Here is a 142454-nt window from a genome sequence, read left to right on the forward strand (position 1 = left end):
TGTATGTATATACATATGTAATGACAATTAATGAAAAAAGAGACCATGAATTTGAAAGAGAGCAGGAAGGGGTATATGGGAAGGTTAGGAGGAAGAAAAGGGAAGGGTAAATCATGTAATTATATTATAATCTCAAAAGATTAAAGAAATAAAAATCTTAGACATTTCCTCTGCTTACATGTAAGTAAATTTCCCTCATTAAAAGAAAAAAAAAGGGGGCTGGAGAGATGGCTCAGAGGTTAAGAGCACCGACTGCTCTTCCAGAGGTCCTGAGTTCAATTCCCAGCAACCACATGGTGGCCCACAACCATATGTAATGAGATCTGGCGCCCTCTTCTGTGTACATAAAAAAAAAAAAAAAAAAATCCAGGCTGGCAACAGCTCAGTCAGTGAAGGGCTTGCCTGACAAGCATGAGGGCCAAGTTCAGTACCCAGGATGCATGTTCTACAAAAGCTATCTTGGACTTCCAGCTTTAGGAAGGCAGAGACAGGTGGATCCCTGGAGCTTGCTGGTCAGGCATTCTAGCCTCTTTGGCAAGTTCTAGGCCAGCAAGAGAGCTTGTCTCAAATTCAGAAAAGGTAGCTGGCACCTGAGCAATGTATGACACCCAAGGCTGTCCTCAGGCCTCCCCATGCATATATGTGCATGCACACACACGGGCCCCAAGTTACCATTCCATATCACCATTCTTTTAAGTTTTCAATGGATTTTGTTGCATTAGTTACTGTTCCTGTTGCTATGATAAAAATCCCTGACAAAGCAAATGCAACTGGATCATAGCTGAGGACAAAGTCCTTCACGACTGGGAAGGGGTGTCTTGAGTGTGTGTTGTGGACTATTAGTTAAAGATGTGTCACATTTGTTTATGCTGTGGAACATTTGTTTAATGATGCAAAGATGTGTTGCATTCTTTTATGTTGCATTTGTTTAACTCTGTGAAGCTGTGACACTGTGCCTGCCTAAAACACCTGATTGGTCTAATAGAGCTGAATGGCCAATAGCAAGGCAGGAGAAAGGATAGGCGGGGCTGGCAAGCAGAGAGAATAAATAGGAGATGTCTGGGAAAAAAGAAATGAGAAAGAGGAGAGGAAGACTCCAGGGGTCAGCCACACAGCCAGCCACAAAGAAAGAAGTAAAGTAAGGCATACAGAAATAGATAAAGATAAAAACAGTTCAGATAGACCGGCTAATTTAAGAAAAGCTGGCTAGAAACAAGCCAAGCTAAGGCTGGGCACTCATAATTGAGAATAAACCTCCGGATATTTATTTGAGAAATGGGTGGCAGGCCCCCAAAATAGTAAAGAGCCAAAGAGAGAGAGAGAGGAGAAAAAAGGCAAATAAACCAGTGTGTGTGTATGTGTGTGTGTGTGTGTGTGTGTGTGTGTGTGTGTGTGTGTGTGTGTGTGTGTGTGTGTGTGTGAGAGAGAGAGAGAGAGAGAGAGAGAGAGTGAGAGAGAGAGAGAGAGACAGACAGACAGACAGAGAAAGGGGAGAGGGAGAGCATGGTTACAATAAGGTGTTACTATGAAGCCCTCCCTGGCCTCAAGGGGGAATCCTCAGGCCCCCACTTTCCAAACATTGGGATCAGATATATCATTTATCACACCCCATGCTCTGTAGTCTTTACCTGCAAATGTGCTATCTGTCTTCCATAGTACACTGCTTAAAAAGACCTGAAATGCAAATCAAAGGCCTTTTTGTAATTTTTCATCTTACCTGACCCACTGAAAAGCTCCCTTGACTTGGCTTTGGCGATATTACATTCTCTGGCTTTCCAATCCTGTCTGCAAAGCACAGTCCTTAATCCTTCTCATGCAAAGGCTTGACAGGTTGTGACTGAAAAATATTTCAAGGCTACCTGCAGCCTACGGAATTAAGTCTAAGCCTTAGTTTGATTTCTAAGGCGCTGCGGCCATAGCTTTCCTGGCTTTTACTCCGTCTCAAATGGTCTCTTTCCTCCAAACACGATGGTTTACTATCCACGCCACATCCCTCACTGCTTGTTCATCTTCTGCTCTCCTTCCAAGCCCACTTTAAACTGCCTGCCCTGTGACTCCAGCTGTTCAGGAAATAGAGGCAAAGGACCACATGAGCCCAGAAGTTTGAGGCTAGGTTTGGCAACAAAGTGGGAACGTTTCAGAAACAAATCCCTAACTTAGAAAGAGGTGCTTCTTTCATGGAGCTGGCTGGATGTGCTATCTTAAACCGCTCCACAAACTTGACTGTGGGCTGGCTTTCACCTTTGTTCTTGAGGATGTAATGATACACTGCTAGGTAAGATTGCCTATTATGTAAGTAATGACACTCAATGGCCGATTATACCTAAACTGGGGGAAATTACAGACTCAAGGAGGGAAAGCAGCTATTTCTCTCAATAATGACTCTCACGACCTCTTGCTCGAAGACACCTAGACAGTTCTGAGAGGTGGCACTTGTGCACGAGGTGTCTAAGCCGTGGTGGCTCTTATACAAGTCATCTCTTGCGTATGAGCTAGTCCTTGGGAAGAGGGATGAACCATCATATGCAAAAAAACCCACTGGGTTTACGTGCTGCCTTGTCCTGTCAACTTGACACAGCCTAGTTAGCTCAGAGGAGAAAACCTCAGTTGTGAAAATGTCTTCCTAAGATCTGGCTGTCAACAAGCCTGAAGGGCATTTTCTTGATGATTGATGTGGGAGCCCCTTGCCCATGGTGGGTGGAGCCATCCCTGGACAGGAGGTCCTGGGTGCCATGAGAAAGCTCGTGGAGGAAGCCAATCCACATCACTCTTCCTTGGCCTCTCATCAGTTCCTGCCCAGACATCTGTCAAAGGGATGCCTCAGGCTAGCTAAACCAAATGAACCCTTTGTTACTTTTGGTCGTAGTATTTTATTACAGCAGTAGTAATCCCAAGACAGCTCTATCAGTGCTTATGAGTAAACCAGTGCAAAGTATGGCTTGTGCATCTAAGTGAATCTCATCAGGTCCCTTTAACAGCAGTCAGATGCATTTTGTAGCTCACAGCTATTTGTAGTGATATAGTGTGTCCCCCAACATATGGTATACCCTAATAAAACTTATCTGGGGCCAGAGAACAGAATAGCCACTAGAGGCCAGACAGTGGTAGCACACACCTTTAATCCTAGTATCTTGGAGGCAGAGATCCACCTGGATCTCTGTGAGTTCAAGGCCACACTGGGAATAGCCCAGATGTGGTAGCACACCCCTTTAACTCCAGCACTTGAGATCTCAACTTTGCTTGGGAAGGACACATGCCTTTAATCCCAGGAAGTGATGGCAGGAAGCAGAAAGGTGTATAAGGTGTGAGAACCAGGGACTAGAGGCTTTATTCCAGTGAGGACTCAGGCTTTCAGTGAGGAAACAAAATTAGCTGAGGAGTTTGTGAGGTGAGGTTGGCTGTGGCTTGTTCTGTCTCTCTGATCTTTCAGAATTTACCCCAGTATCTGGCTCTGGGTTTTTCTTTTTTCTTTTATTAATAGGAATGTTTAGCAACTCGTCTTACAGTTTGTGGCATCTCCAGCTCCTGAAGATCTTTAAGGTTAAAATCTTGTCTTTTCCATCTAGCAAAGTCTACTGCTATGTAATCTGAGAGCAAATCACTCAGAGTGGTCCTATTTTTTCATCCTTTACAGAAATCCAAGCATGCTCACGTACGCCTGAAATCCTAGCACTTGGGTGGCTGAAGCAGGACTTTTGAGTTTGATACTAGTATAGGCTGCATATTAAATGTGAGATCAGTAGACTGCAAAGGGAGCCCGACTCAGGAAAAAAACCAAGTCAAAATACCAAATCAACTAACCAAGTATTTAAAATGCACCCCCCGCCCCCCCCCAAAAAAATTCCTACTTGTGTTAGAGATGAAGACTAACCCTGCTTCCTAAGCGGCAAAATGTTGGCCTAAATGCTAATGTCTCATCAAGCTGGCACAAAAACATCCATCCCTAAGGGTCTTCCTACAACGCAGTGTTCTTTGCCAGCACCCATAACTGTCCTATGCATTCCAATCATCAAATACCACCAGCTACAAATACAGCTTACTTTCATGTAAGCCAATGTGATAATGAACTCAGTCTGGTCCGTTTTATAACAAGTATAAAACTGCTTATCCTTCGCTGCACATAAAATTGCTCACCACCACACCTACCCAACACTGCAACTCACAGTTTATATAGGTAGTGACTTTCTGGAAGGTTTTTTCCCCCTTTAATTTGTTATTACAATCTGTGTGGGTGTACAAGTGTGCACTGTAGAGATCAGAGTACAACTTTTGGGAGATGGTTTTCTATCTCCACCGTGGAGGTCCTGGGGATTGAACTCAGTTGTCAGGCTTGGCAGCAAGCACCTTTACCAGCTGCTGAGCCACTTTCCCTGACCCATGCTAGAAGTATTTTAAGCCAGAGACCCAGAAGTGAAATGAAATAGTGGAAACTTCCCTTTAACACTCCTGGGCTCCTAGATTAGGTATCAGAAAACAGACAGCCATTATCAATAAAGTTTAGAAATCCTCAGGTCTATAGCACAAGGCAAATTAGTAATTTTTCAAGTTCCAGCCTTAGGCAGCAGAAATCAAACACGTTTTACTTATGGAGAAAAGCCAATCAATGACTGTAACTATCTTTGCCAACACTGGGCAGTGGTAATAGCTGGGTCAAACCACTAAGTTTTATTATTTTCAATGGGGGGGGGGGGGCTGAGGATAACCACATGGAGTCGGTTTTACTCCTTCCACCTTTGGGTGAGTGAGATCAACTTGGGTCACTAGGCTTGCACAGCAAACACTTTTACCTGCTGAGCTGTCTCACCAGCACCCTGACAGGTGACACTGGAGAATGAAGGGTCCCGCTCCCTTCATACCTGCTGACATACCATCAACAAAGCCAAGGCCATGCGGGAGAGATACAACCGTCAGCGGCACAGACACTGCGAGAGGACAGCCATCTGACCTAGCTCTGCAGCTGCTGCTTCTGAGATTTGAGTCAGGGTAATTCCTAGTGAACATTCCGTCAGAATTCTGTCAGGTGCCCCAGTCAATGCTAGGGTAGAGTGACATTTCCATTAATATTAAACAGGGCTGGGCTCAGTGCTAAGACAGCATGACTTCAATATGTAAGGCCTCAAGTTCATCTCCAGTACTGCAATAAATAGCCACCAATTTCTGGATTTGATTTTGCATAAATCATAAAAAGACTTAAGGTCTAATATAGGAAATAGGAGCAGGGAAAAGGGAGTATTAGGCTGGCCAATGCCTCCCTGCAAACTATCAACCTCATGGTGTGAAGATGGGGACCACTGGAGAAATAACAGAATTAGGAGTGTGCGTGTACACAAGGACTGGAGGACAGTGTGGTGTGGTCAAGTCATAACAGAACCACCGTACTCCAAGCAGGATGGCTTTGTGCTTTTTCTGTGGTCCTCTCTCCCTCTAATAACGTCCATGGAAGAGTGGGCAGTTAGTAGTCAACCGCTGTAGACTCCGAGAAAGACACAAGGACCTCCCAGAGACTCTTATAGAGGGTTCCCAACTTAGGATGCTGTGAAAGAGGAACATTTTGTGTTTTGATTCTCTTTCCCCAAGCTAGTGATATCAGGTCTAATACTCTAGTGATTCTGGGAAGCTGCAGTGAGCCACAGCCACCAGGCAGCCAGGGGAGGAAGGCACTGCACCCAGGGTATTGTTTGCAGCTGTGATGCTCCACAGGTCAGGGTACTAAATGCATTTGGACTATTTCCAACTTGTCATGGGATGTATTCCCATTGTTGAGCCTAGAAACATCTTATGTTTGCATCCACAGTAGATACAAATATTGTCACTACAACTGAGATTTATTGATTGTTGGAAAAATGAGGTAAAAGCTTATTAGCTTCAAATAAGTAAATCACAGCAAAATGGATCCAAATACATAAACTGTCAAGTTCTTTGTGTAGCTGCCTACTGATTTTAAAACTGATAAGGCTTTGCCAGGCAACTTAATGTTTAGAGACAAAAACAAAAAAATCACTCAATGAAAAAACACAGCTACAGAACATTTTTTATTTTTCACTAAGACTTTCCCAGAGGACATAACTAAGCTCGTCACCATCCCTCCCCCCCACAAAGGGTTAGTGCACTGTCACTGCTGTAAAGCAGATACAAACAGTTTCAAGGACTGGAACCAACCTTAACTGGCAAAGAACATTTTCTCTGAATTATCATAAAAATGTTTAAGTAAAAAAGAGAAAGGAAAGGAGCAAAGGGGCAGTGGTGGTTTCAGAGTGGAAAGATCATTCACTGTCATGTCATCCATTCAATCTTGGCTCTAGTAACAAAATGGAAACAGGATTACTATCATACAAAATGTTCACTACAGTACACTGTATGCACCTGTGCCAAGCCCACCCTCAGCCCCAAACGCTTCCAGTCAACTACTTCCCAGCCTGTTGGGCCTGTCGATGAAGGAGCACGTAGATCTTCTCTTTGATCCAGTCTTTGTTGTAAGGCTGGTACGTCTGTGTATCAGCTCGGTAACTGAGGAACAGAAAGAAACATGCAAAGTTACAAAGGTCAGTTCAAGTCCACATCATAACTGCCCGAGTGGCTTCAATATGCACATTTTCACACATGAAGTAAAGCAAAAGTGGACAATGCTGTTGTTTTAACAAACAGATTTGCATCACTTAGTATAATCTTATGATAGTAAAAGCCAAGCTTCAGAGAGAGCTCTTTTTTTAAAAAAAGATTTATTTATTATGTATACAGCATGTATGCCTGCAGGCCAGAAGAGGGCACCAGATCTCATCACAGATGGTTGTGGGCCATCATGTGGTTGCTGGGCATTGAACTTAGGACCTCTGGAAGAACAGTCAGTGCTCTTAACCTCTGAGCCCCCAGAGAGAATCTTAAGCACTCAGTTACACACCTATTGAACAAAAACCATGTGTTCTCTCTCCCACATAGCTTCTATTTTTATAGTGCCTTTAGTGCTTAAAAAACAAAAAGCTAAACACTAGTATAAGTTTTAGATCTGCTAGATTTGTTGCTGGCCTAAAACTGAACTCTTTCTCTGGTGAGGAATCTATACTAAAGTTGTAGACTAGGGCTGGAGAGATAGCTTAGTAAGCAGTTAAAAGCACTGGTTGCTCTCCCAGAGGACCTGGGTTTGATCCCTAGCATGCACATGGCAGCTCACAAGGTCTCTTACTCCAGTACCAAGGGACTCAATATTCTCTTCTGAGTTCCAAAGGTATTGTAGGCATATGATACACAAACACACATGCAGGCAAAACACCATGCACAGAAAATAATAAAAACAAAACCAAAAAACTGTAGTATAAAAAGGCAGACAAGCACCAGGTGTTATAATATAGAACCCCAGCATGGAGGCAGAAGCAGGTGATCAAGTTCAAGGCCAGCCTGGTCTACAGCATGAGTTCCAGGACAGCCAGGGCTACAGAGAAACCCTGTCTCAGGAACAGAGCAACAACAACCAAAAAGACAAATGGAGGCGGGGCTGTAAAGATGGCTCAGGGGTTAAGGGCACTTTCTGGTCTCCAGAGGACTTGGATTCAATTCCCAACATCCACATGATGGCTCATACTTATCTGTAACTCCATCTGACACCCTCTTTTGTCCTCTGAGGACACCAGAAATGCATGTAGTAAACAGACATACATGCAGGCAAGACACTCATACATATCAACAAAAAAAATTAGACAAGCGATAGTACTTATTAAAATTAAAGATGTTATTAAGTAGAGGGTATTACTTTAAGTATCTGAATAGGCTCACGTAATCTTTTTTAATAACCCTGTAAGTATCTACAATTATCTTTAAAAATAAAGAGAGGAAATCAAGGCTTAAAGGAAGTAACTGTCTTAGAGTATTTGAAGGTGTGTTACTTTGTTATGTTGCATTTGTTTAACTCTCTGAAGCTGTGTTGCAGCGACTGTGTAAGACACCTGATGGTCTAATACAGAACTGGCCAATAGCAAGGCAGGAGAAAGGACAGGCGGGGCTGGCAGACAGAGAGAATATATAGAGGGAGAACTCTGGGAGGAGCCAGAGAAGGAGGAAGACTCCAGGGACCAGCCACCCAGCTACACAGCAAGCCACGGAGTAAGAGTAAGACTTACAGAAGTTAGAGAACAGGAAAAGTCCAGAGGCAAAAGATAGACAGGGTAATTTGATAAGGAAAGCTGGATAGAAATAAGCCAAGCTAAGGCCAGGCATTCATAAGTAATAATAAGCTTCTGTGTATAATTTATTTATTTGGGAGCTGGGTGGCAGGCTCCCCAGAAAAGACCAAAGACAAACCAACAAGTAACTTAACAGTTAAGTGATGCTAGGCAATATTCCCTTTTTTCTTTAGATCATTAATCTTGTCATTCACTTTACACAGCACAGCTAAACATTCTTGGCATCAGTACCATATTAACCTAAGCTAAAAATCTACATGCTATTTTTTCATGGTACTAAGGACTGATATGGGGCTTTGTGCCTAGTAAGCAAGCAGTCTATGATGAGCTACACACACCCCAGTACACTCTTCCCTTTTATTCTGAGACAGTACCCTAACTAAGTTGTCTAGCCTTACACTTTCCATCCTCCTACCTCATCCTCCAGGTTAGCTGGGATTACAAGCCTCACCCCCACACATTGGGCCACTTTCCAATACTGAAAATAAACTCCAAAGAAGTAATGCTTTCTATAAGCAACAATCAATTTTTCCTGAGTAATAGGCCAGAGGTTGTTTATTATAAACACACAAGCCATTGCCTAACACACCTAACCAAATACAGTCAGTTCTTTGCTAATGTGGCTTTATGAGAAGTAGTCTAAAAAAGTGAATCATTTTCTAGGATTGTTCTGTTTATATATCCTAATTGCCAATCTAGTCTACTTCAAGGTGTAGACTAAAGAATATTTACATCAGCACTACTCAATAAAATTTAACTATAATTATAATAGGCACATTACCATCTAAAACCTCACACCAATGAAACAAAACAACAAAAACAAGTACACAAGCTTTTCTTGAATGAAAACATGAAACCAATTACTTTAAGAAAAAGACTAAGAGGATGAGAAACCCAAGAAAAAGACTATTATTAGGTCTAGGGTACAAACAAGTGAAGCTTTTAAATTAGCCTACCTTCACCCTACAATGTCAACTGGCAGTTTCCTATGCCTTCGGCTTTATATTGCCAATTTAATCTGATCTACATGTTAAATGAAAAACTACTAACTATATAAATAGACAAAAAGAGAGAAATAAATACAAATTAAAAGATAAGGTTGCTAATACTTACACAAGACAGCTGAGATCTGCCAGATCATCGATAAAGTCAAACAACTGACTGATATCGTATGTGATGGAGGGGCTGTTGGGATTCATTCTCTTCAGATGCTCTTCATACATTTTACAAACACCTAAGGGGAAGGGGGACACAAGAACTTATGACTACATAAACTTCTACATATTGTAAGTAGTGCTACATTGCCAGTTATCTATTTTAGAAAAACTGAGCTAGACAAGGACTGCAGGTTGATCATTTGTTTTAATTTTGGGGACCAGCAATTTAAATTTATGAGAGTATTGATAACCATTTTGTGCTTTATTTATAGTGAGAGGACTATTTCAAACCACTGGAGCTGAAAGACACTATAGGTTTGGACTAGGCATCTGGGTAGAGCCTGTGTTTGGCCCTGAGCAATGACCCTGTCCAGATAGGGTTTTTTTGGGGGGGAAACAGGGTCTTTCTACATAGTCCTGGCAGTCCTGGAACTCAGAGATCTTCCTGTCTCTGCCTCCCCAGTCCTGGAGTTAAAGGCTTGTGCTACCACCTCCAGAATGTACGGTGGTTCTTCTTCTTTACCAGGTTTCTAATCATTCTAATGCTACAGAGCAGAAAAACCCATTTCCTATTTTACCTTCAAATTTGGATGCAATGGAAAAAGTGACAATAACAGTCAACGAAGTTGGAGCTTATCTTGATATGGTGCTTAAGACACTAGACTCTGGATCCATTAGGAATCCAGAAAGCCAGCTCATTTACCATAGAACTAAGGACCAATGACTCCACCCAGCAAACCTTACCTGGCAAACAGTAAATACATTTCCACAGGGTTCTATATATTATCTGAAATAATGTACATGAACATTGGCACAAAGCTAAACTTGTAAATACTTTAATATAAGGAGACAATAAAACCAGGTGTGGTGGGCACACCCAGCACCTGGAAGGCTAAGGTGGGAGGATCAAAAGTTCAAGCTCAGCCTCAACTACATAGTGAGTTTGAGGCCAGCTTATGATACAGGAGACTGCCTCCAAAACAAAACCCCCAATCAATAATCATAGCGTATTAACAATTATCAACAGTACATTACTTGTCATTTTTTTTTTTGGAGACAAGGCTTTGGTGCCTGTCCTAGATCTCGCTCTGTAGACCAGGTCTTGAACTCACATAGATCCACCTGCCTCTGCCTCCCGAGTGCTGAGATTAAAGGTGTGCGCCACCACTGCCGGCCCATGACCTGTTATTTTAACCAGTCAAACATTCTATAAATGGGGGAATATACCTTTTCAGTCCTTTGCTACCATCAACCACTCTAAGAACAAATGCTATCAATATTATTATTAATTATTTACAATTAATTATGTGGGCAACATGCCCTATACTGTAATACACAAGCCCTTGAGGCACCTCTAAAGAAACTCCTTAAAAAAATTTCCAGTGACAGGCTACACTTAGTGTTACATCTTTTTGTGTGTGTTTGCACACGTGGAGGTGAAATGTCATCTTGCTTCATCTTTGAACAGGGTCTCTTCACTAGACTGCAGCTCACTCAGGCTAGGCTGGTCAGTCACTAGGATCTACTTGTTTCTACAGCTCAGCATTAGGGTTAGTACATGCTACCAGGTTTGACTTGTTTACAGAAGCATTGGGCTCTCACACTCATCGGTGCTTACTCCTTTGCTGACTAAGCCATTCCCCCAACCCCCTTCTAATTGCTACTGGCATATTACACTGAATCATATAACTGATAAAATTAAAAAAGGAAGCGAAGCCCAGGAAGGTAAATTCACTGCTCGTCTTCGTTGCCATGTTTAGTGATCACAGACCATGTTGATCTGCCACCACCAGGAAGAACTAACATTTATTCAGCACTCCACTACAGGCCAGAGCAACAAAACACTGTTAGAACTAGTAAAGGAGGTACCAAGGCTGTAACATGCAAGACCAATATATGAAAACCAGCCGGATTTCTATACAATCAAAAGTAAAAAACCAAAAACTAAACCAAACCAACCCCAAACCAACCAAACAAATAAAAAAAAAAAACAAACCCCAAAAAACCATTTTAACTCCATATACAATGTAATGTAATAAAATAAAGATCTTACCAATAAATTTAACAGAAGCTGACTTGTGGAGGGAGGGAGGGGGGCATACAGGTAGATGTTCAAGGAAGAGAAAGTGCTTGCTATGGGCAGTGGGAGTCTTGAACCCAGGGTGTATGCAGGCTAAGCAAAGGCTCTATTCCGCACACCCCAGGCCCCCACCTTCACTCCTCCCCACCTGGCTTTATCAGAAAGCACGAGTGTCCAGCTCAGACTGTCAGGCTGGCTTCAAGCTGGTGCTCCTCTTGCCTCAGCCTAACTGCTCGGACCCCATGATGATGGTGATGACCAGCGCACATCTTTTAACTCTTTAAAATGGGAATTAAAGCATCACTTCTCTTTTCAATAGTGTCATGTAGCCCAGGCTAGCCTTGAACTCACTATAGCTGAGGATAAACTTGAACTTCTGATCTTCCTGCCTCCACTCCCCAAGTGCTGGAATTACAAGTGCTTACCCCTCTACCTGTTTATGTGGTGCCAAGGAACAAATTCAGGCTTTGTACATGCTAGACAAGTCACTCTCTAAAATGAGCTACATCCCAGGCTCATAAACTACAATTTCTAATCTAAAAAGAAAATAGAGTCACAAAACATAGAAGAACCTGAAATGCACACTGCTAGGTTGCAGAAACCAGTACAAAGTCTGTGTGCAATAATTCCAACTGACACATCCCATAGGGTGTGTGTGTGTGTGTGTGTGTGTGTGTGTGTGTGTGTGTGTGTGTGTGGTGTGATGGGGAGGCAGTGGCGTTAGCATTCAAGGATTTAATTAACTATGGGTTGAAAACATTCAAAAATCAAATTCCACAGGTACCGAGTTTATAGAGTTTCTCCAACAAAGAATGTATAATAGTTATTTACAACATTTACACTGTATTAGGTATTACAGGTGTAAAGACTGGTTGCCATGGGTCTGGAGGGTAGGACAGGTATAGATTTTAGGGGGAATGAAGCCTTTCTTATGGCTATATCGACAAGCACATCATCTAATTAATTTGGCAAAATTCAGACCTGAACACCACAGAATGAACCCGAATGTAAATTAGGGTGAGTCCCCACTGTGTCAGCCCCAGTTCCCCACTGTGAACAACTGCACCACATCAACGTAAGATGTCAACAGATGAGGTAGGGAGGAGATGCAGGACTAACTTTACATTCCGTTCAACTTTTCTACAAACCTAAATCCACACATCAATTAACGTACGTTAATTAAAAACAAACCAGAGGCAGACACAGGGGTATATATCTATAATCCAAGAACTCAAGAGGCCAAGGTGGGAGACTCTTGCATTCTAGGTTAGCCTGGATAGGTATCAAAACTGTCATAAACCGACAAACAAGTTAGACTTTACTAAGATTAAAGAAGGCCAGGAAAGGCCACTGTCCAAAACCTAGACATGACAACATAGATAGGAGACATTATGCTAAGACAGTAGGCCTCGACCTATCAAGTGTTGGGATTAAAGGCATGTGCCACCAACTACTGGCTCCCTTTTTATCTTTTAAGAGTAGAATTAGATGGCAGTGCCAAGGGTATTGCACTAGCTACCCTGAAGTGAAGCCACCTTTGATTATAAGCAGATTTTGTTTTGGGGTTTTTTTTTCCTCCTGGTTTTTTGAGACAGGGTTTCTCTGTATAGCTTTGTGCCTTTCCTGGATCTTGTTTTGTAAACCAGGCTGGTCTCAGAACTCAAAGATCCACCTGGCTCTGCCTCCCAAGTGCTGGGATTAAAGGTGTGTGCCACCATTGCCCAGTTAGCTTTTGTTTATATAGGAATTATTAATCACTGTTAGATTTGAAGCCTAACCCTAAATTAGTTTTGAATAAACAGTTTTAGGGACTTGTTGAACAGACAAAACAAACCAACTATATAGCCTTTTGACAGAAAGTGGCAAAGATGGCGGGGTGGGGGTGAGGGGTGGGGGTGAGGGGTGGGGTGGGAGGTGGTAGTGGCACACGCCTTTAATCCCAGCACCGGGAAGCAGAGCCAGGCGGATCTCTATGAGTCCAAGGCCAGCCTGGTCTACAGAGTGAGTTCCAGGAAAGGCTCAAAACTACAGAGAAACCCTGTCTCGAGTAACAAAACCAAAAGTGGCAAAGAACTAACAACTTCCTAGAAACCATGTAAGGCAGCACAACCTGTTAACATGATACAATGATTAAGCACAAAAACAAATCCACTTTGTAGAGAACAGTAAACTAGTCTGTACTCCAATGGTTTACCCAGTGAAGAAACATCAAAAGCTAATTGCTCCTTGGGTAGGAGTGGAAATCTAGCAAATGCACAATAAACCATACTGATCTGCTCTGTGAACCTTGGCTTTCTCTGAGCTAACTTATTTTCTAGGGGCTTTTTTTTTTTTTTTAAATGTATCCTAGGTATGAAACAGCTTTGGCCGCCAAGTCAGGCATCAAGCTAGGATGAACAAAGGACTGTCCTGTCATCTGCTCTGCCCCTGACTGATATAATAAGAGACACCAACAAGGTGTCTCTTTGCCCATTGCCAGGGAGGGGTTGAGACAGGGTTTTTCTGTGTAACATCCCTGACTGTTCTGGAACTCACTTTGTAGACCAGGCTAACCTCAAATCATAGAGATCTGCCTGCCTCTGCTTCCCAAATGCTGGGATTAAAGGCTTATGCCACTACCACCCGGCTAGCTTTTAACATTTATTGATTTAACAGGCAGGTTATGAGATTTCAGAAGGTATTCTCAGAGCCAGCCATAACAACTCTCTACAGTTTAGTCAGAACACTAAGAGCTGTGTGTAAAATGCCCATGTCAGAACAAAATATTTTAATAGTTCATGCTAAAATCAATTTCCCCTGCTTAAAACAGTACTTCAAGAAATCTAGGGGGGAAAACAATTCCAGTTGTCAAGTGCTACTGACCTCACAAGAGAATGGTGTGTGTATCGGGGGACTTCCAAGAGTCTCTCCCCCTTGATCAGTTTCCCTACTCACCTTCCATGCACTCATTCACAGACTCATAGTCAGCGTAAGTCCTGCCTTCTGGCCTCTTGGTAGGCTGCACCAGCAAAATGGTGTGAGACTGGAAGAGAAACAGTTCAACACATGTCCTAATGTGCACTTCAGAGATTCACACCACCACATAAGGCCCTTGGGCACGACACAAATGTTCTTTATTAGAACCTAGTTAACTAGGTTGCTCTTCCACAATGTGGAAGCCTCTGTCCATGTTAACAGTGCTGGGCTGACAATCCCCCTAAGTCAGCCCCTTACTCTGGGTTATTTCCCCAACTCCAAATTTACCTGCCAGCAACGAATCACAAAAGCTACCGTGTACTCTCTTCTATCTCTTCTAGCCAACCTTTAAAACCTGTTTTCTGTTGCCCCTGGTCACTAGTTCTATTAACTCTCAATAAAAACTAAGACATGAGGTGATAAAGGGAGAAGAGGAGGGAAATACTATAATCACTCTATCAACCTAAGGTCTTTTTCCAACTGGAGCACGACAGTGGAACCTCACTTTTATTCAGGAGTTACTCTCACATCAAGGTGTAAGATAAATTAGTAATATAAAATGAATATAGTTAATACCAGCCTTACTTAAATGGTCCTGATCCTCAGAAAGAGGAGCCAATACTCTTAATCACTAAGCTGCCACTCCAGACTCACTATCTTTAAAAAAAGAAAGAGCTGGGTGGTGGGGCACGCCTTTAATCCCAGCACTCTGGAGGCAGAACCAGGCGGATCTCTGTGGGGTTCAAGGCCAGCCTGGTCTATAGAGTGAGATCCAGGAAAGGCACCAAAACTATATGGAGAAACCCTGTCTCAAAACAAAAGTCCACTAAACTATTTAACCTAGGAGATGAGTTGCCTTAGCTCATACCCAAATCTCTTATCACACTGCAAGATAAGTGAGCACACAGGAGAAACACTAAACTTTTCCTCTCCTGCTCCCTGGAGGTCAGTTTCAGGGTTTCTTGACATCTCATTATATTTTGTGACCGAAATTTTGGTTTGTCCTGTACCTTGTAGGACATTCCGTGGCATCTTTGGCCTCTAATCACTAGATGCCACTAATACCAACCCCTTCAAAGGGGTAATAACCAAGTGTCTGCAGATGTCCCTGTGGTGAGGAGGAATCCTGCCCAGCACAGCACATGATTAATTAACTAAACAAACTCTAGTATGATGCAACTCCACTGCAAGCCCAATCCTTAATGAAATTATTCACCTTGTTTTCTTGGCTTGCAAAACTAGTTTCTGGCTAAAAAAAAATTTCTTTTTCCTTTTTGGTCAAGATAGGGTTTCACTGTGTAGCCTGGCTGTCCTGGAACTCACTCAGTAAGTAGACCAGGCTGGCCTCAAACTCATTGAGATTCACCAGCCTCTGCCTCCTAATAATAGCTGGGACTAAAGGTGTGCACCACCACTGCCAGTTTAGTCTTATGTCAAGATGCCCAAACTGTTTTGAGACTGTCTAAAAATTTAACTATCAACAATTTGAAACCAAGATGTCTTAAGATCTAGGTTTTCAGCTGGGCAGTGGTGGCGCATACCTTTAATCCCAGCACTAGGGAGGCAGAGCCAGGCGGATCTCTGTGAGTTCGAGGCCAGCCTGGTCTCCAAAGCGAGTTCCAGGAAAGGCTCAAATCTACAGAGAGAAACCCTGTCTCGAAAAACAAAACAAAACACCAAAAAAACAAAAACCAAAAAACCCACCAACAACAACAACAAAAAAGATCTAGGTTTTCTGGATAAAAAACAGTACTTTAAATCATGGGATTAGATTTGTTTTATAGGGGTTCATAAAGGCCAGCTACTCAAAGCACTTTCAGTATATCACTTGTTGAGAAGAAAATCGTCTTATGAGAACTATATTTATACTCTTGCAATGGCTTATCCTAGATAAGCTAATCATTCTTTGCCACATTTTTAAAATTTTAAGTCAAATTAAGAAATAACTTGAGTGCTGGGCGGTGGTGGCGCACGCCTTTAATCCCAGCACTCGGGAGGCAGAGGCAGGCGGATCTCTGTGAGTTCGAGGCCAGCCTGGTCTACAGAGCGAGATCCAGGAAAGGCGCAAAGCTACACAGAGAAACCCTGCCTCGGAGGAAAAAAAAACAAAAAACCAAAACCAAAACCAAAAAAAACAAGCTGCTTTTCCCAGGGACCAGTTTTTCAGTTTCCAGCACCCACAGGGTTGCTCACAATCAGCTGTAACTTCAATTCTAGGGGATCGGACGTCCTGGTCTGTCTGCCACAGGCACTGCATACAAGTGGCACAGACATGCAGGCAAAACACCAAATAAACAGAAAAAAAAAAAAAAACTTTTAAGACTCCCAGAAGCCAAACAACAATACACGAGAGGGTTGAAGAGATAGCTCAGTGGTTAAGAGCACGTGCTACTCTCACGAGGGACCTGAGTTTGGTTCCCAGCGCCCACATCCGCATGTTCTAACTCCAGATCCTGGGGATCTCACACCTTCTTCTGGCTTCGGCGGGCACTTGTACTCGACATGCACAAACAGAGACACATAATTTAGCAAACAAAACAAAAACCTTGACAGGACGTATAAACCATACTTCACTACATCCCTGTCCGAGTCTAGGGCTCCACTCTCAAGAAAAGTAAGGACAAGACCGAAGGCAAACCGGGGAAAGTGAGGATACTGAAAAAGGGAAAATAACTTTTATTTTTGGAACACTGCGGGGACGGCTGGGGAGGCACACTGCAAAGAAAATCCGACACCCCCCACCCCCCCCATCCCCGGCCCACATGCGACGAACACTAAGTAAGGTGACGAGTGTGTCAAGTTTCAGAAAGGGCCATTGTTCCTCCAGTCCGCTAGTGCATCTGAAGAGAAAGAACCGGCACCCCACGCCTCCCTCTTCCAGGCGGCAGCGATCCGCAGACAGTGCACCCTCAGCCCCGCGCACACCTCGCTCCCACCAGCAGGCGTGCGCGCAGCCGCAGGGCGGACCGGGTCCGAGGCCTACAGCGAGGCCCCGCGTCTCAGCGTCGGGAAGGGGAAGGGGTCGATCCGCGAGCGCGGGGGGCGGGCAGCGGGGCGCAGCTCGCTCGCGCTGGATGGGCGGGGGCGGGAGGGATGGAAGAGGTGCGGAGCGGGGGTGGCCCCACAAGTCGGGGGCCCCGGCGACCGCGGAGGACTCACCATCGCGCCAAACGCTTTGCTGCAGCCGCCGCTAACACCACCGCCGCCGCCGCCGCACACGAGCTCAGCCGCAACGCCGCCAACAGCCAATCCCGCGAGAGCGGTCGCCGGAAGTCGTCGGAAGCGCGACGCCAAAGAGCCTTTTGGACCATCGAGAGTCGCACACTTCCGGTTTCCAGAGCGGATGTTGACTCCGTTCCAGCCATCTTGGGTAAGGGCGCGGAGATGTGTAAGACAGCCCTTTGCCGCTTTAGAAACAGTAGTTTGTTTCGGGACGCTGCCTCCCGTACTTCAATTAGCCGACGGGTGACTGAAATGATGGAGAACACAACAGTGACGCTAATCTTTTTCTTTTTTTTTCTTTTCTTTTCTTTTTTTTTTTTTTTTAAGTCTTTCTGAAAAATGGCGGCAATATAACTACCGCGGCCTATAGGTCCGTTGTAACCCGGAAGTGCCCTGCTAAAGAGGGGGCGGTGAGACAATCCGGAAGTGGGAGTAATGAAGAGGTGCCACTTGGCGGCCATGGCAGCTGTAGTATTGGCGACTCAGGGTCAGGGCCTGGCTGAGGGACGTACCATGGGCAGCACCCGGTGTAGGGCAGAGACAGCGTTGTATCGACTCTGCTGTTGAGTCCTCGGGGCCCATTGTTGACTTGCGGGACAGCTCGCTCGACGCCAGACTTGGAAGGGAGTTTGCTGGGACTGGTGGGCTGGTCCCTGGGGGCGGATCACCTGCGGGGCCACCCTAGGGAACCAGGTACCGACCGAGGTGAAGACACTTAGGTTTACTTGTTTCCTGCTGCTACCAGACACACTGTCTCGGGGAGTGGGTCGTTTTGTCACCCTCATTCTGAAGATTGAAGAGATCCCTTTCGCACGGTTTCTCCATCTGTTTCCTACCGGAGTCCCGGTGATTGGCATCCAAGAACCTAAGCTTGAGCAAAGTTTTCTCTGGTGCTAGTATCAGCCAAAAAAAGGAGCCTGCGTCTTAGTACGCAGGAGAGCAGCGTGATTCGTGAACACACCGGCTGGTGGCAAGGTTGAAAAGAAGAGGGGAACTCCCCTGCTCTCTTGGAAAAACCACACGTTTCAAGAGTCTAAGCGCCTTTTCAAGCCGCTGGAATTTTGAAACCTGGTGGTGGAGGGCGACTACAGGAGGGCAGAATGGATGATTTTCTCTCCATTAGTCTGCTGTCTTTGGCAATGTTGGTGGGATGTTACGTGGCTGGAATCATTCCTTTGGCTGTTAATTTCTCAGAGGTAAGAAATTCTCGGTTTTTTGCCAAGTGTTAGGATGGTGCTGGACGTAGTCATATTTGCAAAGAGAAGCTGTTTCTCAGCTGTAAGGTCTCATTAAGGAGAAGATAGGTAACAGTTCACGGTAGAAACAAAGTTTATGTTCAATTCCATAAATATTTTGTTTGTTTGTTTTGTTTTTGTTTTTAAAAAACAGGGTTTCTCTGTGTAGCTGTTGCTGTCCTGGAACTCACTCTGTAGACCAGGCTGGCCTCGAACTCACAAAGATCCACCTGCCTCTGCCTCCCAAATGCTAGGATTAAATGCGTGTGCCTCCACCTCCTGGCTCTGCCCTATAAATAAATCTTAACCGAGAGTGGTAGATAATCCGCTGAAGAACCCAGAGTGTTCAAACTCCTCTGAAAATTATATACAAAAAAATTGGGGCTCTGTGCATTTTCCTAGAGAGAGGCATGGTAGTTACATTCCGATGGTTCCCGGAGGTTTCAAGGGAACAAGGTACCAGATAAAAACAGATGGAGACTATGACTTTATCCATGTGAGTCAAAATCAGTATAACAATTTCTTGAGAAATTATGGATTTTTTTTTTTTTTTTTTGAGGAAAGCTTAGTTGTCAGTACTACAATCAGTATGACAAAAAACAAAAAAACAAAAAACACCAAACAAGCAAACAAAAAAACTAAAGTAGGTTGTTGCTATCATTTTCTTTCAAAGAAGTCAAGACTGGAATGGATAGTCTGAGATTATTTTCAAATCTGTTTGCTTAGAAATAACTTTTTGGTTAATATGTTTGGACACTGGTTCATTTGTTAGGTTGTCTTCCCTTAAACAGGTTAGCTGGAGGGGAGAGAGGACACACACATCTATTCTTTAGATTGTCACAAAGAGTTCCCCAGGTGCACAGTACTCAAAGTTTTAGGGAGAAAAACTCCATTCAAGAGAATTTCAGGGTTTTCCTCAAGATCAGCACTGAAATAAGCCCTTGCCTCAGTTCTGTTCCTGAAAGGACTAATTTCCTCAAAGGAAGATGAGGGATGAATGAGACGTGAGGTAGGCCTTGAAGAGAGTCAGAAGAAAAGGCATTGATGCTGAAAAACCAGCCTGGGGTGGAGAGGGTGGTGAGGCGGGCAGTGGGGAAGAACAGTCTTCAGCCAGAGAGAAGGGACGCTTCACTTGGACTGGGCTCTTCCTTTTCCATTGCGTTTTCATCTGTGCCTTTTGGGATATAATTATAACATGAAGACATTTCATTTTATTTTGTATGTATGTTATGGATATTTTGCCTACGTTTTGTCTGTGTACCACATGCATGCCTGGTGTCATTGGAGGCCAGAAGTCATGGGGTCCCCTGGAACTGAAGTTAAAAAGGGTTGTGAGCCACCCTGTGGGTGCTGGGAATTGAATCCGGGTCCTCTGGAAGAACAGGCAGTTCTTTTAACTGCTGAGCCATCTCTCCAACCCCTAACAATAACACTTTTTTAAAAAGTTATATATTACCTAACTTGACTTACTGAAAGGGCTGGGGTATAGCCAGATAGTAGTGTTTGCCTAGAGTATGCAAGGCCTAGGTGTAGTATCTAGCGCTGTCACAGACAAAACCCACAGCAGACTCACTGAGCTACAACAAGGAAACAGGCTGTATAACTTGAAAAGTTCATCAAGTATCTTGGAATGGGCTGCTCTGACTCAGAGCTGTTCTCAGCCACTGTCCATCGTGGCAAGGGTACATAGTACATGGACTACATAGCTCATAGACAGACCCAGCCCACAGACTTACTGTTAGATGAGCATTTTTTTGTTTTTGTTTTTGTTTTTTGTCTTCTGTCAAGATAGCAGAGGCCGCTGGGCAGTGGTGGCGCACGCTTTTAATCCCAGCACTGGGGAAGCAGAGGCAGGCGGATCTCTGTGAGTTCAAGGCCAGTCTGGTCTACATAGTGAGTTCCAGGACAGGCACCAAAACTACACAGAGAAACCCTGTCTCGGAAATAAAAAAAATTTAAACAAAGATAGCAGAGGCCTCTCCTTGACCAATGAAGCTTCTCTTCTGGGTTACTTTTCTGCCTAGGCTTTCTGAACCTCCTGTTTTTCCTCTAACATAATATATTTTCTTTCTTTTAAAATATTTATTATTTTATGTGTGTGAGTATTTTGTGTACCTGGTGCTCTTGGGGACCAGAAGAGAGCATCAGATTCCTTAGAACTAATTTAACAGATGATTATGATCCACCATGTTGGTGTTGGGAATCGAACTCAGGTCCTCTGGAAGAGCAGCAGTGCTCTTAACCACTGAGCCATCTATCTCTCCAGCCCCAATATATCTTCTCATACTTGTTTTAGAATTGGATTGGTGTTGTTAGAGTGACATTTGTGAGGCTTGGATTGGTTTGTATATTTAAATATTTTAATTGAGGTAAAATTCATTTTTTTTTTTTTGTTGTTTTGATACAAGGTCTCACTATATAGCTCTGGCTGGCCTCCAACTCACAGGGATCTATCTGGCTACCTCTTTCTCCCAAGGATCAAAGGTGTGCACCACCAGGCCTGGCTTAACTAGGGTAAAATTCAAGTGAGCAATTTATAGTTTGGTTTTTGGCTTTTTGTTTTGTTTTGTTGAGATAGGGTTTCTTTGTGTAGCAGCCCTGATTGCCCTGGAACTTATTTGTAGAACAGGCTGATCTTGAACTCAGAGAGATCCACTTGTCTTTGCCTCCCAAATTTTGAGAAGGATTAAAGGCATGAACCACCATGCCTGGTGAGTTTTCTCTTTCTCAAACTTAGTTTTTGAAATATTTGCTTGTTTGTTTGTTTGTTTATTCATTCATTTATTTATTTTTCTACAGAGAAACCCACAGAGATAGGGTTTTTCTGTGTAGCCCTGGCTGTCCTAGAACTTGCTCTGTAGACCAGGCTGGCTCAGAGATCTGCCTGCCTCTGCCTTCCAAGTGTTGGGATTAAAGGTGTGCACCACCACAGTCTGGCTGTTTTTTGAGGCAGGGTTTCTCTGTGTAACAGCCCTGGCTGTCCTGAAATTCACTCAGTAGACTAGGCTGGCCTTGAACTCACAAGGATCCACCTATCTCTGCCTCCCTAAAGCTGGGATTAAAAACGTACTTCTCCATGACCATCTGAAGAATTTCTCAGAACAGAGATAAAGTCAGATGACTAATAGAACCATTAATTCTTACAGCACTAGTGGTCTGAACTTGCTGTAGCAGAGGCCACTTGTTGCACCTGACAATTAAAAAGTGTAGGGCACTGGTTTTTCTCACTTTCTCCTCATCTGCAGATGACCTTTCTCCATGCTTGTGTGGCTTTCTTTGGCCTTAGCCCTGGAGACTGTACCTTTGTAAATTTTTGATTTATGAAACAAAAATTTTAATTGTCAAATTAATTATATATAACTATGGTAATAAAGATGCTAATTTTTCAGCATATGGGGAAGTGAAAAACTAGTCTTGTGATGGAGGCCATAGCTGGCCTTCCATAAATGAGGTCCTGTGTGGCATCTTGTATTTTTTTAGATTCAGTTGCCTAGGAGCAGCTTGCTTTGGCAGTTAGTAACAATACTGTGGAAACAGACTGAGCCTGTCTTACCTAGTTTACACTCCACAGCTGCCCTGATTGATGCATGAAGTAGATAAAGATGGCCAGAGTGGGATTTTAGGTTGATTGCCTGAGGATTATTTTTGTTTTGAATTTCCATTCCAGTCCAGACCAGTACATTTGCAAAAATGAAATGAAGTGGAACAAAAGGCTAGCAAATGTAATCCCACAGGTGTTGTTAGTAGAGTCAGCAGACATAAAAAATTATTCCTTTATTTGTAATAACTGTTATAAAAGTTTCTGAATACTTTGAGTTTGGGGGGGACTTTTTTGTGTTTGAATTTTCATGTGTTGAGACAGTGAGAGTCCATAGTAGGTAAAATGAGGATAGTGCTTGTGTTATGATGATTTTAGATCTCAATGTGACTAACTCTCCATCTCAGAGAGATGACACACTAAGTCACTTGGTATCATCAGCACAGGCCTAGCAACAGAGACTGAGGCGGGAAGATCACAGGTTTGAGGCCCAGCCTCTCCTGTATAGTGAGCTTCTAGTAAGCCTGAGCTAGTGAATGACACCACATTTCAAAAACCAAAACCAGAAGGAAGAGCAGCCAGGTAGTGGTGCATGCCTTTAATCCCAGCACTCAGGAGGCAGAGGTAGGTGGATCTCTGAGAGTTCGAGGCCAGCCTGGTCTACAGAGCGAGTTCCAGGACAGGCTCCAAAGCTACACAGAGAAACCCTGTCTCGGAAAAAAAAAAAAAAAAAAAGGCAATAACCAATTGGTTATTCCATACCTTATGGTTACCCCTGAAGGCATCCGTACAAGAGAGGTTATACAGACTGACCAGGTTATATTCAGGAATATGTATGTATATACTTATACATGTATACATGCAATAGCAATGAAAAAAGACAAGAGTTTGAAGAGAGCAAGGAGGAGTATGTGGAAGGATGTGCAGGGAAGGAAGAAATGTAATTATATTATAATCTCAAAAACAACACCACAAATCCAAATCACTGTCATTGTTTGAGCCAGCAGTTCAAAACGCAGCTCTCATCTGTGCTGCTCTTACAGGCTGCTCTAAGGATGAAACAGAATAAACCTAACCTAGGTCTAGAACATGGTAAGGACATTTGAAATGTGTGTGGCAGGGGGCAGGGTTTCAGTACTGCTTATAAAGCCTTGTAAGATTTTCAGCTGATTTATATTTGGGGAGGGGTGCAGTGAACTTTGTTAGTGGTATTCAAGAGAGTAGGGCCCCCTAAGTCTCTTGCCTTCTTCTGGGGGGCTAGAATGAAAATGTGAGGGGATATGCTCAGTGCTGGGAGCTGAGTAGGGACAGGGACTCCTCAGCCTCGGAGGGCCTCTCGCCCTCTCATGTTCTTGCTGGGGTGTGTGGTACAGAGCTTCTCACTCCTTGGAGACCATGAGGTCCACCACCCTGTTTCTGTAGCCATATTCATGGTCACACTGGGAAGTGAGCTTTTCAGAGTTATCATTTAGAGCAATGCCAGCCCATAATCAAAGCTGGAAGAGTGAGTGTTAAGTCACAGGAGACAACTTGGTCTTCAGTGTAGTTCAGGATGTCCTTTAGTGGCCCTCCGATGCCTGCTTCACTGCCTTCTTGATGTCATCATACTTGGAAACTTTCTCCAGGCAGCATGTCAGATCCACAGTGGACACATTGAGGGTGGGACACAGAAGGCAATGCCACTCCGCTTCCCATTCAGCTCTGGGTTGACCTTGCCCCCAGCCTTGGCAAGTGGATGCAGGGATGATGTTCTGGGTAGCTCCACAGCCTGATGTCATGGACTGTGATCATGGGTCCCTCTACAATAAAAGTTGACGTGAATGACCTTGGCCAGGGGCCTAAGTAGTTGTGTTGCAGGAGGCACTGCTGATAGTCTTTCTTGAGTGAGTTGTTATATGTCTCATGGTTCACATTTATCACAGACATGGGGGCATCAGCAGAAGGGGTAGAAATGATGACACTTTGGGCTCTACCCTTCCAGTGGGCCCCAGCCTTCTTCATGATGGTGAAGATACCAGTAGAGGCCACAACACACTCAGCACCAGCATTACCCCATTTATATTGTCCGTGATCTCCCTTCCAGAAGATGGAGATTGTCTTCCCGTTGTGACAAGTTTCCTATTCTCAGCTTTGACTGTGCTATGGAACTTGCTGTAGGTGGAGTCATACTAGAACATGTAGACCATATAGTTGAGGTCCATGAAGGGGTCATTGATGGCAACAATATCCACTTTGCCAGAGGTCAAGGCAGTCCTGGTAACCAGGTACCCAATATAGCCAAATCTGTCCATGCCAACCTTCACTATCATGTCTTAGGGATGAGGCTGGCACTGTACAAGAAGATACAGCTGTCTCTGAACAGGGAGGAGCAGAGAGCCTGAGTCACAATTTTTAAAGTTTATTTGTATTAGCATTTGTTAGTTAGACATGACAACAGTGGGTTTCATTATGGGGTGTTTATGCATACATATGTTTTTGTCATCTCCACCCTCATTGCCTTTACCTGCTCCCCTTTACCCATCAACCCCCTTCTTCCTACCTAGTCCCTTCTCCACTTTTATGTCTGTCTTTCTTTTTGATGACCCAGTGAGTCTCATTAGGGCTGCTTACAGGATCCTGGGTGAGGGGTTAATAACAGGCATGTTATTGCTGCTGTACCACTGAAGAAATTTCTCTTCCTCCCAGACTGACCATTAGCTATCTGTAGATAGATAGGAGGGACTGGGCTGTGGCTCCTGAACCCAACCACCACCCCCCCCCCCCCCCCCCCCCCCCCCCCCCCCCCCCGCCGCCATTATCTGCTTAGAGGTTTAACAGGAGGTGACTTTGGAAAGGATGGTTCATGAGCTTTCCCCTTCCACGACAGGATGTTGTCAGGCCCAATTTTGTGCTGGTAATCCAGCTGCATTGTGAGCAAGAGTACAGTGGTGATTGATGTTCTGAAAGCAGCATTCTACCTCATTCCACATAGGAACATGTTCTTAAATTCTCTCTCTCCTCTCTTCCACGATGTTCCCTGCAATTTGGAGAGGGTGGTATAAAAGTCCCATTTATGGTAGGTCACTCACCAGTTTCTTATTCTCAGAACTTTGAGTTAAGAGTCTCACAGTTACCACTGGCCACTGTTAAAAGAAGCTTTTCTGACCAAAGCTAACATCAGCACTAATCTATGGGTATAAATGTAATTGTTTAAATTAACGGGCACATCACGTCCATCTAGCAAAAACAATAGCAGAAGCTTTCCCACTGGTGTTTATGACATGCCCATCATGTAGATTTACCCTCCTGTGGAGAAGATCTCAACTCAGATAAGGGTTACCCCATAGCTGACTTGCCCCTGTTGCACCACTAGGCACTTCTTGCCTGGCTGGTTGGTGGTGTGGCACACAGGATTAACAACGAACTGAGACTTTCAGTGCTGATTCTCCTCCAGCAGCCTGCCTAGCATCCTCTGGCACTGTGTGTGCTAGCTAACAGGAAGGAAGCTTCCAGCTCAGTTCCAGCTCGATTTATCTGTTCCTGCAACCAAAGTATATGCTGTCTTTAGCACCAGGGTCTTATCATCTAGTTCTGGTGGGCAAACAACAGCCGTGACAAATGCTTATATTGCTTGGGGGTCTTCAGAGGCCTCCTTGACCAACCACTGGTAGAGAGGTAGCCCACCTACCTAGTTAGGGTTCCTGTTGCTATGATGAAACACTGTGACCAAAGCAACTTGGAGAAGAAAGGTTTTATTTGGTTTACTCTTCCATATCACATTCATCATCAAAGGAAGTCAGGACAGGAACTTAAGCAGGGCAGAAACCTAGAAGCAGGAACTGATGCAGAGTCCATGGAGAGGTGCTCAGCCTGCTTTCTTATAGGACCCAGGGCCACCTGTCCAGAGGTAGCACCACCCCCAATGGACTGGGCCCTCCCACATCAATCACTAGTTAAGAAAATGCCCTGTGGGATTGCCTACAGCCCAGTCTTATGGAGGCATTTCTCAGCTGAGGCTCCTTCCTCTCTGACTCTAGCTTGGGTCAAGTTGACATAAAACTAGCCAGCACACCACCCCTGGTACTAGAATTTTCATTTAATAATTTACAGTTTTTGGAAGAAACTTTATGTGTATATATACACATATACATATGGTACTCCCATTACATTATGTATTTTTATTAGCTTGCCATTAATGAGGTTTCCTAGGACTTTTTCATGTATTCTTAGTTTTGGTTGCTCCTCCTTCTGCACTTCCTCTCCTCCCGATTCCCTGACCCTCTCTGACAACAACTTCTTATTATTATTATTATTATTATTATTATTATTATTATTATTATTATTACTAGAGACAGTGGTCTCATTTTGTAGCCCTGGCTGTCTGGGAACTATGTAGACCAGGCTGGCCTCAAACTCACAGAGGTCCTTCTGCTTCCTGAGTGGGATTAAAGGCGTGGGCCACTACTCCCAGCCGATTTATAATCTTTACTTTTTATTTGGGAACTAACCTTTTTCTTTTTTTGTTTTTGAGACAGGGTTTATCTGTGTAGCCCTGGCTGTCCAGGCTAGCCTTGAATTTACAGAGATCCATCTGCTTCTGTCTCTGAGTACTGGGATTTAAGGCGTGCAGCACTACTGCCCAGCTGAGAACAAACATAATAATGAGGAGCTTCCCCTTTCACCTCCTCCACAATCACAGAAACTTTTCAGCGTTTGTTTGTACTGCAGAGGTCTTGGTGGTTGACCTTAGCATTCACGGGTAATATTTCCCTTGGAGAGCCAAGCTTTGTCCTGTAGCCTCCCTCCGTTGTGGCAATCTTCTTGGCATTTAACTTTTTCTTCCTTTACTTAAATATGAGTGTTAAGCTTTGTTCGGTCCTTTCACAGTTTGAAGTTTTCTTTGTGTCTGATTATAATAAGTGATTCATTCATAATAGGTGTCTCTGGGTATTTTGACTTATCACCAAGTAAAAGGCTTTGTGTTTGAAGAACAAGTTTGTTCAGTTTGCATTTCCTCTGGTAATGGGTCCCCTTTGAGGCAGGTGTGACCAAGTGGCATTTCTAGGATTTTGGTTGTCTGTTGTCTTACTCCTTTATTGCCTTAGGAGAATGTAATCTTTTGTGCCTCTTGAATTTCATTTCTGAGTTCTAAGACTTTAAATTTTACCTCAGTAAATTTATTCTTATGTGGAAAGCAGCCAGTAACATGTCTTTCCTCTGAACTACAGATTATACCCTATGGCTGATAAACTAGGAAAAGACTAGCTAAAAGGAAAAACAAAACAAAACTGTTAAACAAGTTTTACCCACAGGCAGTGAGGTATGGTGATTAAGATAAACTCTGTGGCTGGATGTCATAGGTGTGAGGTGCCACTTCCTGGCTATGTGAGGCTGGGCACATTCCCTTCTAGGCCTCTGTCTCCCCAGCTGTACAGTGGGCATAGTAGAATTGTTGGCAGGACTGACACATACATGTAAAGGGATTAGAGTTGAACGTGTGTGGCTTACTGAGTGCTTGGCAACTGCTGGTTATACCGTGATGGAAGAAGAGTATTGGTGATGCCTTTCCTGGCTAGAACTTGACCATCTTGAAACCTAGTTAATCCAAAGAACCGACAAGTCTGTCATTGGTCAGACATCCCGAGAGCAAGCATTTTGTTTGTTCTCTGTTGCCCTTGGTTCTCTCGTAGCTCCTGCTTTTTCCAGTAAACTAGTGGGCCAGTTACCAGTTGAGTGCCTTCTGTTCCAAGTTCAGCCTTCATCCTCTGCAAAAATGTGTGCCCTCTAAATGTTTCCTCTAGCCAGCTGGCAGGGTGTTAACTCCTTGTCAATAGAGGATACGGAAGAGAAATTGTAAGAGGGAGCTATTACCCTTTTGGCTTGCTCAGCAGGCTCCTAGGCAGTTTCTCTGGCACTGATGTCTGCAGCATACCAGCCTCCCTGCACAAATGTTCCACTCTGGCAGGACCTGCAGCATGCCTGGAGTCTTAGCCCCTCTGGGTAGGCTTCTCTGTGCCCGGCACTCACACTGCAGCTGGGCTGTTCAGCCTAGGCTCTTGGGGCACACACAGCTGCTCCAGCACTCAGCAGGCATCAGTTTCCATTGGCACCCCTCCTGGGTGATTTTTATAGGATAGTCTCCAGTGAGAAACCCATGAACAGCTTTTCCCAGTGCCCTGGAGTGATGGTTTCCAGCAATTCCACCAGCGTAGTAACTCAGAAACTCCTGCTATTCACTACACGGACCCCAGCCCTGCCCTCTTCTGCACAGTTTGGACCTCAGTTTTCTTACTTTAATTTTGAGGTATTCTTATCTCTGTCCTTAGGTGGCAGCCACCATTCCTTGTATTTGCTACTTGTATATTCTTTAGAATTCTTTCTAACTAGCCAGTTCCCCATTGCTTCAGTCCCTTGTTAAAGGTATGTTCAAATGACTTTATTATGGTTTCTCTTTCCTGGTTGGATTCTGACAGATTCAGCCAGGTTATTGTTGGTTATTGTTCAGAAAATCATGCAACACCAAGGCTGAGCAGTCACTCCAGTCTGGCATGAGACCCAACAGTTAACCGCGGAGCGAAGCTGGAGGCTGAAACAAGTGATCACTTGAGCCTACAAGTTGAGGGCCAGCTGAAGCAACACCGAAGCTCCCATGTCTTAAAAAACAAAAGAAATAGGTGAGGAAGTCCAGTATCATAATGTGAGGCAGCTGACCTTTAGTGTCTGCCCTGGAGCCATTAGGGAGTAATGAGGGAGAGCTGTGAAGAACAGAAAACCACCCATTATTTGATCCATAATGCCTGATACTGCCAACGCTTTCTGTTTTCCAGAACTGGAAATTTGGATTTTTATATGAAATCCTCCAAATGTCACTTTGAGACTTAAGATTTACACATTCTCACCCCACATTTGAGTTGTGAAAGCACCTGGAGGATCTGCTGCTTTTCCCAGTTGTCTACAAACAGAGGACAGTGACTAGTAGAGACAGATGGACATGGCAGAGAGCAGAGATTAGCATTCCAGCTAATCACAAAACCTCAAAATGCAGTGTTTAAAACCACTCAGTAAAGGAGAAACTCTCTTTGGAAAAATATACTTAGGGACTGTGGAGACAGCACAGTATAACTGCTTGTGTTCTTGCAGATGTTTGGTTTCCAGCACCCACGTGGTGGTTCACAGCCATCCCTAATCAGTTGGGGGGGGGGGTGTTATGCCTCCTTCTGGCCTCCACAGGCACCAGGCATGTACCTGGTGCACATACATATATGCAAGGATCTTTAAAATATTTTTATTAATTCTTGGAGAATTTCATTCAGTGTATTTTGACCACATTTACCCCTACTTCCTCCAAGATCCACTTCCTCCAGGAGAAACCATCTTAATGATCACATTGGAGACATTGCACTCTCTGATTCAAACGGAGTAGAATAATTGGTAGTAGTTCAAACTGTGAATTTACATGTCAGTTCTGTTGATTTTAGCCGTAACCCTGCTGAGGAAGAAGTCTAAACCCTGTTAAGTAGAGAAGAAACTCTGTGTGTGTGTGTGTGTGTGTGTGTGTGTGTGTGTGTGTGTGTGTGTGTGTGTGAGAGAGAGAGAGAGAGAGAGAGAGAGAGAGAGAGAGAGAGATGCCCACAGGGACAAGAATGAGGTTGCCGGATCCCCCGGGGCTGAAGTAACAAGTGTTCATAAGCCTCTGACATAGGTGCTGGGATCTAAACCTTCCAAGACAGAGCAGCAAGCACTCTTACCTGCTGAGCTGTCTCTCAGCTCCCAGCAGTTTTTGTTGTTGAGACAGGATTTCACTATGTTACCCGGCTGGCCTAGAACTAACAGAAATCCACTTTCCTCTGCCTCCTGGGATTAAAGGTATGCTTCTTTCCTCCCTTGAGACAGGATCTGATGTTAGCCCAGGGTGCTCTGGAACTTGCTAAGTAGTTAAGAATCGCCGGGCGGTGGTGGCACACGCCTGTAATCCCAGCACTCGGGAGGCAGAGCCAGGCGGATCTCTGTGAGTTCGAGGCCAGCCTGGTCTACAAAGCGAGATCCAGGAAAGGCGCAAAGCTACACAGAGAAACCCTGTCTCGAAAAAAAAAACCAAAAAGAAAAAAAAAAAAAAAAAGAATGACCTTGGACCTCAAAACCTCAAAGTCTCCACCTTAATGGTGGAATTACAGGTGTGTGCCACCATGCTTCATTTTATGTGGTGCTAGAGATTAAACCCAGTGCTTCATGCAAGCTAGGCAAGCATTGAGCTACATTCCCAGCCTATAGTTAGCATTTTAAAATGATTTATTTTGTGTGTATGGGAGCTTTGTCTGCATGCATGTCTAAGAGAGTATTTGATATTCTGGAGTTATAGACAGTTGTGAGCTGCCATGTGGGTTCTGTGTAGTGGGTAGCCATTCCAGCCTTGGCCTGGAAATTCCAACCCCCATTGAGGCTTCGGTAATGGTCAGGCCTACAAGGTGGGGCTGAGAGAGGAGGCTGAAGACCCAGGGTCTGGGAAAGGTATGGCGCAGTCCGGCGGTGTTCTCTGGAGAACTCTGTGGTCTACCTCCAGCATCCAGGGTCCTGGAACCAAGAGTTCTGGAAATTGAACCCCGGGTCCTCTGGATTAAGAGCCAGTTCTCTTAACTGCTCAGCCATCTCTCCTGCTTCCAGCACTTTTATTTTTTGAAAGGCCTGTTTATAGTCAATTGTAGATAGTTTGTGGGAAAATTAATATAATGTGTAGAAGGAAAAGAAAATAATGTTTTCCTAGAGCCTAGTAGGGTCACTAATAACATTTTATATCCATTTTCTTCTGTTTGTATTTTTAACATGGTTGCATAGGTGATGTAGGTATAATTTAACATTTTCCTTTTTGTTTGGGAGTTATTCCCTTCTTGTTTTCTTTTGTTGTTCAAATTTAATACAGGCATTTTCAAATGTCTTTACTACATTTAATCATTTTATATACTGAAAGTCTTGTATGTTCATTTGTTTTTGACATGATAAGATTCAGAATAATGGAGCCAGGTGAAATTACCAGGCTCACCCCTTTGGAGGCAGATGCAGGTAGAGCTCTGTGAGTTGGAGACCAGCTTGGTCTACACAGTGAGTTCTAAGACAGAAGGGCTACAAAATGGAAAGACCCTGCCTTCAAAAAAAGAAAAGAAAAGGGCTTGAGAGATGGCTCAGAGATTAAGAGCACAGACTGCTCTTCCAGAGGTCCTGAGTTCAATTCCCAGCAACCACATGGTGGCTCACAACCATCTGTAATGAGATCTGGTGCCCTCTTCTGGCCTGCAGTCATACATGCTGTATACATAATCAATAAGTAAATCTTTAAAAAAAAAAAAAAGAATAGAATGATGAATAAAAGGTCCCTAAGAAGGTTCTCAATCTTTTAAGAATATATTTGCCAACAAATGCAAATGACACTTCATTTTCACATTATTGTTGTTCATTTTTAAAAAAAACTTTAGTAGAGAAAAAATGCTATTTTAGTCTGTTCATTTGGACTCTATATATTCTTGGTACACTTATTGCCAGTATTTCCCCAGCTTCTTTGCTAGTGGGTTTCTGCTTTTCTTTTTATGGTCAGCTGAAAGAATCTACATACGATTTGTTTTTATGTTCAGTTCTTTTTGTTTTGTATTTGGAGACAGGGTTTCTCTGTGTAGCCCTGGCTGTCCTGGAATGCTCTGAAGGCCAAGCTGGCCTCGAACTCAAAGACCTCTGCTTCCAAGCACATGTCACTACCGGCTGGCATGTTTAGTTCTTTTATGTTTAGAAAGAAAATCAGATTAGTCTTGTCTTCCAGATTGGAGGAAGTGGCATTAATAAAGTGCATGCTTATCATCACTTCCATGAAAATTTCATTAATCTTTATGTTAAATGAATTAGAAAAGGCAAGTCTAGATGCCCCCAGCCACTGTTTAAGTGCTCCTCCACACATTTCCCCATTGTTAGAATCTGTGTGCGTGTGTGCACCACGTGATGTTGAAGATAAGCACTGGCAGTGTCTCTGCAGAGTGTGCTAACATCCTCTTGCTATGCGGTAATAATGGCAGTGTTTACAGAGGAGGACACGGAAGCATGGGAGGTCATACAGCTGCTTCTTAGAGCCCAGGAGCTTTGGGGCACCTTGTGTCAGTAGAAGAACTTGAACAAAATCCAGATCGGAGTTACTAATCCTTAATGACAGATCATGTAGTGGAGAGCAGCATTGTTGTTTGAACAAGAATTATTCCATATCCTTAGTATCTCCTCAGTGCTTGGATGAGATCTGTCTTGTTCTAGCAGATTGACCTCTGCTTTTTTAGGACACTGTTGATGCTTTGAGTACTAATGTGGGCTCAGACACAAGGATAGAGACAGGAATTTTCAGTTATCAAAAGCTTCTAAAAGTGTTGGTTTGTATTTGGTTGAACAGAATAATTTGTTGACTGTTTTATGAGCTGGAAAAGAAAAACTATTTAATTTTCTTGCTGTCTGCCAAGAAAATTAAACAGACTTCAAAGCTTTGCACTGATAGCTAATGGCATTGATGCAAGCTGTTGTTTTAATTAATACAGCTGGCTGGTTCTTCAGCCCAATCAGCTACAACTGTGGAGTTCTAAAATGAGGTAACAAAACCAATGGCACTGCACAGTTCATGCCTCTCTCGAGAAAATAGTTCATTACTCCGACAGGCACTATTGCTTGGGGAGCTCTTGTCCCATCTTGAAATATACCTAGTGTTTGTAGTTCTTCATTTAAATATACTCTTTTAGTGATTTACCACAGGCAAAGGAGAGGAGCTGCCAGCACTTTGTTAACTTTGATAAACACATAATTTGAGATTGAATCCCTGATTGTAAAGTTATATGAGAGAATACAGCCATATAGACACCATAGAGCCATTATCTCCAGGCTTGAAATAAATCAGTTTGAGTCTAAAATGATTGTGATGCCGTGCTGGCTAGTTTTATGTCAACTTGACACAAGCTAGAATCATCACAGAAGAGGGAGCCTCAATTGAGGAATGTCTCCATAAGACTGGCCTGTAGGCAAGCCTTTGGGGCATTTTCTTCATTAATGATTGATGTGGGAGGGCCCAGCCCCTTATGGGTGGTGCCATGTCTGGACAGGTAGCCCTGGGTTCTATAAGAAAGCAGGCTGAGCAAGCCACTAAGCAGCACTCCTCCATGGCCTCTGCATCAGGTCCTGCTTCTAGGTTCCTGTCCTGTTTGAATTTCTGTCCTGACTTCCTTTGATGAACAGTGCTATAGAAGTGTAAGCCAACTAAACCCTTTCCTCCCCAGGTTGCTGTGGTCATGCTGTTTCATCACAGCAACAGTAACTCAAACTGGGACAGGTAGTTAAGGATTTTTTTTCTAATCAAAGTTGACACTGCAGCTCATGGCAGTGGTGCTTATATTGTTTGACTAGTTCTTTTCATGAGAGTGTTGCTCTGTAATGCCAGACACCATCAGAAGGCTCATGGAGATTACCAAGCTGCTAAATTTGCTGTAGGATAGTCTTCTTTCTCTTACTGAAGATTGAAACAATAAATGAAAGGTTTTCTGCTCCTTGGGGGCAAAACAGTCGTGATTAAGTATTTGTATAACCCTTGACTAAGACAACTTATAGAAGGAAGAGTTTGTTGGAGTTTACAGTTCCGGAGGGCTGAGTCCATCACCATGGCAGGGAGGCATGGCATCAGGAAGACATGATGTCTGGAGCAGCAAGCTGAGAGAGCAAACTTGGAATGACACATGGCTTTTGAAACCTCAAAGCCTACCCAGTGACATACTTTCCCCGACCTGTTGCACGAATCGTAGATGGTCTTAATAAAAACCTGGAGCCAGATATCAGGGTAAAAGCTGAAAAATCAGAGAAGCAGAGCAAGCCACAGCTACCACCTCTTACCTCACCAACTCCTCAGCTTGACAGAGAGTGAGCTCCTGTCTCCTCCCACTTTATATTCCTTTCTCCGTCCAGACATATCACTTCCTGTCTCAACCTTCCTAGTGCTGGGATTAAAGGTATGTAATCACAAGTGCTAGGATTAAAGGTGTGTGCCACCACTGCCTGGCTCTGTCTTTTAGACTAGATTAATCTTATGTAGCCTTGAACTCACAGTAATCCAGATGAATCTCTGTCTCTACCTTCCAGTGCTAAGATTAAAGATGTGTGTCACCACTACCTTGCCGCTATGTTTAAGCTAGTAGCTGGCTCTGTCCTCTGATTTTCAGGCAACCTTTATTTGTTATTTGATAGAACAAAATATCACCACACACACTTCCCGAATCTATCCCAACAGTTCACCAACTGGGGACAAAGTATTAAAACATCTAAGTCTTATTTTGGTTTTTGAGATAGAGTTTCTCTGCATAGCCCTGCCTGTCTTAGAACTCACTGTGTAAACTAGGCTAGCCTTGAACTCACAGAGCTCTGTCTGCCTCTGCCTCCTGAGTGCTGGGATTTAAGGAGTGCACAACCAAGCCCAGCTCTAAGAATTCTTGACATGACTACATGTGTGAGGAATATTTTGGGACTGTTTTCAGCACAGCTGTCTAAAGGGGCTCCATTGCATTCCTGAGGTAAAGCCAGGGAGGTGGCAGTGCTCAGTTCTCTTGTGTCTTGTTTTAAACAAAAAAGTATATGACCCTTTATATTGAAAAACAGAAGCAGCCTGTAGTAGTGATGCACTCCTTTAATCCCAGCACTCAGGAGGCAGAGGCTGTGAGTTCCCAGCCAGCCTGGTCTACATAGTGAGTTCTGGGACAGCCAGAGCTACATAGTGAGACCCTGTCTTGTCGGGGGGAGGGAGGGAGGTTGGGGGGCAACACCGAAGCTTTGTGAAGCACTATTTCCTGTTCTTTTTACTTTGTTAGGTACCTTTACCAACTGTCGATAGACCTAATTATGGTTCCTGTTTTCCCAATAATGGCAGGATTTTCCTGACTTAGACAGCTGTGTGACTACTGTCTTTGTGAGATGAGTTGCACAGGATGGGCTGTAACGTTGTGCTGGATGTGTATTATCATTGAATGTTTGGAGAGTGCAGCTCGCCCATCCCTCCCTCATTAACTAGCTGTACAGCATGGTCTCAGATAAATATATCTCATCCTCGTTCTTTGATTTTTCTTTTCTTTATTTTTTGTTTTGTTTTTTTTTTTGTTTTTGTTGTTGTTGTTTTTGTTTTTCGAGACAGGGTTTCTCTGTGTAGCTTTGCGCCTTTCCTGGAACTCACTTGGTAGCCCAGGCTGGCCTCGAACTCACAGAGATCCGCCTGGCTCTGCCTCCGGAGTGCTGGGATTAAAGGCATGCGCCACCACCACCCAGCAAACATTCTTTTGTATGGGTGTTTTGCCTGTACCTGTATATGTCTGTGACCACATGTGTGCCTGCTGCCTGCAGAGACTGGAAAAGGGCATCAGATCTTCTTGGGACTAGAGTTGCAGATGGTTGTTGATTATCCATGTGGGTGCTGGCTAAGCTTGTTAAGAGACTGCCTTCATTATATGCTCCCAGCAGTAGATGAAGGTTTCAGTCACGTTCTACCCTTATCATTATTTCCTGCTGTGATTTTTTTATTCTAATTTTGGGTGTTTTTAAATGGGTATGCATTTTCCTGGAAATTAAGTGTTGAGTATGTTATAGGCTTACTGGTCATTCATATCCTCTGTGAAGTCTTACTACTTTTTACTAGGCTGTTTGTCTCCAGGTATTAAGTTGTGAGGGTCTTTGTATTTCAAATACGATTCTTCTCTCAGTGACTTAGGTGGGTTCCCCAGAAAATCCACTGTGAGATTTGTGTGTGTGCAGAACTTTATTGAGGAGTACCCAATGATAACATCTTTGAGAGAACAGCAGGATAAAGCAGATGGAGAAGGGTCACTCAGCTGCAGTAGGAACAGGGGACAGATGCCTGACCTGAAACAGACTGAAATAGGTAGTGCATTCTAGTGTGTGTGTGTGTGTGTGTGTGCACGTGTGTGTGCGTGTGTGTGTGTGTGTGTGTGCGCGCGCGCGTGTGTGCGCGTGTGCGTGTGTGTGTGTGTGTGTGTGTGTGTGTGTGTGTGTGCGTGCGTGTGTGTGTCTGAGGAGGCCAGAAGAGGATGTTGGTCACTTGAAACTGAAGTTACAGGTGACTGTGAATTGCCTAATGTGGGTGCTGTAAGCCTAGGTTGGGTCCTCTGCAAGTGTGACCCTGTCTCAAAAAATAAGATGGAGAAGATACTTGGTGGTGTTCTCTGTCTGCTCTGCATGTACATCCACACCTGTACACACAAACACGAAATGAAACAAAAACCACGGAACTATGTTAGTATTGACACCTAAGTTTACTTTTCCATGTGTTTTTATAAATTATATAGTTATGTACTGTATTTTGTTTATACCTTATGAGACAAAAATTGTTAATATTTAATGTATGCTTATTTTTGTTTATTCTGATGGTTAATCTCAATTCTGATGGTTAAACTCAATTTTCTGAACAAGAGGTTCAGAGTCGCCTCGGAGATGGGCCTCTGGAAATGACACTAGATCATCTTGATTGGGTTATCTGAGGCGGGACCTGCCTGCTGTGGGCACATTCCTGTATTGTATAAGGAGAAAGCGGGCAGACCTCTACTTCCTGTGGATGGGATGGGAGCGGCTTCGCCAAGCCCCAGTTGCCTCACCTGCCCGTCATGGCAGACGAGACTCAACTGTGAGCCAAGGTCAGCTTCCCTGGCTTAAGTTGCTTTTGTCCAGAATTTCATTGGAGCAGTCGGAGAAGTAACTGTAAATACTTTTTCTCACAAATATGAACTTCTCACGCTGCATTTCCATCCTTTCCTCATACCAACCATCATAGTTTTCCGAATCCATCACTAGACACTGATCTTGTCATTTTTGTGGCTTTGGTGCTGTGTTGCTGTACTTTCTTGGACACTTAGTTTAAATTAAGTTTGAACTCTTCATAAATGCTTGTTTATTTTTGACTAATTCTTTCTTTGGATGAATTTCTAGAAATGAAGTTTGTGGATCAAAGATTTCACTTCATTTACAGGAAAGGGGATTTGGGTGGGAGGGTAGGGGCATGAGGAGGAGCAGAGAGTAGAGAGAGCCTGAGCAAAAATTCACTTTTTAATTTTATTTTGAGTGCATGTGTCTATATGTATGAAAGAATGTTGTATGAGTATCTGTTTTATGTATGTATATGAAGGTGGTGTGTGCATCCACATATACACGTGGACACTAGAGGAAGACACCAGGTGCCCTGCTCTGTCACTCTGCCTTATTCCTTTGAGACTGGGTCTCTTACTGAACTGGGAGTTAGGCTGCAGCAACCCCCAGTGGTCCTTCTCTGCTTCCCCACAGCATTGGGGTTACAGGAGGCACATAGCCATGCCCGGGTTTTCACATAGTTGCTGGGATTTAAACCTGAATCTGAACATGTGTATGGCAAGTGCTCTTACCCATTGAGTTATCTCTCTAGCTCCAGAGTTCACATTCTTGAGACTTTAGGCCTAAAATGTCAAATTGTGATCTAGATAGGTTGTAGCAGTTCACATTTCTGTCAGGTTTAGAGAAATGCACTCACTGCTCCTATTCACAAATAGTAAATGTTTCCCTACAACATTGCCAACTTTCTTTTTTTGCTTCAGAGGTTGTGGTCTCACTGACTGATACTTGTAATCCCAGCAGTTGGGAGACTGAGGTCAATTATCATAGGTTCAAAGTCTGTTCAGGCTGGTAGCTCCTGGCCAGGCCAATGTGAGACCTTACTACTCCCTGAGGAAGTTGATGGCCGATGGGGGAAAAAGAAACATTCTCTTAAAAAATAATAGATAGATAGATAGATAGATAGATAGATAGATAGATAGATAGGTCTTTGTATTTTATGTGTGTGGGTGTTTTTCTTGCATGTATGCTTGTGCATCACATGTGTTTAGTGCCCATGGAGGCCAAAAGAGGAAGTCAGATCCCCTGGAACTGAAGTTACAGGCAGTAGTGAGCTTCCGCATAGGTGCTAGGAATTGAACCTGGTCCTCTAGAAGAGCAGCCAGTGCTCTTCCCCGCTGAGCAGTCTCTCTAGCCTGAGATGTTTTCTTCAGTGATATAGCCACTGTGCTCATGTTTCTGTAAACAAACCCTCACCCATCCTGTAAGCCACCCTAATGAAACTCACTGAATCATTTAAAAAAAAAAAAAAAAAAGACCAGAAAGTGGCAGGGTGGCTAGTTGGGGAAGAGGAAAGGGTCTAATGGAAGTGAAATGAGGAAGGGACATTTGCTCAAAATACATTCAGTGCCATGGGCTGGAGCAATGACTCAGTGGTTCAGTGCCACGTTTTTAACTAATAAAAATCAGATATTCATAAGATTTGTTTATTTATTTTGTATACAGAAGAGGGCACCAGATCTCATTACAGATGGTTGTGAGCCACCATGTGGGTGCTGGGAATTGAGCTCAGGACCTCTGGAAGAGCAGTCAGTGCTCTTAACCTCCGAGCCAGCCCTCCAGCCCTCTGAAAATCAGCTATTTATAAAAACAAAGAAATGGACTGGGGATGTGGTTCATTTGGCAGCGTGCCAACCTAGAATACATGAAGCCCTCAGCGTGGTCCCCAGCACTGCATAAAACCAAATCCACTGTGTGGATCTCACGCCTGTAATCTCAGTACTTAGGAGATAGAGGCAGGAGGAACATAAATTCAAGATCATGTTGTTTTTTATCTAAATCTTAACTGTTCAATTTCACCAATGAAGACTCAGGAGCCAGATGCTGGGGTGAAAACCTGCTAGCTCAGGAGGCAGAAAAAGCTGACCTTCCTCCCACACTGTCTCAAACAAAAACTCAAACTAAATGTCCTTCCCTTCTCCTTCCATGCATCTCTCGACCCATGCTCCCGACTCCCTCTTACTCTCAGTTTTTTTCCTATCAACTGGTTGCTTGCTCTGCCTCCTATATGATTGACTTTATTTAATCCTATTTACAATATTCTAGCAGAAAGCTCTTAGATTAAAGGTATGTGCTAGGGCTAAGCCACTCCACAACCAGAAACAGGTTTTTCCAGTAAATAACACAATCTCGGGGTTCATGGTGTGATCAAATATCCTGCAACAAGGTCATCTTTAGCTACATTATCAAGTTTGAGGCCAGCCTAGGCTACACAAAACCCTGACTCTCAAGAAACAACGAAGTCATGATCTTGTTGCCTCTCCCAGGTTGTCTCAAACTTCTGGGCCCAAGCAGTCTTCCTCCATCAGCCTCCTCAGAAGCCAGTGTGCCTAACTTCTCATCTTTTAACTGGTGTTATTTATGAAGCCAATCATTTTTCATGCTTACTGGCCATTGTGGCTGTTGGTTTCATGAATAGAAAATGTCGTTCTAATACAGCAGTTCTCAACCTGTGAATTGTGACCCCTTGGGGAGGGTTGAATGACCTTTCACAGGAGTGGCCTAAGACCATCAGAAAACACAGATATTTCCATTACAGTTCCTAACAGTAGCAAAGTTATACTCGTGAAATAGCAACAAAAATAATCTTATGGTTGGGGTCCCCACACCATGAGGAACTGTACTAAAGGGTCGCAGTGGCAGGAAGGTTGAGAAGCTCTAACGGTTTCTTCTGTTGTCTTTCCAGGAACGCCTGAAGCTGGTGACGGTGCTGGGCGCTGGGCTTCTCTGTGGAACTGCACTGGCGGTGATCGTGCCTGAAGGGGTGCATGCACTTTATGAGGAGGTTCTGGAGGGTGAGCGCCAAACGCCCTACTTGAGAAATGTTGGTAGAGGAATTAGTGGATTTCTTCTGGATTCAGTTCATGTTTGTCCCAAATAGGGTGTGTAAGAGATCTATCTCTCTTTAGACACCTTAGACATGTAACCCATCCTTAGCAGTTTTCTGAATGCCATAGTTCATGAAGACTACTTAATAATCATTTGCAATAATGAGTGATTTCAGCCTTAAGTATAAGTTCTTATTTTGTGCGTGTGTGATGTATGCACATGTATGTGTTTGTGGGCATGTGAGGTACATGTTAATATTTGTACACATGAGTATGAAAGCCAGAGGTTAATGTCAGGCCTCTTCCTCTTTCTCTCTGTACCTTTTCTTTCTTTCTTTCTTTCTTTCTTTCTTTCTTTCTTTCTTTCTTTTTTTATTTTTATTTTTGGTTTTTTTCTTTTTTTTGTTTTTTGTTTTGGTTTGGTTTATGAGACAGAGTTTCTCTGTGTAGCTTTGGAGTCTTTCCTAGAATTCACTCTGAATTTCCTTGAACTCACAGAGATCCGCCTGGCTCTGCCTCCCGAGTGCTGGGATTAAAGGTGTGCACCACCACTGCCTGGCTTACCTTTTCTTTTTAATATCGTATTTAATTATAATTTGGTATGGGGGTGGGTATACACATCCTGTGGTGCGTGTGTGGAGGGTGAAGGACAGTTTGTGGGAGTCAGTTCCCCTCTTCTACCATGTGGGCCCTTGGGATTGAATCAGGCTTGCTTACAATCATCTTTGCCCACTCAGCCATCTCATCATATCCTCAACCTTAGTTTTTGAGACAAGGTCTCTGACTAAACCTGGAGCTCACCAATTTGACTGGACTGGGTGGTAAAGAGCTGCAGGGGTCCTCCTGTGTCTGCCCCTCACTGCTAGGAAAACAGGTACACACCACCACGCCTGGCTTTTTACATGGATACTGGAGATTTGAGCTCAGAGAGTTGGGACATGTTCCCTTGTTGTCCATATTCTGGAAGAGAGATTACTGAACTGCTGTTTTTGTCTGTGAGTGTTTGGTTGAGTTTATTGGTGGGTTCACCGTCTGGGTCTGGTGTCTTCATGCTGGAAGGTGTTTATATTAGTAACCTTTCTCACTGCTGTGACCAAATTCCTGAGGAGAACCAGCCTATGGGAGAGAGGTGTTTTGGCTCACAGTGTGAGGGGATCATGTCCATCACGGCAGGAAAAGCCTGGCTGCAGGAGTCACTCACAGCTATGGTGGCAGGAGTGTGGAGTGGCTGGTACATTGCATTGGCTGTTAGGAAGTGGAGAGAGATGGGGAGAGAGACAGAGAGAGACTGGCTCAGGCAGGGCTATAGACTCCATAAAGGCTTGTACCAGCAAGCCATTTCTTCCAGTAAGGAGCACAGGGAACAACTGTTACTTCCAGCCATCACATCCTGCCCTGGCTCTCCTAGGTTCATGGTCATCTCATAAAATACATTCGATACACGACTTCCCAAGTCCCCAGACTCTTGCAGTTCTGAAACTGTCGAAAAGACCCAAGTTTCCTCTGAGACTCAAGGCAGTCTCTTCACTTGAGCCCTGCAAAGTAAGAACAAGTGGCTTCTCTCCTAGTACATAGGGCACAGAGTAAACATCTGGAAGACGCATGGAACAGTGGTTCTCAAGGTGGGGGTTGAACGACCCATTCACAGGGGTTGCATATCAGATATCCTCCTCCTCAGATGTTGACATTATGATTCATAGAAGTAGCAAAACTACAGTTAGGAAGGAGCAGTGAAATTAATTGTGTGGATGGGGTCAAGACACGAGGGGAACTAACTGTATCAGAGGGTCACGGCATTAGGAAGGTGTTGTAGTTAGGCTTCTGGTTGCTCTGCTGCAGCTTCAGCAGACAATGGCTTCTGTCCCCAGAACCTGTGACACCATGCTGCAACTTAGGCTTCCATAGCTTCATGTTCAGCTCACTCAGGGAATTGGGTCTTGTCTCACATTGCTTGGGCTTAGAGCATTTCTGGAACCTTGGTACAAATCTTGATCAAATAAAATAAATATTAAAAAATTAGAGGCACACACCTTTAATCCCAGCATCTGGAGGCAGAGGCAGGCAGATCTCTATGAATTTGAGGCTAGCCTGGGCTACAGAGTGAGTTCCAGGAAAGGCGCAAAGCTACACAGAGATACCCTGTCTTGAAAAACAAAACAAAAACCAAAAATAGGGCCAGTCATGGTTGTATGTATGTGTAACCCTTGTGCTGGGAGAGGAAGTGTTGGAGGGCATTGCACAGGTAACTGATCCTGGGAGCTTGCTAGCAGGCCATTGTAGCCAAAATGGCAAGCTCCAAGCTCAGTGAGAGACCCTGACTCCAAAAATAAGATGGTGGGCCATCAAGGTGACTTAGTAAATAGGGGCGCTTGCTGTCAAGCCTGATGGTCTCATGAGTTTGATCCCCAGAACTCACATGGTGGAGGGAGAGAACTGACTCCCTCAAGTTGTCCTCTGACCTCCACACATGCATCATGGCACACATGCATTAATGCCCTTCCCATACAAATAAATAAATGCAGAAAATACAGTGGAAAGCCATACAGGAAGATGTCTGCCTCTGGCTTCCACTGCATACACACAGTTGAGCACATGTGTGTATAACACATGCACATACACACAAAGATTTCTGGCCTTTGTTATAGGAGTAACCAGTCATTTTTGGTTGGATTTAAAACCTACCGTGGGAGATGAAATCTATACTTGACACTGCTAGAGTGCCCAAGAACCTGAGACTAACTAGATAGTCATGAACCTAAGGGAAAATCTACTACTATTATTCTGCTAAAGGATCAGAGCAATAAAATGACTTGTAGAGCTAAGACATGCCTGAGTGTAGTCTAGCTGCATGGCTATTATACTGACATTTAAGGGTTCTTTGGTCTGCTTGTTTTTTCCCCTTTTATTTTCCTTTATATTTTCTATAAACACAGAAAAAACAGCAGATTCTTTCCTGAAATAAACCTGTTTCTCTTTTACCATAACCAGGAGAATAAAATTACACATTATAATTAAAAAATAAAATAAAATAAAATGACTTGTAATAATATGCTGCTATACCCATATTGGAGAGCATGGCTGAGACCTCATCAGAGAAGCTTCTTGCATTAAGTAGAAATTACAAAGAGATTCACTAACTGGACAATGTGCAGAGAGTGAGAGGCTTTGGAGCACTCAGTCCTAAATGGGATGTCTTTATCAAAGTCTTCTCTCGGGATCTTTGCAGAAGAGGAGGCAGAAAGACTGGGAGCCAGAGGTGATGGACGGCTTCAAGGAAGCACCATCTTCCAGACGCAGCAGGACTGATGCACATGTGAACTCACAGGCCTGCACAGCTGCAGACTAGACAGACCCCACCACTGGAAATGAGAGGTGGACACAGAGTCCCACCTCTACCCCAGCCAGGAAGTTACTTGTGACTGAAACCTGCTGGGACAGGACAATTCATTCTCTCCAATGGAAATTTAGTGTATCAACCACACCCCAGGGCGGGTCTCATCCCCAGGAGTAGGTAGTGGATTGACGACAGAACATAGACACTATGGGTTTTGTGTGTGTGCTTTTGTTTCATTTGGGTATTTTTTATCTTGTTGATTTTCTTTTCTTTTAGTCTGTTTTGATTGTTGGGGTTTTGTTTGTTTGTTTGTTTGTTTTTATCTTTGTTTTGTTTAGAGAGAGAAAGAATATAAAGTTGGGTGAGTAGGGAAGAGGGGAGGGCCTGGGAGGAGTTGCTGGAGGGAAAGAATAATCAAAATATATAAATTTTTTTTTAAATTAAAAAACAGTTGGTCTTGAAATATTTATGTTTGAAATGTCAAACATGGGACTATAAGTTAGAAATATCCTTTGGTTGGTTGTTCATGTCTTAACTACCTTGATGATCTAAAAGGCTATGCTCTTCAGTGGCGTTTTGTGTGTGTGTGTGTGTGTTTGCTCACTAATATTTTATAAGAACTAAATGTTTTCGATCCTGTTTGTTTTTTATTTGCAAATTTTGAATCAGCCTAGGTGTAAAAGTGTGACTTTGACTATAGTTGCTTTCATTGCCAAGTCCTGCCCACACCGTGTGCTTTCTGGGGGGAAGATTTAAGTTTGGGGCCCTTTGAAATGTGACTGCATTCTTGCATGGTGATTTGCTTCCGTGTCCAGGATTTTGAGTTGGTAGGCAGTCAGAAGGAAGGTCTGCATGCCAAAAGCAGAGGGCATTTGGGAATGTTTTCATTACAGCCTTTTAACTTCAGGAGTTTATGGTTGCCTCAATTTCAGTATAGGAGTTAGGTGTCTTTACAGGAAATTAAGTAGCACTTAAAACACAAATGGAAGCTGTTACATTTTGTGGTTTGTTTGTTCCAGGAAAACACCACCAAGCCAGTGAAACCAAGCAGAATGTGATTGCGTCAGACAAAGCAGCAGAGATGTCAGTTGTCCATGAACATGAGCTCAGCCACGACCACACACAGCTGCATGCCTACATAGGTGTGTCCCTTGTACTGGGCTTCGTGTTCATGTTGCTAGTGGACCAGATTGGCAGCTCCCATGTGCATTCCACTGACGGTGAGTAGCTCTCAGGCTCTCTGGGCTGTGCGGGCACTTTTCAGTGTGGAAATTTACAAACAACTGAATGATTCAGTCTACACCAAGGGCCTTACTTAATGCCAAACTTGTGTTTTTCTCAGGTGTTGTGGGGCATTTTATTCAGTTGGGGGAGCTAGTGAGTTGTGGCATGGCACAACTGTTTATTGATATACCAACCCTGCTGGACTTAAAGCAGTCTGTCTCATTTGGGTGAGAGTCTAGGGTAGAAGTCCTTAGTCTGTTTTGTCCTGTGAACCCTTAGGCAGTCTAAAGCCTGTGGCCCACTTACTGGAATGTTGGTCTTTATAAACTTAGAACTACAGAGAACTCAAGGCTATCCTCGTCTACATATTGCTTTCCAGACCAGCCAGGAGGTAGCACACACAGTGAGACACTAAAAGCTAGCCATTCAACAAACAAAGACCCCAAACCAACCAAGCAAGCAACCAAAAATCTTGATAGTGAGTAAATTCTGATCTGCTTGTTAGACACCGGGGAAAGAAGTAAACAAGGAAGTCCAACAGTGCTTTGACCAAGATCACTGTTGCCGGCATTCTGTTTTTGGAGTAGCTCAGGAAGCTATCAGACTGGCTTCTTTGCGGCTAACTATAAGCTATAAACTGGACAAAATGTTAAAACTACCATCTGAAGACAGCAGAGAGTCACTAAGAGCAAGCATATTCTGCAGAGCATAACATCTGGAACAGAAATACCTACTTTTGTCTTTTTTTTTCCCCCAGAGCTGAGGAACGAACCCAGGGCCTTGGTGCTTGCTAGGCAAGCGCTCAACCACTGAGCTAAATCCCCAACCCCCAAAATATCTATTTTTACAGGTGTTGGTAATCAGCATCCTTGGGGGCAACTAAAATTGTGATGGAAACTCAGTCTTCCCAAGTGTTATTACGTGTCTGTAATCCTAGCTCTTGGGAAGTGAGGTCAGGAGGATCAAGGCCTGCCTCCATTACATAGCAAATTTGAAGCCAGCCTGGTCTACTTGAAACTTTGTCTCAGAAAGCCGCCAGTGTTTCTGGAACAGACCTCAGGACAACCAGAACCCTAAAAAGAAGGGAGAATTCTAGTGTTGTGGGGTATCCACCAGAGAAGACTTCTCAGACATGGGTTTAAGCCAATAGGAAGTCTTTATTAGCCAGAGGGTGACTATACTGGGTATTGAGGACCCCGGGGTAGTCCAGGCCTTTCTCAGGGTGAGCTTTCAAGCACAAAAACATGTCCTAGGTTGGCACACCTCGGTTAGCAAAAACAGTTAGCTAGAATCAGAACTACAGAACTACAGAAGCCGAGAAGCAAGGTTGGTACATTTAGAGACTTTCCCAGAACTATGAACTTCGATGGATTAGGATTTTGTTCTTGTTTTGGCATGTCTTTCTGCCTGTGTGCTGGGTTCCAAGGCCTAAGTGGGCATTTCTCTCTGTGGCGTCACTTGTGTCAAGGTCTGGCTGCCTGTTACACTAGACTCAGCCCCAGGTTCTGGGAGTAAGCTGTTCAGGTGTCTGGCTGGCTCCCGAACCAGGCTTGTTTGAGCAGACTCCAAGCAATTAAGTGAAACAATTAAACTGAGCTGTCCAAAAAAGAGTTATAGTTTGAACCAAACTAAGTTACTTAAAGCAAAACAAGTTCTGTAGAAAAATATAACAGAATGTAGAGCATTCATGAGGTAGTACTACTAACAATGTCTGCTACATGATGCAGTACAAAGGCACCTGTGGTCAGCAGAGGTACAGCCTTCTGAAAGGGAGGATTATTCTTGAAAAAGAAAAAGGATACAAGGAGGTAAATGCATTCTCCAAAAATGTCAGTCTCAGCCGAGTGCAATATGTGATTCTACAATTGCTCTTTTCTAGAACATAAATGCTCTGATGGACATTTTCAGAAAACTGACATGATTTGAATATGCAACAGAAATCAGAAAAATAGAGTTAAATTTGCTGAAGTTGATATCCTTTTTGATTATATAGTTTCCCTAAGGAAATACATATTGAAGTCTAGAGATAAGCAGTTAGGATGTGTACAACTTATTCTTAAGTGGTCAGAATTGGTATATAGAAAGTGTAAGTGGTAAAGCAAGTGATTCAGAATGTTTAGATGGTTAGTCAGGCAGAGACAGGGGCATGTGAGTATTTTCTGTAAACTATCGGTGCAGCTTTTCTCAAGGTTAGAAACTATTTTCAAATAAAAGTTGTTTCGTTTTAATCATGGAATGGATGATTGAACAAAGCAGACTACTTGGGTTGTAGCTCTACTACTGAGGATGTAGCTCTGTGGTTGTACATGGCATGGCTTGGCATGCCAAGCTTTAATCCCAGACATTAAGGAGAACAAGATATGGTACTCAGCAGATTGAATAGGCAAGTATGATGGGTGGCATATGATGTGGTCAGGGCTCTCAGGAGGTGCAGGCTGGAGATTGGGAGTTTGTAAAGACAAGCCCTGGCTACATAGTGACACATGACACACTGTCAAGAGCTAAACTTGAGATCAACAGAGGCTTTCCATTCACTGTAAAGTCTCATATGTCCCAGGCTGGCCTCAGACTCTTTATACAGCCATTGATGACCTTTAATCACTGACCTCCTGTCTCTACCTCCCAAGTGCTGATGTGCCACTATGCTCCTACTGTACCTTTAAAAAAATCTCCCCATCCTTGCTGATCTCTGTGGGTTCAAGGCCAGACTGGCCTACATAGTGAGTTCCAGGATGGTCAGGACTACATAATAAGACTCTGTCTTAAGACGAACAAATAAAACGCACCACTTGTATTTTGTTTTGGTTTTGCCAGGGCTGGAGAACTAGTTCCCTAGTGCCCAGGTAAAACCCAGTCCTACTGTCACGCATCTGTACCCCCAGTGCTGGGGCAGGGGAGCCCTAAGGAACTCACTGCTTGGCCAGCCAGCCTAGCTGAATCAATGAACAGTTCAGTGAAAGACTCTGCCGCAGTGAAACAAAGCAAGGTATAGAAGGATTGAGGAGAGATACCATTGACTTCCATGGGGTACTTAACATGGGCTCACATTAGCCAGTCATGAGTCTGTCCTGTAATATTTGGGAACTAAAACTTTAGCTGAGTGGTTGTGGTGCAGGAGGCAGAGGGTTTCTGTAATTGAGGACAGCCAGGGCTACACAGAGAAACCCTGTCTTAAAAACCCTTAAAAAAAAAAAAATGTTAAAACTTTAAAAAGATGGCCTGAGAGCTATAAGCTCATTGACAGAGTGCTTGCCTGGTACATACAAGATCTGTCCATGATCCTCAACACTGAAAAATCAGAATTTTTTTAAAAAGTCTTTGTTCTTATTTTATGTGTGTGGGCATTTTGTCTGCTGGTATGTCTGTGCAGCACATTCATTCATGTAGTGCCCCCAGAGGCAGAAAGAGGAGGTGTCAGATCCTCTGGGACTGGAGGTACAGACGGTTGTCAGCTGCTGTGTTGATGCTCAGAACTGAACCCGGGTCCTCTGGAAGAGCAGCCAGTGTTCTTAACTGCTGAGCCTTCTCTCTATAACCTCCTGCACTCCCCAAAATAATTAAAGAATTTTAAATAAATTATATAGGCCCAATAGTGCCCTGTGATCCTGTACCCAGAATTACGTTAGCATGCATTCATTCTGCCTCCCGTTTTCCTGAAGATCACTATTTTTGCTGGCTTGTGTGTATCTTTGGTTTTTCAGTTTTTGTTTTTTTGGAGACCTCTTTATGTAACCCAGGCTGGCCTCAAACATACAACCCTTCTGCCTTCATTTCCCAAGTGCTAGGATTACAGGAGTGCACCACTATACACAGCTCTGGTTTGTATATTACTAAATGTCAGAAGTTAATTCACTTACCAATTTAGTGCTCAACTGTGACCTCTTCTGTAGATTTATAACAACTATTGTGTTTTCTTGCTTGATTAAAAAAGAAAAAGAAGTGTGTGTGTGTGTGTGTGTGTGTGTGTGTGTGTGTGTACATGGGGGTCTCCACATAGGCCAGAGGTGACACACCCCTGGAGCTGGTCACAGGCAGTTATGAGCGGGCAGATGTGAGTGCTGCAAGCAGAGCTCCTCTGGGTCCTCTGCAAGAGCAGGAGGTGCTCGAGTTCACTGCTGAGTTCACTGCCGAGTTCACTGCCGAGCTCACTGCCAAGTTCAATGCTGAGTTCACTGCCAAGTTCACTGCTGAGTTCACTGCTGAGCCCTCTCTGGCCCCAAAATACCGTCAGAAACCCCTAATGTTTTCAATGATAGTTTACTAATTCTTTGATAATTTTGTATAATGTATTTTGATCATAGTCACCTCCAGCTTCTCTCAGATGTACCCCACCTCCTTACCCACCCAACTTCACATGTTCTCCTCCCCACCTCTCTCCTCCATGAAGTCTAATTTGTGTGCACACACTCCTGGATGTGGGATGTGGAGGCTGCCCTAGAGAGTATTGACCTCCTAGGGGTTTCTCTTTAAGAAAATGGACTCTTTCTCTCCTGGCAGCTACCAAATGCCAATAACTCCTTAGCTAGGGCTGGAATTTATGCCTTGCCCCTACCCCACCCCTGTGTTTCCCATAAGAGCAGTAGCATCCCCAGCAAAAGAAGTTATAAAACAATAGTGGGTGCCTAGTGCTGCACTGCATTCTGGGAGACATGTTAGAAACAGAGAGAAATAAGTGTAAAGTGTACTGGTTACAGCTGGCCTGGGGGTGCAAGACAGTGAAGTGGGTTTCTCTGTCTGAGGTGGGACACAGAAGAACCTCTGCAGTGGCACGTGGGTCCCAGCTACACAGAGTGGTAGTTGAGCCAGGAGATAGTTGTTTTGAGCTAGGATTATTCTCTGACCTTTTCTTGATGGGTGTGGTCCTAAGATCCAATTTAGAACAATGTCTAGGTTTGGGGTTGATAATGTGGGAAGGTAAATACTTGCCCAGAACTAGAGGTGAGGAGATTTAGGGAAAAGAGGGTGAGAATGATGTTAGAAAGTACTAAAGAAACTGTGCTAATTGGTTTGGATACTAAGAAATACTGTGGAACCAGCTGATACGTAGCTTAAAAAATCTCCTCCCATGGTTCGATGCTCAGCTCCAAAAAAAAAAAAAACAAAAACAAAAAGAATTTCCTCAAGCCAGGTGTGGTAGTACAGAGGCTGAGCCAGGAAAGTCTGCATGGTCTTCAGAGTGAGTTCAAGGCCACTCTGGCACTTAGTGGAACTCTATCTCAAAACTAAAAAAAAAAAGAAAAAGAAAAAAAGGAAACAGTCAAAAGGAGACTGGGGATTATAGCTCAGTGGAAGAGTGTTCAAATACGTGGACAGGGCCCTGGGTTCAGTCCTCAGCACTGAAGGAAAAACCTGCCCAACTGTGGTGGCAGCTGACCTGAGCTAGCTGACAGCACAGCCCAAGGGTAATGTCATACAGATGCTTGTGTGACTGGCTGAGGTGAGTCGGGGAGAGTAAGAAAAGCAGAGGGAGCCAGGCGTGGTGGCGCACGCCTGTAATCCCAGCACTTGGGAGGCAGAGGCAGCCGGATCTTTGTGAGTTCGAGGCCAGCCTGGGCTACCAAGTGAGTTCCAAGAAAGGCGCAAAGCTACACAGAGAAACCCTGTCTTGAAAAACCAAAAAAAAAAAAAAAAAAAAAGAAAGAAAAAAGAAAAGCAGTGGGCCTGTGGTGACTTGGGTTTAAATTGGTGAAAACACACGTTAGGGTGGTAGCTGCAGAGTGGAGATGGGGTGAGAACAGAGTTACAGGAGGGTTAGATGAGCCTGCAAAGAAGTAACCAGAGGCCATAGAGCACTTTCTGAAGATTGTGAGGAAGGCCAGGCAGTTGGGGGTGATACATTTCAGGAATTTATCCAGGGAAGCCTGAGTCAAGAGTTCCCTCACACCTACCTCTTTAGTAGAAGAAGACCATCAAAGTATTTGAAGTAGAAAGAAAAACAGCAGTGAGGAAAACAGTCTACACCAAAGATTGGAATCTGAGCTTCCAAAATACTCATCCAGCCGTATGGTCTTTTATACCCTTAATCCCAGCACTCAGGCAGAGGGTGCACAGTGAGACTCCAGCTCTAACGTAAGGATTGTAATAACAAGTGGACCATCTTCAGACAGATGTTTCCATTGCTTTATGTCATACTACTTAGTGATCCTTTCTCATTCTCATATAGATCCAGAAACAGCAAGGCCTAGCAGTTCCAAAATCACCACCACGCTGGGGCTGGTCGTTCACGCTGCAGGTAAGTTGGGTTTGCAGTGAGCTGCTCCACCCTGAATGCTCTTCGGGGAGGTTGCTGAACAAAGCCCTCTAGCTTGAGCATAGCCCTGTTATGTCTGTGTTGAGTTTACCAGCTAAGAACGATTTCTATATTTTTAATACCTAAACACAAAGTATAAGATGGGCATGGGGGTACACACCTCTAATCCAAGCACCTAGGAAGTGGGCAGTAGGTTCCAGAGTTCAAGACCAACTTGAGCTACTTAGTGAGTTCAGAATTAGCATGAGCTATATATCCAGACCCCGTCCAAAAGAGTCTGGGCTGTAGCTCAGTGGTAAAGCATCTGTCTAGTGTGTGAAAGGCTTGTGTTCAATCCTCAGCACCACTAAACAAAGGATATTTCATGTCACTGGAAAATTGCGCTATTTAAAGTACTAATGCTGCTCTGAAAGACAGCTGTACACATGTTTCTAGGTCACCTGTGGCTTGTTTATACAGTAGTAACAGTTGAGTTAACAGTTACAAGAGGCCAAATAACCTGCAAAGGTCAAATACGTCCTGCCTGGACTTTAAGAAGTTTGCTGATCTTTGCCCTAAGATCTATCTGGAAAAGAGCCTGGGCACTTCAGCACCATACAGCCCTGCTGCTCAGTGCTTGCAGGGGTGGGAAGTAGAGGACTCAGCATCGCTGATGGGACTTGCTTTAGCACCATAACCCAAACCTAGACTTGATGATAGGATTCTCTCAGAACCAAATAAAGGCATGTGAAAAGCAGCTCACTCCTGGCCTCCTGTTGTCTGCAAAATCCAGAGAAGTGGTGGGACCTGGGAGAATGGAGCCGATAAATATGGTAGACTAAAGTCTCATGCAATAGCCAGCTTTCATCAGAGCCCCAGACAATTTTACTCTGAGCATTAAGAAAGGTCATGTGGGGCTGGAGAGATGGCTCGTTGGTTTAGAGCATGTACTGCTCTTCCAGAAGACCTGAGTTCGGTTTCCAGCACCCACATCAAGCAGCTTGCAACTACCTCTAACTCTAGCTCCAAGGTACACACATACACATATACATAATTTTAAAAATAATAAAAATATATCTTTAAAAATAGGTCACATGAATAAAGTTCTCATGAGTGCAAGCTGTATATAGTTATAAGGACAAGCCACACATGGCGAACACATGTCCATAGAGACATGTAAAGGGTAAACATTTAATTGAATAGCAACAGCAAGCAATAATGAGTCATCGGAAGTCAACTCACCCCTATCCACTACACCTAGGAGAACACAAAAACTTCACATTCCAAGAACAATTCCGTCTTTTGAACAAACTGAGGTCACAAGACTCTTGTCTTGTTTTCTTGGAGTGTTCTCACAAGCTCTCAGAATTCTCCTCACAGGACTCCAGTCCTAAACCATGTTCCAACATACCCATTCAGTCCCTGTCCTGGCTAGTTGTGTATCAGCTTGACACAGCTAGAGTTATCTGAATAAGAGGAGCCTCAGTTGAGAAAATGCCTCCATAAAATCAAGGTGTAGGGCATTTTCTTAATTCGTGATTGGTGAGGGAGGGCCCAGCCCATTTGGATGATGCAATTCTCTGGCTGGTGGTCCTGGCTTCTATAAGAAAGCAGGCTTGTGCCGGGCAGTGGTGACACATGCCTTTAATCCCAGCCCAGGGGAGGCAGAGGCAGGCTGATCTTTGTGAGTTCAAGCTCAGACTGGACTGCAGAGGGAGATCCAGGAAAGGCGAAAAGCTACACAGAGAAACCCTGTCTTGAAAAACCAAAAAAAGAAAAAGAAAAAGAAAAAAACAAGAAAAAGAAAGAAAGCAGGCTTGAGCAAGCCAGTCAGCAGCACCCCCAATCCCCATGGCCTCTGCATCAGCTTCTGCCACCAGGTTCCTGCCCTGTTTGAGTTCCTGTACTGATTGACTTTGATGATGAGCCATGATAGGGAAATGTAAGCTGAATAAACCCTTTCCTCTACAAGTTGCTTTGGTCATGGTGTTTCTTCACAGCAATAGAAACCCAAACTAAGATAGTCCCCATCATGTGTGAAGCATCTGTGTTGAGGCCTCAAGCCTTGAAGACAGAGAGATGCCTCCTTTGAAATGCTTTAACATTACTGTTACTACAGTTTGGCCCATCAGTGGATGCTTGTGTCTCATACTGTTTTAACAATTGAAACAGCTAACATATGGACTACTCAGGGCCTGATGCTAAGCTCTTTGCATATGTTCTTTCACTTTTAGCCCTCATGAAGTCTTAAAATACATGTTTTATTGACCCCATCTTAAAGATGAAGTTCAGAGAGGTTGAGTAACTTCCCCAGAACCCAGTCCAGCTCTGGCTGGCTTTGAAGCCCATGTGCTCAGTCCTGCACTGCCATCCTTCATAGTGTCTTCTGTTTGCTTATCTCCAAATTTAGCCGATGGTGTAGCTTTGGGAGCCGCAGCTTCTACTTCACAGACTAGTGTCCAGCTCATTGTGTTTGTAGCAATAATGCTACACAAGGTAAGCCACAATAGGATATTGAACATATTTGTAATTAAATTTGTCTTGGTCCTTGAAGATTTCTGAAATGTGATTTCTTTTTTTTTTAAAGATTTATTTATCTATTTATTATGTATACAGTGTTCTGTCTGCATATATCCCTGTAGATCAGAAGAGGGCACCAGATTTCATTACAGATGGTTGTAAGCCACCATGTGGTTGCTGGGAATTGAACTCAGGACCTTTGGAAGAGCAGTCAGTGCTCTTAACCGCTGAGCCATCTCTCCAGCCCCATTTTTTTTTTTTTTTTTTTTTTTTTTTTAATTTAGCTTTGGGAAGTTGGTTTTCTCCTTTTACCTTTGCCTGGGTCCTGGTGTTTGAACTCAGGTCTCAAGACTTTCACTGCAAGCACCATGCATGACCCATTGAGGCATCTTGATAGCCCTTTTTTTTTTTTAAAGATTTATTTTATTTTGTATTTTATGTATATGAATGTTCTGTCTGCATGCGCTTCTGCATTCCAGAAGAGGGAACAGGATCCCATTATCATTGGCTGTGAGCCACCATGTGGGTGGTGCTGGGAATTGAACTCAGAACCTCTGGAAGGACAGCTAGTGCTCTTAACCAGTAAGCCATTTCTCCAGCCCTCAATTTCTGTTTTTTATAGAATTTTGTTCACATAGCTGATGAAATGGCACAGTGGTTAGAAGTGATTGCTAAGTAAGTTTGACAACTCAAGGACCCTAAAGTTGTCCTCTGCTCTCCACACACACTGTGCTGCAAGGTGGCTGCATTCACACACACACACACACACACACACACAAATATATAAATAAGAATTTAAAAATTCAAAATAATTTTTGTGTGCAATACTACCAAGAAATCTGTATACAGCTACATATAGGATTTTCTTTGTGAGAACATTGATTCCTAGGCAAGACTTACTCTTGATGGGATGCCTAGGTTTCTGTCGTGAGAGCTCGTACTCAGATAACACCACACGCGTTTCTCGATGTGGAAGCAAGCCCTGTTTGTCAAGTGATAGTAGGTCACTTTGTCATTCACAGGCTCCAGCAGCATTTGGACTGGTTTCCTTCCTGATGCATGCTGGCCTGGAGCGGAATCGAATTAGAAAGCACTTGCTGGTATTTGCATTGGCAGCACCAGCCATGTCCATGCTGACATACTTAGGATTAAGTAAGGTAAGTGTGAGCATCTCTTAATATAAGGTCACGTATCCAGTTCCCCTCATAGGTGTTCAGCCTGCAGCCGGTGAGTTGCATGGAGCTGAGAGCAATGAATGTGACCCAACACAAAACCATAGACTTACTGAAACATGATGTAGTTTTTTTGTCTTTTATATTATCTAATTTTGTTTATTGGTAACTCAAATGTATGGTTGCCTAACATGAATGTTGTAGATGACAGCATTATGTCACAGTATCAAAAGGCTCAACAAACTTGGGTATCTTAGGTTGAATTTTTTTATGTACAGTATTTCCTCAGACTAAGACAAAAATGGAGAGTAAAAATCTGTAGAAGATAAATGTCTTAATTCCAAGTTAGTCCTTTTTATGAATTTTATATTTTATTCATATAAATTGAAAACTTTGGTATCAGTTCTAAGAATATTTGCATAAATATATAGTAGAATTTCAGTATTTAAAAAGTATCATTTAACTGGCCGTGCTTATTTTGTTTGGCAGATGAATAGTAAGTTGGAATCATCCAACATTAATGGTGAGGCAGGCACAGGAGGCATACAGGACAGGCCATTCAGTGGCTGATAGCAGAGCTGGAACAAAGGTGGCTGTGGGCAGCTGGGATTCCAAATCCTTTAGTTTTTTATCCCTGAGGAGCATAGCTTCAGACTTGAAATGCCCGTTTTCAGCGTGGAGCCCACACACTCCATCTCCAGGCCTTATAGTTCTGTCCATAGCAACAGCCCCTCCTATTTACCTAAATGTCAGTGAATAGACTCTATGGGGGAATCTTGGAACCAAACTATCGAGGGCTGGTTGGAAAGAGCCCCCCATGTCCCCTCCAAAGGTCACTGAGTCACCATTACATAAAACAATAAATGTTTTAGAAGGAATGTTGACTCACTCTTCTGGATTTTTTTGTTGGTTGGCTGGTTGTGGGTAGTAGGCGTGAACCCAGGGCCTCACACATGCTAAGCAAGCACTCTCCTACTGAATTGTAACCCCAGACCTCTTTTCTTTCTTCCTCCTCTTCTGTTCTGTTCTCATTTAAAAACAGTCAAGAGGAAGAAAAGGAAAGATTTGAGAAAGTCTATATGGAAAATGAATGGTTAATGAGTAGTTAGATTCTGTTCACCAGGTCTTTGATTGTTGGTCTTGAGTCTAACAATGAACTCTTTCTCATTTACCGGGAGAGCCCTAAAGCAATGGGTAGTTCTTTAGAAGTTATCCCCCACGAACAGCTTTTTTTGATACTGAGAATTAAGTCAGGGTCTCTCACATGCTGGGCAAACACTGCACTGAGCCACCTCCCCAGCCCTGATGGTTCCTTTTCAAATATGAGGCCATCACACCACGGACTGCTGTGCTTCAGAACTTTCCATGGGAAGCATGGCATTATAGCTGTGTCTGGGGCAAGTTTGTAAAGCTTTAACCTATTGCCTTGGCTCACGGTCTACTCATTTTAATAGAAAAGACTGTGGCTGGTTTTGTAAAGATTAGCAAATGGTGATAGGTATGGTGGCCCCCATCTGTAGTCCCAGCACTTGGGAGGCTGAGGCAAGAGAGTTCAGAGACAGGGTCTCTCTGTGTAGCACTGACTGGAACTCACAGTAGACAAGGCTTGCCTCAAACTCAAAGAGCCACCTGCCTCTGTTGCATCTTGATTAGTCTGTATCTCAAGCACCTGGCCTAGTACACAGAGGATACTTGTTAAATATTAGAACGATGAATTATGCCTAAGTTTCTGAGATTCCATCTCAGAGTTATGAGTGAAAACTCATAAGCAGCACTTGAAAGTTGCTTTGAAAAGCAACTGTAGTTAATATGGCTTTTATTTCAAGATGGTAAGTAAGAGTAAATTTTAAATGTTCTCCCTGCAAAAACACAAACATTTGAAGTAATAGATGTTAATTGGCTTGATTTTTATTATTTCTTTATTTTCTCAAATCATAGTATCTATATAATGAAAATTGTGAATTTCAAATAAATTTTAAAGCTGTGATTGTATATTGTCACTGGTGTTCTTAGGCCTTTATTTGAGACCTCCCCATAAATGACAGAGTTTCCAATCTCAAGATGTCTCCATGTACCAAGCAGCCCCAGGTATAACTATTCCGGTTTAGTTGGGACATCCTCCTGTCTCCAACTCTGATGTGACTTTTTTTTCCTTGTTCTCTCTTCTAATTCACAGAGCAGTAAAGAAGCCCTTTCAGAGGTCAATGCCACTGGAGTGGCCATGCTGTTCTCGGCCGGGACATTTCTTTATGTTGCCACCGTCCATGTCCTCCCTGAGGTGGGTGGAATGGGACACAGCCACAAGGCCGACACTGGAGGGAGAGGCCTCAGCCGCCTTGAGGTGGCAGCCCTGGTTCTGGGTTGCCTCATCCCACTCATCCTGTCAATAGGACACCAGCATTAACGGTCAGGTTCTGGCCTCAGGCCATGGCCATTGCCATCCAGGAAGAAGAGCTAGCGTGTGACGCTCCTCACCTCCTCAGTGTTTTGTCTCACCTTGTCCACCTCCACCGTGTTCCTAGAGCCCGAGGGAGGTGAGAGTCCGTCGTGAAGAAGTAGAACAGCGTGCAGCAGGAGCACTGTCCTCAGACAGGGACTGTGTTCTCTTTAGGGACTTTGACATGCCGCGTTCTGATGGTTCTCTTTAGGGACTTTGACATGCCGCGTTCTGATGGTTCTCTTTAGGGACTTTGACATGCCGCGTTCTGATGGTTCTCTTTAGGGACTTTGACATGCCGCGTTCTGATGGTTCTCTTTAGGGACTTTGACATGCCGCGTTCTGATGGTTCTCTTTAGGGACTTTGACATGCCGCATTCTGATGGTTCTCTTTACCCTAGTCTCAGGGAAGATGGAATTTAGTTTTAAAGAAAAGTGGAGAACTTCATACCATGAAGTAGTGATTATGAAAATACAGTGTTCTGTAATTAAGCTCAGTTTTCCCCTTAGTTTAGAGGCTCTACCACCTCCCCATTGGTTTTTCTCGTGGTTCTTACCGTGTAAGACGGTGCATCAGCACCTGTGCCCCATGCCTTGAGAGAAGGGGGCAACACTCACCCTCTTAGATACTAAAGGTTAGAGTAAGGAGAAGAAGGCCAGGAGACGCAGCTGACCTGGACCTGAAAGAGACATCCATCGAAAGGAGATGTCTAGAGGCTTAAACAACTCTTTTGCACGTGCCTCCCTAAATAGAGCCTGCCCTTCCTTCCAGTAGAGCATTTTGAAGAGGGGTCTGGTGTCTTACAGCATTTTTCTGAAGTATCCTTCACAGGGTCCCTGTCTGCAGCACATTCTTCCAGAAGAGCCAGGATCTGTTCAGGCACAGGCTTTCCTTCAACAACAGTATGACCACAGTGAAATTAAGGGGTGTTAACTTTTTCTGGGAATTTGGATAGTAACTGACATCTTTGTAGTACCTTTTATAAAGTAACACTATCTCAAAGTATGTTGTCCTTTTCTGCTAAGTCAGTGGTTCTCAACCTTCCTAACGTTGCAACCCTTTAATACAGTTCCTCGTGTTGTGATGACCCCCAGCCATAAATTATTTTCATTGCTACTTCATAACTGTAATTTTGCTACTGCTGTGAATCATAATGTAAATATCTGATATGCAACCCCTGTGGGGGGTCACAATCCATAGGTTGAGAACTGACATTCTGAGTATTGCTTTTAGCAGCCAGCAGCCCTCTGGCTAGGCCCTTGTCCAGAATGGAGAGTGTCTGTCCACTCTTAGGGCCTGTGCAGGAGGCAGCAGGAGTGTAGAAGGGCGCGTCTGCTGCTGGCCTCAAGCTCCTTGCGATCATGTCTGGTCCTTCCCTCCACGCTGTGCTCTTCGCCTGCCCTCTGTGTCCTGCCTACTTACTGCTCCTGGTGACTTTAGTCCTGTGAGAGTCAAATGTCCATCAGGACAGCCACTCCTGAACCACAGTGACGAGACGGCACTGTCCCTAGTCTTCATTTCCTTCCAATAAGTGACCTTTGTGTCAAATCCGACTTCATCAAGCCTTGCAGATGTCACTTCCTCCTGTGAGTTGACACATCACTAACACTCTGATCATTTAAGCAGTGGAGACAAAGTATTCAACAAACGAAGGTGATTTTTCCATGTTTGCCAAAATCTGCCTAAATCCTGTGTTGTCAGATAGCTGTATAATGCTGTATTAATTTACATTTTCTGTACCATTTCAAGACTCTTTACCTAAAGAGAGAGCCAAGACGAGTTTCTTCAGCGCAGTGGGCGCCATCATTTGTATCTTTCTGACACCCATGCCAGCCAGCATGCCTGTGGTTTCCTCTGTTTCTCTCCTAAATTGTCACTGGGTCACAGCTGTGGAATTGAACTTGTGAGCCCTCTGCTGACTGCTGTAAAGAAAGTAGCAGAATGGGCGGGTGCAGTTTTGTATGGAGGCTGATAGCCGTTGCCTCCCAGTGAGACTGAAGGCAGGCCGGCCGTGTGCCAGTCGGGGTGACTCTCCCGGTTAGGCACCAACAGCTGACTCAGGGAAGGTTTGGTCTCGTCTAGGCCTTCCAAAGTATGTTGTCGTGATTCTTTCTGGAAATTCACTGTGTCGAGTAGATAGCCAAGGTCTGTGTCCGACTTGGCTTGAGTAGAAGTAACTCTGTCATCCCACTACGTGCAGTGGTCAGGGTTTGTCGCACTGGCCAGAGCCTCTTTCATCCGGCAGTGCCTTGCCATCCTGCTTAACAGCTTGGCTAGATGATCTTGCTGGGGAGGGCCTTGGACTCTGGCCAGGACTGAACCATCAAACTCCTAAATTTGCCCCCACCCCCCCACCCCCAGGACTCAGTAGTAATGAGCTTTCCAAAGCTGGGGCCTTTCCCAGGCCCTGAGCTGCTGCCCGGGGATTGCTCATCCCTCCTTGGTCAGCAGGCTCAATAGCCATATGAATCTTAATAGGGCTCAAATGCATTTTAGGCAGCAGGAACCGTGCAGCAGGGCAGAAGCCTCTGTCTAGGGAGGCGGAGGTCACTCACAGGGCAGGCATTGGAGGGACCACCTTGATGTTCTGTTTTCCTCCTCCTTAAAACTTCCTCCGGAGGTGTGGATGCCTTAACGCGATAACACCTTTGAACACTGGTGATAGTTCAGCTGCTGCCATGATTACCAGTGGAATTATGGGCTACCAAAGAAATAATTGATAAGAAGCTCGGGCCATCCTTCCTCATAACCAAAGCAGTCTGAATTACAATTGGAGCCCCTTTCTATGGGAGACGTAGATGGACTTCAGATTCCAAGAACTCTCTCTCTCTTTTTTTTTTTTTTTTTTTTTTGGTTTTTTGAGACAGGGTTTTTCCTGCATAGCTTTGGAGCCTGCCCTGGATCTCACTCTGTAGCCTAGGCTGGCCTCGAACTCACAGATCCGCCTGCCTCTCTCTGCCTCCCAAGTGCTGGGATTAAAGGCATGCGACACCATTCCCGGCCCAAGCACACTCTTAAAAGGCAAATTGAAGCTGAAAACACTGATCCACTCCCCTCCCTGGTCCCCCGTGTTGTCAGTCTCCATCAGCAGAGCAGTGATGTTCCTGTTTGGCTCTGCCTTCCTGTGTGCACTGTCCAGCAGGTGTCCTCCAGGCAGCCGCTCTGGGGTGCCAGTGGTGGGGACAGCACTGAGGCGCTGTGTTCTCCTCCCCATTCCTCCTTACTCCCCAGATTTCTCAGTTAAAGACAGCCGAGTTGGCCTGCTCTGGGGTTTTGGATCATTAGAGAAAAGAAAGGGAGGGGCTGTTCAGAGGTGTCATTTCTTGTCAAAAGGGGAACATAGATTTTTTTTTTTTTAACCAGCCTGTCACTGGCTGGCTCTCCTTTTCACTGGTTAGAACTAGGAGAGACACACCAGCAACAGAGTGTGTTAAGCCCTGAAACTCATGGTAGTGAAGTTCTTAACGTGGGGACTGTACGCTAACAGCACAAACCTCTAAAATGCTCCTGCCTTTGGGCCAGAGCCCCCGACTGTCGCAGCACAGGGCCACACCCTCTGTAGTTATTCTACAGGAGCCCTTGCGGCAGCACATTTCTGCTCAGTACACAGTGGGCCTCACCCTGAAGGGCTCTGCTGGAGGTACTTGGCAACCACAACCTTTTTGTTCTTGAGACTTTGCAGTCTAGCTCAGGAAACCTGAAGGTGAGTGGCTGGTGGGAAGGGACTGGCAGACCATGTGGCACTTTAGAAGTGCTCAGCCCAACGCAGCTCTAAACACAGACTGGCTCCGCTCTCTGTCGGTGCTGTCTTCCTGTGTGCTGGGAGTCTGGTGGGGTGGTAACGTCACAGTTCTCCTGGTTTGGTGGCCTGAACGGTGATTTCAAATGTCCCTTTGTACACAACGGTGATTTCTGGATCCTTTGTACACATAAACTCATTCCATGGATGGCTGCCTTATAATTTTGTCTCTTTCCACTTTAATTGTGAATGGTTTAAAAATGGCTGTTTTTTGATTTGTTTATGATATTAAATTTTTATTAGTGCATATCTTATGTGGACGGCTCTTTATTTATACACTGGCAATATTTGTGTTTGGCAACCAGACCTGATGCAGATTTGAACGTCAAAAAGGCGGGCAGTCGGGATGGCGCAGCTGGTCAAGGCACCTGCTGCCAAGCCTGAAGACCCAAGTTCAATCCCTGAGAGCCCTGTGGTGGAAGGAGAGAACCAACTCCTGTGCATTGACCTATGATCTCCACATATGTACTGTGTGGCATGTGTACCTCACCCCATACAAACAAAATGAATATATAATGGAAACATTTTGAGGTAATGGTAGGTCATAAAGGACAGAAGAAAGGTACCTTTAGACAGGGGAAAGAGGGAGGGGCAGTGAGGGACCCAGTAGCCATTGCTCCAAAAGACAGATCCAGTGATAACCACCTCCTCCCTTGTTGCTCATTAGCAGATAGTAATTTATAAAAGGAGCTTTTCCAAAAGAGAGAAGCAGGCAAGTGGATCATCATCCACTCCTTTCAAAGGTCAGGGGTGTCGGGAGCATATAAGTGCTGTGATCAGCAGTCTCGAAAGAGATACTCACATAGAAGTGCTGACTTAAATTAGGCATGGGGGGTAGGTAGAGGAGTGAGGAACAGCTTCTCTCCTACCCTGAGTCGGTTCGAATTGGGCTGCCAGGCTTGCTTGAGAAGCCACAAGCACTTTGCTCACTGAGCCATCTCACTGGCACGTACAGTTTTTGTTTTCTTTAATTGAACATGTATATTTATTGTATTTATTAATGACATGCTCATGCCTGTTGACTTAGCACTCCAGAGGCAGAAGCAGATAGGCTGCCGTGAGTTCAAGGTGGGCTAGGAGTACAACAGAGATGGTAGTTGGTGCCTGTCATCCTGGCACTCGGGAGGGAGGCAGGAGGGTCAGAACTTCAAGGCTATTCTTCACTGCATAGTTCAAGACCAGCCTGGTTTGCGTGAGACCCCAACTCAAAAAAAAAAAAAAAAAATATGTGTGTGTGTATGTGATATTAATAGGACAAAATAATGGACTTCATTATGACATTTGCATACATATATGGAATGCTGCCTCTGCCTCTCAAGTGCTGGGATTAAAGGTGTACACCACCACTCCTGGCTCAGATAATTCTAACTGCAATGCAGATTGCTTCATATGGCCCCTGAGATCATGATGAGGTGAGTGCTGTTGCACACACAGTGGAGTGTTGATGAGGTGAGTGCTGTTGCACACACAGTGGAGTGTTGATGAGGTGAGTGCTGTTGCACACACACTGGAGTGTTGATGAGGTGAGTGCTGTTGCACACACACAGTGTTGATGAGGTGAGTGCTGTTGCACACACACACAGTGTTGATGAGGTGAGTGCTGTTGCACACACACAGTGTTGATGAGGTGAGTGCTGTTGCACACACACACAGTGTTGATGAGGTGAGTGCTGTTGCACACACAGTGGAGTGTTGATAGGTGAGTGCTGTTGCACACTAAGTGCAGTGATAAGGTGAGTGCTGTTGTACATTAGAGCCCCATATGTATCTCAGGTGAGGTGCTCCAGAGTTCTGGAAAACATCTCTTCATTAAGAAAACCAACTGAAAAATAGGAAGGAAAAAAAGAAAGAAAGAATAAAAATTGTTTAGAAAGAGAGAAAACCAGCACAGAGGACCTATTGCTTGTGGACCTTATTACCTCTGCAGGAGTCTTCTTAGAGAAGTGGAATCTGAAGTCTTAGGAGAGAGAAACACTAGTCAAGTAGGCAGACCTTATTTTGTTACTTCTTACGAAGATCGCGAGTTCAAGGTCAGCCTGGACTGCATGAGACCCTGCCAAAGAGAGAGGGGTTGGGGAGGAAAATATAAAGTTCTGTGGCTAAGCCAGGCAGTGGTGGTGCACACCTTTGATCCCAGCACCTGGGAGGCAGAGCTAGGCAGATCTCGGTGAGTTCGAGCCTGAGTGAGTTCCAAGAAAGGCGCAAAACTACACAGAGAAACCCTGACTCGAAAAACAAACAAACAAAAATTCTATGGATAAGTGGACCACATCGATGTGCCTTCCAGGTGCAGACCTGCCTGGTCACCATATGGGTGATACATGTGGTGGCAGGGACTTCTGGGTCTCTTCACTCTAGGGGCTTTGGGGAGATTATTTCCTCCCTGTCCCTGCATTCCTGTCTCCCTAAATTCCTGACGGGGGACTAAGGCGTCCCTTGTTCCACATTCTGAGCAAAGCCCTGCTTCACCCTGGCAGGCTGCTCACCCTGCCTCTAACCTTCCCGGTATTCCTGTGCTCTCTGCCCATGGGCTCTAAGAAAGGGCATGTCCTAGGAGTGACCTGCCCACCGCCCTCCTCTGTGCATAGACCTCTACCATTCTCATTAAAACCTTCACTTCCTTTTCTAGATTTTATTTTATATGTATAAGTATTTGTCTGCATGGATATATGTGTACCATTGTGCATTTCTGGTACCCTCAGAGGACCAAAGAGGGTTTTGGATCCACTGGAACCAAAGTTAGGGATGTTTGTGAAGCATCATGTCAGTGATGGGAATTGAACCCAGGTCCTATGAAAGAGCAGCAAGTGTTCTTGAAACCACCACCACCACCACCACCACCACCACCCACCACCATCACCACCACCATCACCACCACCACCACCACCACCACCACCACCACCACCACCACCCCCACCACCACCACCACCACCACCACCACCACCACCACCACCACCACCACCACCACCACCACCACCACCACCACCACCACCACCACCACCACCACCACCATCACCACCACCACCACCACCACCACCACCATCACCACCACCACCACCACCACCACCACCACCACCATCACCACCACCACCATCACCACCACCACCACCACCACCACCCCCCCAGCCATCTCTCTAGCACTCATGTTTCTTTCTAGCTCTCCAGCCTGTGGTTTAGCTGGGTCTTCTAGACTCAGGACAAAAGGTAGGGAGGGGCAGAATAAGCTGGCCTTTAAAAATTCTCTTCTGTTGCATCCTTTGCCCTACAACAAGACTGGGTGCATTTTTGGATTAGCCTGAACACTGGCCACAGACAGATTTACTCAATACTTTAAGAACCAGAAATCAACCTTCTGTGGGACTTGCACAAACATCCCAAGCTAATATGGAGCTGAGTGTTGGAAGGTCCTCTCCCCACCTACGGCAGGGTCTCACTGTAGTGTAGCCCAGGCTGGCCCCAAATTCATGATCCACCTGCTTCAGCCTCCCTATTGCTGGGACTGCAGGCATGCACCACCACACCCTGCTAGAGGACTCCCTTTTGGTGAATGAATGCAAGAGGGTTTCAAAGTGGCTTACCTGGGGTTGGGGATTTAGCCCAGTGGTAGAGTGCTTGCCTAGCAAGTGCAAGGCCCTGGGTTCGGCCCTCAGCTCGGGGGAAAAAAATAAATAAATTTAAAAAAATGAAGCAAAGTAGCTTACCTTTAACCTTTTTATTGAGTAATGATGGCGCTAACACTAGTGCCTAATCAATACTATCTGACCTGCTGAATTTTGCATTCAGTTCTACATGAGAATGTGTGAGATTATGACATTTATTAATGGCTTACAAGTTTACTAGCCAAACTCAGCACATCTGCCAAGACCCAAATACAATATCCTTCCTCTTTGAAGCTAAATTAATATATGTATTTTAATCCACACAGCATCCTCAAGAGGCAGCAGCATAAGCATTTCTGAGAAGTCTGCTGTCCCTGTCATGTCCCCTGGGTTCCAAAAGCCCATATTGGTGCCGGGAAGTGGCAGGGCAGCAGGGGGTTCTAGCTACCCAAAAAACATTTACCCTGGAGACCTTGGGTGTGACCACTTGTGGGTGGTTAGGACAACAGGCCACCTGGTGATGAGAACAATCTAATCTTAGAGACTAGTGCAAGGGAGTCCTGGCAGGGAAATCCCTAACAGGGGTAGCACAGTGGCTTCAGGTGGACTTAACCCAGGCTTTCAAGCCTTCCTCGAGGCCTGTGGGGACCCTGGTCACCCAGAAGGGCCAGTCTTCTGTGCCCATATAATGCTCTCATTTGCTTCCCCTACCTTCAACTTACAGGCTTTGCTCTGGCCCACGGTGCATGTACCACTTTATCTCCTGCGCTGGTTAACTGTCAACTGAACAGAACCTGTAGTCACCTGGGAGGAAGCCTCACGAGGAGCTATCTAGAGCAGGTTGGCCTACTGTAGGCATGCCGGCGGAAGACTGCCCTGCCTGTTAATTGATGGTGGATAGTGCCATGCCATGGGCTAGGCTCTGGCCTGTGTGAGCAGAGTGCCAGCTGAGCACTAAGCAAGCAAGTGATACGCTCTGCTCTTGGTTGTGGATGTAATGTGATTGGCTGCTTGAGTTCTTGCCTTGACTTACCCAAAAATGGATTGTGATTTGGAATTACAAGCCAAATAAACTGTTCCCTCCCTGTGTTGCTTTTTGTCAAGGTATTTTATCACAGAAATGGAAAAGAGATGAGCACACATCTCTCCAAGGTTACTCTGGAGGCAGCCAAGCCTTGCACAGCAACCCTGCCTGGCCTTAGACAGTCCAATCACAGAAGGAATGGAACACAAGGAAAAGGAGTTTGCCAGGGGAGTGACATGGGGAAGGGCATTGCAAATGAGTCATTTGACCTGGGTCTGAGCAGGACTGAGAAGGAAGAAGAGCAACATTCTAGACTGAGGGGAGGGCGCAAAGACGCAGACGTGCATGACAGCTAGAACATAGGAACTCATGTGGCTAGAGAGCTGGGGAAAGAAGTAGGGTGAATCTTGGTGTGTGTGTGTGTGTGTGAGTGTGTGTGTGTGTGTGTGAAAGGTATTACAGCTGAAGGTCAGAAGTTGGTACCTGGAGACAAAGCAGTGGTGGCCAGCACAGGGCATGACACTGACTCACATGGTCAGCTTTAGGCTTTGAGATCAGATGGGGGACAGCCAGTAAGCCTGGACTCTGGAGGATCCTGCTGTGTGTGGGAGAGTTCAAAAAAAAAAAAAAAAAAACCAAAAAAAACTGCATGTGGACCAAGCTGGGAGGGAGCAGAGAGTAGCAAAGGCTGAGAACACAAAGCCCCCAGAAGCCCAGTGATTATCCTTGGTTCTCACAGCTAATGTCTCAGTCTGTCATTGAAAGGTGGCTTCTGGGCTGGAGAGATGACTCAGAGGTTAAGAGCACTGACTGCTCTTCCAGAGGTCCCGAGTTCAATTCCCAGCAACCACATGGTGGCTCACAACCATGTGTAATGAGATCTGGCGCCCTCCTCTGTATACATAATAAATAAATAAATTTTAAAAAAGAAAGAAAGAAAAGTGGCTTCCACATCCATTCTCAGGCACTCCACAGATTCCATTTTAGAGGAGAGGAAGCCAAGGCCAACAAAAGCAGAAAACCACTGAGCAAAGAGCATCAATGCAGTATGTACTTGCTGAGTGCCTGCTATGTAAGCCCGACCCTGTCCTGAAGCAACTGGTATCCAGAAGAGCAGCAATTGCAGGAGAGAAACCCCAAACTGAGCAGTGCTAGAATACAAGGATGGGCAAAGATCTGCTGTAACCAAGGTTACCCGAAACTGGCCACAGCCTTTATGTGGGATCCAGGGGGAGAGCCTGGGTCCTGGAATTAGGGTTAGAACAGACATTTAATGCTGCTCCAAAGCTTGACGAAGCCCAGGGCTAGCCACCTCTACGTCTTGCTCCTACAGGAATACTTGGTGCTGAGGTAGCTCAGAGAAGCCAGAGTTGTGGTGTTCCTGGGTCCTTTACTTGGCACATGCCTGTGGGTGGGGGTCAAGGACAGAGCAGGTAGGTGACACAGTTGCTTTTGAACATGATGCTGGGAGCTTTGGCATCCCAGTCAGGGTGTAACTCCAGTGGAACCCTTGTTTCCATTTCCCTACAGGGAATGTTTTATTGCCTTTTCCTAAGTGTGTACGTTAGCCTGTATCTAAGAGCAGAGAGCTATGTCCCCATTAGGTTGCATTCACACAGCTCCTTCCTGGAGGCTGTTCATGTAGAGTGGAGTGTTAATACTCCAGTTCCAGAGGACCTGACACCCTCTTCTGGCCTCTTCAGGGCTCCTGAATGCACATGGTGCACACAAAACTCACTCAATAAGACATATGTACATATGAAATACAATCAATCTTAAAGAATGGTCTCCTACCACTTCTTAAATATAACACCAGTAGCAGACACTGAGAGCAACAGTTAATAAATGGGACCTCTTGAAACTGAGAAGCTTTTGTAGGGCAAAAGATACGGTCAATAAGACAAAAAGACAGCCTACAGAATGGGACGTCTTAAAATATTCCCATTATATACAAGGGACCCAGAAACCTTTGCAGTGCCAGTTAATGTGGGGTACTGTTGTCCTGGAGGGGTTCATTATACTGGACTCCTGTTTAATGTATGCTTGGGACTCTCTGTGCTTCTCAGAGATGGCAGGATTGATTGATTGATTGATCGTGTCCAGAGGCCAATATATTTTCCTAGAATTAAGTCTTTCTCTGATTCTTAGAAGATATAAATCTCAAGACTTGCATATCTTTACCTTCACCAACCCCACATCTGACAGAGGGCTGATCTCCAGAATATATAAAGAACTCAAGGAACTAGACATCAAGGGTTTGGGGATTTAGCTCAGTGGTAGAGCGCTTGCCTAGCAAGCGCAAGGCCCTGGGTTTGGTCCTCAGCTCTGGCCAAAAAGAAAAAAAAAAGAAACTAGACATCAAAATACTGAACAATCCAATTTAAAAATAGGCTAAAGAGCTAAACAGAATTCTCAAAAGAAGAATCACAAATGGCTGAAAGACAGTTAATGCTCAATATCTTATTCATCAGAAAAAATGCAAATCAAAATGACTCTGAGATACCACCTCACACCTGTCAGAATGGCTATGATCAAAAACACTAATGACAGTCAATGTTGGAGAGGATACTGAGCAAAGGGAACACTCCTCCACTGTTGGTGGGAGTGCAAACTTGTACAACCATTGTGGAAATCAGTATGGCGGTTTCTCAGAAAAATTGGGACTCGATCTACCTCAAGACCCAGCCATACCACTCTTGGGCAGATACTCAAGGAATGCTCAATCATACCACAAAGATACATGCTCAACTATGTTCATAGCTGCACTATTTGGAATAGCCAGAACCTGGAAACAACCTAGATGCCCATCAACTGAAGAATGGATTAAGAGACTGTAGTACATATACACAATGAAGTACTACTCAGCAGAGAAAATCAATGACAGCATGAAATTTGCAGGCAAATGGATGGAACTAGAAAAAAATTATCCTGAGTGAGGTAACCCAAACCCAGAAGGACAAATATGGTATGTACTCACTCATATGTGGATACTAGATATAAAAGAACAATCAGAAAAAAATAAAAAAAAGAACAATCAGACTGCAACCCACAGATCCAGGGAGGCTACCTAGCAGGGGGGACCCCAGGATGACTGCGGCTTATAATAAGTTTTGGTTTTACTCAATTACTGGGCAAGGCTCAGTGAAACATTTCACAATTAGGATAAGAATTTGTACTGTATCAAGCTGAAGATAGAACAAAATTAAATAAAATAGTAAAACAAAAAGAATGATCTCCTAAAGAACCTGAACCGTAAGTAAGTTGTCAACTGGGAAAGACACTCAACGCTTCGGCATTTCCCGAGCTCCTGCTTCAGTTCACCAGCTGTGTGCTGCGGTGGGAAGGTGCAGACTGAGAACAAGCCGAGCTGTCGGATGGGCTGCTCGTCCCAACTCCACATGCACACACAGGTCCATCATGGTTCAGGAAGAGCCTAGCTGTGTAACCTGGAGTACACAACGTTTTTGTCTTTGAGACAATCTGATCTCCAAGCTGTGATCCTCCTGCCTCAGCTTCCTGAATACTAGGATTACAGAAGGGTTTCTCCTGAATAGCGGATAACTTACAAAAACAACTGAACAGTGCACCTCAGGGTCTTCAAAAACAAGAACAAGCGGAATGTCAAACCAGAAGACAGGAAGTAATGAAACAGGGACCAGAGAGATACAAAAAGTGAAACAGTTCTTTGAAAATGATTTCTAGATTATATGCACGAGTGTTTTTACCTGCATGTATGTATGTGTACCACATGTGTGCCTGGTACCCACAAAGGTAAAAAAAGGGCACCAGATCTCCTGGAACTAGAGTTAAGGGTGATTCTGAGCCACCATGTGGTGCTGGGAATTGAACCCTTGTCCTCTACAAGAGAGCAACAAACACTCTTAACTACTGAGCCATCTCCCCTGCTCCTAGAGTTAGTTATTTGAAAAGACAAACAAGATTGACAACTTATAGCCAAACTCATCATAAGAAAAAGAAGGTTAATATTAGGAAAGTTAGAGCAAGGAATGGTGGCACACACCTTTAATCCCAGCACTATAGAGGCAGAGGCAGGGGCAGGATGATTTCTGTAAGTTCAAGGCCATGGTCTACATAATGACTTCCAGGTCAATTGTCTGAGAGAGAGAGAGAGAGAGAGAGAGAGAGAGAGAGAGAGAGAGAGAGAGAGAGATATGAAATGCATGCGGGCATGGGCATGGTACTGTTCCAATGGATACTAATGCCATCCAGTATCATTTGGGAATATTTTGAAAACCTGTGTTCCAAAAAGATGGAAAAATCTAGAAGAAATGGGTAAATTCCTGGGGACATATGACTCACCAAACTTAAGAGTTAGATGAACTCTTTTAATCTTGATTTTTCTCATGGGGCATGACGAATAAAATGTCCCCTAAGCCTCTTGGCACAGTTAGCTAAATTAGGTAAGCTGCAAACAGCACATTAAAGGCGGCAGCTCCACACCTAACCAGGGGGTTGGCAGGAGCACCTTTAGCCTGAGTTTCTACCCTAATCTCATTTGATTGCTAAGACTGGGCAATCCTGGCCAAGCATGACAAATCTGAAACCAGATGGGCTACACAGCAAGATCCTGTCTCAAAAAACAAGAAAGAAAGGAAGTTAGAAAGGAGGAAAGAAAAAGGAAGGAAGAAAGAAGAGAATGCTTAGGTACCCCTGACCTACTTGGTCCTCAGCCCTGGCTTGTGTGTGTCCCCCCAGAACTCTCAGCGTGCATTAAGACTCCCATCAACTGGACAGAGAACACAATGGAAACAGAAAAGTGTTGCCCATGCCTGACCTGACGTCATCTGGGCTGTTTGAAAAGAAGGAGATACTGAAGTACCTCATTGCTTGCCTCTTACAGTTTTTCTACCCAACATTAACTGTTAGCTGAAGGCTGTTCAGATGTCCTGCATGTCCATTGCTTCCATCACAGAACATTTTCCAGGAGCCCCTGGGCTCCCTCAGCTCTTCCCCTTGAAAAATGTCTCAGGAGTAGTTCTACCCATCCCGACCTGATTCAGGAGAGCAAGAACGAATGTGTTAAAAGGCCGTCAGTCAGGAGGACCAGAGAGCCAGGCCTGAGGGGAAGTTTCCAGAACAGTACTTCAAGCCCTGTTCATGCCACAGGGCATCAGCTGCTGCTATCCTGTGCTGCCAGGAGTCTGACTCCAGGAAGGCAGCCCAGAAGCCTTAACCGCAGAAGCAAGTCAGGTGCCTTAGCCACCTGCTTCCCTGGAAAAGCGCATGCCTGTGCGTGTTGCTTTCTTGTCTTATCCGTACCACTCAAGGTCCTATTGTGCTCCAGGGAACACAATACCAAAGCTCTTGGTGCAAGTTTTGTTTGTTGTTTGTATCTAAGAAGAGCAGGACTCCTAAGGTAAGAAAAGTGTCCAGGCATCAGGATTATAAGCTTGAGCACCTGCAAGGGACCAGAGGTGTAATTCAATGGTAGAGCAAATGCCTAGCATTCACCAGGCCGCAGGTTTAATCCTCAGTAAGACAAAAAAAATAGTCTTATAGACTATATAGAGAAGAAAAGCTGGGTAGGTAAGACAACACGAGATGATGATGGTGAGGTCTTTGAAGAATGTCCTTTAGGGCATTCAGGTCAAATATTGTAAGTCATCAATCGAATGGTGAAAAGTGAGGAAAGCTTGTGGGTTGACTGGAGAAGGGTGCTAGGACTGGAAAGGTCTGTATCTTGCTTTGGGTGATGGTTACACGGTGTATGCATTCATCCAATGAGCCTTTGAGATACGGTATACTAACTCTACTCAATGTTGCTTGCTCAGGGCAAATTAATCAAGTCTGAGCAAGCTGATTTGGCTCTCGGACTAGCCATTTATTCGCAAGCTCTGATGCAGTTTCACTTCATTTTACACAGAGGGATCGGAGATCCTGAGGGAGCAAAGTGGTTTCACTGAGGGCACAGGTGAATGACGACTACCTCTGAGGGCCGGTGGGTTCTCAACCCGGAAAAGACTAGAAGGAGGAGAGGGAGGGGAGCGGCTCCGGTATGCAAGCAAACCCTTTTCTTCACCTTTGGAGTACTTTTCCACCTGCAGAGAAGGAGGCCAAAGGCAGTCCCCAGGCCTTTGTGACAGGGCCAACAAATGCCACACTGAGAGCGGAAGTGGACAGAGCACCTAGCCCTAGGGAGCACAGGAGGCGCGCAGATAAATCACGAACACAAACTGCATTGACAGTTTGAGATTGACGCTGAGTGCCAAATGCCGACACAGACTGCCAAGTACCAGGAAAAGAAATTCGAGCTGGCCCAGGCAGACGCGGCGGCGCAAAGCGAAACCTACCTGCGGGAACAGAGAAGGGCCCTGAACCTTGTTGGAAACTTTTTCGAAGAGGGTCCTTGGGCACTTACCTAAGTCTTAGCTGGCCACCGGCCTGCCCCAAGAGGTAGGAGCGCCTCTGCTTTTCAGGTGAGAAAAACCAGGTCCAGCGGCTTGCAGAGCCATTTAAAGCCTGAGTTGGAATCACAAGCCCAGTTCCCTAACACCACGCCCACGCCCAGAGGCAAGCAGGTGTCTGCAGAGTGTCTCCTGCCCATCACCAAGCACACCTAGCCAGCGTTTTGATGTAGGCGCCACGGACCTTGAGGAACTGGGGGAATGCACTGGGCGCTTGGCTGGGGGTGGGGAGGTGCAGTGGCCAAATCCCGGGCTGAGCCACAAGCAGGGACCGTGCGGATTCACTGAGCTGGGCTGTGCAGCCGGCGCCAGCCCTGATTGGCGCTCGCGGCTGGCCTGCGGCCGGTTCACCTGCCACTCCCAGCCAATCCAGGCCACCAGAATTGAGGCTGCCCGCGCGGGAGGGGGTGGAGGGAGTGGATGCTGCGAGCCTGCGGGCCGAGCTGCCCTCCCAGCGGGGTTCCCTCCCGGCCGGCGGCGCTCCCGAGCCTGGTCCCAGCCTCTGGCTGCAATTCCCGAGCCCCTTGGCGTCCCGCTCCGCTTGCAGGGACGCGCCCCGACGGCGTCCGGAGCTGCCTTCGCTGGTCGTGCCCACGGCTGCCCGCTGTCCTCCTCCCTGTCCCTTCCAGTCCCACAAAGCGGTGGGCCCGGCCGGGGCAGCGCCTCCGAGACAGGATGTTCACGTCCAAGTCCAACTCCGTGTCGCCATCGCCGTCCCTGGAGCAGGCTGACGCGGACGCGCTGGACATCAGCACCAAAGTGCAGCTCTACGGGGTTCTGTGGAAGCGGCCGTTCGGGAGATCGTCGGCCAAGTGGTCCAGGCGGTGAGTTTGTCCCCGAGTCCGGGGAGACCCAACCCTCCCCACCTTGGGAGGGAGCCCCGGGCCTCAGGACCCCTCCCACTCCACTAGTCACCGCCCTGCCTCAGCCTTCCTCTGTGACCTTGGCCCGCCCAGCCAGTTTCTGTCTGTGCTGTCCCCAAAATGCGACTTTAATTGGCCGCTGGAGCTAGAATGGAATCACAGGCCTATAGTTGCCGGGAATTCTCTGAGGAATGAACTGAGTCCCAGGTCCCAAGTGGCTCGGCTGCACATGGGCTAGAGAGACTGAGGTTAAGTTGGGCCAGACTGAGCAGGAATCCCCTCCCCCCAAACACGCACACTCCCCGTCTCCAACCAGAGAGTCTGCAGAGACCTCCACAACCAATTCCATCCCTTTGTTGAGGCTTAAAGTGGGCTGGGAGATGGGCCTACTCTCTATCCAGCAGAGGCTGGCCATTCTGAAAGACTCAGGAGAGAGAACCACAAACCTTCTGTAAGAAGTTGTGTTGGCAACCCCTCCAACTATGCCTTCTCTCTCTCTCTCTCTCTCTCTCTCTCTCTCTCTCTCTCTCTCTCTCTCTCACACACACACACACACACACACACACACACACACACACACACACACAGCCCTGAAGTGGGAGTGGGAGAGAGGGTAGATTGGTCCTGTCCAAAGGATTGATGGTTGGAGAGGTGTTGGGGAGAGCCAGAGCAACCTTGGCCCGGTTCTCAGCACCAACTCCAATTGAAGGCTCCAGATAAACCTGGCTTTCTATATACAAACGGCCCTGACAGGTGTCGGGAGATGGGGAACCAGGCCTGGACTTGCAGGAGCTTCCCAAAGCTGTCTGCAAGTGCAATGGACCAGTTTCTACACCGCTTTCATCCTCAAGCCCACTAAGATTTACTGCTGGTGTCTAGAAAACTCAGACTGCATCCTGGCCCTTTCCTGGAGGGTATATGGCCATTCTTGGACCACAGCCCCTTCTCCATCCCACACCAGGAGTCTGAGTGCCTCGGATGTCTTCAGGACCACAGATCACGTGCATGTGGTAGTGGTTAGTTCTGATGTTCGATGTTGATGAATAATTTAATATTCCTGTAAGACCTCAGAACAAATGGAGGTGTGGATGGGATTTCACGTTTTTGCAGAGTTGGTTCCATATACTTTTATTATTTCTGGCTGATTTCTCTTGGGGATTTAATGGGATGCAGGCCCCCTTGAGTCCTTCACAAGTTGAGTTTTTCTCTGATACTTTAAGTGAAGGCTTGGAGCAGTGTGAAGGTTATATGAGAGAGTTGCTGTCTGAACTGCAGCCACTGAGAGCTGGGAGCATCTAATCTCCACCACAGCACAAGGAGCCAGGGAGGAGCTATTGTGGACTTCTTGTGCCAGGGCTATTGTGCAGAATGTCCTTAGCTACCTCAGGCAGGCTTCTCTCTCCATCGGATCTGACTCTTTGACCTCATTTATGACTTTTCCTGCTAGGCAATTTCACCTGGTTGCATCCATTATGTGGTAGGTGCCTTGGACCCCTAGGCTGAGTCCCCTGGCTCCCCTTTCCCCTGTAGGTACAGGGGGACCTGGCTACTGCATATGCAGTTGATTTGGGGCTGACACAGTGCCCGGAGAAAACCTCTTAGCTAAAAGCTTGGTTGTAGAGGCCAGGACACTTGGGGGTGGGGCCCTGAGAATCTCCGTCATTCGTCCCAACAGCCACCCAAAACAAAACCAGTCTAAGTCAAAACAATAAGTTCCAGTACCAAGTCAAGTTCTCTACCCTTTGGAAGAGACTGTCACCTCTTACACCTTCCTTGCTCAGGAGCTGTTGTTACAAGGCAAAGACTCTCCCTCCTCTGGGTCTCAGAAAACAGCATCTGACCTGCTAGCTCTAGACCTTTGTTCATGTTCCCATCTCTAGGAGAATACCGCCCCATCCTCCACACCCCCACACACACAGGATTTTCCTTTGAGTCAGCAACAGTCAGAAAGAATATAGAAGCAAGCCTGATGCCCTGCCCAGCCTTCTCTGGCTTCCCAGTAGGGCCTTTGGGCTCCAGTTTCCCATTTGTGAAGTGCAGTCTCTGGACCTCAGCTAATTAGTGGCCACAGGAAGGCTTGGGACAGGGCAGCCAACACCCACCGCTGCAGAGACTTACCATTAGGGAAATCGATGTTCTAGAGGGCAGCTGAGGGAAGAGGCCCGGGAAGGCTCCATGCTGCATCGTAACCAGCCATTGGACAGGACGGAACTGGTTGTGGCTGGCTGAGTTCTATAAAATCTCTCCTCCTCAGAGTCTGTCTTAGGGGGAGCCTCCAGGACCCCCACCTTGCCCACACAGCAGTAGGGAGATGCCCTCACTGTTAGTTTAAATGAAAGGAAGGGGTCCAAGTGTTCATTAACAGAGAAAGGAGAATTTCGAGAAAGGTCTAGAAGGCAAATTGGCCACGGTCCTCTCCTTCCTCTAGGGCTCGCATAAACTCAGATGCAAATACCTGTGTGCTCTGGGCGGTGGTGGCGCACGCCTGTAATCCCAGCACTCGGGAGGCAGAGACAGGTGGATCTTTATGAGTTTGGCCAGCCTGGTCTACAAAGCGAGTTCCAGGATAGCCTCCAAAGCTACAGAGAGAAACCCTGTCTCAAAAATCCAAAAAAACAAACAAACAAAAAAAAAGACCTGTGTTCTCTGAACAGGAGGAGGATGGACTTGGCCTCAGCCAGGGTCAGCAAGGGATACCTGGGATGCCCTTCTGAGACCACCATGGTACCTTTAGGACTCAGCTCACCCTGTCCTTGCTGGAAAACCATACCTTGGGTAGCCTCTTGAGGGTGAGATAACTTTGGCTCCAAGATCAAAATCCCACAGAAGTCTAAATCCTGCATCTTGTCTCCGCTAGTCCCCAGGAGGTGTTGAACTCAAGTGTCCTGCTGTCAGGAACTCTGGTTCCTCAGCCTCCTCTCCCCCAACCCAGCCATCTCCACTGCCACACACCTCTAATCTCTCACAAACGGTCTTTGTGGGCAGAGCAAACTATACTGATAGCGTAGCATCATGGAGGCTGAGGGGCATCACGAAGGACGAGCACTTTCAGATGGACTCTTTCCTCTGTTTTCTGAAGCCCATTTTATTTGACACTTTATTTTTCAGTTTTTTGTGTGTTGATTTTAGGTTTGTTTTTTTATTTACATCTATATGTGCATGCCTGCTTGTGTGTATGTATACCATATGTGTGCAATGCCAGTCTTTTGGTCCAGACTCAGACATGTTACTGAGACCCTCTCTCCTCTACACTTACCCATCACACCTCCTCCTTTCTGCCCTGCAGGATGTCCCCAACTTCCAATTTCTCTCCCCGGGGTCCTCACCCCCAAACACTGGAGCATTGAAGAGCTCAGTAGACCAGACTAGCTTGCTGCTGGCTCTGCTTCTTCTTCTACTTCTTTATTATCTTTTCTTCTTGAGATTTTACTTATTTATATCTTGTGTGTGTGTGTGTGTGTCTATGTGTGTGTATGTGTGTGTATGTGTGTGTGTGTGTTCTGCCTGCATGCATATCTGTATATCCTGTGCGTACAGTGCTCGCAGAGGCCACAGGGAATTGGATTCTCTGGAACTAGAATTACATATGGTTGTGAGCTGGCATGTGGGTGCTGGGAACTGAACCCAGGTCCTCTGGAAAAGTAGCCAGTACCCTTAACCACAGGGCCATCCCTCCAGCACCGGGCTGGTCCTTCTTTAACAAGGCCTATCTGATATACACTGCATCTTTGCTCTGAACATTTTTTCTCTGCCTCCACTGGATCTCTCAGGAGACCGGTGTCAACCACTGACCTTTATTGTACTCAGAGGACAGGGTAAAGGGAAGGGAAGCCACACTGTGAAAATCCTTCACTTTAGATGACATCTGTGTGTCCATCCTGTCACTCAAGCTAAAATCCTGGCCATGGTGTCATCGGACTTAGGTCACCCTGCTCCTCTCTAACTAATCAGCATACTCTGCTGATTTCTACCTTCTAATAACTATGGCTCACCCCTTTGCCCAGATGTGACCTCCTCTCTTAATTCTAAAGCCACAAATTGACCTCCCAGGACTTGTTTGATATCTGTGCAAGGGGTGTGTGTGTGGGGGGATGCTGCCTGCTCTCAGCCCCTGTTTACAGACCCACCCTCTCTCCTTCCCCTCCCCCTATGCCCTGGCCACCCCTTTAGCACTTATCTGCACATAACACCAGACATATTTTGATAACCTTGAGCACACTGTTCTCTACACATGCCCCTCTCTGTCTAGAGAGCATTCATCCCCTTGGTGACCACGCTTCTGTTGTTTACACAAACTTCCCTTGTTGCTCTGGGTCCTGGTGCTTTGGTAGTGGCTGTGTATTCTTCAGCACACTCTGCTGAGTTATAATGTCACAGTAATGGATCCTGGTGCTTCTTGGGGTCATAGCATCCCCCTGGTACTTTCTACGTTGCTGTATATCCCCATGGCCTGACAGTGTCACCCTATAGCTAAGTGCTTTATGTTTTTAGCTTCCCCATTTACCCATTGTGTGATCTGGGACTTATTACTTAATTTCTCTGCATACCAGTTTCGTCACCTACCCTGAATAAGCAGTGAGTGAATTACTATATGAACTGTGGTTGCTCAAACAGGGCCTGGTACAAAGACGGAGCTTGATAAACATGAGCCATTTTAAAATCCTCTCTTTCCACACGCTCTCTCCTGCACTCAACGCTCAAGCTCCTTGGGGACAGAGACTCACCAAGCTGTCAGGGCCCAGCACAGTACCTGCTTGGCTAAGTCACCGGCTCTGTAACAGGCCTGTGACCTGAGCCAAGTGAGCAGCACTGCAGTCATACCACAGGGATCAGCTCAAGGGAGTCGACAGCTGGTGATGGCGGTGAGGAGGACTGGCGTCAGGGAACACAGGCACCTGAGACCTTGAACTCTGTCAACAGAGCGCTGAGTTTACCACTCACCCGTTGCTTCTTCTCACTGTGGTTCCGTTTTCTTACCAATGTCCTGGAAGACCAAACAGCCCGTCCATCACTTAGAGACATTGAAATAAGATAATGTCAATGAAATATGTGTAGCAAAGGGCATACCTTCCTGACTTCTAAGTTCTTCCATCTGGAGGTGAAATAATGGGGGGGGGGGGTGTTGCTGAGGATATGGCTGACTCGGTGGATCGCTTATCTAGCATGCCTGACGCTCTGGGTTCAGTTCTCAGCTCTCCATAAACCAGGCATGATGACTCATGCCTATAATCACAGCATCCAGGAGGTGGAGGCAGAAAGGTCAGAGGTTCAAGGCCAGCATCAGCTATATGGTGAGTTTGAGACCAGCCTGACCACCTGAGTTGCTATAATAATAAATTTATTTAGTATTAATATTAATAATAAACCAGAGAGAGAAGGCAGCCAGGACTGACATGAACCCTTTACCATGCACAGACTCCAGGCTTCCTGCAAACCCAGGACGGCTAAAAACAAAAGCTGACAATAAAGCTTCTCCAAGGACAGATGTTGGCGCTGGAGATGAGGGAAACTTCAGAAAGAAGGAGGACAGGGCTGTGGCCTGTGTTTGGAAAGCAGCCAGCCAGTTGGGCTGCAGCCATGTTCTCTTCAGTAGCTGTTGTGTGCGCACAATGGGAAGAGGGGCAGGGCGGCAGCAAAGCCGCTGAACTTAACCATAAGGAACAGCAGTCATCAGAATAATCACGAGCATGGCCTCTGTGTTTACTACGAGCCAAGTCTTCATGTGATCAGACTCATTTCCCTCCCAGCCACGAGAAATAGCCTTTAATTATCATGCACGTGGGACCTGAGGCCCAGGAAGACTAGATGTCTCTCCCCATCACTGCTGCTGACTGGCGGAGCCCCCACCTTGGCCATTGCAATGTGGCTTCCAACATCTCTAATCTGGGTGTGTCCTGAGCCAGGACAGCAGTTCCATGAGCCATATAGGGAGCAGGAGGCAGGCCTGGTGGTCCTGAGTTCCAATCCTTCTTCTGCAGTTGTAAGGCTTTGTATGTGACGTCATGTCTAAGCCCTTCTTCCCTCACCTGTGACGTGGGAGTGAGAGGGCCCGCCTCCAGCACTGGTCTGAGAGGCAGGTTCTTTGATCCTCACATAACTTGCCTCATAGAAGCTAATACGTAGAAATGGTGACTGTGACCAGCCCTTACACTGGCTGCCCCGCTCTGCAGGGCCCAAAGGAGGTTGGCCCAGCCTTGGATACTGAAGGAGAGTGTCTCGAACAGGGTGACTTTGAGGGAAGGTGTGAGAAGAGGATGCCTCTCTACGCAGTCTTGCATGGACTTGTAAGGGCCCCAGCTGCTGAGGAGAAGCTAAAAGACATCCACCAGAGTGGCCACCACCAAGGCACTTGGATAAGCAAAGGTCTTTTGGATCTTGTCAAATGAGCCATGGTGGGTAGGAGCTTACCCTCTGCCTCCAGGTCTGTGCCAGGTGTGGCTCATGTGGCAGTCCATGGTGACTCTCAGCCTGCTGAGATGTGGCCACCATGGAGCAAAGGCCACCTGGAGCATCTGCTCTGCCTTTCTGTGCTTGCTTTAGGAGGGAAGTGACATCTGGGGACACCCTGTGTGTTGGGGAGATCCTGGGAACTCTACATGCTTCTGTCCACTCTACATACCTCTTGCCTCCAGTGATGTGTGGCAATAGCTTGTTAGTACATCCCCTCCTGTGTCAGGATGATCTGTTTCCCACACAGCAACCCGGGCTAGCCTTTTCCAATGTAAATCCGGTCATGTGACTCCTGCTCAAAGCCCTCCTATGGCATTGTATTCGGAGAGAAAGCCAATCTCTCTACCAGGTAGTTTCAGCTCCTCATACCACCTCACATGCTAGGGCTAGAGGGATTAGAGGCATGGGCCACTTGGGAACCTCATGTAGCCAGGGATGGCTTTGAACTCACTGTGTAGCTGAGGATGACTTTGAACTCTTTATTTTCTTGTTTCTACTTCCTGAATGTTTGGAGTTATAGGTGTGCACTACCATGCTAGTTTATGTGGTACTAGAGATTGCTTGGTGTATGCTAGGCAAACACTCTACCATTAACTACACCTCCAGCCCAGGTTCCTCTTTTGTAAAGCCACAGTTCCACTAGGTCATGGTCCTGCCTCATCATTAGCTCACTGAACTATAGTTACCTCCTAGAAATCCTGTTTCCAGATACAGTCCCTCTGAACATATGAAGGGGTTCATGAGGCACTATTATGGGGGCGGGGAGGCAGCGCTCTTCTGCTTGCCTGCATCTCCAGCAGAGGGTCCTCACCAGGCCATGCATCATTGAGATGGGAGAGATTGCTCAAGTCTATGAGTTCAAGACCATCCTGGGCAACTTAGCAAGACCTCCATCTCAAAATGTGTGGGGGTGGGGGGTGGGGGGGGGGGGGAGATAAAATCATGAGCTCACACCAAAGTACAAAGTTGAGCTTCAGTTCCCTTGGGAGAGGGAACTGTTGCAGCTGTTCTGGCTGCCCCTCCACACTGCCCCAAAGCCGCTGTGGTCCTGCCCCTCCAATCTGCCCCAAAGCCTCTGTGCTCACAGAAAAGATCATGTGGGTGACAGAACCTGCAGGGGTCCTCTAACTTCCCGATGCCACCAGCATCTTCTCAAGCTCTTCACTGGAAGTGAATGGTTTAATAACAAGCTCTTGGGGGTAGTTCTGCTGTATTTGATTTTCACGGTACAAATACTCCTGCTGTGGCCTATATTGTCACCACTGTCCTGTCACCGAATGCTAAGCAGGTAAGAGAGTCACGCTGTTGGCCGTTGTGATTCTATCCTAGCAGGTTCCAATATGTCGCTGCTCTGAACTTTCCCCTGCTAGAATAGACTCAAATTCCATTCGATTGTACTGAAACACCCATGCAGAATCATGGGGCTCATCCTCCCTCCATCCACACCTGGAGACGCGCTCCCACATGACTGGAGTACTGGATAGTTCACAGGGTAAAGGAACCCGAGCAGGACAACAGGTTTCTACTGTGCTGAGGAGGCCAGTCCTGGACGCCAGTCACGGGCACCCCTCCTTCACTACCTGTACAGGAGGCCATCCGAGACCACTCTGTGCAATGTGCAGTGTGCACTAACTCCCCATGGGCTCCCATGTGAGTCCAGGGCCCCCAAGGATGTTCTTGACCCCTAAGATCTCACCATTTTCTTACGCCTCCCCCATAGGTTTTTTATCATCAAAGAAAGCTTTCTGCTTTACTATTCCGAGAGTGAAAAGAAGAGCTTTGAAACCAATAAATACTTCAATATCCATCCTAAGGTAAGGGGCTCCTTTCCAGGGCCACAGCGAGGGAGGGCCCACTGGGGACGTTTGGGAACGGCAGGAAACTATCTGTTGTCTTGATTTGGCTTAGAATCTAGAGAACAAATCCTCTCAGGGCTCAAGACACACCCTGTAGCTTCTGCACTGGGTCCACCTCCCCATACACACACACATCCTTAGCCACAGAGTCCGTCTTAATCTTGGTGTCATAACCCTGGGATGTGGTCCAGCCTGAGGTCCTTGGCAAGCCCTTGGCTTTCTCTTGGAGCCTCCCAGGACTCTTAAGTGATGTGAGCTGAGTGGGGTGGGAGCTTCCTGCTCTGCTTCTTCTTCAGGGTGTCATCCCACTGGGCGGCTGCCTGGTGGAGGCCAGAGAAGAACCCAGCATGCCCTACGCCATGAAGATCTCACATCAGGACTTCCATGTGAGTGGGGACCTTCCCCTAGCCCAGGGTCCACAGGGCAAAGCATCTTTGTCTTGATCCCCTGGGAACAGCCCTGTGCAGTCTAGCCTGAGAGGACAGTCAGGGCTGTTGGGGGTGGGGAGAAGAGAAGGAATCACCTCCCTTTCCTTTGGAGTGGACACCTCTCACTCTGGCTCCTCTTCCCCCGGCAGGGAAATGTCTTGTTGGCTGCCGAGTCTGAGTTTGAGCAGACACAATGGCTCGAGATGCTGCAGGAGTCTGGGAAGGTGTAAGTGTCTGCCAGCAGGGCCTCTGAGGGGCCAGGATGAGAGCGGATGGGCTAGGCTGGCCCTGCCTCCCTGCCTCTCTGCTGGGTCCTGAGACAGGGCCATGGGAGCTGGCTAGGGTGTGTGGGAAGAGACAGCTCAGGCTGTAGAGCATCTGTGAGGGTGCCCTAAGTGGTGAGTTTGGGAAGGTGTCTGCAGTGACAGGTGGCAGATGTGGACATTATTAGCCTCCAGTTCTTGGGACTTAGTCAATCATCACTCCTCATATTTAGAACCTCAGTACGTCCATTTTGCCTTCCCAGACCTGTAACCAATCCTAGTAAGGACCAGAGATGGTGTTTGCAAATCACAGAGACCACCTGACCAACATAGCCTATGCCCATTGAAACCAGCCCATGCTTCTAACCCAACCAATAACACCGAGTGCCCAGTCTGTAGTCAGGTGGTGGGCATGCAGTGTGTAGAAAGCTGCAAGGGAAGCAGTCCCTCCCCTCCTCTGTGAGTGCTCTTGGCTCTGTCCCTGTGGCCCACTTTGCAATCTCAGCCTCCAGTTACTGTAACTGATCAATGCTGCTGGCGTGCCCAGAGCCCTGGGTGCCAGACTGAGCTGGGATTCTGCAGGGCAGAGGAGGGGCTAGCACAGAAAACGTACAGTCTCCTTCTCCCCGGGCCCTCCTCCTGGTTTAACGGTTTGTATTTCTCCTCCTCTCTCTCCCATCCATCTTCCCTCCCCAGGACCTGGAAAAATGCCCAGCTAGGAGAAGCTATGATCAAAAGCCTGGAGGCACAGGGGCTACAGCTGGCGAAGGAAAAGCAGGAATATTTAGGTTAGTTACAGGGTGAGATGGAATCCCAAGTTTCCTGATGGCGGCACTTGGGGACCTGAGGGACAGATGGAGAGGGACTTGGTGGGAGTGGTACGGGAGGTCTCTCTGGGGCTCAGAAGGGAGCTTGACACCGAGAGCACTTGATGATGTGATTAAAAAAAAATCTTTTTGATCAGAGAGCTAGAGGCAGAAGAGACTGGTGGCCAAAGGCTTGGCTTTAGACCCAGCCCTGTCACCTACCTGTCTGTTGTGTGGATCTGTAGGCCACCCCAGTCTCCATAAGCCTCAGTTTCCTGCTCCTTAAAGAAGAGATAGAAATGGTCCCAGGTGTTAGAGGTGGGATGGAGATCAGCTTAAAGGGGAAATCCCTGGGTGTGTGTATATGTGTCAGGCCTTCAGTTGAAGGATCTAAAAATGGAAAAAAAATATCCTGCCTGAGTCCTAGGTCCTACGCCTTTCCTCTCTATCTCCTCACCAAACCCACTTTAAACCTAGCTGCAAGACCCCAGACCCCATGCTCTAACTGTCTGCTAAATACCCCCAGTTGGGGGATGATGGGAATGGGTTGATCCTCTTCCGGGAACCCTGCTGAGACATCTCAGGCCCTGGCCCATCTCTGTCTGCTCTAAGCAGCCCTCCCTCACCTGGAAAGTGCCCTCTCCGACTAACCAGGCACTAGGGGGGTGGGCAGTAGGAGACTGCAAAGACCCACCTAAGCCTCCATCCTCCATGGTCAAGTCCCCTGTGGACCTATGGATGCATGAAACAGGGCAGATGACCGAAAAGGCAGCTTGGCCCAGTGAGACAGCTTTAGTTCAGCAGAACAGGACCCCACCCCTGATTAGGAGTGCAGACCTCTCCCCTGGGAGATGGCATAGGTGACAGAGGCCACCTAAGGCCCCTACCCTCAGGACCCCTGAGCTGTTTTCAGTGACTGTGTGCTTGCTTTGGCAGATAAGCTGATGGAGGAGACAGAGGAACTGTGCCTTCAGAGGGAACAGAGAGAGGTAAGCACATAGTGTGACTGTGCAGAAAGACTCAACTCCCCCTCATGGCTGGCATTAGGGCAGCATTTCTCAACCTGTGGGTCATGACCCCTTTGACGGGTTGTTGAATGACCCTTTCACAAGGGGTGACCTAAGACCATCGGAAAACAGAGATTTACATTGTGATTCATAACATTAGTGAAATTACAGTTATGAAGTAGTAACAAAAATAATGTTATGGTTGGGGGGTGTCCCCACAACATGAGGAACTGTAATAAAGGGTCTCAGCATTAGGAAGGTTGAGAACCACTGCATTGGGGGATGGTGCTGGTGTATGTATTTGGGGAGAAGGTGCTAGGCATCCAGAGACTTGTCTGAGAGATCTCAGACGGGATGGAGCAGTGAGGCCACCAGATGACAGTGTCTTTACCTTGCAGTGGCATCTTGGTGGGAAGCATATTTCTCTTGTGAACCCTCAGGAAAAGAATGAGTGAGGAGCAGGTCTTAGAGACAAAGCCATCTAAACATTTCATAAGCAGCTTGCTGGTGTCCGCAGGAGGTTGTAATGGCCTCAGTTTTGGCGGGGACTTCTGGTACATAAGAGTGATGGAGTTTGAGAACCTCAGAGATCCATCCGTTCATTCTGTTGGCATCAACAACACTAGCCCTGTGGAGGCTCAGCACAAACTTAAGGCACACTCTTGTCTCAATTGAGCCATTGGAATCTGCTCCATTCCCATACCTGAAGGGTAGGGCATGTGGTAAGCAGAGGGAAACCTGGAGCCAACCTCCTGTGGTTGTATTTGACCTCAGCCCTTCCAACTGGATGATCCCTGACAAGTTACTTAACCTCTCTGCCTGTCAATATTCTCATCCAAAAACCCGAGGAAAATAATAAACCCCAACTTCTTAGGGATGCTATAAAGGTTAAGCAGGATGTTACATCGAAAGCATTTGACACACTGTGTGTACAGGGTGTGCTCAGTGACTAGCTGTTCTTCTTAGCATTATGCTCGTGTTATTACTAATTATGGGCCACTCCTGCCTGGGTGAGGCCTGGCATTGCAAAGTGGTGCTCAGAGGAGCCTACATAGAGGAGACTGACCCAAGCCACTTCCTTCAGCATGGTCTCTTTTCACTGTCCTCCTTCAGGCCAGCCACAGGGCTGAGGCCATCAGCTGTAGCTCAGTGCTTGGCTGTGACTCAGCTCAGGAATTCAGCTCCTTCCCCACCACCCCTCAAGAGACTCTAAAATGTGCCCTGAAGTCAAGAAACCTAAGTCTCCTTTGGACCCCAAGCCCTCCGAGTCCTGTTACAGCACCCAGCCTCGGCTGAGAGCATGGTAATATGGAAAGAATCAAGACTGAGCTGACTTGACTCTTGCAACTTTACATTGTGGCTTAATTTCAAACCACGAGGACAATCCTCTTTCAGTCTTCTTCCAAAATTTCACCCCCTGTGCCCACTTATTCTTCCAAACAGACTTTAGAGTCTTTTCATTGATTACAAAGAAAAGAAAAACAAGGTTGAAGATTTTAATTATGAGATAGGGAGTTGAAAGTAGGGTTTTGTGTCTTTAAAAAACACTTTATGTGCATGGGCATTTTGTCTGCATGCATGTCTGGTGTGCCTGGTGTTCAGGAAGTCAGGTGAAGGAGTAGGACCCTGAACTGGCCTAACCATAGTGCCTTGCCTCTCTTCCCCCAGAGTCTGAGCCCTAAGGTCCGTACACTCTCATACGTATCCCATTAGAGTTTGGGCCTCTTCTCCATAGCATGCATTTGGAATGAGACTTTGATATACTGTCAGAAACTTTAAGGACAGATGATTTGGGAGGCCCAGCATGGGATGATGTGGGAGACACAGCCCCCAATGGGGAGAGGAGACTTAGCCAACAGAGGTTGAATCTGGGGCAGAAATTGGCCCAAGGAAAATTTAGACACACTATCTAGGTCTTAGCTTGGAAATGAGGGCAACGGAGACCCAGGGCACACAGGCCGCGCTTCATGCCACAGCACCAAAGTGGGACGCTGGCGGCTACAGAATACATGGAAGGTGAAAGCCCAGATGTTGATATGGTGGGGGATTCCTGGAGCAGGCAGCAGGAAGGGAACCATACTAGGTTTAAGCTCCCTGTCAGTGATGTGTTCTAGACCAGAAGCAGAGCTCAGCTTCTGCTCCTGGTCTGGCCACACTGAGTCACTGTGCCTATTCTTCTTCCTTAGTTAGCTCACTGGTAGGATAGGTAGACTCATCCCCAATACCTTCCCCTCCTATTTTAGATCAAAGATTGGCAGAGGGGTTTGGGGCCACATTGAAAGAATTCTGTACCCCAGAGACAAGTGGCTCTTCTGGTGATGTATGAGGTTTCTAGGGGATAGCCAGACCCAGAGGGAGCCTCAGAATCTGCAGCCAGGAGACCTGGCAGAGTCTTAGCTTCAACACTCACGATGTGAATGTCGTCTGGTTCCTCTGGACTTTGTGTTCTTCATCTCTAATGCTTAATAAAAGTAACAGCTGCTCTGCATTCTTCTGGGTTGCTGAGAAGCCACACGGACTAGAATTCAGGGAAATGAGCCATGGGATGGTGTGGCCATGTACCTGTAGCCATGGCATTTTCCACATGTCACAGAGAGCCTGGAACTCCTAACCTAAGTGTTTTTAGCCAAGAATGCATAGAGAGCTGCCTGGGCGTATCTTCCATCAGGCTTCACTCTTTTGGCGGGGGGGGGGGGGGTGTTCTCTCAAGACAGGGTTTCTTTGTGTAACCCTGGCTATCCTGGATCTCACTCTGTAGACTAGACTGGCCTCAAACTCACAGAGATCTGCCTGCCTCTGCTCCTGAGTGTTGGGATTAAAGAAGTGCACCACCACCGCCCAGCAGGCTTTACTGTTAGTGTATCACATTCTGTAGATTTTGATAAATAGAAAATGCCACTAATTCACCATTGTGATATCACAGAGAATAGTTTCACTGCCTTAAAAATCTTGTGTTCCCTCTGTTCATCTCTCCCACCACTAACCCCAGCAACCACTGATCTTCTGACTGTCTCCAAAGGTTTGCTCTTCCGGAATGTCATGGAGTTGGAGTCATACACCATGTAGGCTTTTCAGATCACCATCTTTCACTTAGTCAGGTACATTGAAATGTCCACTGTGCCTTTGTATGTCTTGAACACTGGTTTCTTTTCAGAGTTGAATAAATTTGTTATCTGGGTATATACCTATTTTCTCATTGAAGGACCGACCCTCTGGGTTGTTCCAGGTTTCAGCAATTATGAATGGAGCCATTATAAACACTCATAGATAGTTTGTTGTGTATGGACAGATACCATCAGTTCACTTGAATAAGTAACAAGGAATGTTATATATATATATTTATTTTGTTTGTTTGTTTGTTTTTTGTTTTTTCGAGACAGGGTTTCTCTGTAGCTTTGGAGTCTGTCCTGGAACTAGCTCTGTAGACCAGGCTGGCCTCGAACTCACAGAGATCCACTCTGCCTCCTGAGTGCTGGGATTACAGGCGTGCGCCATCACCGCCCAGCCATGTTATATTTTTCTTAGACTTGGGTCTCAATATTTAATTTGGTGGGGGAGTTCTCTTGAAATCACTTCTTCAACTCACGTCACTCAGAAATACATTGTTTAATCTCCAGTCACTTTGTGGCTCTTCTTGCTATTGTTTTGATATGAGTTTCTAGTATAATTGCATTACTGAGTAAGAGCAAATGATATGCGGCCGGAAAGGGGGCTGCCCTCTCACACCTTCACATTGAACGCACATTCGTGTGGAACCTGAAAAAAAAAAAAAAAAGAGCAAATGTTATACGGTATTTAGTCTTTTAAATTTGTTAAGGAGTGTCTGCTCCTGTGGAGGCCAGGCTCTCTTGATGAATGGTCTATGCAAGCTTGGGAATAATGTGGAACATGCCACTGTTAAACAGTGTGGTTTGCCAGTCCTAGAAGTTTATCCACCATGACAAAATCAGGCCAAGTGCTTTCAGTGAGAGCAATCCATTTCTCAGAGATCTGGAGACTAGAAATTGAAAGATAGTTGTTGAAAAGGAGTGTTTTATTCTGAGCGCTCTCCCATAGGCAGCTGCCAGTTGATGGTGTACTCCATGTCCTATCTTGTCCACACGTGGGACGGCAGGAAAAGCACGCTCTCTGGTGTATTTGGAAGTTTCTCTCGGCAGAGACACTCTTTATCCTTTCTGAGTGTGGCTTTGTTATTTTCCTTTGCGTTTTTGTTTGCTTGCTTGCTTGGGGAGGCAGAGTGACATGTAGTTTAAGCCAGCCTTGAACTCCTGATCATCTCTGTTTCCCGTGTCCACCTCCTGAGTTCCAGGATTACAAGAGCACACCATCCACGCCTGGCCGTTGTCTAACTAATTGTCTTGTGTTTTGAATTTTGTATTTGGTGTGTGTGTGTGTGTGTGTGTGTGTGTGTGTGTGTGTGTGTGTATGAAATTCCCATCTTCCCACATATATTAATCATCTATTTCTACATATCTATTTTTTTCTATTAAAGTCCTTAGCATATAACCCACAGTTGGGTTTGTTTTTTATTTTTAACTCCTGATCTGATCATTTTAACAGTCCTACTATCTGACTCTGGTTCTGAGAATCTCTTCAAACTGTGTATTATATCTTGTTTTGTGACAGGGTCTCTTTGTGTAGCCTTGGTTGGCCTGGAACTCACTATGTAAACCAGACTAGCCTCCAACTCACAGGGATCCACCTGCTTCTGTCTTCTGAGCCCTGAGATTAAAAGCCTGACCTGGATGGCACTTGATAAGCACTTACTAATGGCAAGCCATTTACATTAGTGAACTTGTGAGACCCTCCTGGTAACTCTACAAAGACTGTGCTTCCTAATTTCGGGTGGTGCTTGAACTTCCCTCCCCTCTCTGGTCTAGGTCTTAAGAAGTGATTTCAAGAGAACTCTCCCACCAAATTAGATATTGAGACCTAAGTCTAGGAAAAATATAACAATCCTTGTTACTTATTCAGGTGAACTGATGGTGTCTGTCCATACACAACAAACTATCTATGAGTGTTTATAATGGCTCCATTCATAATTGCTGAAACCTGGAACAACCTAGAGGGTCGGTCCTTCAATAAGAAAATAGGTATATACCTATTTTGTTCGGGGAAAACAACAACAAAAGATCCCCACCTAAGCCTGAGGTCCTGCACGGCCTACAGTGTCTCCTTTGCCAGCCTCCCTGCATCTCCAACCCCAGCCTCTCGCTCATCCTATTTGCTCTCATGCTTCATATGGGCCTGGCTTGGTTCTTCCAGGCAGCATGTTTCCACAGGGGCTTTGTATGTACTATTCCACCTGGAATGTTCTTTCCTCTTGTACTTAACTAGGCAAGGCACTGAGCTAAATCTCCAACCCATTTATCTACCTACCTTTGTCTCTCAGCTCAAGAATCAACCGATTACCCCTCTTCCCACCTCCATGGAGTTTTCTATTCTACTTCCATCTGGGACAGATTGATCTGGAACTGGGTCCCTGTCCTGCAGGACATGTATCTTGTTTTGTAGTACTCTCGGAGATACCAGATTATTTTAGTAATACTGGATTCCTACATTTGATCTAAAATCCTGGTCCGGGCTTCTTAGTAGCCACACTAGACCATAGGCTCCATAAGAACATCTTCAGATCCCCCATGCAGAGCCCAGCAGGTGCTTGGAACATAGTATGCACTTGGTAAATAGATGTAGCATGAACGAATAGAACTACGAGAAAAAAATCTCACTGGGCTCTTTGCTGGAATTGCATTGAGCCTGTCAATTACTTGCAAAGAATCCTCCTTGTATTAAGGCTTCCTAATCAGGAGTTCCTGCAGCTGCATTCTTTTCATGGGTATAATTAGTTTTATTGAGGACCAGAAATCATGGTCTGTGAAGCATGGCAAACAAGATGTGTTTTGCTTGGAGGACAGGAAACTTGGGAACAGAATTTTTTTTTTTTTTTTAATACTTGAAGGGAAAAGAAATTAGTCTTATTTGATGGTCCAAGGAGAAGCTAGATTCGGTGAGGGAGGCTGGGAGGGAGGCAGATTTGGGCTGAAATGGAACTGGTGGACAACATGGGCTGCTTGCTTCTCCACCTAGAGCAATCTGGAATGACCAGGTGCTGGCTGCTGCTCTCGGCCCTGCGGGTCTTCTGTTTGGCTTGGACTATATGTGCTAGCTCCTGCTTTGTAGACTGGGTCCCACAGGTCTCAGAGACTTAGAGAGAGCCTGGAAGAGATTGTGATAAAGGCCAGGGGTGAGGCAGCTGCTGAAGGGAGAGAGAGCTTGAGCAAGGTCAGAGGTGGTGGGAGAGGAGCAATGCTGATGCATGAATGAACTGAGCCCTGCTGTTGGTTCCCTGTGAAGATTTCCACAAAACCTTCCATCACTCGCTAAAGCTTTTGTATCTGGCTTTTAGAGAGGGGGGGGGGGGGGGGGCCGACAGAGCTGGCAGAGGGTGGGGCTTTCTCTGGGTTGTTCAACGCTGAAATCGATTTTCTACCATGAGATACTCAAGCCAAGCTTGACCACCTGTTGGCAGAAAATCATCAGGGGATTCGAGCATCCCGTGAAGACTGAACTTCCTTTAAAGTTGCTTTGGTGCAGGATGGCTCTGGTTCATGACACCCATTCTGCTGGCCCCTTGAGGCAGCAGAACATGCTTCCCTGGGCATAGCTAGTCATTGACACAAGCAGAAACATCTTATCACACATGCTTGGGACCTCTGAGTGGAGAAGAAAGCCCAATGGCTGGGTTGTGTTTGTTGTCCTATTGTGTTCAAAGATACTTTTCTCTTTAATGTTCTTAGAGACACTGCCTAGCATCTGCTAGGGTCCCGAGGTGCTTGGGCACTAGGGAGGGAAGGTCTGAGTTTCAGACTCTCACTGACAGTTCAACGGAAGCTACTCCACTGTGATAACAAGTGAAGGGAGAAGGCTGTAAACTGCAGGGCCAGGGAGCTTTCCCGGGAGTCTGAGGGAGGGAGGCTGGAGGTGGAGTCCTCTACTGAGTCCTGGGTGATCATTTCTGAAACAGCAGCCTTGGAACCTATGAGAGCCACTATGGAGCTCAGGTGCTTCTGGCTAGTGAGTTCTTTGGGCCTCTCAACAGCTCTTGCACAACTGACAAACACCACCAGAGGAGAATCGGTCAAGTGTGTTGACTCTGTGGCCAGAGAGGTTCTCAGCACCAGCAGCACCATGTATATTAAAGCAGAGAGTTTCACAGTTCTTTTTTTTAACATTGCTATTATTATTATTATTGTTGTTGTTGTTATTTGAAACAGAGTTTCTCTGTGTAGCCCTAGCTGTCCTGGAACTTGCTCTGTAGATCAGGCTGGCCTCAAACTCACAGAGATCTGCCTGCCTCTGCCTCCTAAGACCTGGGATTAAAGGTGTGTGCCGCCACCACCCAGCCTCATATTTCTTTTTTTAAGGTCTGAAGTTTTCTTCAGTTGTAAGGGAGGGGGGGGAATATGTGCAAGAATACAAATTTAATTTATATCTTATTAATATAAGATGTGTCAAATATAGATATGGCTAGGTCATGGCTTCTGCAGCAACCAAAAGCCCCCATATGTCCATGGCTTTTTCTTTCTTTTCTTTTTTTTTTTTTTGGAGCTGAGGACTGAACCCAGGGCCTTGTGCTTGCGAGGCAAGCGCTCTACCACTGAGCTAAATCTCCAACCCCATGCCCATGGCTTTTAACAGCACAAATGTGTTTTCTCATCACACAGCTACTTGGGCTGGCGGGAGCTCTGTTCATGTGTCCTCATTCGTGAGGATCCAGGCTAAGGGGACCCCTACCTATGCCAGGGGAAAGGAACCATAGCCCACCATACACCATCTTCTCAAAAGATATCTGCCCTCCTGCTCACATTGCATCAGCCCCAGCTACTCCCACAAGCCCCGCTATCCGCAGCCAGTGTACTGGAGCTGTGCATGTGCCCCGGAGCATCAGAACTCCGGGAGCAGCCCAGGTGGGGACAGCATTTACCACACGGAGGCAGTTTGTAACCACGTGCCAGTAGAGATTAGATGAGAAAGAAGTAACTTACTTGGGAAAGAAACTTAGGCGTGCTGATTAAAAGGAGACTTCTCCCCTGTATCTATTTAATTCCCTTTCTGCATGTCTTCAAAGCCAGTGGTAACAGCGCCCTCTATAGGCAGTGCTATCCCCTACCAAGGACGCCATTAGGCTTGAGAACAAAGAAGTTGCAGAAGCAATATGCTCCCACAACATAAAATGTGGAAAAACAAAGCAGTTGACAAAACAAAAACAAAACAAAAACCGCAAGCTAAACTTCATGAGATGGATCCCTAATACCACCTGCTACAGATCCAGGGAAGACGGGACCTCTAGCCCAGAGGCTCCAACTTGCTGGGGGAAACATTCAGGCTGGCTGGCTTCCCTGAAGGGACTGCTACAGCCCGGTAGGACATGTCCTGGGTCTTCAGATACACCCACTCTCGTAGGTCTGAGGAGAGAGAAGCTGGCCATCCCTAGAGATAAAGAAAACCTTATTCTCCGACTCTTGGGTTCGCTTTGCCACTATACCGGATGCCATTCTGTGTCCTGGAAATACACACTCCACGGGGTTGTTCTGTTTTTGGTCCATGCTTGAGGAATAACCCCTTCACGTTGGGATGTTAGCCCCTAGTGATGTCCAGCGGAACCACAACCAGGCTTACAGTCATATCTGTCAGAGGACCCTTGTTGGGATCATTGCTAACCGTTTTCATGGGCCAGGTTCATCACATTTTTTGGTTAGTTGAGACCACATGCCACTGAATGGCTCCTTGGGATTTACAAGTTTGCCCTTACGCCCTAAACTGAGCCAAATTCTCGAGTGTCCCCTGGGCTAGCGAGAGGAGGAACCGTCCTGAGCCTAGGGGCCCTGCATCTCCTGTGACTTTCCTCTTCTCTGGTTCTCTTCAGGAGCTTGAACGTCTGAACCAGGTGCTGGAGGCCGAGAAGCAGCAGTTCGAGGAGGTGGTGCAAGAGCTGAGGGTGGAGCAAGAGCAGATCAAGAGGTGACGCGAGCCTGGGGGCGGGCCTGGGGGCGGGCCTGGGGGCGGGCCTGGGGCGGGCCTGGGGCGGGCCTGGGCGGGCCTGGGGGCGGGCAGTGGACATGCCCTGACCCGGGAGGGGCAGCGGGAGGGGGGGTGGGAGGAGGGAGTGGGTACCCTGGCCCTGGGAGGGGCAACAGGGGCGAATGTCCTGGCCCTGGAAGGAGAAACGGGGGGGGGGGAAGGGGGGAAGGGGGGGAAGGGAGGGGAGAACAAGGATGTCCTGGCCCTGGGATGGGCAACAGGGGGATTTTCTAGCTCTGGCAGACCCATGTGCAGCCAGACCTGCAGAGAGCTTTACCAGGAAACCTCGTATGGCCTGGTCTTGCCAATGTTCCAGGTCTTGAGTATGTCCCCCCCCCCCCCAGTAGGTCATTTCCAATCATTGATAATGGCCTCTTGCCATGGTATGAACAAAAGTGTGAGACACGGGTGAGTGCAGGCTAACCTCTTCCAAGGAACAAGCCTCCCACCCCCACCTTTGTGAGAGCCACTTACCCAAGTTAACGGCAGCAAGCTGGCCTGTCCAGAAGTGCAGCCCACAAAAACCCCCAACATTGTCCATCTCTCCTGGAATCCTTTCACCTTTTAGTTCATGACACACTGGGATCTTTAGTCTGATGACTATTTACAGATCTAGTTGCCCATGATAAGCACTAATTGCGTTATAATCTCATGAAGGTATGTATCCCCAAACCAGGTGACTGGGATGTAGTCTATCCAGAATTTGGAGACTGCTTCTATGGTTTACAGTGCTCGGTGTCACACCACCGACATCACCCTCCTCACTACCATCTCCACCATCATCATCATCTTCACCACCACATGGACTATGTGAAACACTTACTCGAGACCACCTTATTTAAGGGAATCATTTAGATATGTGTTTGGGGGAGGGAGAAATACAGAGACTCTTTTTCCTAATTTTTAAAGTTAGTGTATAAGTAAAAGGATCTCCCTAAGTAAAACACCAAGTACTTGTTAGACACTGAATTAGGAGCTAAGTTCCTGGCTTCAGGGCCTTCCTCCGTCTGGTAAGTAAATCCACCTCATTTGGCTGAGCGTTCCTTGCAGCCCTGACTCTGCGGCCTTTTCGGTAGCCAGTGTTGCAGAGCACTGGCTGTCCAGGGGCCCTACTGAGCCACATCAGCTATGACAGAAACATGCCCGGATGCAGAGGTTGGGAAGGGTACCCACTGCCATTCCAGCTCTCCGTCCCCACAGGGAGCTAGAACTCACTGCAAGATGCCTCAAGGGTGTGGAACAAGAGAAGAAGGAGCTGAGGCATCTCACAGAATCCTTACAGCGCACACTGGAGGTGAGAGGGTTGCTTGCCCAGGAGGCAAGTTGGCGGGTTGGGCTACATAATACTGGATTTCTCAGTATTTCCTAGGGAAGGTACTTACAGGAAAATAAGCATGAGGAGGAGCTTGTCTAAAGGACCCTGTCTGTGGATGGTTGGGAAATCTAACTGGCACATGAAACCCAAAGCATGGACTGGTCCTTCCCAGATCCAGAACAAACATTCTACCTTGCCCTTATGACGACCGTGGCCTCAGGAAACCTGCTTTCTGTAGTGCTGGTCTCATACCAGAGGCAGTATTGATTAGAGCAAGAGGTGGAGTCACCCACCACATCCTCCTGTGGTTCCTTCACTTAGCTGCTCCTCAGTGAAATTGAGCATGAAGGGAAATCAACTTCCAGGTCACCTTCATCTGATAGATGAGACGGACAGGGGGAGGAACGAACAGCATGTGTCAAGGACAGAGAGCAAACTTCTTAGCATAGCATGCAAGTACAAACCCCCAGCCTTTCCCCTGCTGCCCCTCCATCCCCTGCTCCAACCACTGAGCTCATGTCCCTAAGGAAAACAAGCTTTTTGATCCCCAACACCTCTACCTACTTCTACACAACATACCTTTTTCATCTCTTCTTTGGAGAACTATTTGTCTTCAGAATCAGCTAAAGTATCTCTTTGGTCAAGCTTCCTTGATTCTTCTAGGTAGGTATTTGCTCTGTTCCCATGCATTTTGCCCATCTGTTGTAGGATTAACACTCTGGGTTGTGTTTTTGAAACTGTGGTCTGTACTCGGCCATGTCTTCACAGTTTCCCAATGTCCAGCACCTGAAGTGAGCTTGGGACCATACACCCTAGTTGAATCCATGGAGTGCATGAAGGCTACAAGACTTTCAGTCTCCCTGGAGTGACTAGAGCCTGGGCTGGTTTAGCTTTCCCTGTATTAGGAGCGGTCACCATGGATGTTTCCAACCCCAGAATTTCACTGGAGTGTTACAATCCTGACTAATAAATGCAGAGAATTTCAAGATGCACTCTTGGATGGGTGGTGTTTTTACATGAGCCTCCTTTCTCCTTGAGGAACAAGGACCTCAAAAGGTCATGTTGCCCTGAGGCCTTGGGACCTGGCCCCGATAGGTACCATGTCTATTGGAAGTCGCATTGGGTTCCTCCTTGTCTGTCTGTCTGTCTGTCTTGATAAAGGAGTAACCTGGCCATGTTGTAAGGAAGGAGATCTTGGAATGAGGCATGTGAAATGTCCATCATGGAGGACTGAGGGAGGAGTAGATCACTCCCTGAAATTGCAAGGAGACCAGGGCAGCCATGCTAGAGAACTAACCCCTGCTCCTTCCCACCTTCCCTGCCTTTGCGCCAGGAACTCTCCATAGAGAAGAAGAAAACCCTAGAGATGCTAGAGGAAGATAAGAACCAGCCACAGCCATCGACCAATCAGAGTGAGCAGCCGCTTGCCAGTGATGGTCTCCATAGCAACCTCAGGCAGATCGAAGAGAGGATGCAGGAGCTTTTGGCAGAGAAGCTTCTGGCAGAGAAGCGGTGAGGCACCTGAGACCACAGGGTCCTCCAGCAGCTTGGGAGCTGCGACTGCCCTCAAGCTATACAACTGGACTTGAGTTCCAGCTGTCATTGACGAGACGGGTCACTTACTTCCTTTTTGCCCATGACCTGGCTTTCCCAAAGCTGCCTCGACAAACCATTCAGAGCAGCATCAAGTCCTCAGAACAGTGCCTGTGGCCAGTTAGCAGGTTCCCTTAGCTTCTATCTACCTGACCCAGGAAGAAACTGAGCCTCCCTGGGATTGGCAGACTTCCTGAGGTCAGAGAAGTAGCAATCCCTGAACCTCTAAGCCTAGGTCTCCCATTACTCCATACCACCACCCCCTCATCGCCTGTCTGACTGGACCACAGGAGGAGTCTCTAGCAGGGGCACCTCCCTTTGCAGGCGAGCACTGGGTAAGCATCCCTCCCGCCCACAGGATGAAGGAGAATGAGGAACGCTCCCGGGCCCTGGAGGAGGAACGGGAATTCTTCTCAAGCCAGTCTCAAGCTCTGCAGAACTCGCTTCAGGAGCTGACTGCAGAGAAGCAGCAGGCCGAGAGGGAGCTCAAGGTATGCAGCCAGCCTGCAGGGGCCTTGTGCTCTGGGCCCTTCCAAACTGCCCGGGACTCCTGCCTACCCCTGTACTTCACAGCTACCCTAAACTTCTCTCCCCGTGTGTCCAGATAGCCAGATTCAGGGATGGGTTTATCACAAGAGGTAACGATCTCTCTGTCACTTGTAGACAAGTGTTAGGAACAGGGCCATGACCGGTCATCTGGGTCATGGGTAAGGTATGGAACCAAGATATGGAAACTTCCATCCAAGCCCATTGAGCCCAGGATGATCAGGAGAGGTGGACTAGCCATTTTCCCCATTACTGTGATGAAGCTCCTGTCAAAGCAGCTTAAGGGAGGAGGGTTCATGGTTTGGGGGACGTAGTCTGTCATGACAGGGACATCCTGACGGTGGGAGAATGAGGCAGCTTGTGACATTGTGTCTGGAGTCAGGAAGCAGAGAGATGAGTCTATACCATTTCCCCTTCCCTTTCTGTTCAGTCCGGCACTCCAACCCATGGGACAGTACCACCCACACTCAGGGTGCACCCTCTCCCCTCAGTTAAACCTTCCTGGAGATGCCCTCACAGACACACCAGAGGTGTGTTTCCTAGGTGATCCTAAGTCTGATTCAATTCGCAAAGAAAACAAACCACCACGGTAGGCTTCTGGGGAGGTGGAACTGCTTCCCGGACTCGGCTTCCCTCTTGCCTGTCCCTCCGTCTAGGCTGAGGTGAAGGTACGCATGGACCTGGAGAGACGGCTTCGTGAAGCAGAGGCAGCCTTGCGGAGCCTGGAACAAGGGCTCAATTCCAAGGTTCGGAACAAGGAGAAGGAAGAGAGGATGCGGGCTGATGTGAGCCACCTGAAAAGTAAGGCCTCCCTCCAGGGCCCAGCCCTACTAGAACTTGGAACGGGGCCTGCGTGTGTGAAGCAGTCCTTCCTAGAATCCCCTCTCCAGACACCAGACTGTAGGAGTCCCTTTGGCACTGCCTCTTTGTGGCAGCTGGACCTGGGGTGAGGGTATGGGAGGAAAGCCTGAAGTTTTGTCCTCTTTTCAAAAGCTCAGAGCTCTGTTCCCAGCAGATCTTCTCTATGAGAGCTAACAGATTGTGGTCTGAGGGGGGAACGGAGTTCTACAAAGGATAGACCAACATGTCTCCCACCAGACCAAATGAGTACTTAGGAGGGGAAGGACAGGTCCAGAGAAAGATGCAGTCAACTGTTCCTTCCCATCACCACAGGGTTCTTCGAAGAGTGCATCCGCAATGCGGAGCTTGAGGCCAAGATGCCGGTCATCATGAAGAACTCCGTGTACATCCACAAGGCAGCCACTCGCCGCATCAAGAGCTGCCGATTCCACCGGCGCCGGTCCAGTACTTCCTGGAATGACAGTGAGCACTCACTCGGGTGCCTTTGGGGGGTCGGGTGGCACAGGCTGGCGGCGGCTGCGGCAGCGACAAGGCAGGAAGAGGGCTGGTTTGGGAACAAGCAGCCAAGGCTGGGTAGGATGTCCTTGAACCTGGCTCTACCAGACTTGGGCAGAAGGGGGCAGGCGAGGCTCAGCAGCACATAGGGCTGGCCGAGGGAGGGCGGGAGGGCTCAGCATGGGGGAGTGCCAGGCATTGGTCTGTGTCTCCCCAGTGAAGCCATCCCAGTCCTTCATGACCTCCCAGCTAGAAGCCAACAACATAGAAGAACTAAAGGAGGTGGCCAAGCGGCTAAGCCGAGACCAGCGCTTCCGAGAATCCATCTACCACATCATGGCCACCCAGCCTGGGGCCGCTGCACTCCCCCGGGGTGGGAAGTGATGGTACTCCTCTCCCACCTCCTATCTCTCCTTGGTAGGGTAGGAGGGAGGCCTGACTCTCCTTGGCTCCTCTCCACCAAAGCACCCCGAAGGAAGGGGTACTCATATTCTCAAAGAAGGTGATAAATCCCTCTGCTTTACCTCGAGCCCTGACCTTGGAGATCCAAAGAGGGTGTTAGAGTCTCTGGAACTGGAGTTATGGATGGTTGTAAGCCACTATGTGGGTGCTGGGGATTGAACCTGGGTCCTCTGGAAGAGTCACAGGTGCTCTTAACCACTGAGCCATCTCTCCAGGCCTGACCTTGGGTCTACACTAGGTAGGTGGCTCCATACTGGGTGCTACCTGGTTGTCATGATAGGGCCTGACAGTGTGTGGAATCTGTTGGTCAGGAAGAGAAAATGTCTATTTCCACAAGGTTAGGCAGGGCCTGCCCACTGGCTGAGGACTGAAAAACTTCCCTGGTACCCACCATACCCATCTGTGACTCTGCTGCTCTGCCCCTGGTCACAGGACACCCCCTAACTCTCTCTTTACCCCTGTTCCTCCTATACAACTTTTGTCCAGGCTCCTCACTTAGGCCGTGTCCTTGGAGAGCGAAGAGCAGGTCCTAAGCCACAACCCCACACCGTCTCTGCAGTATCCTATTTCCTGGGGGCTGCCCTGGGTGTAGGGCGACCCAGGCCTCCCCTCCTATTTACGAGTGAGCTTCTCCATATACAGCCTCAACAGAGGGAGCAGGAGAAGTGTGGGATCCCACTTAGTCCTTTGCCAGCCCTGACTGGGAGCTCTCAACCCAGGACTTTTCCCAAAGTACACACAGCCGGATCAGGAGTGAGGAAGCCAAGGCTCCTGTGTTATCCACAGTCAGGAGGAGTTGTGACTCTACTACCACAGATCACAGAGGTCTGTCTGCTTCCTGGCTGGATCCCCTTGCTGCCTCCTCTCCCAGAAGTGGCTTCACTCAGTGAACCAGTGCAGCCATGAACCCACTACGGGGGAACATGGGCCGTGGGGGCCAGTAGCCATTGGCTGGTTCATTGTTGTTGTCATAGTGACACTGTAACACAGCCTGCAGATTTTGTGGAAGACCACTGCCTTTCAGGAGGCCAAGGACTGTGTTCCTCATCTGTGACAGTCTTTTAGTCTCATCCCTTGGAAGCTGCCTGAGTCTATCATTCTCTCCAAACAGGACTGGGGAGGGGTGGTAGAGATGTGGTGCAGTGGTTAAGGACACTTGATGCTCTTACAGAGGACCCAGATTTGGTTCCCAGCACCCACATGGTGTCTCACAACCATCTGTAACTCCATTGCCAGGAGATCCAACACCCTCTTCTGACCTCCACAGGCACCAGACACTCACATGGTGCATGTACATACAGACAGACAAAACATTCATACACATAAAATAAATATATCTTTAAAAAATGTTTGAAAGGAGCTAAGTGGTGGTGGCGCACACCTTTAATCCCAGCACTCGGGAGGCAGAGGCAGGCGGATCTCTGAGTTCCAGGCCAGCCTGGTCTACAGAGTGAGATCCAGGATAGGCACCAAAACTACACGGAGAAACCATGTTTCAAAAACAAAACAAAAAAAGGGACTGGGTGCTAAGATTGGTGGAACAAAGGCATCCTTTTTTTTTCTTCAGAAGACTGAAGTGTTCTGAGGGAGGGACTGAAGAAGCAGCCCCTGGGAAGAACCCTTGCCAAGGCCTAGGCTACCCTGTTCTCAGTGGTCCCTTCTAGGTGGGGGTGGTCTCAGGTAGGGTACTTTGGAATCAATGCATTTGTGTGTACATCTAAAGCTTTAAATGTGTATAAACGTGCCTAAACCCAGAGCTTGTCTATATAATATGTATGTGGAATGGATTTTGAAATGAAGATTTATACAATCAAGAGTACTGGTTTTGTTTGTTTTTAAAGAGTTAATAATGGCTTGCTCTTGGGGGAAATTTCAAATGCATCTGGTTTTCCTGGGCAAGCTTTTAACCATGGGGAAAATACTGCTGTAACAGAACACCTGCAAGTGTGTATTGTATCCTGTTTTGTTTATTTGTTCGGGGTCTTATGTAGCCCAGGCTGGCCTTAAACTCAATGTTACTGAGAATGACTGGTTTCCACCTCCTGAGGGCCCGCCTTCAAGCATACTAGACAACACTCCACCCTGAGCTACATACCCAGCCAGACTAAGTAATTTATGAAGAATGGAAGCCGCTGGGCCGTAATCTCAGCACTCAGGAGGCTAAGGCAGGGGCCCATCACAAATTTGAGATCAAAGTCAGTCTGGGCCGCAGACTGAGACCCTGTCTCGAGACAAAGCCAAGAAAACCTGCTACCATGACACTCCACTCCTGTAGGGACCTCTTAAAGCTCTAGGGTCCCTCTTTTAACACTGTTGTAATGGTAATTGAGTTTTAACATGAGTCTGGGAGGAGGCCGACTCAAATCTGCAGTGGCGCGGTCTGAACACAAGCACCAATTCCCTAGTTCCTTCTCTCCTGTTCTCACTTACATGCCTTAAACAAGTCTGGGTTATCTCCAACCATACCTAACACAGTATATGCACATGCAGCATCCCTATATGAAAATCTGGAGGGCTGGAATTACTTACTGGAAACACAGTGACATGATATATAACATTAATATTATGTATCAATTTCTAAAAGTAACTCTTATTCATTGGCCAATTAATTAAATGCGCTACTTCCTACCATGTCTCTGAAGTAGGCAGTGGACTCATTTCTAGAGAGGTGCTACCCCCTGCAGGCCAACCACGGCTTTTCTCCTGTGACTGACTTCTTAATAACTAGCTGAAAAATATGTGTTTCTACCCGAGGTCCTGGATGTCCCCATGGTACAGGACAATCAGCAGGACTTTCCTATGATTTGAGTATAGGCCGAAGGGACAGCCTGAAAGAAAGAAACGGCCTGTTAGCTTCAATAGCCACACTGCTCTGGTGAGAGTTTGTGCTTTGTTCCATAATCAAAGGAGAGTCAGAAATGCGTTCCTGGAGTCTCCCGTCATTCGACTGATTTCCTAGCTGAGGATGGATGGTATGTGTCCCGCCAGGCTGCCCTGGTGTGTCCTGCTTCCCAGCATACCCAGTGGCTCCCCATTTCCCTGTCATGAGTTTAGTCATGTTGTGGCCACTTGCTTCTAACACGTTGCCATGGACAGAAGCTTGAGGCAGCTGGTGGTGACTGTGCCGCCACAAAGGAGAGAGTCTTCCTCTTGAGGCAATCTATCCCAAGAACAATCCAAACTTCCAGGTGGTGGTGGTGCACGCCTTTAATCCCAGCACTCGAGAGGCAGAGGCAGGCGGATCTCTGTGAGTTCGAGGCCAGCCTGGTCTACAGAGTGAGATCCAGGAAAGGTGCAAAGCTACACAGAGAAAACCTGTCTCGAAAAACAACAACAACAACAAAAAATCCAAACTGGAAGCCTCCACTTTTCTGCCTGCGTCCATTGCCTGTCCGTAAGGACTTTGCTCCGTAGTTGTTGACCAACACAGAAAACATGGTATAGCAGAGGACTAAGGAAGAGCCTGACTTATTTTTTGTAACCAGAGTTTACAAGGGAAGAATTTACTTTATTGAACCCTAGTGACCCAGAATAGCACTCAAAACTGCAAACAGATGTTACATCAACCGATATCCACATGCTGTTTCCAACATTTTTTTAAAAAAGATTTATTTGTTTATTATGTATACACTGTTCTGTGTACATGTGTCCCTGCAGGCCAGAAGAGGGCACCAGATCTCATTACAGGTGGTTGTGAGCCACCATGAGGTTGCTGGGAATTGAACTCAGGACCTCTGGAAGAGCAGCCGGTGCTCTTAACCACTGAGTCATCTCTCCAGCCCTGTTTCCAACATTGATGGTGGACACTTAAATTATTGTTTTCAATACTCCCCCCCCCCCCCCGCCACACACATACACACACACACACACACACACACACACACACTCTCTCTCTCTCTCTCTCTCTCTCTCTCTCTCTCTCTCTCTTTCTCTTTCTTGCTTCTGGGTCATGGACGAGTCACAAAGTCCCAGAGTAAAGCCATGCATTCAGTTTAGCTTGTAAACGTGGGTTACAGGGCAAGTCCAAGGCTTAGTAAAGTTGGCTACGTTGTTTTCTTAAGGCAAGATAAACAGGCTGAATACACAGGGAGGGAACAGGTTAAGCACATAGCTTTAAGTGACCTCCAGGCATATTATTAACTCGGTTGCAAGGCCGGCAAAAGTTCAGCCTCTGAAGCCAAGAGTGTTTCTGAGAGAGCTGTTCCCACAGCTGTCACACGGCCTCTGTAGTCCGGAAGCAGAGAGCCAGGAATACCACACTTTAGCTCTCTACATTTAGCCCCTGACTCCAGCCCATAGAGTCATCCCACCCACATTTCAGGTGGACCTTCCAACTTCCATGAACTTAATCTAGATCATAATCTAGATCTGTTTCCATGGTGATTAAATCCCAGCAAGTTGACAGTATTAACCATCTTACACCCCAAAGACAGGCTAAAGGAGAAGGTAAGCGACTTGGGAAGCACCTGCATTTCTGCCCAGGGAAGGACCTGGTGAAGGGACTCTAGCCATCCCGAGCACAGCAAACATGGCTCTGGCAGGCCTTGCCCTTCCCCCATCCCTTCATTTTAGCCTTGCTAAAAACTATTAGAATACAGTCCTAAAGCTAGCTACCAAAGTCTGTTCCCTTGTTTGCCACTTCCTCCTCCTGAGGCTGACTACCAAGGCCAGCTATCAAAGTATTGAAGTCCAGCAATCAAAAACCCCCTTTGGCTCACCTAATTAACAGCCCAGTTAAAATTAAACACCTCATCCTAACACAGTGTTCCCCCTTTCCCTTTATAAACCACCATTTTCCCGTGTGCCACGACTGTCTCCTCTCTAACCAGAGGCAGGTCTTTGTCCTCCTCTCTTGGACAAATACCCCTTCCCCCTCTGCCTGGTTCCTTTTCCTGATCCCTCATCCTCTATCTCCGGTCTTTGTCTCTGTTCCCTGCCCGTTGTTCCTCTGGGGCCCACAAATCTCCTTTGTGCTGAGAACTTGGTTTTAGGGTGTCTTGAGCTGACTCCGAGTTTCCCTATACCCGGTGCCCTTCTCCATCTTCCTCAAACCATTGATGGCTCACAGCTTAGCCTGACCTGGGCAACTGTTTTGGAGGACAGGTATGTGTCCCAGCCTCAGGAGCAGCCTAGGATGTCATGTGATCTAAACAGACCGCAGCTGTTAAACTACCAGGCAAAGCAGTTGCCTGGGACCTCCAGCAGTGTCCATGGAGCCCCGTGTCCATGGAACCCTGTATCCATGGAACCCCGTGTCCATGGAACCCTGTGTCCATGGAGCCCTGTGTCCATGGAACCCCGTGTCCATGGAGCCCTGTGTCCATGGAACCCTGTGTCCATGGAGCCCCGTGTCCATGGAACCCTGTGTCCATGGAGCCCCGTGTCCATGGAACCCTGTGTCCATGGAACCCTGTGTCCATGGAGCCCAGTGTCCATGGAGCCCTGTGTCCATGGAGCCCCATGTCCATGGAGCCCTGTGTCCCTGCCAGCATGGAGCTGCTCAAATTTCCAGCCCTCTGCAGAGTCTCCCCAAAATCAGAAACCCCATGGCTCTAACTCAGGGGAGAGCTACTAACTTCTCTCATCCCTCTTCTTGTGAAAAGGTAGAGGAGTAAGGCTTTGAGAGAGGATATAGTTCGTTTAGCCTGGTAGAAAATGAAAGCCACTCCATCTAGTGGGCTCCAATGCAGGGCCTTTGAAAGTTTTTTTTTTGTTGTTGTTGTTGTTTTTGTTTTTTTGTTTTTCGAGACAGGGTTTCTCTGTGCAGCTTTGCACCTTTCCTGGAATTCGCTTTGGAGACCAGGCTGGCCTCAAACTCACAGAGATCCACCTGCCTCTGCCTCCCGAGTGCTGGGATTACAGGCGTGCACCACCACCGCCCCGGCACCTTTGAAAGTTTAGGGAACAGACCAAGCCCAGGAATCCTGGGATGGAGATCTAATAAATCAAACTCCTTGGTGATGTATCTATCTGCCCACAGTTGGAAATATAGTCTGTCCTGTGTCTCTGTGGCTTTGCCTTGGGGGTAACCTGGTAATCAGGTGGGGAGGCCAAGGTGACTCAGGGCTGCTCAGAGACAGACACTACATCTGGGGCTCCAGGAGCCATCCAGGTGATGTTTGGGATTCGTGGTCCTAGGGGGCCTGATACCTGCTTTTAGTCTGGGAGTCTTGCTGTTACCCTGTCCTAGCCATGGCTGGTGAACTTGGGGTGTCTGCAAAGAGACTGTCCCTTGCTAAGCAGTGTCTAAATTGACAAGACCCCAGGGAAGACCTGGCCTCTCTCCCTGCTGCTGTGGAGAGGTGGTGGGAAGGCCCTGATGGCGAAGGTCAAGCCTCTGCTGGCCACTTGCTGGCCATGTAGCACCAGGAAGTCACTATTTATAATGACTTCTGTACCTATATCTTTTTATTAGGCAGGAGACTGGCCTCTTCAATCTCATGAGGACACCAGGAGCCCTGGTGGCTATGGACTTCCATAATCCAGGCTTTTACTCTCTGTAGCCTATAGAAAACTGGCTGTGACCGCCACTAGGGGTCAGGAAAACAGGCCTCAGGGAGAATGCACTGGCCAGTTGAACTCAGTGCCACACTGTCCTCAAAATTGTCTGATTTAGAAAAATTTGAGCCAGTTGTGGTAATGCACACCTTTAATTTCAGCACTCGGGAGTCAGAGGCAGACAGATCTCTGTGAGTTGGAGGCCAGCCTGGGCTACATAGTGAGTTCCATGATAGCCAGGGCTCCATAATGAAACTTTGCCTCAAATATCAATTAATTAATTTTGGCTTTGAGATAAGAACAGGAAAGGTAACCAATTCATCACCTCAAGGAAAAAGTAGTTGTCCTGTGGAAAGCTTTTCTAGTAAGTAGAAGATGCCCAATGTTGCCTTCACCCCGTGTCTGAGGCCATTTCCCCCACCTTCATTCCGTCAGGGTTTATTGTGGTTCTACTGTGTGGAGCCATGCACCTCCCATGGGTTTGGTCCTATCCTTTCCTGGGCTTTTTATTGTGGTCAAATGTGCAAACAAGGGCTGGAGAGATGACTCGGTGGTTAAGAACACTGGCTACTCTTCCAGAGGTCCTGAGTTCAATTCCCAGCACCCACATGGTGGCTCACAACCATCCGTAATGAGATCTGGCGCCCTCTTCTGGTCTGCAGGCATATATGCAGGCAGAGAAAGGAAGGAAGGAAGGAAGGAAGGAAGGAAGGAAGGAAGGAAGGAAGGAAGGAAGGAAGAAAGAAAGACTTTCCCCACTTCAAAGAAAGAAAGAGAGAGAGAGAGAGAGAGAGAGAGAGAGAGAGAGAGAGAGAGAGAGAGAGAAAGAAAGACTTTCCCCACTTCATTTCTTGTGGGCAACCACCATGCTGCTCCCTCTGCCATGACAAATTTAGATACAGAAAGCTCAGGTAAGTGAGACTCCGCAGTCTTTGTCTTTGTCTTTACATATTTATTGTGTACTGCGCAGCACATGTGTGGAGGTCAGAGAACAACGTGCTGGGACCAGTTCTCTCCTCCCGCCATGCGGGTTTCTGGAATCAAACACAAATCATCAATCTTCATGTTTGATCCCACTGAGCCATCTTGCCGGCCCATTTTTGTTTGTTCATTTTGTTAAAAATTGATTTTATTTTGTGTTTGTGTTTTATGTACAAGTGCGTTGATGCCTGGTGCCCAAAGTGGGCCAGGAGAGGACGTTGGATCTCCTGGAACTAGAGTTACAGATGGTTATGAGCCACCGTGCAGGTATTGGGAACCAAACCAGGGTCCTCTGCAAGAGCACCTGATGCTCTTAACCAGGTTTTTTTAAAAACTAGCTTACTTTGTTAGCATAATACCCTCAAGGTTCACCCATGCTGACCAGTGTGTCAGCGTGTACAGTTCTTTCCTTCAATAACATCCTACCACTTAAAAAATAAGAGCTAATTGGAATACTATTCTTCTGACAAGGCCAGTGGAGGGAGCTTGCCTGTCGCAAAGGACAAGAGGTCACAGTCCAGCTCTTACCCTTCTTCAGCGGCCCCTCCCCTCTGGCCTCCGATAGTTGAGGGACGCTTGGCTGTTCACTTCCTCCTTCTTCCCAGCAGATGGCAGCATGCTCTGCATGCCCTGCTCAGGCCTGCAGATTCTGGTGGGAAAGTGAGCCTGGGCTTCCGCAGCCCGGGGAGGGCTTTGTGATTGCGCAGTGCTGTGACTGGCTTGAATCTGTAGGTCATTCTTCCCCTTAGAATAGAAAACAAAGGTTCTGACCATCGTCTGTTGAGTCCATTATATACCAGACGCGTCCACACGGATTTCTCTTTTGTGTTCTCACAACACCCCTTTCCTTGGTTTACAAGAGGGAAAAAAAAGTCCACAGTGGTTAAGGGACTTGCCCAAGGTCACATGACTTAGAAACGGAAGTTCAGGTTTGTAGCTCAGGGCCAGCGTTCTTTGCAGCACACCCTGAAAAATGAAAAATGTTAACACGGACTGGACCGCCATTGCCACATGCATGACTGTGGATGCTCTTACAGCCCTCCTCCAGGTCCGGTGTAGATTGTAGCTTCCCACCTCCGGAGATGCTTTCTGGGAAAAATGTCACCTTCCCAGGAAACAAATAGCAGCACCACTCATGATCTTTTTTGGGGGAGAGGGGAGGGGGGGTTTAGCACCGCCTCCCAGGCTCTAACCCAAGGAATTCCATTGGTCCCTGGTGGCATTTGTCCTACTTCACCTATACAGGCAAGAGGACAGGGGGCAGAAGCTTCCTTATCATTTGTGGTGGGCACAGACTGTTAAATTGTGAAATATTGCAAATTTAAGCTTTTCCAGGCATATGATGAAATTGAAGGGAAAATACCGATGCTTCTTTGTTTGTTTTTACCAATGCTTCTGAAGACAGCCTTAGGCAGCAATAAGCCCTTCAACAGAGTGGTCCACCGGTCTTGCTCCTGGGCCTGCCACCCAGGGTGAAGACCCAGGATGCTGCCTCCAGCCGAGCACTTGACAATGAGTATGTGGGTGAGGGCTGGTACAATAAAACCCACTCTTTCCCCTTCCTGCACCATAGAAGAAACAAATGACCACATTTCTCATGTGGAAATTCTATTGTGGCCTCTGATGTCTTCTAGCGTTTGCTTCTGATGAATGATCCTGGTATCTCTGCAAAAAACGGAACATTAAGTTTCAATGTTAAAGGGGCCTTGAGTAAAACAGCTGCTTTAGAGTGTGGCTGCAGGAGGGACTGAGGGAGGGTGGCTCAGCTGGTAGAGTGCTCGCCTAGTATGCCCAAAGCCCTGGGTTCAATCCCTAGTCCTGCATAAACCAGAAGCACGTGCGTGAGTGTGTGTGTGTGTGTGTGTGTGTGTGTGTGTGTATGTGTGTGTGTATGTGTGTGTGTGTGTGTGTGTGTGTTAGAAGAAGTAGGAAGGTCAGAAACAAGAGGTCATCCTCAGCTGCCTAGCAAGTTTGAGAGCCTGTCTCAAAAAAACAAAAAAACAAGCAAAAATGAATAAGCATGGTTTTAAAAGAAGCCCATGGAATAAACCACAGAATAAGTGTGGATGTAAAAGGAACCCAGGAAAGGTTACCATTGTTCTTCTTGTGGATGTGTGCTTTGCAGCTTTCTAAGAATGTACCGAAATGGCTGGCTTTTTTCTTTTTCTTTTTCTCTTTCTTTTTCTTTTTCTTTTTTTTTTTTTTTTTTTTTTTTTTTTTGGTTTTTCGAGACAGGGTTTCTCTGTGTAGCTTTGCACCTTTCCTGGAACTCACTCTGTAGACCAGGCTGGCCTTAAACTCATGGAGATCCGCCTGCCTCTGCCTCCCGAGTGCTGGGATTAAAGGTGTGCACCACCACCGCCCAGCTTTTTGTTTATTTGTTTGGTGTGTGTGTGTGTGTGTATGTGTGTGTGTGTGTGTGTGTGTGTTAGAAGAAGTAGGAAGGTCAGAAACAAGAGGTCATCCTCAGCTGCCTAGCAAGTTTGAGAGCCTGTCTCAAAAAAACAAAAAAACAAGCAAAAATGAATAAGCATGGTTTTAAAAGAAGCCCATGGAATAAACCACAGAATAAGTGTGGATGTAAAAGGAACCCAGGAAAGGTTACCATTGTTCTTCTTGTGGATGTGTGCTTTGCAGCTTTCTAAGAATGTACCGAAATGGCTGGCTTTTTTCTTTTTCTTTTTCTCTTTCTTTTTCTTTTTCTTTTTTTTTTTTTTTTTTTTTTTTTTTTTTTTTTTTTTTTTGGTTTTTCGAGACAGGGTTTCTCTGTGTAGCTTTGCACCTTTCCTGGAACTCACTCTGTAGACCAGGCTGGCCTTAAACTCATGGAGATCCGCCTGCCTCTGCCTCCCGAGTGCTGGGATTAAAGGTGTGCACCACCACCGCCCAGCTTTTTGTTTATTTGTTTGGTGTGTGTGTGTGTGTGTGTGTGTGTGTGTGTGTGTGTGTGTGCGCGCGCGCGCAGAACATCCTTTTTTCCTCTATCTTGGGTAGGACATTATTAGCCATATTGTGTTTACTTACCGATTTGTTCATGATTTATTGTCCTTCTTTACTGAAAACAGTGACTATAACTTGGTATAAGGGGGAATATTGATGCACTGTGAGAAATATTTTCTCTGACAATGTGTGCATGTGTATGGGAGTGGTACTAAACAACTTCCTACAGTCAAATGTTCAGTGCATACTGATGAGTATCTCTAGCCGCTGGGTCACTTCTTCCGCAGGAATAGCATCTTGGTTGGTTTCCAGGCATTCACCCCTAGAGGAAGGTGAGCTGTATTTCAGCTCAAGGATACACTGACCCATCTTAATCATGGCAATTATTCTTCTCTGCTGGAGATTGTTTCAGTAGAAGGCGAGTGGCCAAGAGGATGCAGGAGACCCAAGTCTGCTGGAGGACCCCTAGGAAAGGAGTTTCCTCCTTGAAATAAATCACGGGAAAGCGACAGTCCCTTCTCTCCAGTGACCTTGCCATGTCTGACTGTGACACTTGGGGTGTGAGGAACTGGCCTGAGGACCATGCCAGCATGTGCAGGAGGGCAGGAAAGCCAAGCAGAGATGGAGCCTGGCTCCCTTCAGAATTGCTGATATACCGGAGTTAACTGCACCAGATCTATCCAGTTTCAGGACGTCTTACCCTGTGAGCTCATTCTCTTGTTATTTAGCCTCTTTGGCTTTCTGCTCTCTATCAGGGGCGACCCAGGTAAACAGTCAGCTTAGCTTTGCCACTGATGAGGTTCCCATACCTAAGGGCTTTGGCCTTAAAAGAGTCAAAAAGCGTTTTCAATCACAGATTAGAAACTAGAGCATCACTTATTTCTTCAATGAATATTCCTTGAGGATCAAGAGCATATTTTTAAAAGTTCTGGCCCATGTCCCCTGCAATTCAGTCTCTGAGATTGGGACTTCCTTTGAGACACTCAACACGGAACTGAACTCAGGTCCTCCGGAGCAGCAGGTGCTCTTAATCATTGCGCTGTCTCCCCAGGCCCTAGAATTGAGAGCACGGAGAAGATAGTTAAGCATTTAACCATGGGCATTAATATAAAAAGATGCTTAGGGAAAGGATAACTACACCCAAGGGCAGGTTTCTCAAGAGAGTGGTGGCTGGCTTAACAACAGTCATATATATGGGGTGACTTCTTAATGTTTTTATACTAATTGTGTGTGTGTGCCTGTGTGTGTGCCTGTGTGTGTGCCTGTGTGGGGGAGGGGGGCTTGTGGGGGGGGGGGGCTGATGTGTGGGGGTCAGAGGACAACTTGCAAGAGTTGATTCTTTCCTTCCACCACGTGGGTCCCAGCTTATCAGACACGGCAGCAAATGCCTTTATCTGCAGAACCATCACACTTTCTGGGGTTTGGTGACTTCTGAAGCTACCATGTTCAAAGGCTTTCTCTCTTTCTGTCAGTAAAAGGAGATCATAGGGTACTTCCTGGGGTGCACTGGATAGGACTATAGGTGGAGGAAGAAAACTGCCATGTTTGTGGGGTACAAGTTAGGGAGCTATAGCTCCTCACTGTCACCCTCAGCAACCAGAGGAGTTCCAAAATTCCAGAGACCTTGACTCAGGCCAAAGCAGGATTCATGGCTTCAATGCTAAAAGAGATCTCAGAACCAGGCAGTGCATTAAACAGAGTTTGAGATTTTATTCAAACTATTTTAATATAGGTGTGACCATGAGGAGTAGAGGAAGGGTGTGAGACCCAAAGAAGGGGGCCCCTCTGGGGAGACACAGCTTGCTGTTTCCACAATAGTCACATATAGGATTTGGGTGGAATATCAAGTCACTGTCTTATTTCTGGTGTTTCCTGGGGGCACCTGGTACAATTAGAGTAAGACAGAATCCACAGGGAGGTGGGGTCTCTTTATGGGAAACAGTTTGAAGTCCTTGGGCAATGTGTAAGAAAGGGGTGAGACCCTACCTAAGGTCATAGGCATCCAGGCCTTGAGCCGAGGGTCACTGCTATTTTAACATGCAGTGTCTATGTACAAAAGGAATAATCAATGGTGGCAGGCTTCAAGTGTTGACAGTGTTTGAATTCTTGCTTCTCAGATAAGCCATCAGACTCCGGGATGCAGGCTTCTCTCCCTGCTCAGGTCCCCATAATTACCCTCAAAACCGTAGGTCACAAGGTTGTGCAGGGATATGGGTTTTTACTGTAAGCAAGTTTATAGTCTTTTTTGTGAAATTCCAAGCAATCGCAGGTTTACTTCTGAGAAGAAAGCAAAGCCATAATCCAGATCAAATATGCTTAGGCCTTCAGCGTGATTTATTGCTACTTTAATTTTTTAAAAAGAGAGATTTATTTATTTTCATTTATATATCTGTTTGCCTGTGTGTATGTATGTGGGCTGTGCTTGGGCCTGGTTCCTGAGGAGGTCAGTAGAGAGGGCTGGATTCCCTGGAACTGGAGTTACAGACAGTTGTGAGTAGCCATGTAGGTGCTGGGAATTGAACCCTGGTCCCCTGGAAGAGCAGCCAGTGCTCTCAACCACAGAGCTGTCTCTTCAGCCCTATTAACATTCTTCTTAGAAACAGCTCAATAAAGGAGATTGTCTTTATGTAGGCAACCTTCACAACAATTTGTTAATTGTGCTCAAATTCTTGGCTCTTGACTGGCAACGGGTTTTAACCAGACTCTGGGGAGAAAATTGCCTTTCTCTTCCCCTGTTCCCTTGACCTTCCCTGTATTTCATTTTCACTTTTGGTTTGAAAATTGCCGACTAATCATACCTATAGTATGAAATACCATATACCTCTTCAGTGAATATGAATCAGAAGTTCTAAGTGTCATAATTCAATTGCCAGCATTTTGTTTGTTTGTTTTTTGAGACAGGGTTTCTCTGTGTAGTTTTGGTGCCTGTCCTGGATCTCACTCTGTAGACCGGGCTGGCCTGGGACTCACAGAGATCCATCCACCTGCCTCTGCCTCCCGAGTGTTGGGATTAAAGGCGTGCACCACCACCGCCCAGCAGCATTTTTTGTTTCTTATGGGAATATAAAAATAGTGTATCATGCCCTCGATGGTGTCTTGGGCTGAACACGGTTATGATGCAGGGATGGCAATGGACAAGTGAGGCAACACCTTGGTTGTCCTCCCAAGTTAACCGCACAGAGTCCTTTACATGGCACCAGAGGCCTAGGTGATAGTCATAGTTGATGACCAACCTTAGGTTTCCAAGGTTATCCTGGGGTCGTGTCTCCAGCTGCTCGTAAGGAGTTTCCCATTCACTGATCCTAGACATGGCCCAGAGCACATCTGTTCTCATTTCATTGACTGAAGTTTGGCCATGCCTTTTGGCAGGGGAGTTGGGAAACATAGTCTGGTTGAGGGACACTGATGAACAAAAGTGACAACCTTGGTGTACAGTAAGTAACTCCGTGGTATAGAGAAGAGTCCCAAGAGCCCAGAACTTTCCATAGGAGAGAAAACCGAACCCCAACCTGTGTATCTTTCTGGTCTCGTTGGGGATGTTGCCCTGAATGAGAAGATACTTGTGACTCACAAACTAGCCTTTGTGGTTAATGGAGTCTGTGATGCTTATCCTACACCAGGGATCCATTGGGGGTACCTTTATGTGGAAGAGGGTTTTCACAAGTGTGGAGGAAGCTTGTCCCTTAACCGGCTGACTCTGTCCCCGCTGGTGGCTCAGAGGGGCTTGAAGAGACTGTGTTGTTCAGTGCAGTATTGTTCAAGTCAACCAGCCCCAGCATGGAGAACAGAGTGGTGCCAGGCACATTGGTCTCAAAATGAAGCAAATTCCTCAGCATTTCTAAGCAGCCAAGTCATTTGTTTGTTGTGTGTTTGCATAGGTGTATGGGTGCATGTGTGTGCAGGTGTATGTGTGCACAGGTGTATGTGTGCACAGGTGTATGTGTGCACAGGTGTGTGTGTGTGTGTGTGTGTGTGTGTGTGTGTGTGTGTGTGTTTGCAGATGAAGACCAGAGGTCAACCTTGAGTAATGTTCCTCAAGTGCTTTCCACCTTCCGTTTGAGTCAGGACCTCTCACTGGCCTAGAACCTCCCTGAACAGGCTAGGATAGCTGGCTGGGGCACTGCAGGGTTCTGCCCCTCTGTGCCTCTCATCTCAAGATCGCTGGGATTATAGGTGTGCACCACCACACCTGACTTTGTATTTAGCTCTGGAGATCTGAACTCGGGTCCTCATGCTTGCAAGGCAAATGTCTCACTGAATGAGCCATCTTCGCAGTCCCTGCTGTTTTTGAGATAAAGTCTCATGTGGCCCTGGCTGGCCTTGAACTTACAATGTAGCTGAGGATGATCTTGACCTTATAATCATCCTGCCTCTGTTTCCCAAGGGATTTACAGATGTGTGCCGTCATTCACAAATTCCTTTATTTACTTTAAAAAATTTGGTGTACGTGTGTGTTCAGGTGCCCACAGAGGCCAGAGAATGTTGAATCCCCTTGAAGTTGAAGTTACAGTTGATGATGAGCTGCCAGATGTGGGTGATGGAAATCAAACTCGGGTCCTCTGCAAGAGCAGTATGTACTCTGAACTGATGAACATCTCCTCAACCCAAAGCTTCCTTTATAAATATACATTCACAAATGTGTATGTGTCTGTAACCCTTGCTCTTATTACCTACCTCTCAGGTCACTGTGAGGATCCAGAAGTAGGGGACATTTTACTGAATCACAAAACTTCATCCAAACGCCATATTGTATTGAGAATGAGTATGGAGGAGAGATCACATGAATACTCCTGTTTGTTTGGTGTGTGGTGATGGTATATGTATGTGTGGAGGCCAGAGGTCAGTCTTTCTCTGTCACTTACATTTTATTTTTGGAGACTGGTCTTTCGCTGAACCTGGAGCTCCATGTTTCAGCAAGACTAGATGGATGGCAAGTTCCAGGGATCCTCCTGTCCCTGCTTCCCCAGTGCTGGGATTGCAGCTGTGTACTGTGGAATATTCCTTTATACTGTGTGAATATATGTCACTGTGATTGGTTTAATAAACAAGCTGACTGGCCAATACTGAGAATGCTGGGAGAAAGAAGGGTGGAGTCAGGAGTCACGAGCAGACACAGAGAGAAGCAAGATGGGCATGCCATACTGAGAAAAGGTACCAAGCCACATGGCAAAGCATAGGTAAGAAATATGGGTTAAATTTAATGTAAGAGTTAGGTAGTAACAAGCCCGAGCTATTGGCTGAGCATTTATGATTAATATTAAGACTCTGAGTGGTTATTCGAGAGTGGCTGCTGGCACAGGAAAACTCTGTTTACTGTGTACCATCCTCTCCAGTGCTGGGATTACAGCTGTGCACCACCCCTCCCTAGTTTGGGGATTATAGCTGTGCACTGCCCCTCTCCAGTGCTGGGATTACAGCTGTGCATCATCTGGCCCAGTTTTATGAAGTGCCAAGGACCCAGACTCAGGTCCCCATGCTTGTGCTGCAAGCACATTACCAACTGAGCTGTCTCCCCACTCTGTGGTTGTTTTTTGGGACAGCATCTCATACAGCCAAGACTGTCCTCAAATTTGTTATGTAACCAGGATAACTTTAGGCCTCTGATCCTGTTGTCACCTCCCATGTTGAGATTACAAGTATCGTCACCACACTAGTCAGTGAATCTTTGAATAATGATGGTGGCCTTGTTCCGGCTCATCATATCTGACATGTTCCATCTAGTTTTGTTTTGTTTTGTTTTAGACAGGCTCTCACCATACAGCCTGGGCAGGCCTGGAACTTGGTATACAGACCAGGCTGACCTTGGTCTTAGAGAGTTCCACTTACTGGGCAGTGGTGGTGCACACCTTTAATCCCAGTGCTCGGGAGGCAGAGGCAGGCGGATCTCTGTGAGTTCGAGGCCAGCCTGGGCTACAGAGTGAGATCCAGGAAAGGCGCAAAGCTACACAGGGAAACCCTATCTAAAAACAAAACAAAACAAAAACAAAAACAAACAAACAAAAACAAAACAAAACTGGACTTTTGCTGGGTGGTGGTGGCGGCAGCAGCGGCAGCAGCAGCGGCGCACGCTGTAAATCCCAGCACTCGGGAGGCAGAGGCAGGCAGATCTCTGTGAGTTCAAGGCCAGCCTGGGCTACCAAGTGAGTTCCAGGAAAAAGGCGCAAAGCTACACAGAGAAAACCTGTCTTCAAAAACCAAAAACCAACCAAACAAACAGAGTTCCACTTAACTCAGTTTCCTAAGTGCCAGAACCAAAGGCTTGCCTGGCCCATCAGCTACTTGTTTAAAACCCCATTTCCCCTCCTTCTGAGACCCTTTGCATGTTTGTACACACACACACACACACACACACACACACACACACACACACACACGCATGATGGGGCCCGATCCTTTCAGCATTTGGGTCAAATGAGAGCCAGAGATGAATAACAAAGGCCTGCTACTAGCACAGACTTCTCTGGGAAGGAGGAAGGCTGGGTTGGGAATGTCTTCTCTGGTGTGCCAGATGTGTGCATTCTTTATTGGCAGCAGCCTGCCAGTGCCAGGAGGTGCCCTTTTCTGGGTGTGGCACACAGGTTTGACTTCCCAACCTCAGACCAGCTCTATGCAGAGGCCGCTGTGTCTCTCCACTGTTCCTTACCAGGAGCATCATCCCAGAATCCCCTGGTCTGGTCCTGACAGGGAGCCTGCTCTTGCTTCCTTACATCCTCTAAAGTAGAGAGAGCTGAAACCAAGCTGCATTCTCTCCATCATTGGAGCTGTGGACACACAGAGGGGATGCGATCCCTTCAGCGGGGGCTGAGCATGTGGGAGCCAACTGAGAAAACTCTATCTGGGCTTTGGTGACAGAGCGCAGCAACCCTCAAAGGGTGCAGAGCCAAAGTGTTAGCCACAGGAGCCGGGGCTCAGGGTTCAGACCCAGGGTCTGTCTGGCTGCCACAGGAATGCTAGCTTTCTGTTTGTCTCTGTGTCTTTGTGTGATGACCTCACTCTCCACCGTGGCAAACATCTGGTGTGAAGGCAAGGGTACAAGAAGGCGTGGCATCCACAGGGAGGAAGGAAGCTTCTTTTTGAGGTCTCCAGTGTTCGTCCCAGGGAATGAACGGTCCCTGTTCCTCAGGTCCTGTGCTCACCACTCGGTTAGTTAAATCACAGTAGTGGGTGGAGAGAATAAGCTCCTATAATTACTCAGGCAATCCGCCAATACTGCCGGGGGTGGGGGTGTTGTAAGAAAAATATGTGCAAAGGATAGACACAGAAGGGGTGTGTGTGTGTGTGTGTGTGTGTGTGTGTGTGTGTGTGTGTGTGTGTTGAGATCTGCAAACTGCCTTAGCTGCATCACAAGCTGAATAATTTGGAGCAGCAGCAGCAGCAGCAGCAGCAGCAGCAGGACCACAGCTTTTCTGAAGTGCAGCGGCTGCTTCCAGAAGCCTGGGTCAGCCCTGGTTGTCATGGCAACAGCCTGATGAAGGAAGGTTTCAAGAAAGACTGGGGTGAGAGTGTTTTGAAGGCTATCTGCCTACAGATGAGTCTCTCCCTCCCTGGGGGACAAAGGATGACAGGATGACTTAGGTTGTCTCAGCCTGGGCACAGGAGTTGGCAGTGATACATGGTGTGGAGTTGGACTTTCCTTCCCCGAGGCTGCAGGAGAGCAGCAAAGCTCATTGTGCCTCTGCATGACTCTCAGGGGTTAACAAAGATGTGTTCCCATGCCTAACTCGTCTCACAGGGGGCTGAGATGAAGAACACACAGCCACAGAGCACATGGGTGTGCCGGGCTGGTGGAACAGGCCTCCCTACAAGGCTTTCCTGCCCCTTCCAGTTCCTGGTCCAGCAGCTGCCCAAGCCCTCTTTCTAATGAGTGCACCTCATCACCATCCTTTCCTGCTTCAATCTCTCCAGACGCCAGGTTCCCAGCAGAATAAAGCTTCGGCAAACGCCGAGCACAACCATTTTGGCCTCAGGACCTCATCTTCTCTGGTGTCTGCCGTTCTCCCCCACTCACACTCCTTGACAGCCTGTGGTCCAGGGTAGCTTCTCCCTCTGGGCCTTAACAAGCTCTGTGTGTTGGCGATCTCTTCCTGTTGCCCCTAGAACAGTGCAGCGTCTTCTTCAGGCACAACGTGTGACCTCTCCAGCAGGGGTGACACTCAGATGGGGAGAATACCAATCATGAGACTTTGTCCTGAGCCTCCTGAGTCACATTTTCCCCTCTGATTGCCTGCAGCTAGGCCCAAGTCTGCTCAGCCCTCCGCCCGCCCCTGCCAGGCTAGCCAGCTTCCCATTTAGAGATAAGCAGCTCTCCCTCACTCCTGTCAAGAGTGATTGATCGCTTTCATCTAATGAAAGCCCATGATGCACCAAGTCTTTAGACGTGTAGTGAACCAGCTAAACCTCTGTCCTAAGGTGGGTGTCTTCGTTACGTTTTGGTTGCTATGATAAAACGGTATGACCAAGGCGGTTTATAAGAGGAGCCATTTACTTTGGGAGTTCATGGTTTCAGAAGGTCGGAGTCCATGATGTCAGAGCAAAGGCATGGCATCAGAACAGCTGAGAGCTCACCTTTTGATGCACAAGTTGGAGACGGAAAGAGGGAGACTGAACGGTGGAATGGCCTTTTGAAATCGTAAAACCTGCCTCCAGTGACACACCTCTTCCCACAAGGACTCACCTCCTAATCCTTCCCAAACAGTTCCACCCACAGGGGCTCAGGTAATCAAACATATGGACCGAGGCTGGCCATTCTCATTCAAAACACCACAATGGAAGTGATGTGTCAGCCCTGTAAGGGCTGAGTCAGGAGGATTTCAAGTTCAATGCCAGTCCGGCTACATAGCTCTGTTAAAACACACACACACACACACACACACACACACACACACACACACACACACATCCCAAACCTCTTTGACCTTCATATAGCTTATGTTCTAGTGTGTGTGGTGGGGGAGGGGGGTGAATAAGCAATATACATAATGAAAAAAGGCAATTATGTAATATGTTAAAAGACCCTGAGGGGCCGGGTGGTGGTGGCACATGCCTTTAATCCCAGCACTCGGGAGGCAGAGGCAGGTGGATCTATGTGAGTTCGAGGCCAGCCTGGTCTACAGAGCAAGTTCCAGGAAAGGCACAAAACTACACAGAGAAACCCTGTCTCGAAAAACAAACAAACAAGCAAACAAACAAACAAAAAGACCCAGAGGGCTATGGCAAATAGAAGAAATAGATGAAGGGAGCCTGGGAGCCCTGGGAGGAGAGAGTGAGCAGAGGATGTAGGCTAGCAGGATCAACCTTGTGTCCCTCAGCCAGGGCTGCTGTGAAACATCACCCTCTGGCAGTGTGAACCGCAGAAACTGATGGCCACGGATCTGGAGACTGGAGTCCTAGCTGCCAGTGCCAGGAAGGCAGGTTTTATTCCCACCTTTTCCTCACCATCTGCGTGGCTGCCAAGTCGCGGGGCGCCCCCATGGCCTCCTTTGTGCTTGCAAACATGAGAGAGAACATCTGGTTCCCTCTCCTGAGGATGTGAGTCCTAGCGGCCATGACTTCCTTCATCTTAGTTACTTCCTTGTAGACGCATGCCCAAACACTATCACACCGGGGGTCACCGCTTGACATGAACTAGGGGGATGGGAAACGGGCCTTGCCTCTTTCCCACCCCACAAAGAGATGCTCAACACTTGTCTCTCAACCCCAGACAGACAAGGCCTTGGGGGCCTTTGCGGGAAAATTAATTACGGGAATGCTCCAGGGATGCTCTGGAACGGGACGTGGTCAATTATGACAGTCTAGGCTTCTTGGCCTGGTGAGTGAAGCGGACCCACTGGGACCTCTGGAGGAACCAGCCAGGAATGGGGAAAACGCTAGCTTGGCAGGACATGTGTCGTAACATCTGTAACCTCCAGGGGGCGCCAGGTGCGCTTTCCCCGGTAGTCGATGGGTTCCCAGCACAGGTAGAGCTACGCTCCCAGATTATCGATATATCCCAGTTTGGGTGAGGTACCTCATCTTGCTCCAGATCACCCTCAGAATCCCAAAGCACCATTGGGTAAATTTACCCTTTAGTTATTGAATTGCGTAATAATTTTGTCACACACAAACAGGCTGCGTGACAGGAACATTTAGAGCCTTCCACCCTTGATGCCCAGGGGATTGATTCACTGTAGCACAAGAAAGAACCATTTGGCTGGAGAGATGGCTCAGCAGTTAAGAGCACTGGCTGCTCTTCCAGAGGTCCTGAGTTCAATTCCCAGCACCCACATGATGGCTCACAACTATCTATAATGAGATCTGGTGCCCTCTTCTGTATATACAATAAATAAATAAATCTTAAAAAGAGGGAGGGAGGGAGGGGGAGGGGGAGAGAGAGAGAGAGAGAGAGAGAGAGAGAGAGAGAGAGAGTGAGGGAAAACCATTTGGGACAGTCACCAAAACATTGATGCAGGAGAGGCAGGGTGAAGAAAACATTCTCCTGGGAGGGGTCCCACACTATGGAATTTGAAACTACCTCCAATATTTTGATACAACTGGAAATAATAGATATTACAATTATAATAGTTATTTATATTATTTAATTTTTTTGTCACTCAAACTGCAGGTAGTCCTATAGGCAGGAATTGAGGAGAGAGACAGACAGACAGACAGACAGACAGAGAATTGAGGCCTGGGATGTAGTTCAACGGAAGAGGCTTTGCTTGGTGCTCTGCCTGGGTTTGAGCTCTAGTATCTGCCTCATTCCCAACACAAAAGCCTAGAGCATCTCAGGGACTGTTTGCTAGTAAGTGCCATGGTTGGGAAGGATGGAGCTTCCTGAAGAATGGAGTTGGTCTTGTGGGCAGGGATCACAGGTGGTCCACCACGGAGAGACTGCTGCTCCAGGGGGCTGGAAGTGGGTGAGGCAGCTGTGGGATGTGGGGCTGCTCTCTGCAAGCCTCCCTAAGGAAGCCAGTGTCTGGGGCATGCTAACTTTCTGAGTCTTCTCTTGGCAGATGGCTTACAAAGGGCAGAAAAAAGAAAGGCAAGGGACTGACTAGAAAATGACTTTGCTGGTCCACATGAGGATCCAGGGGCCATGAGGTCCCCAGCAAGAAGAGATGGGGTGAGAAGGGTTAGAGACTGTCACCTGCCCTTGTGTTGTGGCACTCTGTGGTCTCATTCATTGTATAAGGGAACCCTGTAGTCTCCTCAAATCACTCCGGGATGGATTTAATTCTATCAGAGAGAGATGTGTGCTCTGTGCATGTGATGGGAGGGAGGACTTCCAGGATAAAGACTGCATGGTTATTTCTAGACTAGGGACCGACTAGCATGGATCTCTTTCTCAGGGCAGATCGGTGTCTTTTGGGGTTCAGGGCCCACAAAGTGTGAAGGGCCAGACTGGGAGTCACGGTGACCCAAAGTACAGGGGACAACAGCACCTGATCAGCAGGTGTCCCAGTGGTCTTGCACACACTATCTACAGTGAGCCAGCCCCGGTCTCCACCATCCATATTGTTCCCTCGGGCTGCTGCAGGAGTGTGTGGTCCTCAATAGTCACCTGCAGTCATGGACTGTGCCCCACACAGTATGTCAGGAGTGGGGCACACAGCCACCGCAGTGTGGCTCTTTGCTGTGGCTGACACCATTTCAACCTGTATAGTCTCTGCTTTCTCACCACCCCTGAGGAAACAGGACTATTGCTTTTATCATTCTGACTTGAAGGATGAGGAAACAGAGGTCAGCGTGTTGGCTCCAAGAGAACTTCAAAGTGCCACTCAAGCCTAGCCCTGCTCACTGTTGTCTCCCCCGCCCCCCCAAGGAGCAGAACAATGTCACGATGAGTTAACCATGTGACTGGAGAAGCAGACATGCCCTAGGCCTGCGTGAGGAGTCAGCGTGCATCCTACTCTTAAGTCCTGAGTGAGCAGGAGATGAATTCTTTGGACCTTCTGCCCTCCAGTGGATCCGTCTCAGCAACTTTCCTTCAGATTCACTCTCCTTACAACAGAATATTTACACAGGTTTATGATTCAGCAGAAAAGAAAATTAAGCTGCCTCAATGAGTCCCCACCTATATCAAGGTGCCCCTCCATAGGCCAGCCTGGCCCACAAGGACAGAAAAATCTTCAGTAGTAAGTGTTGCCTTTGCCTGTCATGGGACAGGACAGGATGGGACAGTTCGGACCCTGTTATCTCATCCTTATCCCTTTCATCCCACAGGAGGGTGACATACCACAATCCGACTCCCACAGAAGGCAGAGCTGGGCTTTGAACTTCCCACCCAAGCTCTCCTATCTTCCCTTTAACCCCTTGGGGTCTTGAAACAATGCTGAGCAGAAATGGGAGCATTGTCCTGTGGCCTGTGCCATCTAGGAGGGGCTCTGCACACAGGGACTGGGTTCCTCCTTCGTTCAGATCAAGATTCCCTTGGCGGACAGGATTTTCGCTTAGTTATTACCCAGCGGTGGCTGCCTGGGTGGTGGGTAAAGTGATCTGTCACTCAAGCAGCTCCCACAGCTCATCCCCTCCAGGTCTGTTACTCAAGTGAGATAGAGAACTTGGGAACTCCTGAGACCCATGGAAAGTATTTCATTCCACATCTTTCCTCCACACTCCCCTAACCATCTTCTCTTCCTCCTCTCTCCCTCCATCTGCCATCTCCAATCTGAGCAGACGCTACCCTGCAGCATGCCATCTACTGTTTCTGTTGGTTAAGAAGGATCAGAAACCGAATCCTTCCTCCCAGTCAGGAGCACTGATGAATTATTCATAGGCCCAACCTACTGCAAATTTCAGAATGATTCATCTTCAAGGTTGTAGCTGTGAGGGTATGGCCAAAGGAATAGTGAGTACCCCTGACACCCACAACAGTAAGCAGCACTGTCCGACATCACAGTCCCCGCGCCAGATCACCCTACAGCTTTGAGACAAGAGCAGCATTGAAGAAGCCGGACTGATTCACACTGCTTGGCCTTGAGTGGGTAGAACCCTTGACCTTCCTGAACTCTCTAGTCTGTGAATTAGCAGTTTTAACACATGGGAAGACAGCTGGGCCTCATCAAACCACTATCTCCGTGGGGACTTATTCTCCCAAGGCTGAACCATTCAGAAGAGCCATAGGGAACCAGAGTCCTTTCCCTGAAGAGGAGATGGTTGCTAGCAGGCACTTAGAAGCAAAGGCCACAGGAGGGAGAAAATGTCTGTGAAAGGGCAAGAGATAAAACAGACCAACAGACTTGGGGGAGGATGTACTAGGCACTAAGCACCGTGGTAAGTTACCTTGATGCTTGGTTGTTTAGTTATACACTCTTTCTCCTCCTCACTTGTAGCCTGGAGTTGCCCTATGACAAGATTCTGGCTGATAGGATGTGAGCCAAGGTGATTGGTCAAAAACTTCTACAAGAAGAAATGGTTGGTCCTGCATACCATCTTTTCTCCTGGAAAGTGCAGGTGGTGCTGGTGAATTGGAAGATACCCTAGAAGATGGAAAGGAAGAGAGAAGAAAGCTGGGTCTTGAACAGCCAGGACTCCTTACCCAGCCTGGACCAGCTGGCTACTGTAGACGCAAGCAAGAGGAGACACACCCCTTCATCACAGCCTTCTGCTCTTCCCTCAGGCCTTGGGAAGCAGTCTAGCACCCTCTGTTGACCAGGGCTTCCTGTGAGTGCTCATCCTGTCCTCACTGGAGCATCCATCACAGTGGCCTATGGAGACTTTTTCCTAGTTAGGGTTTTTATGACTGTGAAGAGACACCATGATCATGAAAACTCTTTTTTGCTTTGTTTTGTTTTGTTTTTTGAGGGTTTCTCTGTGTAGTTTTGGAGGCTGTCCTGGATCTCACTCTGTAGACCAGGCTGGCCTCTAACTCACAGCAATCCACCTGTGCTGGGATTAAAGGTGTGCACCACCCACCACCGCTCAGCTGACGGTGACAACTTCTATAAAGGAAAACATTCGGTTGAGACTGGCTTACAGTTCAGAGGTTTAGTCCACTGTCATTGTGGCAGGACATGGCAGCACACAGGCAGACATGGTGCTGGAGAGGTAGCCAGGAGTTTTACATCCAGATCCACAGGCAACGGGAAGAAAGTGAGACACTGGGCCTGGCTTGAGCGTCTGTGACCTCAAAGCCCGCCCCCAGTGACACACTTCCTCCAGCAAGGCCACACTCACTCCAAAGGCCACACCTCCGATAATGCTATCCCCTATGAGTCTATGGGGAGGGGGCGCATTTCAAACCACCACAGACTTCACCACTGGTCTGCAAACCCCACGAGGCTGGGAGCACCATCTGCCCTCACTTTCTCGGGATCAAGAATGTAATAGGCACTTAATAGCTGCAGAATAAGCCCGTGAAAGTGCCCCATGCCTACAAACTGCCTTCCCTCTTTCCTGAAGGGGTCAGCACTTTTACAAGCTCATCACAGACAAACACAAAAGAATAATTCCCGTGCTCCTCTTCCTTCTTCCCAAGGCATTTGGACCTTTCTCCCTTATATGATGGGTCACAAAAGGGCCTAGAAAGGGAGAGCCCCAGGTTAGGGCTGTAGCTCAATTGGTAGAGTGCTTGTTTGCATGTACAATGCCCTTGGTTCAATCCCAGCTCTGTATAAAACAGGCATGGTGGCACAGGCCTGCATTCCCTGCCCTTGGAAAGTAGAGGCAGGAAGATCAGAAGTTCAAGGTCATCCTTTACTACGCATCAAGGTTGAGGCTAGCCTGGGCTATATAAGGCCCTGTCTCAAAATAAAAATGTTTGTTTACTCCATTGCAGTGGGAAGTCTAGTAGGGTTTTGTGAAGTGTAGCAGAAATTTCCCTCACTAGATTTGAAACCTAGGCAAAAACCTAGTATTTTGGTAGGAGAGAAGGAGGAATGTGAATGTCAGATTTAACCGGAAGAAGCATGTGAACTCTGTAATTTGTTTTCCACTGCCCATAGCTGTGGGGTCTATCTCTAACAGGGGCGGGTGTTCGTGATAGGTTTCTCTGGTCACTGTAGCAGGAGTCATTTGTCCTCTGAGACCTGAGGTCTTAGGAGCAATGTCTCAGAGTCAGGCTCTGGTCTCCTGCCAGCCTTTCATTGAAGATGCTTTCCAAGGCACTGGCCTTGGCAGCGGCCAGTGGCTATGCTTTTAATTACAGATTCCTGGTCTTTGCCAGGTCCTCCTTTGGCATTCTCCACACACAGCGAATCTCATTATGGCTAGTGGGGTCAGAAGAGCAGTCTGTCTGCCACACTGTCCGGCAGCCTCTGGTGTGGAGACTCAAAGCACAGCATGGTCTACACCCCCAAACTGACCTCCAAACTCTGCTGTCACCTCGCGGCTTAGGAAGGTTAGGAACCAAGGTAGCCCCCTGCAGTAGTGGGGGTGATTATGCAGGCTTAACTGACTCACCCATTTGCACCAGAATCCCACACATTTGTGAGCCTTGTTCTCTACCACGCTGTCCTTGATGGGCATCTCGGATTTTCTGCCTGGTGGAATCCAGGAGGAGGGGTTATAGGAAGTCTCTCACAGGCGAGTGTCTTCATCAGTTTTCTGAGACTACAAGAGAATACCTGAGGTTGAGTAATTAATGTAGGAAAGAAGTTTACTTAGTTCGTGTTCTTGGAGGTTGGGAAGTCCAAGAACATGGTGAGTGCCCCGTGTTGCTTTAAATCCTGGTAGGAAGTGGAAGGGTGAGCGGGCATGCACAAAAGGGATAGACCTGCTTCACAACAACCTACTCTTGAGGTAACCGGTCTAGCCCTGAGAGAGAGACCTCATTCCTGACAGCCATACACTTTCTCTCTTTAGGACATCAGCACCTCTCAATAATGCCACCTCGGGAGTGACTATTTCAACCAAATTTCCCATGATTCTAGGGAACATAGTATTATAGTTTGGATCTAGAACTGTGGTTCTCTGTAAGTTCAAGGCCAGCATGCTACATAAGAGTTCCGGGACATCCAGGGGTGTGTAGTGAGACTCTGCCTCAACGAAACAAAAAGTCCTGATGAGACTGACAAAGGCAATTATTGAGCACATACTACAGGCCATGCAATATGTTGTTCTCATCTAGTTCTCACAATAATATGCGTTATTGTTCCCATTTTACAGATGAAAAAGTTAAGACTCAGATAAGTCATATAATTTTCCCAAGGTGACTTCAAGGCCATGGATGTTTGACTCCTCAGTTTTAACCACTGCAGTTTTGTGCAGAATGCCACAGCAGTGGGAAGAAACTTGAGAAAGACTCTATCCTACACCCAAGTTTAATGGTTCCAAAAACAGCACTCCCCTATACTTATGTATAAGAAAGAGTCTAGACAGGAATGAAACAAATAAAAACATAAAATAGAGAGTCTGAACCACTTCCTTCTGTGTATGTGATGTATCTGTTTTTACAACTATAAAATGCTAATTGCTCTAAGTAGCATAGTTTTGTCAACTCGACACAGACCTAGACACACCTGGGAAGAACGAGTTTCAACTGAGGAACCACAGGTTGGCCTGTGTGCATGTCTGGAGCATTTTGTTGATTGTCAGTTGATGTAGGAGGGCTCAGTCCACTGTGTTGGTGCCACACCTGGGCAGGTGGACCTGGGCTGTTATAAGAAAGGTAGCTGGGCAAGCCAGAGGGAGCAAGTAAACAACATTCCTCCACGGCCTCTGCTTCAGTTCCTGCCTTGAGTTCCTGTCCTGAATTCCCTCCCCTGTGGACTATAACATAGAAGAGTTTGCTGAATAAACCCTTTCCTTGCCTGGCAATGGTGGTGCACACCTTTAATCTCACAGCTCGGGAGGCAGAGGCAAGGGAATCTCTGTGAGTTCCAGGCCAGCCTGGTCTACACAGCTAGTTCTAGGACAGCCAAGGCTACATAAAGAAACAAAAAACAAAGCAAACAAACAATATTTATTCATGTATTTGAGTGTTTTGCCTGTGTACATGTCTGTGCACCTTGTGGGTGGAGTGCCTATGGGAGCCAGAAAAGGCATCAAATCTTCTAGAACTGGAGTTACAGATGGTTGTGAGCCACCATGGTGCTGGGAACCAAACCCACATATTCTGGAAGAGCAGCCAGCAGTGCATTTAACTACTGAACCATCTCTCCAGCCCCTGCTCAGTGTTTTATGACAGCAACAGAAAATTTCTAGATCATTAAGTTAAAAACTCCAAAAATCGTTTCTCCATATGATGTTGACTTCAACGTCTTCTACGAGGTGTATATTTGGTAAGGCATGCTAGCTTCGTGCACTTGGCCTGTGGTGGTTGTCATAGGCTGCCATATATTTGAATACGTGGTCACCTGTTGGTGGAGCTCTTTGGGAAGGATAAAGAGGCGTGATCTTGCTGGAGGAGGTGTGTCATTGGGCAGGCTTAGAGTTTTTCAAAACCCATGCCATTTCGAGTTCTCTCTCTCTGCCTTGTGATTGTGGATTGGATGTGAGCCCTCACCCACTGCTCCAGCACCATGCCTGCCTGCCTGCTGCCATACTCCCTGCTATGATGGCCATGGACTCCACCTCTTTGGAACCACAAGCCCCAAATTAAACTCTTTCTTCTATAAATTGCCTTGGTCAGGGTATCTTATCACAGTGATATAAAAGTAACTAAGAAGTGCAGCTAGCCAGCCCTGTGCTTAGAAGAGTTCATCCTTGGTTTCATACTCTGCTAAATGCCATCTTGAAATGCTAATGATCCTAAGCAAGAGGCTTTGCATTGTTATTTAGCCACAGGCCATGCAGATTGTACAGCCAATCCTGCAATGTAGGAGAGTCAAAGTAATGCAAAATGGCGCATGCCTTAAATCCCAGCACTTGGGAGGCAGAGCCAGGAGAACCTCTGTGTGTTCAAGTGATGCCAGCCTGGTCTACCAAATGAATTCCCAGGACAGCCAGGGCTGTTATACAGAGAAACCCCATCTTGAAAAACAACAACAACAACAACAATAATAATAATAATAACAGCTGGCCTGCCATGGCCTTCCACTTGTCTGTTTTCTTTGTATGGTAGGTTGTCCACTCATTGACACTGCACTGACAGTTAACATTGGCATCAGAGCAGGATCCCAGTGATGGACCCATTAGAACAAATGAGGACCACAGATGGGGAGTCCTAGTTCTATCTGGAAATCCCAGGAAAATGGGGACAGCTCAAGGCTTTCTGAGTTTAGCTTAACTTGTGAAAATGGTGTGATTTCAGATTCTAACACAGATACTACCATGGCTGCTCTCGGTGGTCACTTTGAGCACAACTGGAATCAACTGAATCTCAAACAGCTGGGCACATCTGTGAGTGACTTTTTCCCTTTGAGACAAGGTTTCTCTGTGTAACAGCCCTGGTTGTTCTAGAACTCACTTTGTAGACCAGGCTATCCTCAAACTCACAGAGATCCACCTGCCTCTGCTTCCCAAGAGCTGGAATTAAAGGCGTGTGCCATCATGCCCAGCTGAGGGATTTTCTTGATTGGATCCTTGAGATTGGAAGGCCCACCCCAAATCTAGGCCACACCCTCTGGACATGAGGAAGAGAGCTTTTGCTTTTTTATCTGCTTGCCCTCATTCTCTCTGGAAAGTTCATCTATTCTGTCCCTGAGGCATTCCTTCCCTGGTGTTAGAACCTAAATTCTTCAGGATTCCAACACAGACTGAAGACCAGCAGCTCTTTAGGAGTCCTCTTAGACTCCAGCACCACACTGGGACTACTAAGACATCCAGCCTCAAGGACTGACAACCATTGGCTTCTTGGCCATTCAGCCATTGTTGCACTAGTTGGACCACAACCTGTAAGTCACTCTAATAAATTGTGTGTGTGTGTGTGTGTGTGTGTGTGTGTGTGTGTGTGTGTGCATGTGCGTGCGTGCGTGAGTATGTGAAAGAGAGAGAGAGAGAGAGAGAGAGAGAGAGAGAGAGAGAGAGAGAGATTTTATTGTTGTGATAAAACACCATGACCAAGACAACTCACAGAAGAAAGAGTTTGGTTGGGGCTAGTAGTTTCAAAGGGTTGGAATCCGTGACCATCATGGTGGGGAGCATGGCAGTAGGCAGGCATGGTGCTAGGGCAGTGGCTGAGAGCATACATCGTCATCCGCAAGCAGGGGAGGGAGAGAGAGAGTGAGTGAGCGAGAAAGAGAGAGACTGAGAGCGCTAACTGGGAATGGAAGGAGTCTTTTGAACTCTCAAAGCCCACCTTCAGTGGCACACCTCCTCCAACAAGCCACATCCCCTAATTCTTCCCAAATAGTTCTATCAACTGGGGACCAAGTATTCAAATATGAGTCTGGTGGAGGCCATTCTTATTCAAACACAAACAACACACACACACACACACACACACACACACACACACACACACACACACTTCTACCAATTCTGTTCCTTTAGAGAACCCTGACTAATAATAACATGATACCATCTGATGTGAGTTAGAGCCCGGAGCCCTCAGTGTCCCTTGTACTGACTGAAACCAAGACTTTGAAGATGCTCTCCTTAAATCTATGAGTGAGGATGAGGAGAGATGCAGTATTTTTTTTTCCAGAGCTGAGGACCGAACCCAGGGCCTTGCGCTTGCTAGGCAAGCGCTCTACCACTGAGCTAAATCCCCAACCCCAGGAGGTGCAGTATTAACAAGGTAGAGAAAGCAGCCAGAAAGAGCAGCTGGCACCCTACACGAGACATAGCCAGAGATCTGGACCCCTACCCTTGCTGTATGGCTGAAGCATGAAGAAGCCACATTAAGCAGTGATGTTTTGAAGCAGAATGGGCCTGTCTTGTGTGTCTACCTCTTTCTCCAGCTTGCAGATATACCGCAACCTGCCTCCTTTGGCATTCTAACTTGTTCATAATTTTTCTTGGTGACCTCATCTCCCCACCCCTACATTAACAGCTAACTGTCTTCATGACACTTCTCTGCAGATTCTGTGTGTCAAACCATTATCTCTGCTGTGCTGACATCCTGTTTTAAGGATTCATGCTGTTATTAAATAGGAGAGAGAGAGAGAGAGAGAGAGAGAGAGAGAGAGAGAGAGAGAGAAGGGGCTTTGGCCATTGTGAGATCAGCTGCCGCTGGATGTGCAGAGTATAGGAGAGGAAGCAACATCTGAAACACACCATCTGGACAGTACTTTGGATTCATAAAAAATTTATCCAGGACTGTGGGTAAGGCTTGCCTAGCATGTGTGAGGCCCTGGTTTAATCACACACACACACACACACACACACACACACACACACACACACACACACACATCTACACATCTCAAGGTACTAACAGCCTACTTAGAAACCTCTTCTTTGCTAACATCTCATCATTTCTCTCCTCTTTTATTTCTTTTTTTCACATAAAAGATTTATTTTGTTTTATGTTTTTATGTGGACATAAAACTGAACACACGTATGGGCACCACATGCATGCCTGTTACCCAGAGAAACAGGAGGAGGTATTGACTGCCCTGGAGTCCATTGAGTTACAGGTAGTTGTGAGCTGCCTGATGTAGGTGCTGGGAACTGCTAGTTCTCCTGGAAGGGCAGCAAGCACTCTTGACCCCTGGTCCATCTCTCCAGTCCATTTCTATTTGCTTTCAACTGCAAAATTGCTTTACAGAATAGGAGTCCTAGTTGCCAAGCACACTTTGGTTTCTGACTTGTCATTGCTAGACATCTTTAGACATCACTCACTCTAGTTCTCCTTGCTCTGTTCCATCTCCACTTCACTGGAGTTGGAATGAGTTATCCTCCAGACTGCCTTGCTTTCGGTACAGAATTTCAGCCTTCCCAGATGTCCTAGGCATCTGCATACTATCTGCTCCCAAGGCCTCTCTTGGCTAGCTCTGAGCTGGCAGCCTGCTCACACAGAGTTATCAGGAAGAAGGTTTAAAAGCATGGTGGGCATATTCTTGCCACCTGGAAATGAGTGGGTTTGTAGAAAAACTACCATGGAGGGAGAGAAAGAGCTCTTGGAGGGCAAGGCTGGTGCCAAGGAAGCCAGCTGTGGTACAGGGATGTGAGCCTAAGCCTGTACTGCTATATGCTGCTTGGCATTCTGGGCAGGCAGCCTCCTGCTGATCACCTCGTTTCCTGCAGAACTCCTGGGAGCTTGTGTCAGACAGAAGGGCATAGGTTGCAGAAAACTTTGCAGATTCTAAGGAAATGGTGGTTTCTGTGGGAACAGGCCAAGTGGGATTTAGACACATCCACAAAAATGTATGCATCATGCAATCAGAATCCTCACCTACGCATTCCTCAAGGCTGTCTGTGTCAGCTTCTCATGGGACCTGGATGTCCCAGCAATAAGACACCCCATGTGCTACCCCATGCTGAATCACTGCAGAGCTTCAGAGAGCCCATCTGAAGCACCTGCCATCCCTCTATCTGTTGCTTTGTAGGAACAGTTAAACCTCATTGAAAGTTCTGGGACATTTGACACCTCTTATCATATCAAGATTATATAACAACATTAATAAAATTAGCAGTAGATTTTTCTCTTGCTCCATGAGTATACTCTATTGCCTTCTAAGTCACTTTAAATTCTGGTACTATGCACATATGCCAAGCTGATGGACACATTGGAAATTGTGACCCCAAAGTTACAGAACTGACTGCCTTTCCCTGGAGAAGGTTGTATACTTTTTTCTGCTACTTGAGCTAGACACAATATCCATCTCGATGACCACATAGAGAAGAGGCATCTCAAAAGTGTCTCCTAACAGATTCCAAACACTTACTAGCAGGTTTGGTTATAAGTGCAAGAAGTTATACATTTTCATTATTCTTATGTTCACGGGGAGAGAGAGAGAGAGAGAGAGAGAGAGAGAGAGAGAGAGAGAGAGAGTGTGCGTGTGCACTTGTGAGTGTGCACTTGTGAGTGTGCATGTGGAAGTCAGATAGCCTCAGATGTCATTCTTTGGGAGCTGTTTATCTTTTCTTTTTTTTTTTTTTTGAGATAGGGTCTCTCATTAGCTTGGGGCTTGTCACTTGGCCAGCATGCATCTGGGAACTTCTAGGCCATTCCCCAGTGCTGGGGTTCCAAGTACATACCACCACACCTGGCTTTTCCACCGGGACTCTGGGCATTGAGTTCAGATCCTCACGCTTGCACAACAAGCAATTTACAGACTGAGCCATGCTCCTCCACCCCCTTCTTGAGACAGGATCTTGCTATGTAAGCCAGGATACCCTGGATTTTACTATGTAGCCCTGACTGGCTCCAAACTAAAAATCACCCTGCCTCAGCCTCCCAAGTGGTGCAGTTACAACCATGCAGTACCACAACAAGTTCACATGCTCTTTTTAAAAATTTGTTTCACATGTGTGGGTGTTTTGCCTGCATGGTATGTACACCACTTGTGTGCAGTGCCTTCAGAAACCAAAAGAGGGCATCAGAACCCCTGTGGGTTATAGAGGGTTGGGAGCTGCCCTGTGGGTTCTGAGGATGGAACCCAGGTCCTCCGGAAGAGGAGCCAGTGCTTTTAACCACTGAGCTATTGCTTGCCCCCCTTCTTATTTTTCTTTCTTCTCTCTCTTCTTTCTTTCTTTCTTCCTTCCTTCCTTCCTTCCTTCCTTCCTTCCTTCCTTTCTTTCTTACCTCTCTTCCTTCCTTCCTTGAAGGTTTTTCCCATATTTTCACCTTTCTTGGACACAGGCTGACTTTACTTGTTTTGATAACCTTTCATAGCCAGCCCTTATTTTACTGGAGAAGTTTTGCTCAGTTCCTCCTTTCTCTCCCTTTGCCTGTGGCAATGGGTTCTGAAGCCCAGAGCTTTTGGTTATACCCACATTAGGTTGTTGAAAACTGCTTCATCCCTTTGTGTTATGAATCTTAGGCAAGAAACAGCAAGGGCTTCTTGAGCTAGTGCCACACGCATTTCAAGTGAGGTGCAATCCAGTTCAGTGGAGTCCCCATGTTAGGCAGGCTTTTCCACCCAGCCCCTGGCTTCATTAGTGGAAACAAGTCCTGCCTGTGTCTGAAGGGTGCTGTGGAACAATCCTTTTTATACTGTGAAGATGTCTTGCTCTCATCAGTTTAATAAAAAGCCAACTGTTCAATAGTTGGGCAGAAAGAAGTCAGGCAGGAGAGCCAGACTGAAAGAATATTGGGAAGAAGGAGGGCAGAGTCACGAGCCAGATGCAGAGAAAACAGAGAACATGCCATGCTGAAAAAAAGTACTGCCACATGTTCAAGTGTAGATAAGAAATATGGGTTAATTTAAGTTGTAGCAGCAAGTTAGTAACAAGCCTAAGCTATTGGCAAGGCATTTAATCATAAGTCACTGTGTGGTCATTTGGGAGCTGGCAGTCCCAAAGAAAAACCCCTCCAACAGAAGGAGTAGCTGCTTATGACTGGGAATTCTGATGGTACCCAGAAATAAATAAAATGGTTACTGGCAAGCTTCAAAATATTGAGAGCAAAAGGTGGGATTTTTTTTTATTAAAGTACTCTAACAATTTTTAAAATTTTTTAAACTTAATTGTTTGTTTTATCCCAAAGTCTTCCAGAAAACCTAGAGATACTTGGAACCTGAGTTCTGGACCCTTGCAGCCACCCCATACATCACAATGCAGGGAGTGTCCAGAGTGGGAACTCCCAGCACAAGAACATTTGGCTGAGGAGAAGCTCATTCATAACATTCGAATGGGGAATCCACAAACAGATCATGCCCGCACTGAACCTGAAGATACCACTGAAAAGCCTAGAATGTGGAAGTCAACCCCAGAGGACACAATTCAACAGCAAGGGAAGAGTTACTGAGGAACTCTGAGGTAGAGCAATATTATGACTTAAATATATTTCTCATGTGCTGAAAATGAGGTCCCAGCTGATGCTGCTGTTGTAGGTGGCTGCAGAAACTTTGATGTGGGGCCTAGCTTGAGGAAGTGGATGGGTTAATGGAGGCTTGGCTTTGGAGATTCTATGTGCCCCCTGATCCCTGCCTGGCTTTCTGCTTCCTGTTCACTCTGAGGTGAACAGTTGCATCATCCACATACTCCTGTAGTCATAATATTTTGACTCAGCCCTAGAATCAGTAGAGCAAAGACAATAGACAGAAAGTCTATGAAACTATGCTTTGAGATGAATATTGTCTCCATTAAATCATCGCATGTAAAAATAACTAATACAAGGAGGTAGGGAGAATCTACCAATGGGAGTTTACCATAGAGGCAAACTGAACTTGAGTTGGATTTGTTATCTTTAACGAGGATGGTCCAACTTGAATATGTAACATGAACCACCTGGGACACTGAAAAAAAAAAAAGCCAGACTCTGATGCAAAAGGTCTGAGATGGAACTCAAGTTATCTAACAGACTCCTGGGTGGTATGGTTGTGGTCTGTGGATGTCTTCAAGTAGAAGATGTGGGAGCAGTGCTTTCAAGTAGTAGCGGTTCTCAACCTTCCTACTGCTTCGATCCTTCAGTACAGCTCCTCATGTTGTGGTGACTCCCAACCATGCAATCATTTCCACTGCTGCCTCGTCACTGTAATGTTGCTACTGTTACGAATCATAATTGAAATTCCTGTGTTTCCCGATGGTCTTAGATGACCCCATGTGAAAGGGTCAAGAGACCCCCCCCCCCCCCAGTTGAGTACCGCTGCAGTAATGAACACTTCCTGTGGTGTTCTAGATTTGTGCCATCCTATGTCGTGGCCGCTCCAGCATGTGGCTGCTGACCACTTGCCATGTGGGGGGCTGAATTTTCAGTTTTACTTAAATTTAGTTTCCTTAAAGTTAAACAGACACGTGTCACTCATGAGTACTCATTTGGGAGGGATAGTTCTACAGTAGTGGTTTTCAAGCTTAAGTGCATGTCAGAATCATCTAGAGAGGTAGCTACAACCCAGACTGAAGGTCCTGCTCCTGGTATCTGATGCTGGTCTACTGGTCCATGGACCACTCTTGGAGTTTTTCTGCTTTCAGAAGGTGAAGTATCTCAGATATGGTAAGATTTAGCATCAGTACACTGGCCCCTTGTTTCTGGGCAGTGAATTTCACTCCACCTTATTGTCAGTAGGACCCACGGAGTCCCAATTATAGGAGTCTCATAGATCTGCTGATAGGCTACAAATAGCTGTGATCAGGATACGCTGAAAAGGCCTTTTAAAAATTATAAAATACCATTCCCACTGATTGTGGGAAGCAACAAAGCACACTAGATAAATATGTGTATTGTTCAGCCAGGGTGAGTCCAAACCAACTCTGCACATTTGTTGGGTGACTTTGGAAAAACTGCTGAATGTCTCAATTTTATCACCTGTAGAATGGGACTAATTGTACTTATCTCATAGATATCTTGTGAGAAGTGCTTTAAAATGTGGCCAGTGAAGATAGGAAGGTGTCTTCATGATTAAGAGCACTAGGTGCTCTTCTGGAGGACCCAGGTTCAGTTCCCAGCACCCACATGGCAGCTCACAACCACCTGTAACTCCAGTGCCAGGGAGTCCTATGCTCTCTTCTGGCCTCTCGGGGACAGGGCACCAGGCACACACCTGGGGTGTAGACATGAATGCAGGCAAAACATTCACATGCAGAAAATTAAAATAATAATAATAATAATAAATTGTCGCCTTCACAGTGTAAGGGCTTTGAATGCATTGGCTATTATCATTCTTGTAATCCTATCCCAAACTTAGCAAATTTCCCATCTGCTATGCATTTTGTTCATCCCGTGGGCTCTTTTCAAACAAGCAGCTGTTCCTGGGAGGCACGCTCTGCCTGCTCTCATTTTTGCTGAGGGCTCTCGGAGACCTCTAAGATCCCCTGGGGCATCCCTATTAGGAGATCCAAGGGCAGATGAAAGGTGACAAAGTGGGAGTGCACCCAGCAGCTTGCTGCGTTCTTTATCTTCATGTCCAATGTACAGCCAGGGCCAGCACAGGCCAGTCCATCTGCTTAGTGTCTCTGTGGATCAACGTACAGCCGTACAGCACAAATGCCACAATTACCACTCAATTTTACTGCCTAACAAGGTAGTTTAGTAAACCACATACCCACTTCTACTTTAGACTAACACATAGCCCCAGGAGAACCATTATTCCAAGACCCCTTCCTTTGAGATAATTGGGGTCTTGTCACACAGTGATTGACACAGACAACTCCAGAAGAGATACCATCCAAATCTTGTACCCATCCACCCCCCAGTACCAGGCTTGTTCCTTATCCACCCCAATTCCTTCCTTTACCACACCCCAAGACCAGCCAATACTGTCCACTAACTGAGTGCTGTTTTCCAGAGCTTTTAAAGAGAGAACTGTTTTTAACAACGTCCTACCAAGTAGGGTCTATGTCTCCACTTAACACATAACAAAGGAGCAGGTGGGAGAATGCTGGATGGGTCTAAATGAGCCAAGGCACTTGCTCCTTTGGCAAATCCCTTGCTCTGAAAGTGTGGTAATCACGTGGAATGGATTTTCATGGCTTTGTGAATGCCATTCATCCTGTTACTCTCAGATGGTCCCAAATGACACCTAAATTCCATCTCCCAGTCAATCTATCACACTAAGTGAAGGAACACACTGGAAAGGTGGGGCATAGTACAACCTGAAAAGACTGTCATCCATGAAGCTCAGTAGAGGACCTGAAAAACGCAGATACCTCGCTTAATAGGCCAGAGTCCGAAGCAGTCTGAATGAAACACTTCAGCCCACTAGAGGAAGGTGGAAGGAACAGGACCCCCCCCCCCCCACACACACACCAAAGTTAGCTTGATTTCCTTTGAGAATAGCTTACTGCTTCCTGGGAGAGCATGAGGGCCACAGGCTCTCTCTCTCTCTTCAGAACCTCAACATTAGAATTGGCAGGGTGGGTGTGCATACACACATGTGAACAGACAGTAGTAGATGTGAATCATCTTCCTGACAGTCTTGTGAATTGTGCCAGTGGAGAGGAAGAAAGACATAAGCCCTTCAAAGTGATGGATGATTTAAAAATCATGTGGGATTGGTATTTCTGCTCATGATGGGAGTGATCATGCATGATGAATGTCATCACAAGGGGCATGATTGTGCATGATGAATTAGGGAGCAATAACTCTGCAAAAGATTGTGTTATTAGCGATCTTCGGGAGAAAACGTCCCACATCCCATGCCTTAACATCCTACTGCCTCTAGCCTGGGGTAACCCTAACCTGTCAGAAACCATGCAGTGTCAGGGGTAGCTGTGAAGGGCTGGGGGCAAACTGCTGGGGGGAGGCACGGATAAAGCAGGAAGAGGAGCATTAGAGCAAATGCCAGAGAGCTCCACGTTTTGAGTCAATGAGGGGGTCTGTGGAGACACACATAACCAAAGCAGGTGAGCAATTGTAATACTTAGGCACTACTCCAGACATGCAAAGCCAGGCAACACATAGAACATTTAGCAGTTCAAGAATCTAGAGGTGTCTGCTGTTTGGGTCCCTAAGAGCCCCTTCCAAGCTGTGTTGTGATGCCAAGTGTTGCTGGACAATGATGATGCATACCTACCATCCTGAGACTTTGAGTGGCTTGGCCAGGAGGCTTGTGAGACTGAGGCTACATAGAGACTGTCTCAAAAACAAAACACAATTTAAAAACACTTGTTTCCTTATGCTCTGCCAAGCTCCTCTAAGACGTTGAGATAGAGCTGTACTTACAGAGTGGGGAAAGGCAAGTCTAGATAGCAACCTGTGGTTGATGTCAGTTACCTAGAAGCTCTTAATTAGGTGTCTGTGAGTGGGATATTCTTGCTTGCTTAACTTTCTCATCAATTTAGACTTAACCAGAAGTCTCTTTGGGGGAACTTTGAAGTGGGAAATATTTTTTTGAAATGTTAACTTTCGTGACCTAGCAAGAACAGCTGAATGATGGAACAGGCACCCCATTTGGTGAACTGGACTCTGTATATACAGCCTGAGGCTTGGCTTTCTAGGTCTGCAATCATTATTTATGCCTCCTCTTGCAAACTACATATAACACCCCGGAAGGTGAGATTCTTGGTCTTTCTCTTTCCCTCTCCCCTGCCTCATAATTTAAAGTATATGGCATTATAAATTTGAGCCAGTTAACCAAGCCTTTTGTGAAGGAAAAAGAGCAGCAATGATTAGATGACGGTTGATTGGCAGATAGCTTGTCTCTAGGAGACCCAAAAGGCTTGAAGTTAGTGCCTCAAGGGACAATTAGGTTTACCTGAGAATGTAAACATCCAGGTAGGAAGGTAGGTAAGCGCAATGGGGAAACAGACATGTTCATGATGTTGTAGCACAAAATACCCCTAAGGTCAGTAATCTGAGAGATTCAATTTCACCAACATCAAGAATAGTATTTGGCTGGGCGGTGGTGGTGCACGCCTTTAATCCCAGCACTCGGGAGGCAGAGGCAGGCGGATCTCTGTGAGTTCGAGGCCAGCCTGGTCTCCAAAGCGAGTTCCAGGAAAGGCGCAAAGCTACACAGAGAAACCCTGTCTCGGGGGAAAAAAAAGAATAGTATTTGGGACTGGTCGTGCTGGTATACACTTTTAATCTCAGCACTCAGGAGGCAGAGACAAGCAGATCCCTGAGTTTGAGGTCAGCCTGGTGGTCTACAGATCGAGTTTCAGGATAGTCAAGGCTACACAGAGAGAAGTCCTGTTTCAAAAAACAAACAAGAGAAGAGCAGTATTTGTCATGTGGTTGGTGCTTAATGAGTATTTGTTGACTGAATGGAGGTCAATCTGTTCTATACAGATTTCCTCTGATCACCATTTGTCTGTCATCCATTCATCCATAACTCCAACCTCCTCTCCATCCAGTATTTATGAACTTATTCTAAGTGAGGTTCTGTCCTATGGGCTACAGGGGATTTGGTGGTAAATAAGACGCAGCCCCTATGTAGAGTCACATCTGTCTCAATGGACTGTGTGTAATAGAGACTAAGTAAGAGACTACATAATATCCAGACTACAGACTACATTCTCATTGTCATACGTTGGATACAGTTTGCCCCTCAGTTTATGTGCTGGGGCCTTGGTTCCCATGGTGATAGTAATGAGATGGTGGGAGCCAATGGAAGGCAGATATGGATTCCACCCTCTGAAGGGGTGAATGCTGGTCTTGCAGAATGGGCTCTGTCTTGTGGGAGAGGCTGAGTTCCTTTCAGAGTGGGTTGACATACAAGTGTGTCTGGTTTCTCCTTGGTCTCTAGATTCCTGTCTTATTGTGAAGCCCTCCCCAGGTGCCTCTGAATGTGCTGGCCCCCTGAAATCCTCATCAGAAGGCAAGTAGATACTGGCAACATGCTCTAGCCTCCCCAGAAGTATCAGCAACAAATTTCTTTGTTTTTAACTTAGCTTGGGGTATTATGTTAGAGCCACATAAAATAGACCACAACATCACTCTAGCTCCACTACCATGCAGACCTTTTGCCTTTGGCAAATCCTGGTTGCCAATCATTGAAAACCCAGTATGTATGCTTCCAAATGGAAAATTCCATTTTCCTGTCCAGATAGGTGTAGATGCTGGTCCCTGCCACAGCAGAACATTAGACTAGCTTCACCAGTGATTTCTTCTGAAATAGTTTAAGTTGTTTTCTTGACATTCAACCAAATTAAAGCTTTTCCAGCCCTTCCCATCCCCACTCATATTACTTTACATTTTCTCTTTTTTGAAAATCCTTACTGAGATGCTCCAAGAGAGTAAACGTGAGGCTGTGGCCACTTCAAGGTTGGGATTTCCTGGGTAGCAAGACATTTCCAGCATGCTCAGTTCTGGATGCCTGTCAGAATGCTGTGTAGGGACAATTCTCCACCTGTCCTCCCTGCTCTCCCCTGGTGTCCTCTTGCTGCATCCCAGAGTAAAATAAAACTTCTCTCTGGAAACTTAAATGAGGGGCCCATGAAAGACTTTGGACATTAACCATCTTTAGGGAGAAACATGAACATTTCTTTAAAGTCTGCAGGTGGTCTCCTTCTGTGTGTGTTTGTTTGTTTTGACAGTGTCTCACCGACTCAATTCAATTGTCCTTCTGCTTCAGCATCCTCAAGGCTGAGGCTATAGATGTGACCCACCACGTCCAGTTCCATTAGCATATTCTAGGAGATGGTCTGGAACTTGAAGGAACCATTTCTTACTGACACCAGATTTGAGTTTTGTTTTCATTTTTAATTATACTCGGCCGTATGGACTTTTCTGGTAAAAATCTAAAATGTTTTTACATAGTGGTTCTCTCAGTATCTACATTGGTGACATTCAGGCCTGGGCCTGTGCTTCTCAAGACTTCTCCTTCTGCGCCAAATCGGGATGGCACATGACAGTCTCCAGCCACAGTGGTCACGTCACCCTGTTGATAGCAACTGCACCTGCAGTTCCAGAGTGACAGAAATGGGAGTCGCCTGTCACTGTCATCCTTGGTTTGCACAAACCAGAGGTCAGGAACCATGATCCTCATCCTGTACGTCAGGAAGCTAAGGCCCAGAAAGGTGATCTACCTGAAGTCGCTCAGTAAGGCTTCGGGAAGCAAACTGGGTAAAAGACCAGGTAAGACCACCTACGTGTGTCCTGGCGCTTGGCTTACACCAGATTGCCTCCTCCAACAAATGCTCATACTATGAAGAAAGTAGTTTTGAGGCTGGAGCATTCTATGAAGGTTTCAGAAGCAACTCAGGAACCACAAGATCAAAGAACCACAAGCACATTAACTTTTTAGTTAAACGCTCCTGTCTCAGAGACAACACCAGTTATTACAGCTCACGGATAAGAAGGAAATTTGAGGGGGAAACCACCCATTCAAGAAATAAGCCTTGGTACATAGCTCCTTTCCTGTTTCACATTATCACACATCTAAACACAGCTTTCTTCTACTCAAGACTACTCTTAGCATGTGATGGGGTAGGGTCAATGAGGAGTGTGGGCAATAACCAGTCATTTTCGGGACGATTCTGCCAGCAGAATATACACAAAACACATCTAATGCAGTATGTCTCTACCCTGATTCCTGTCTTTTTGGTAAGTTTCTTACTTCCTGACCTTGATTTACTGTAAAAAGGGATGGCTGACTTCCCACTTTCCCTGGTGAAGACGTAGCCAATAGGTGGGTAAGAGTGGGGTCAATTTCAGCTTTATAGAAGGAGCACTCTATGGGTCAAAACTGCCTAGCAATAACTGAACTTCCCGCCAGGGAACAGCTTGGTATTGCAAATACCCCCCAGCCACACACATGCGCACATGTCTCACACACACACACACACACACACACACACACACACACACACACACCCCTCAGACACTAAATGACCATCTCTCTGTGATGAACTGCCCTGTCTAATGCCAGGGATCCAGATTACCAGAAACAAACTAGACTAATAGCAGTCCTCCTGCCTCCCAACTCCAGGTCAAGAAAGGCACAAAGGAGACCAACATATACCACTCAAGTGGTGCTTTGGATCCAGGAGATCTTGAGGTACCAGAAGAGTTCTGATGGCCCCATCTGGCAGATGGGGAAGGGGAGGCACCAAGAGATTGATTAAATACTTCAGGTATACGTTGAGAGGGTCCCAGGAATCTAAAGAGGGAAGACTCCTTTCCCCCACTAGGGAAGAGTGATACCCTACCAACAATAGCCTATTTCATCACAGAGGCAGTTTCAGCCCTTCAGCCACCACAGCCAAGCAGCCAAGGACCCTAGCCTGTCCTCGGGGCACTGAACTGACTGTTTCACAGGAGGACGCCTACACACTCCAGACTCTTCAAGGCTGGAGCTTTAGGCAAGAGTGGCCTGGGCAGGCACAGAAGGTAGCTCTGCTTTGTAAGGCAACAGCTTCTGTCTGCAGGAGCTGGCCCCACACAGGGAAGTGGACATCAGACACTGCCACCACTGAAACGCATCACCATCCATGGAAGCCTCATGGGGTGGAACACTGTTGCCTGGGGAAACCACTACCTCCGGGGAGGTGAAGGATGGAGGGTTTCCATTAACACTAAACAGCCATCACCACCAATCCAACCCATCTCTTATGCCACGTGGGAGAGTAAATGATTATTATCTGCAGATGATTGTCTAACTAGAAAGCTTAGGGACTCAATTGAGAAAAAAATCATGGGAACAGGAGAATTTGTTCAGGTGTCCAGTTAGTAGTCCCACGCTCAAAACTAATAGCTTTTGTGGCCATTTGTGCATGAACTAACATCTTTGAAGAGCTGTGCTTTCTTGGGAGACTTTAAGTTCTGTGCAACTTGTATTTTGGAAGACAGAGGTGAGTCTGGGCGCTATCCCCTCGGCTGCTGCAACTGAAAGTCGTCTTGGACACAAATGTCAGAAAGATGCCCAAGGCAGCTGTGGCAGAAAACCCCGACATTCACCTCTGTGCTCTCTCCTAGGAGGACCCTCCCCCCTCCCCAGCTGTTTTCTATTCCAATCCAAAGACAAAGGTGGATGTGGGTAAATTGTGCCATGTCATTTCCAAACGAAGTTAAGTCTGTAAAGCAACGGTGGCAGACGGAAAAGTACCACGTCTGGTTTCTCGTTGTCTCGTGGTTCACTAGTCTGGGGAGTTCATGGTGTGGCACCAGGCCTGGAGATGCCTGGAGTTTGGTCGAAGTGGCTAAGGGAGGCCCCACCTGGCTCTCTAAGGCAGTATGGCCTGCACAGGGCAGCTGTCATTTGCGGTCCAGGCTGGCATGTAGCTGGGCCTCTCGCACCATGCGATCAAAAGACCGCGTGTTGGTCTCCTCCCGCACCTTCTCCCGCACGTGGAAGGAGGCCCGGGCAGTGGAGCGAGCGCTCTCCAGCGCGCTTCGCCTTTCTCGAGAGAGCTGCTCGCTGCGCTCCAGTTTGCGTCCAATGGCCTGCAGCAGCTCCCTACGGCGGCAGTCTTCATCTCGCTCCACCTTCTCCTTGTTGGCGCGCTGGGTCCTCTCCTTCTCCAGGCGAGTCTGAACCACGCGCCGGGCTTTCTGCTGCACCGCCTCTTCCGCCACCTGCGCCGCGTGCTGCAGCCGTCGCTCTCCGGCCCGGGCCAGCGCCTCCAAGTGCGCCTGATGCTCCCGCTCTTTGCGTTCCGCCGCTTCCTTAGCACGCCGCCCCTGCAGCTCCTCCTTCCGGGCTCGTTCCCGAAGCTCCCGGGCGCGCTGCTCCAGCAACTGCTCGTAGTTCTCCTGCGCGCGGCCCAAACTAGCCTCCAGGGAGCTCCGCAGGCCCTCCCGCTCCTCGCGCTGCTGCCGCACTCGGCCTCGAAGCAGCGCCTCGTGGCGCGCCCGCTCGGCCCGGCTCAGCTCGCGCTTCTCCCGTTGCAGCTGACCCTCCTGTCTCTGCTTGGCCCGCGCCGCGCGCTGGGCGCGCTCCCTGCGGACCAGCTCTGCGCGCTCTCGCCCTTCCTGCAGGCCCTCCTCCCGCTGCTTCAGGTTCTGCTCCTGCTGCAGTTTGCGCAGCCGGTCGTCGCGCGCCGCGCGTTCCGCCCTCTCCCGCCGCAGCAGGCCCTGGCGCTCCGCCAGCTCCCGCCGCCGCTCCTCGCTGCGCTCACACTGCTGCTGCCGCCTCCGCGCGGCCTCACGTTCCTCCCGGCCCCGGCGGCCCCGCCGCTCCTCCACCTGCGCCGCCCAGGCTCGGCGGCCCTGCTCGAGCGCGCGCTGCTTCTCGCGTTCCTCGCGCTCCCGCCGCTGCTCGGCGCGCAAGCGCTGTTGCTCCCACTGGCCGTGGGCCGCGGCGCGCTGCTCCAGCAACAGGCGCTCCTCCTGGTGTCGGGCCAGCATGAGGGCGGCGATCTTGCGGTCGCGCTCGGGTACCCCGCGTAGGCCTCGCTCGGCGCGCACTTGGCGCACGATGCGCTCCACATGCTGAGCCGTCTGCGGCGAGTGGCTCAGGTCGCCGAGGCTGAAGCTGCGGGCAGTGAGTGGGACCAGATCGAGGGCAGAAGGGCGACCCAACGGGTTGGGTGCAGACGACGCAGAGCCCGCGGGGCAGCTGTTTCTGGCTGAAGCTCGAGGTGGCCAGCGAAGGCTCTCCCCGCTGTAGGACGATGACGAGGCACCGGACTCGGAGCTCAGGGCACCGTCCCGCCGGCGGGACAGCGAGTCCAGCGAGTGACTCTTCCTACCTGTCCGAGAACCCGTGGCCGGAGGTCGGGTCCTGGCGGGTGGACTGGGAGAAGTCCTTCGAGCAACCCTGGATGCGGGCGAGGCCGGGAGGCTGCTGCTGCTGCAGCTGCTGCTGCTGCCCGCGCTCAGCGCCGAGGCTGAGGCCGAGGATCCGGAGGAGGAGGAGGCCGGGGCTGCCG

The 142454-nt window shown here is 46.8% G+C and overlaps 4 protein-coding genes and 1 non-coding gene across 6 annotated transcripts in view; 2 read left to right on the forward strand and 3 right to left on the reverse strand.

Annotated features, from left to right (window-relative positions):
- Window positions 1–6019: 6019 nt before the first annotated feature.
- Erh (ERH mRNA splicing and mitosis factor) lies at window positions 6020–17636 on the reverse strand. The gene is made up of 4 exons (XM_036206681.1): window positions 17526–17636; window positions 14346–14433; window positions 9288–9408; window positions 6020–6507 (listed from the first exon to the last, which is right to left on the reverse strand). The coding sequence occupies exons 1-4, from the start codon at window positions 17526–17528 to the stop codon at window positions 6405–6407; spliced, it is 315 nt and encodes a 104-aa protein (XP_036062574.1). The 5' UTR covers window positions 17529–17636; the 3' UTR covers window positions 6020–6404.
- LOC118595936 lies at window positions 13749–13895 on the reverse strand. Its single transcript, XR_004946621.1, has one exon. It is a non-coding gene; the product is annotated as a small nucleolar RNA SNORA48 (small nucleolar RNA).
- Window positions 17637–17990: 354 nt separating the features above from the next.
- Window positions 17991–58075, forward strand: Slc39a9 (solute carrier family 39 member 9). 2 transcript variants are annotated; one of them, XM_036206586.1, is made up of 7 exons: window positions 17991–18784; window positions 39946–40054; window positions 44441–44641; window positions 50809–50877; window positions 53285–53370; window positions 54417–54551; window positions 56743–58075. In XM_036206586.1, exons 1-7 carry the CDS (start codon window positions 18689–18691, stop codon window positions 56968–56970), a joined length of 924 nt encoding a protein of 307 aa, XP_036062479.1. In that variant the 5' UTR covers window positions 17991–18688; the 3' UTR covers window positions 56971–58075. The 2 variants fall into 2 exon arrangements, with proteins under 2 accessions (XP_036062479.1, XP_036062480.1); XM_036206587.1 differs by lacking the exons at window positions 17991–18784; window positions 39946–40054 and adding an exon at window positions 40077–40141.
- Window positions 58076–72215: 14140 nt separating this feature from the next.
- Window positions 72216–98026, forward strand: Plekhd1 (pleckstrin homology and coiled-coil domain containing D1). The gene is made up of 13 exons (XM_036206486.1): window positions 72216–72675; window positions 80885–80978; window positions 81317–81406; window positions 81598–81674; window positions 82408–82499; window positions 83454–83506; window positions 92451–92545; window positions 93806–93899; window positions 95254–95432; window positions 95872–96004; window positions 96716–96860; window positions 97233–97382; window positions 97633–98026. Exons 1-13 carry the CDS (start codon window positions 72272–72274, stop codon window positions 97797–97799), a joined length of 1773 nt encoding a protein of 590 aa, XP_036062379.1. The 5' UTR covers window positions 72216–72271; the 3' UTR covers window positions 97800–98026.
- A 40298-nt stretch (window positions 98027–138324) lies between these two features.
- Ccdc177 (coiled-coil domain containing 177) overlaps window positions 138325–142454 on the reverse strand; it is a 5869-nt gene continuing 1739 nt past the window's right edge. The window contains exon 2 of the mRNA XM_036206521.1: window positions 138325–142454. This exon is cut by the window's right edge and continues 527 nt beyond it. Within this exon, the coding sequence (XP_036062414.1) occupies window positions 140839–142454 (1616 nt within the window). The 3' untranslated portion in view covers window positions 138325–140838.

Source organism: Onychomys torridus, chromosome 14 (assembly GCF_903995425.1).
Source record: "Onychomys torridus chromosome 14, mOncTor1.1, whole genome shotgun sequence".
NCBI classification, from domain to species: domain Eukaryota; kingdom Metazoa; phylum Chordata; class Mammalia; order Rodentia; family Cricetidae; genus Onychomys; species Onychomys torridus.

Excerpts from the sequence above, each read along its gene's own strand:
- Erh (XM_036206681.1), bottom strand. Across the intron at positions 9,409-14,345 it reads TGTGAATGAGTGCATGGAAG|GTGTTTGTAAAATGTATGAA; the intron begins GTGAGTAGGGAA and ends CCTTCCCCTTAG. Across the intron at positions 6,508-9,287 it reads GCAGATCTCAGCTGTCTTGT|TTACCGAGCTGATACACAGA; the intron begins GTAAGTATTAGC and ends TCTGTTCCTCAG.
- Slc39a9 (XM_036206586.1), top strand. The coding sequence starts at position 18,689 with ATGGATGATTTTCTCTCCATTAGTCTGCTGTCTTTGGCAATGTTGGTG. Across the intron at positions 40,055-44,440 it reads TTATGAGGAGGTTCTGGAGG|GAAAACACCACCAAGCCAGT; the intron begins GTGAGCGCCAAA and ends TGTTTGTTCCAG. Across the intron at positions 54,552-56,742 it reads CATACTTAGGATTAAGTAAG|AGCAGTAAAGAAGCCCTTTC; the intron begins GTAAGTGTGAGC and ends TCTAATTCACAG.
- Plekhd1 (XM_036206486.1), top strand. The coding sequence starts at position 72,272 with ATGCTGCGAGCCTGCGGGCCGAGCTGCCCTCCCAGCGGGGTTCCCTCC. Across the intron at positions 92,546-93,805 it reads GAGCAAGAGCAGATCAAGAG|GGAGCTAGAACTCACTGCAA; the intron begins GTGACGCGAGCC and ends CCGTCCCCACAG. Across the intron at positions 93,900-95,253 it reads CCTTACAGCGCACACTGGAG|GAACTCTCCATAGAGAAGAA; the intron begins GTGAGAGGGTTG and ends CCTTTGCGCCAG.